The following is a 144,179-nucleotide window of genomic DNA, read 5'->3' as shown; positions in this document are numbered from 1 at the left end:
ACACTTGACTGGTTTTTCGGCTATTTGCGGGTCTATTGGTGATGGTACATTCGATTAGGATGAAGTCCGGTTGCGGTTATTCAAGTTTTCCCTAAAAGACAAAGCGAAACTCTGGTTTAAATCGCTACCGATGCACAGTATCAGAAATTGGGCCAGATGCAACAAGTTTTTCTAAACGAGTTTTATTCACAGTCGAAGACTACCGAGGCCCGTTCGGACATTCGCCACTTTTCACAGTTATCTGGCGAACTATTTCATGAAGCTTTTACCAGGTATAAAGACATGATCAGGAAATGTCCACATCACCAAATCGAACAGTGGGAACTGGTAAAGTGCTTTGTTGATGGGTTGACATACGAGGACCGAAAGCATCTTAAGGCCTCGTGTAATGGTCAGTTGCTAAATCAGCCCGAGGAAGATGATTGGGATTTTCTAGAATTTATGTGTGAAGATTCGAAATCAGAAGCAGCAGCTAAAAGACGAAGACGTGGTAATTCATCCAGATCAGTTAAGTCAGTCGCGAGTGAGTCTGAAAGAATTACTGCGTTGGAACGTGATGTGTGCGCGTGTGGTGATTAATATGGATGATGGAATGATTTGCTTTTGCACAAGATCGTGTTTTAAATTTATAAAAGTGATTTCTACAAAGACTAAACACACACAAAATAAGCAAGTGTACCTATCGTATATGTAGAATAGTATTGGTAAGAACCAAGTATCGATCCGTGGACACAAATGTTTCTAATAGTAAATCGTTGTTTTACTTTAATCGGAGGTTTTAACCATTTTGGGGTTAATTTTTGAACTTTTTATAAAATATAAATACTTATATATAATATATAGGTGACCAAGACAAGAGATTCTAAATGAGTTGTTCAGTTATGCGAAGGTTATCATCTAAGATCAAGAATCCACTCCATTTTAGCATTGATAATTAGTATTTGGACATGTGATAAACTTGCCGTAGCAATATATGATAGATAACTCCTTAAACCTTAAGTGAGCATCTTTGGCACTAAGGAGATGATATGCGCATTTTAAAGTCCAACCTTTCCTAATGTCATACCATCTCAATGATGTCAATTTAAGTTGGCAAGTAGTTTCGTAAAGTAGAAAGATTAGGATTGACTTCGATTTCTCAAATACCAATTCTAACAACTTCGGGTGGTTGTAGTTCATCACACAACCTCCCTTTGGTTGATTTATGTAGGTTATAATTACACATTCTGTTAACATATGGTTTCCTTAACTAATTTGATATCCTAAGCAAAGCCATTTTCGGATTACCAAGGTTTAGAAAAATACACCATAACTTATATCGCATCATTTCTAAGTACAATATAAGGATCCATGTTTCGATAATGTATCAAAGTATTTCTATCTTTCAAGAACATGAATCGATCATGAACGATTGCCAATGAAATTGACAACCACCAACTTTGAATTAGTGATTTAAAATGGTGAAACATTTCTCATCAAAAGATAATTGTAATATAACCATGTACTTTACTAGACTACATCACATGTCTTGATTAATTATCAAGTAAAACAAAGCTTCTTCATAGATTTTAGATGGTAAAAGAAGTTTAGCTCATAATGAGCATAATGATAAACATTAAGATGATTGATAATAACAAATACATGATTAAACTTGAAACAATCTAACCAAATGTAGATGAATCTTTCTTCTTAATGATGGTAATGATGGTTGATGATGATGATTAGTGGTGATGACCTCCAAACCTTCAAACTCTTCACTAGATCTTCAAAGTGAGTGTTAGTGTGTGTTTTTATAAGTGAAAACCGGAGAGAATTCTTTTCAAGGCACACCAAATGAGTGCAACATGAGCCACTATTTATAGGGAATCTGCATAGTGAGGAACGGCCCCGTGCTTGATGAGCACGCCCCCTTGCATTTTTATGACATGTGCCAGATTTGTTTTGTCTTTTTTGTGAGGTGGCAACGGCCCCGTGGTTGGTAGGCACGACCCCGTGTTTTTTTAGTGACATGCGCTCAATTCTTCTTTGTCTTTTCAGCATGTTCGTCCACGGCCCCGTGCTTTTGCTTCCAGGTTTTGTCTTTTCTTGTGTTAGAAGCATGGGGGCGTGTTTCTTGAGGCATGGGGGCATGTTTCTTTGTTTTCTTGTGTTTTCTTCTGTTTTTCTTCGTCTTTTTGCTTGTTTCTTCGTTTGGGGCTTGGTTTCACCTGAAATTTTGTTTTATTATGATAGGTAGCCTTTTATGCTATGTTATTAGATAGAAATTGCAGTTTTTAGAGATTATTTGATGCCGAAAAGATGTATATTTCTATGTACATCAAACATCCCCACACTTGAACATTGTTTGTCCTCAAGCAATCTTTTTATAAATATCCTCTAAAAACAGCAACTTAGATTATAGCTATTTCTTAAGTGAGCTCCAAGAAGATGAAACAAAAATAACCAAAGATTTTTAGTGATAAATAAGAGGGAATTTTTGTTTTTATGAGCTTCTGTTTATGCAAAACATCACGTTCTCACAATGTTCACTCACACTTGGTTTTATATCTGATCATACTTGTGATGTATGTATGTGAACACTCTTTGCCAAAATGCAACCTGTGATAAATAAGCTTGTAACAAGTTCAAACCTCCACCTTTTGAAGGGTTGCATAGATTAGAAGGTATAAAAGGGTTTCGGTTTAGTGTGAGTGTACGGATTTGGTATTTTGTGGTGGTTCAAAAGTTTAGGTTAATGAGGATGAGAAATACAACTAATTGTCGGGAGTCTTAAGATTTCTTCAATGGTTAGCTCTTTTTATATATATATATATACCTAATGACTCTTTTAAGGTCAGATCGTCAAGACCAGTTTTATCGAGGATGTGGATTAATTCTTCCTCAATCCTATTCTGAATATAACTTCCAACTCTAATGGATCGTTCGGCTTTGAGCCTAATAGCCCCCACCCTCATTAGTTCTGTATATTCATGCTGAGACTGAGTTTGACTTTTTCTACATCTTCCTTCGTGGGACCAGTTTCCGCAACCTAAGCATCGTTCATATCTTTTTACTCTTCTCTTTATTGCGTTCTTGGAAATTCCACAGAATGGTGGCCTTTGTTCGTTTTGGCGCCACTTTTTCCTCACCTCATTGCTAAAGAGAAAAATTCTCTCCCTAAGTTCTGGAGGCAACCTAGGTTTTGTGAAGTGTATGCAGCAAAGGAAATTGAAATCGAAAGAATGCATTACCAGTTCTTTAGGATCTGCCGGTAAAATACCAGTGTTGTATTTTACCGGTGAAAATGGATAAAGTGATTGGGTTTTTGGGTTTTGTAATTTGGTAATGGGTTTGATGGAATTGTGTAAATATTACCTGCTTCCTTATACAACGCTTCGTGCGGTCTTGAAGTGAATAATTGCGACAAGTTCTAAATCACACGAAACATATGACTCACTCAAAGCTTCCGAAAAAATATATTTATATGGCTTGAGGTTTATCTCACAGTAACGGAGGAATTAGGTATTAACGCCATATTTTGCATAAACTTATTCTTAATATTACAAAACTTCTTCTTACTTTTTCACTTTTATGTAATGATTGGTTATTTGCAAAAAATTTTCTTGGTTTTCTCTTTAGGTTTTTAAGTAATCTTTTTTGCTGCAAAAAATATTTGTTTTAGAGAATTTTTATAATTAGTTGAACAAACAATTGGTCAAATAATTCCCCTCCCCACACTTGAATCTCATATTGTCCTCAATGTGACAAGATTCATGAAAATATGAAAATTCTAATTGAGTATAATGGGTAAAAATGGAGAGTTACTTCCCTACGGGTTAACGAAATTTCGACAGAGCGTCCCCTGTTTTTCGTCCGTTTTCCTGTTTTTGTACCTGTATAATATAAAACTGCAAACATCCACAAACAACCAAGCATAAACTGCTGAAAATTGGGTATGGAATCATCCATCCCTTGCCCTATCGGGCTAAATTAGTCCCTAACATAATGTCTTTGGCACCAACGGCCATAAAAGTATCCAAACCAACATAAAAACAAACAAACAAGTATGACGAAAAGTAAATTGTTCAAAACACACATAATAAGTTCATAAAATACGACCAACCCATGCCCGTGCTCAACCTACCAGTGGCGCAAGTCATCAGTTACCCGTGTCCGGGTCAAACGGTCCCCACTGCCTGTCCATGCGATAGCCCAAACGATCAACCTCTCGCCTCGTCTCTGCATATTCGGCTGCTTGTTGTGCATATGAGGCAGCCATCTGCTCTGTAATCCTGTTAAATGAGGCGGTAGTGTTAGCTGAGAATTGATCAATAAGTCCATATATACCCTCGAAAGAGTATCGGCTATCGTGTGATGAACTGGGGCCGGCCCCTGATGAAGATGGGCCTCTTCTCTGATAGTAAGTTCGGCGGCGTTGTTGTCTGGGTGGTGATTGTCGTCTCTCATGCACATCCTGTATCATCATCTCTGACGGGTCTTCTGGGTCCCAAACTTGGTTGTTCTTGTTGACGAACCTCCAAATTTGTGGTCTTGCACTAAAGATTTGAGCTATCTGCAACTTGTAACAGAGTTTGAGGTTAAAAGCAATAGGTTTCAGGCTTTATGTTCCTTCCATGTCTACGTCATAAGCTTCATAAAGCTTGTAGATCCATGCACCACCAAAGAGTGGGGTACTTGGATATTCAGCGATTGCATTGGTCCTGAAAAGTTGACAGAAGAGATAAGTAATGTTGCAATCAACTTTATTCCTTATACAGTAAAGTGCCCACAAATCCTGTAAATTATCCACTCCTTTATTTTTGCTACGTGCTGTTAGCGTCTTGCTTAGCAGCCGGTGAATATATTTCATCAGTGGATCTCGTAATGCTGTGCTTTTTGAAACATTGACGTGGTTTGTTTCATCCTCGAAGCCTAACAATTTCCATGCTCGTGCCTGTATATCCCCAATCACATTACTGTCTTCCTCTTCAAATGCTATCTTTGCGTGGGTCCAGATTTCTTGTTCTGTTTCCTCTTTTGTGTAAATTCCCATATCAATCCCGAGTTGGGTAAAAGACGTTGTGCGCTAAACACCTCCACACCTGAATTGCATCTTCTTCCCACATATCCAAATTCTTCTTCTTTATATTAAAGGATCCCAAGAATTCCTTTGTTAGTTCTGTCACCGCCTCTCCTGTTTGCTCAAAGACCCTCTTCCACGGCCTAGTCACAAATATGTCGTATCGGTTCCATTGATTCACTTGGCGTAAGGTGTCTTGGCAAGCATAGAAATTTGGTTCCGGGATTCGTCTGTTCAAGTGGCTTATCCTTGCATTGGCTTGTCTATCTCTTGCATCATGTCCGGTGAAGACTAAAAATGCATGAACTTCTTCTCCATACTCGGCCATCTTAGGTTTAGAATCGAAGATTTGATGAAGAAATTAGCAAAATATTTGAAGGTCGGCGGTTTTCGGTTCAGAATGCAGTGATATTAGGGTTGGTGGTTGGATAAAGTTATTTTATTAAGTTAAAAACTCGTAACTGCTCTGTGACCAAAAACACGGCCCCGTGCTTTTAGAAGCACAGTACCGTGCTGCTTAATGCAGACAGTTTTGTTTTAAACTGTGTTTATTTTTCGAACTGGTTCATTTGTAGCTGGTTTTTATTTTCTGGTTACTTTAACATGGTAATTAAAAATCCTATATTTCATTAAAACATAAAACTAAAGACATAATTAAAGATAGATGAAATGAAAAGTACAACAACAACTCTCGGATCCTATCACATAGTACTAGCGGGAACAACTTCAATACGAAACAAAGTCAGAACTTCAACAGCCACCACTCCCGAACAAGTCCTTGATGTGTGGTGGTGCTCGTTTGGCTTCCAAAAGTTCGTCAGGCTTTTTGTTGAGCGTAACGATTTCTCGGTTGAGAAAGTTAAGTTTGGAAGTCACATCTTTGTGGTGGCCATCCACAACATGGAAGTTCTCGAACCTAAGCAGGTCGACTTTGTTAATTAACTCGACTACTCGAGCCTCGGTTTGCATGTTGCTCTCAACTTGATCTCTTACGATGCATTGGAGTCTCATGATTTCCTCCTCAAGGAAGGAAGATTCATGTTGTTTCCCCTTCTTCACTGGCCTCCATTCAACCCGTTTTCCTTCCATTTAGGCAGTTTGTGTTTGTTGTGAATGGAATAGTGAATTTATGCATGCATTATATAGAGACTGGAAAGTTGAACACGGCCCCGTGCTTTTGGAAGCACGACCCCGTGCTGCTAGAGGAATAAATGTTTATGAGTCAGAGAATTGTACGTAGTCAGCGCGTATCATGCTGGAGATTCTGGGGTGACCACGGCCTCGTGCTTAGGAAAGCACGGCCCGTGCTTTTTGTCACAGTGAATTTCCTTTTAATTTTCAACATGATTTAAGATCCGGAATTTTTAGAATGACGTTTATTGTGATAATTTGGAAGTTTGGTCATCTAAAAATTACTTTTCATTAAATAAAGTTCCTAGAACAATTACGGGATAAGCCCGGGTTTCCTAAGAAAAGAAAATAATCAAGCCCGAAGTCCTAACACATTGTACTTAATGCACTTGTTTACACATGAAAATAGAAAGTTAAGTTTCCTAGAGTTCCCCGAAAGGCTCTCCTCCTCCGAATGGTCCTGATGGTGGAAAATACGTGAAACTGAGAACTTGAAACTGAAGTTGCTCGTTGATGTCTCGGAGTGCCATTTTCATGTTTTCCACTGATTCGGTGAGTTGCACGAGACGCATCTCTGCAAGGAGATTCATTTCGGTGAGTTCTTTCACGAGTTCTTGAAGTTTCAAGAGAAGCTCGGTTTTGGAAACATGGCGGGTATCGTTTCTTGGATGTCGGAAAACGGGGATTGCTTCACTCATCTCAATTGGCATGCTGAATTTTCAGAGGTTTTTGGTTTTGATTTTGGTTTGTGCAAGAAATGCAATGATACAAGGTGTTTTTTATAACCAAACAGGAAAACGAGCACGGTACCGTGCTTTTGGCAGCACGCCCCCATGTTTTTGCTCTGACAATTCTGTTACAAACCAGTCTGACTGAGATTTTTGTAGCGTAGATGTCGGCCCGCATTTTTAGGCACGGGACTGTGCTTTTGAAAGCACAACCCCGTGGTTTTCTAAATATATTATTATTATAAAAATATTTTATTTTAAAAAGGAACTTACTATTTACAAGGCCTAGTTTTGCGAAGGTCTTGGCCAGACCTTGTTTCCTAAATTTCTTGTTTAAAAAGTTTGGAGGGCTAATACCTCCAAAACTTCTTTAAGTGGACCGTCGATGTATGGTGTTAATCGATGTCCATTTACTTTGAACTTTTGGCCGTTTGAATTTGAAATTTCAATTGTCCCATAATCAAAAACTGATTCAAGTACGTATGGACCTGTCCATCGGGATTTTAATTTTCCTGGGAAAAGACGTAAACGAGCGTTGTATAACAGTACACGATCACCAGTTTGAAATTTTTTGTTTCCTTTTAAATGAGCGTCGTGTATGCGTTTAGTCTTTTCCTTGTAGGACCAAGAATTTTCATAGGCCAATGTTCTTAGTTCCTCGAGCTCACGAATTTGATCTTCCCGGTTTACCCTGGCGGATGTTAGATCAAAATTCACTGCTCTAAGAGCCCAGTAGGCTTTGTGTTTTAACTCTACTGGTAGATGACATGCCTTCCCGTAAACGAGCTTGAAGGGTGTCGTTCCTATGGGAGTTTTGTAGGCCGTCCTGAGGCCCACAATGCGTCATCCAACTTTTCTGCCCAATTTTTGCTATCCATCCCCACACTTCTTCCAAAATTCTCTTAATTCCTCGATTCGAGACCTCTACCTGCCCACTGGTCTGAGGGTGATATGGTGTTGCCAATCGGTGATGAACCCCATACCGTGCTAGACCTTGTCCATCAGGGTGTTACAGAAGTGGGTACCTCTGTCGCTGATTAGGGCTTTCGGAGTACCGAATCTTGAAAATAACTTTTTTAGAAATCGTACAACTACTCGAGCATCGTTAGTGGGAAGAGCTTGTGCTTCTACCCATTTAGACACGTAGTCGAATGCTACAAGGATGTATTTATTTCCGAATGAGTTAGGAAACGGGCCCATGAAATCTATTCCCCATACATCAAAGATTTCACAAATCTGAATGCCCTTTTGAGCCATCTCATTTTTTGATGAGATGTTCCTGGCTCTTTGACAAGCATCGCATGCTTGGATCAAAGTATGTGTATCTTTGTATATAGTGGGCCAGAAGAATCCTGCATCAAACACTTTCCTGACCGTGGTGGAGGTACCATGGTGTCCACCTGTTGGTCCTTCATGGCAGTGTTTGAGAATGTCTAAGGCCTCCTTGCCTGTTACGCACCTATGAATGACTTGATCCGCACCTATTCTAAATACGTATGGATCTTCCCAGAAGTAAAACTTAAGACCGGAGAAGAATTTCTTCCGCTGTTGATGGGTAAGCCCTTTTCTAAGGATCTACAAGCTAAGTAGTTTGCGAAGTCGGCATACCAAGGACTTTCGTCTTTTTCTTCTATGACTCCTTGAATGCGCATGAGGATTTCATGCGGGAAATTATCATTGATAATTTCTTCGTGAAGCTCTTCGGGAGTTGGACATTCTAAACGTGAAAGATGGTCTGCTGCTACATTTTCTGCTCCCTTTTTGTCCTTAACCTCGATGTCAAATTCTTGGAGTAGTAGGATCCATCGGATGAGTCTGGGTTTGGTATCTTGTTTGTTGAATAGGCAACGTATTGCGGCATGATCGGTGTAAACTATGGTTTTGGAAAGAACTAGGTATGATCTAAATTTTTCAAATGCAAATACTACTGCTAGTAACTCTTTTTCTGTTGTAGTGTAATTTTCTTGTGCATCGTTAAGAGTTTTACTGGCATAGTAAATTGGTTGAAAGTGCTTTTCTTTGCGTTGTCCGAGTACGGATCCAACTGCAAAGTCGCTTGCATCGCACATGATTTCGAATGGTAGGGTCCAATCGGGTGTGGTCATGATTGGTGCGTTGACAAGTTTGTCTTTTAATGTATTGAATGATTCAACACATTCCTCAGAGAAGACGAACGGTGCGTCTTTTTCCAAAAGTTTGGTCATAGGTCTTGAGATTTTGGAGAAGTCTTTTATGAAGCGGCGTTAGAAACCTGCGTGACCTAAAAAACTTCTAATGGCTTTGATTGAAGTTGGTGGTGGAAGTTTGGATATGGTTTCTATTTTGGCCCTATCAACTTCTAGTCCGTCCTGAGAAATCTTGTGACCAAGAAAAATGCCTTCCTTTACCATAAAGTGGCATTTTTCCCAGTTGAGCACTAGATTTACTTCTTCACACCTAGCTAACATTTTGTCTAGGTTTTTCAGGCACTGATCGAAGGAGTCTCCAATAACTGAGAAGTCGTCCATGAAGACTTCCATAGAGTTTTCGATCATTTCATGAAAGATGGCCACCATGCAACGTTGGAAGGTGTCTGGAGCATTACATAGTCCAAATGGCATTCTTTGGTAGGCGAAGGTTCCGTATGGTCATGTAAAAGTGGATTTCTCCTGATCTTCAGAAGCAATGGAAATCTGAAAGTATCCGGAAAATCTATCAAGAAAACAGTAGAAAGTCTTTCCAGATAATCGTTCGAGCATTTGGTCTATGAAAGGAAGTGGAAAATGATCTTTTCTTGTGGCATCATTAAGCTTCCGGTAGTCAATGCAAACTCGCCAGCCTGTGATGGTTCTCATTGGTATTAGCTCGTCCTTCTTGTTCATTACGATCGTCATTCCTCCCTTCTTGGGTACTACTTGAACGGGACTAGCCCAAGGTGAATCCGAGATCGGGTAGATTAATCCGGTATCAAGCTGTTTGATTACTTCCTTCTTCACCACATCTTGCATGTTTGGATTGAGACGTCTTTGATGTTGGACCACGGGTTTGTATTCCTCCTCCATGAGGATTTTGTGAGTACAGAAAAAAGGACTGATGCCCTTGATATCCATGATCTTCCATGCGATAGCCTTCTTATGGTTTTTAAGAACCTTAAGAAGTTCGTCTTTCTCTTCTTTAGAAAGGTGAGATGAAATAATTACTGGGAGTTGATAATCTTTTTCTAGAAAGGCATATTCGAGATGTTTTGGTAGTCTTTTAATTCTAAGGCTGGTGGTTCTTCGATTGATGGTTTTGATTTTTCATTATTTTCAATGATTTCGTATAGCATTTCTGACTCTTCGTGGTAGTTATTGTTGAGATTTTCATTTTCTAAAATGGGTTTGTTGAGTGTTTTGTCTAAGACTTGTGTTTCTAAAGGAGTGTTGATGGAAGAATCTCGCATATAGAAACTTACGATGGAGTCTATGACGTCAACACAATATAAGGTGTCATCGTGCTGTTGCGGATATTGCATACATTTTCCTATGTCAAAAGTGATTGCCTCGTCATTGACCTTGAGAGTGAGTTTACCGGTGCAAACTTCAATGATAGCCTTTGCTGTGGCTAAAAAGGGTCTTCCTAAAATTAGAGGTACACTTTTGTCTTCCTCCATGTCTAGAATCACAAAATCTACTGGGAAAACAAACTTGTCAATTTTGACAAGCATGTTTTCAACAATGCCCCGAGGATATTTAACGGATCGGTCAGCTAACTGAATGCTCATGCGGGTGGGCTTTGGTTCTCCTATCCCTAGTTTTGCAAACAGATAGTAAAGCTCCCTGGATCAGTCATCTTTGTTGGTAGCTTGCTTTGGAGGACAGCTGAACATTCTTCACTTAGGGTGACATGCGAGAGCTCTTCCAACTTTCTTTTGTTTGTCAGCAGTTCTTTGAGAAATTTGGCATATTTCGGCATCTGAGCAATAGCTTCGACAATAGGGATGTTGATATGGAGTTGATTAAAGAGTTCTAGAAACTTCCTATACTGGTCTTCCAGGGTATGGAATAGGCGGAACATAAGTTCGGATCGGCTCCTTAGGCTGTACTGCGTTTGTTGGGGTCAACCATTCCTGCGTTTCGCCAGGAGACTTTTTCTCCATAACTGGTTCTGAAGTTGGTGAGACAACAGTGGTTGTACCGCTCCTAAGTGTAACGGAGTTAGTTGTTGCATTCGGGTTGATGATTGTGTTGCTTGGAAGAGTGCCAGGTGGTCTTTCGGATAATTGTCGGGCAATTTGTTCGATTTGGGTTTCTAGGTTCTGAAGTGATGCTTGTTGACTTTTGAGATCCTCATGTTTTAGTAATACTCCGCTGATATCAACAGCTCTTGAGTCGACTTTCTTTTCAGCTTCATTTTGTTTTGGTCATCAGTTGGATCAGCATTTCTTCGATCTTGGAGTAGCTTGGGTTTTGATTAGGGGTGTTCAACAAATCCGAAATCCGAAAAAAACCGAAATCCGAACTGAAACCGAAACCAAAATAAACCGATCCGTATTCTTATTCGGATATTCGGGTCGGATCAATCCGAATATCCGAATAAGTAATTCAGATTCGGATCGGATTTGGTTATGGAATTTTAAAAAATTCGGATTGTTCGGATTATTCGGATATCCGATTAATCCGAATAAAAAAACATGTTTTTATTGGTATTTTCCTGTTTGGTATATATTTTAGACTATTATTTGAAGTTTAAACTTTAAATTTATATTAAGAGTAATTCATTTTTTTCGGTTTGTATGTTTATTGTGGTTCTAAACTATTAAATGTTAAGAACAAAAAAATAGAAAGTTTTTTTAGCTTTATTTCGGATTATTCGGATAATTTCGGATTATTCGGATATTATCCGAATCCGATCCAAATTGAATTCGGATAGATTCGGATCGGATAGGAATATTCCTAATTCGGATCGGATCGGATTTCAGATAGGGTCTGAAAATTTTCAAATCCGAATAACCCGAACCGAATAACCCGAATAATCCGTTATCCGATCCGATGAACACCCCTAGTTTTGATGGCTACTAGAATTTTGATCTTGAAATTGAGGTTTAGGCTGGTAGGGTTGATTCATTGGTCTTTTTTCGAATCCGGGTAAAGGTTGAGTGTTACCTCCGTCTTTCCAGCTGAAATTCGGGTGGTTTCTCTATCCTGGATTGTAGTTATTGCTGAAAGCGTTGTTCTGTCGAGCGATGAAATCAACTTCTTCCATGGCCATGATGACTTGTTTACATTCACTCATCTTATGATTTCTTCCACAAGTGTCACAGGTGAGTCTAGTTTTTGATAGCCCGGCTTGAAGTTGTTCGAATTTTTTAGAAAGGGCTTCAAGCTGTGCTGTGACAAGAGTGTTGGAATCAAAGTGGTGTATTCCTTTATGGGTAGGTGTAGATCTTGGTGGGTTGTAAGCGAAACTTTTCTTTACGGCCTTCTCCAGGACTTCAAATGCTTCGTTAGGTGATATGGATCCCATGTCTCCACCAGCAATCTGGTCGATGGCCTGTTTGTTTTGACTGGATTGTGCGTCAAAGAAAATTTGAACTTGTAACCATACGCCTAGTCCATGATGTGGGCATCTTCTTAGAAGACTTTTGTATCTCTCCCATGCTGCGTGTAACGACTCATCATCATCGGTCAGGAATCCGGTAATGCTGGCTTGGTATTTGGCAGTTTTATCAGGCGGAAAATATTTGAGGAGAAACCGTTCAACCATCTGGTCCCAAGTGGTGATGGAACCAGAGGAAATAGATTCTATCCATTCTAGGGCTTGGCCCCTTAGAGAGAAAGGAAAGAGTTTAAGTCTGATTTGATTGTCTGAACAGTTTGGAATTTTAAAGGTTCCGTAGATTCGTAAGAATCGAGATATGTGAGAAAGAGGGTCTTCGTCGAGGAGTGTAAGTCCCGAATCTGGATCACTACAATATGATATAAACTAAACAAGTATTGGTGCGGAATACCAATCCTCGGTGATTCAAGAACACGAATAATAACAAGTAAACGAACGAGGTATAGTTTCAAAACACACGTATATATATTGAATACGTCGGGTGCTTAAGCACGTACAATACTTGATAATAATCAGAATGAACAACGTTAATAGCCAACCACTGATCAACTAGCAACCTAAAACCCTATACAATGCATTCTATATATAGGGTACTCAATACACAAGCCCAACCATAGCCCAAAGCCCACCGAGATCCATAAGGATCTCAGTTTACACTCATAGCCCAATACGAAACCCAATAAACATATAACTAAGTACAAACCACCAAATATGGACCCAACAATCTCCCCCTTGGTTTGTAGCTTCGTTCTTGTTTATTTCACTTAAAACCAACCTAACCGAAATTCATAGGGATTTCGGTATTACACCAGTGTAGTTCTTCAACTCGTCTTTGTTTACATCACTTTAGTCTTGATCATGTCGTGGCCCTTTGATATGCGTCATTCTAACCAATTTATGACCCAACAATCTCACCTTTAGACTGATGCTTTCAAGATCTTCGGAATCTTTACTTGAACATAATCAGCAACTTCAGTGATCAACAACTTCAGCATTAGCATCCAATAATCTTTCATCTCCCCCTTTTTGACAGCATCATCCAATTTGAATCTCAGATACTTCATATGCTTCCGTTGCAAGAAATCAGTCTTGAAAGAACAATCAACTTCGATAGAAAGATCAACCAAAATATTTTGAAAACAATTAAATAAAACAAAATAAGACAGACATATTTTTGTAATTTTCTTATTTTTCGTTTTTTTTTAATTTTCTTGAAAGGACTTGAGATGAGATCATACCAGCTAAACCAAATATAACCCATTTTTAACGCATTTGTTTCGACAAGATTAACCAAGAAGTAAAAATTAAAATAAATAAAATAAAACCAAAAACAACAAATAAAACCAATTTAATCACCCGGTCTTCTTATAATTTAGCAAAAATTTTGGGATCAAATTTCAGTTCTTCGTAAAACCGCCGCCCTTTTATGAAAAGATCCGAACATGGAATCATATTGTTTAAGGCGCTTTCACAAAGATTCATGTTCAGCGTTATTATGACATAAAGAAACAGGTTGATAGCAGGTACAACAAACTTAGCATGATTTTCATTACATCAGTGATATGAATTAGGTTCAGTTCGGCATAAAGCTTAGATGGACATCATTCATGGACCTGTGATGCCTCCTATCTCTTCTCAAAGCGTATTTGGCTTTCCCCAGATCACCCCAATTTGACTCCAACCCCCTGGATTTGATTTAAAAACTTTTAATGACAGAACTTATTTATTTGATTTTTCTTTTCAAATTTGCAAACATATTTGAGGTTGAAAGTTGGACTTACAGTTTAAATTAACAGGCCTTTCATTCGGGATGTTAAAGGACTTATATTATTGCCTCCACCCCTGTAGTTCTGTTATTAACCCTCGTGTTTGTGTTTTTATTAAAGCTTGTGAACATTTATAAACTTTTGGTTGATTATATATTTAAAGCAATTTTGTTCACATTTGTTCTTTGTCATTCTCAATAAGATACTTTATTTTGGGAACCAAATACCAACGGGCTCGTGTATGACTGGGTAATTGTTTTTCTGCCTATCATTCGGAAAGATGTATCTGGAGACATGCACTTGTCTTCAAAATGACTCTCCACAGTAAGTTCAGCATATTTAGTTTATATCACTTTAACTTTTACGCATCATGGAAAGCTATCATACACATCAATGACTGTTCTAGAGCCCTTTAAGCTTAATAACTTCACCCGTTAGGCACACAGAAACAATTTATCTATCACTTTCTAAAGGTTGGATCAATTTCCATTTGAAAATATTTTAAAGCTTTTAAAAAGCTGTTAACCGAATAAAAATATCACTTCCCATAAAATTATAGAAGACACACATGTTAAGAACTCAGTCACCCCGGTCACTCTTCAGTTTTCAGGTAAATGGCTATCCCGTATGACCACTAGTGGTTAACAGGACCAAAACACATATGAAAATACGTGTCCCTCCAACTTGGAATTACCGACATAATTTTAAGTGAAAGAATTCAAAACACAAAAACACATCACAATCGACCTGGATGCTTTCAGTCTTTAGATGAATGGCTACCCTGTGAATCTACAAGTAGATCACCGGACCAAACATATACAAGTATATGTTCTTCAAACTTGAGCAGCCGACATATTTTTAAGTGAAAGTGAAGTTTGAAAGACATAAATAATATTTTTTATTAAACGCACACACACTTTTTTTGAATTTTTTTAATTTTCTCCCCCTAAATTTGTGCAAAAACTTATATGTACAAATTTAACCTCAAAAAGACTCAATCGTCGAAACAAAGTATTAATAAAAAATCAAGTGTGATAGTCAGCCAACTGATGTACTATCATTTCTCATGTACGTTCAATTCATTTTCTCATTTTTGAGAAACAAAATACACTATACTTGAAAAACTATACGTGAACGTATTTTTTTTGAATTTTTAAATTTAAAATTTTAAAATCTTTTTGATTGATCAATCTTTCATACCAAAGTGATACGGTTACCTTTTATCTTCAAGACATCTTTTTTCATTTGTGAGAATCTCCCCCTAGGAATAACCTTGTTTTGAGATTCTGCATCTTTGCGAGTTGAATGTCTGGAACAAGCCTTTTTAATATGCAATGTATTCCCTGATTTGTTCCTACACACTTAGAGAGCAGATTAAAAACATTCTATCACCCTAAATTCCCGTCCATGCCACAAATAATCCATTTCATGGTTTAAAGATTTAAAACAATGGATATTTGCCCTGTCATGTGCCTGGAACAACCCATTTAATAAACAATGAATTTGTGGTTGTTCCTACACGCATAGCGGGATCAGTTGGACATAGGAACCCAAGTCATAAATGTCTTGGGGTTCCCTTGAGCATCAACATATGTGACCTCTTGCCAACTCATATCTTTCCCATCTTTAACAGAATCATTTGTCATTACAGATTCTGTTTGCTGAGTTTTAAGTTTCCAAGTCTGTCTTGGTTTAGTGAAATTTGAAAGAACAGACTTTGGAGTGGAACAATTCGAATTCGAACTCTTAAAACTCTCAACACTCTTTGATTTCTGAAAATTTATTTTTCTTTTAACACTTTCAAGATCATTTGAGTGCAAACCTGTCATATTAGCTTTGAATCCTTGAGTATCTGTGACCCGTTGTACAGATACTCGTGGTTTTCTAAAATAAGAATTTTGTTTAACCACTGGATTCGGTTGAAACTTGTTACCTTTCACCTGAGAGGCTTGTCTATTAAAAACACGGTAGTGACACTCCTTTGCCAAATGCCCGCCTTTCCCGCAGACGAAACACGCCTTCATCCTTCTTCTAATGTCAACGTAAGTACTAGCCTCATGTTGGAATTCCTTCTTATGAAAGGTTTTTCCATTCTTATTTCCCCTTGGCGCAACCTTCTAATTTTGCTTGTAATAGGAAACATATAGACGATGGACACAATTTCTGGCTATATGTCCTGGTGTGCCACAGTGGTAACATGTTTGCCTCTTAATATAAGTAGCACCCGATGATTTATCAACACATGGAGATCCATAGGATCTATGAGGACGAGACTGTCCTTGTTGTTCTTATTTCTTACGTGCCTTCCCTTTGTTGCCACAACTCGATGTATTATTATTAGTACAATTTTGTGTTGTAGTGTCATCTGAGTTTGATGACATGTCATCTGAGTTTGATGACACGTTAGAATTAGATTCACTTTCACTAGCCCGAACCCCGTTACTATCAGAAGCAACGTCATTTACTCTATCAGAAGCAACATCATTTACGATATCTGCAATGAAGTAGAAGCATCAAAATTGTTCACACATTTAAAAACAGGCTTGATTTCCTCTAGGGATCCTGATCCAACAGCTTCAGATTGAACATGTTTACCATACTTCATGTCTTTTATCTTTTTCTCCTGTTCTTTGGTAACAGGGGTAGGGACATAATTGTGGTTGTAAGGTCGGGGAACTTGACTGTATCCTATTCCCTCACCTTCATTTTCCTTCCACCACAATTGGCTTTCAATCATTGAGTTAACTACTTTACTGGAACCATCAAATTTTTTAAAATAAAGTTCAGCCTTTTCAAACTTGCTAGTTAGATTCAAGAATTCTAACTTGGAAGCTTCCAGTTTAGCAATTAACTCAGCGATTTCTTGTTTAGCATCATTATGGTGACAGCACTTTATGCTAAAATCAGACTTAAGTTTTTTAATGTCCTTGTTCTGTGCTTCTATTTTGTCTAGAAAGCCCTTTTCATTTTTCTTAAGTTTAAAACTTTCTGATTTTATTCTCTCCATATCTCTAGTCAGGTTATCAAAATGAAGCCTATACATTTCTAATTTTTCACCACAATTTAAAGAACATGGTTGAAACCTTATCTCAGATGAACTTATTTTCCCGCCAAATTTTTTTCGAAAAATATGATCGCCAAAATATTCAAGAGAAGTGTCTAGGAAAAATTTCGCTCAAGACAAATTTTTCTGAATTTCCCGCCAAAAATTCACCGAAAAACACCCGAAAAAAATTGTTTTCGTCAAAATTTTCAAGGATGGATTTTTACTGATAAGGAGTATTCTGGAAAATTTCGTTCAAGAAAATTTTTCCCGCCAAAATGGATTTTTTTTTTGCCTTCAATACTCCTTGACCGAGAACCCTTCCATTTGACCGAGAATGTTGACTGAGAACTAGCTAGAAGCGTTGACCGAGAACTAATGGTTTTGGCCAAGAACACTTATCCTTGGCCGAGAACACCCCTTTTTAAGCCGAAAACTATCAGAATTGGCCGAAAAGTCAGATGACCAAAAACCTCTGCTGACCGAGAACCAGAGTACACCAACAGAGAACACCTTCTGGCCGAAAACTAAGGATGACCGAAAACTAAGAATGACAGAGAACTACCAAAACAAGCCGAAAACAATGAGATACTTGATCAGCTAATTTAAATCTTTGACCGAAATCCCTGATTTCTTCACCGAGATCTCTCTCTGATTGGCCTTTTCTAAAGATAGAAAAAGATTCAAATCCCAAAACCTTCCAGATTTGCTGCAACAAACTTTCGAGAATCAAGGAGCTAAATTTGTTACCAAATTAACTCCAATCCAGAGCCAAAAATAAAGTTCTTCTTCTCCGATTACAAACTCGCCGGAAAAAACACTATGACCACCGTAACAGCTGATCTTTGAGTCGTTGATATCACAATAACGAGCCTGTATAAGGTCTAAGGCTCTGATACCAATTGTAAGTCCCGAATCTGGATCACTACAATATGATATCAACTAAACGAGTATTGGTGCGGAATACCAATCCTCGGTGATTCAAGAACACGAATAATAACAAGTAAACGAACGAGGAATTGCTTCAAAACACACGTATATATATTGAATACGTCGGGTGCTTAAGCACGTACAATACTTGATAATAATCAGAATGAACAACGTTAACAGCCAACCACTGATCAACTAGCAACCTAAAACCCTATACAATGCATTCTATATATAGGGTACTCAAAACACAAGCCCAACCATAGCCCAAAGCCCACCGAGATCCATAAGGATATCAGTTTACACTCATAGCCCAATACGAAACCCAATAAACATATAACTAAGTACAAACCACCAAATATGGACCCAACAATGAGACCATGAAATTGAACTGAATTTTCCACCATATGAATGGTGCTTGATTTGATTTCAAAATTTTCGGTGATTTCAGGTAGAGCCACTCCATTGTCGTAGCCTTCGAGAGATGGCTTGGCGTTCTGGCTCATGTTCGGCTCATTGTTTTGGGCCACCATCATTTCTTCGGTTTGATTTTCTCCTGATGTGGTGGCGTCTACTGATTCGTCTTTGATTGCTTCGGCGGTTTCTGCAGTCCGTTTATGAGTTCGTCGACGAAAGAGTCTTTCCGGTTCAGAAATTGGAGAAACAAGCTCGGGCTCAAAAGTAGAGGACATACATGGGACTAAATCAAAATTAAACACTAAAGTAAAAGTTAGCTAAGGTTAGTCTAAATTAAACTATAAGTTAGGCTAAGCTATTCTAAACTAAACTAATGTCTAAATTAATTAAGCTAAAGTAAATGTAAGGTAACTAAAGGTAAAAAGTAGGCTAGCCGTAAAATTATATATTTTCGTATTTAGTAAAAAAAATAAAGATTAAAGGTAAAATAAAGATAGAAGTTAAAAATTTGTACAACTATAGACAATGATTAAATTAAAACTTGGATCGTTCTTAGAAACGTACCGTGTCCCCGGCAACGGCGCCAAAAACTTGATGTGTGCGTGTGTGGTGATTAATATGGATGATGGAATGATTTGCTTTTGCACAATATCATGTTTTAAATTTATAAAAGTGATTTCTACAAAGACTAAACACACACAAAATAGGCAAGTGTACCTATCGTATATGTAGAATAGTATTGGTAAGAACCAAGTATCGATGTTTTGATAATGTTTAGAAAAAAAACATATGGTTTCCTTAAATAATTTGATATCCTAAGCAAAGCCATTTTCGGATTACCAAGGTTTAGAAAAATACACCATAACTTATATCTCATCATTTCTAAGTATAATATAAGGATCCATGTTTCGATAATGTATCAAAGTATTTCTATCTTTCAAGAACATGAATCGATCATGAACGATTGCCAATGAAATTGACAACCACCAACTTTGAATTAGTGATTTAAGATGGTGAAACATTTCTCATCAAAAGATAATTGTAATATAACCATGTACTTTACTAGACTACATGTAACATCCCCAAAAATTTCGATCCAAATTTGACAATTTAGGAAAGTTGAGGGATCAAAAATAATATCAAGACAAGTCATGAGAAAATATTAAATAAGGAAATATAAGAAAAATAAGGAAATAAAAATATTTCCTAAGTCAAGTTTACTTACATGAAAGAAACTCCATCCCACATTGAAAGATGTAAGAAAGAGGAAGCAATCCACTAAGGTATAAATAAGGAATATGGAATCCATCCCACATGGAAAGTGATAAAGAAATGTAAGCTCTTTATAAGGAAGAGATTTTCCATAGTAATATTCTTTTATGAATATTATGCACCAAGTAGTCCTAGCGGAGGGTGCGTAGCACCCGACGCGCACGCGCTCGGGCGAGGACGATGGCGATGGCGAATGGCGTTGGGCGCAATGCGGCGCTTGGATGGCGCACTTTGCGCTTCGCATCGCCGCGAGCCGCTTTAAGAGCCGCCTTAGTATTTTTGAACAACGAGAATTAGACCAGAAGTGACAAGTTATAAAATTCAAGGGACTAAAAATGAATAATAGTATTCAAGGACCCATCGCGCTACGCGATGAGTCCAAGAAGACGGCCATCGTGTACCACGATAGGTCGTGATGACTCATGGACACGTGTCACAATCTAGTGACACGTGGCAGCAGGGCAGGATACGTGGTGATCATGCAGAAGTGGGCCACATGGAAAACTCCATCACGTACCGCGATGGAGTGCGAGATCAGCTATAAAAGGGGAGGTAATCGACTCATTCCCACACACCACAGCCACTCTCTCTACCTCGGTTTGCGTGCCGAACATCGTTTTGCGTGCCACCGACCTGAAAATATCACCTCGTATTCCATGCGAATACCCGGAGTTTCCTCAAAGTGCGTTCCACTCAAGAAACCTGACATTCCATCTCGAAGTACGTGCACGACCCGGCGACCAAACATTGCCTCGATTTGCATGCCAAGAAGAGATAAACGTGCATATAGAGTAGAAGTGTTGGCCGTATAAACTTAGGTATATCTAACTCCGAATACCGTGCGAGGTAGGGGTTCTGCCTAAGTTATTATTTTATTTATTATAAATGGCTTAGACCATAGTCGGAAGTATAGCCTAACCTTGATTATGATTAAGAATAATATAACTTTTGTTAAGCAAAGGTTATAGTTAAAATAATATTTCTTTATGTTTAAGAAATATAATATTCAAAGAATATAGTTTGATTAATGTTTCTTCTTAAAGAAGAAACTCAGTATAGACGTTTTTTCCTGAAGAAGAAACATAGCATATCATTGGTAAATAAGCAAAGGGACTAAAGGTCCAAATGTTTTGAATAAACAAATGTTTTATCAAGGTTGACGCTATACAAAAACGGACTAAAGGTCTGAAGCTAGATCGATGATCTAGTTATTTATACAAAGGTTATTCTCGTACTATAGGTCCGAGGTAACAAAACAGGAATAAGAATCAGAAAACAGGAATCGGTAAAAGAAACTGATTATAAACAGAAAAGGTGAATACGCCCCAAACCTTTTATAATGAGTCTGAATGTTTGTATAGGATTTACGAATCCATAAAAACTTTGTGTACAATAATAAGAAACGAACACTCTGATTAAGAGTATACATGTGTCAGCATCCAAACATACATGGTGACTCGGAGTTCCCCGAGGACATGCATATCATCAACATGCCTCTGAAGGTCTACGGGACTGTTCAGAGAAATGATATTGTGTATATAATTAATTGTACATGGTTCTTAGGGTAATTTGATCCCAATTTTTTGGGTTCCTAATGAGTAGTCACAAAGGTATTATTGTTGGTTTCACAAAGGTATTGAAAAGAGATTTTAGAGTCAGCGTTATTCACCAGCTTTGTGCTGACGTATTTCCCCCCATGTTACAGGGAAACAAGAAAGGTTTGAATATACAAGCAAGGAGAAATAGAAGATTGGAGTTATAGTCATTAGATGCTATCTGATGGCTCAGATATTTTATTTGAAAATATTATAAGTTATGTTTTATAAAGAAACTTAATTGAAATATCAAAATGGGTATTTAAACCTAAGATTTTATTAAGTTTTCAAAGTAATAATATTTTATTAAAGACTTCCGCTAAATTAAAACCCGCAACTCTGATATATTTACAAAAGAGGTACCAACTTGTGGTCACACGCCTAGGCCCTAAAGTGGGGTGTGACACTACATCACATGTCTTGATTAATGATCAAGTAAAACAAAGCTTCTTCATAGATTTTAGATGGTAAAAGGAGTTTAGCTCATAATGAGCATAATGATAAACATTAAGATGATTGATAATAACAAATACATGATTAAACTTGGAACAATCTAACCAAATGTAGATGAATCTTTCTTCTTAATGATGGTAATGATGGTTGATGATGATGATTAGTGGTGATGACCTCCAAACCTTCAAACTCTTCACTAGATCTTCAAAGTGAGTGTTAGTGTGTGTTTTTATAAGTGAAAACTGGAGAGAATTCTTTTCAAGGCACACCAAATGAGTGCAACATGAGCCACTATTTATAGGCAATCTGGATAGTGAGGCACAGCCCCGTGCTTGATGAGCACGCCCCCCTGCATTTTTATGACATGTGCCAAATTTGTTTTGTCTTTTCTGTGAGGTGGCAACGACCCCATGGTTGGTAGGCACGGCCCCGTGTTTTTTTTTGTGACATGTGCTCAATTCTTCTTTGTCTTTTCAGCATGTTCGTCCACGGCCCCATGCATGATGATCACGGCCCCGTGCTTTTGCTTCCAGGTTTTGTCTTTTCTTGTGTTAGAAGCATGGGAGCGTGTTTCTTGAGGCATGGGGGCGTGTTTCTTTGTTTTCTTGTGTTTTCTTATGTTTTTCTTCGTATTTTTGCTTGTTTCTTCGTTTGGGACTTGGTTTCACCTGAAATTTTGTTTTATTTTGATAAGTAGCCTTTTATGCTATGTTATTAGATAGAAATTGCAGTTTTTAGAGATTATTTGATGCCGAAAATATGTATATTTCTATGTACATCAGAACGTGAACTGGCTGAGTTGAAAAAGGGTAAGAAGAAATAGGTCGGGAAAGTTGGTGTTAAATTCCCAGTTTGTGAAGATTGTTGTGAACTCGGGCATAAGGTAGAAAATTGCCCCGAAGATTATGATGATGAGGAGGATGACACCGAGGAAGTTAATTATGCTTACGGGGACTCCAAAGGCCAAGGTTTCAATTCGAACACATATCACCCGGGCCTGAGGAATCACCCGAAATTTCATTACGGGAATGCGTCTTCTCAGTTGAACCCGAACTTTCAGGGATCGAGCCAGAACAGATTGCAGGGTAATTACCGCCAGAGAGGTTATCATCAAGGTTCGAGTAATCAGAATCGGGGGTATAACAGAGACGGTAACCGGAGTGGAAATTCATCGGGTAATCAGGACCAGCAGAGGGGGTCCTCGGGAAATGCGGATGAGTCTGTGCACTCAAAGTTGGATGCATTGATGAAGATTATGGCAGATCATAAGGCTGAAACGAAGAAACAATTTGAGTAACATGATAAGTCAGCAGAGGCAATGTCAAAGCAGATTGGTCAGCTCGCAACAGATATGGCTAAGTTGCAAAAGAGCGCAGGTCAACTCCCGAGCGATACTACAGTCAACCCGAACCATTACTGCTCAAGCTCTAAGAAGGGAAACAATGTGCACATCAATGCGGTAAGTCTTTTACCTAATTTTGAAATTTCTAGTGTTGAAGGTAATTCACCACCATAGTTTGTTGAAGGGGTGGTGGAAGATGTTAGTGATGAGAGTGATTGTGTTGGTTAAAATGAAACATCTTTTTGTGAAAATTGTTCTTGTGATAAATGTTTTAATGAAAAATTGACCAACACAAGGGATGAAGGGGTGGAGAATAATACCACCTCAAGTAAACTTCAAGACCCGGGAGTGCCGCTTTTATCAATTCAAATTGGGAAATTTAAAACTGATCAGGCACTTCTAGATCTTGGAGCATGTGTTATTACCATGCCTGGTAGTTTATATGATCAGTATGAATTTTGCCCATTAGAAAGGGTAAACACCGCCGTGGTGTTGGCGGACCAAACTCATACACTTCCCTGGGGCATGGTGACTAATGTAATGGTTCAGGTGGAGGAATTTTTCTACCCAGTTGACTTTCTTGTACTTAACTATGCTAAACGTGTGAATAATACACAACCACAAGTCATATTGGGTAGGCCATTCCTTGCCACATCACATGCGGTGATTAATTGTGCTAATGGGATATTGGAAATTTTTTGTGTGGAGACCGTGATAAACGGTTATTATTGTTTGAAAATGTTATTAACCCTCTTGTTGATAAGTGTGTATCCTTGGACAACGATCACACAAAAGAGGATTTTTTTGTGATTGACATGATAGATAAGAGGAGATTTGAGAAACAACATAGTGAGAAGGTGGAAGAGAAAGGTAGCCGACCAAGGAAGAAGAAAGTGAAACATCCACCCAACAAAAATGACCGAGAGTCGAGATTGAGGATGTTCGGGCCAGATCCTGGCTTATCGGAAGACTGGCAACAAATGATTGAAGAAAAGCGTGCTTATAATGAGAAGGTTGCACGGGAGCGGGCTAGACGCCCACCTTAAAAGGCATACAAATTTCAAAAGGGTGGTAATTGTACATTTTGTATATTTTTAGTTTCTATTATGTTTTAGTTTTTATATTACTAATTGTATTTTAAGCGTACCGTCACAGCAAAAGCTAAGCGTGGGGATACCGCACGAGAAAAGTTGGGATTTTGATGCGTTCGGTAAATTTTTTTTTCCGACAACGAGGTTACAGTTAAACTACCCAGAGTGCTTTCATGTTCATTTTGCTGTGGTTAATCCAGGTACGTGTATATTTTGTTGTATTTGGAACTTTGTGGGTGTAGTTCACTATAAACCCTCACGAGACCCCACTCGTCCTCCCGGGCTACCGGGAGGTTTAAAGGGCTTGTTGCATACGCTAAATGCAATCGTGATTCCTACGAAAGTGAGTTAGGTCTTTTAACGTTTTTAACTAATTTAACAGAATTTATTATGAAACTACTTAATTTGGCTCGGTAATTGTTTTAATAAAAATAACAGAAAAATCATTTTGTCAGGTCCCTGATTTTCAGCTGGATCTTACTTAATCATGTTATAACTCACACAAATAGATGTGTAGACAAGGGAGTTAATGACAGGTTGCTATATTTAGAAAGATATCCGTTTGTTAAAGGCGGAATCAATAACAAACATACGGTTTCTTAATCAGTATTCAAAGGTAACCAACACGAACAAGATTCACTCAAAAGATTTCCATTTATATAATATTCATCATACAAATTGGATAATCGATTTAGGGTTTCTTGAAGGAAAACGACGCTGCTCAATAAATATTCTCGTATTCAGCCGCCTATTTTTTCCGTGTTGTCTCCTCTTTTTCTGCCATATCTGTTTATCATAATCAAACATATTCAAAGTGAAATTAGTCATAAAGTTCAGTACTTTAAGTAATTTCAAAGTATAAAAATGAAGAAAGAGAGAAAAATCATCAAGAACCTGTTCTTCGACAAATTTATAACCTAAACACATAAACAGAGTATTAGTAATCAAATACATAATCAAAGCCCATTATAATCTAATCGTGATCGGAAAACACATTATTAATGCTTACCGAGTCAGAATAAGAGGGCTAATTCAAGTTAGGGTTTGGATTAAAGTTGAATGCGATAAGTCGGTTAGGTTTCTTTGCGAGTAAGCAGTTGCAGTGGAAGGAGAGAGAGGGAAAAGTAATGTTGACAATTTTGCCTAACTTCCTCTTATATACCTTTTGAAAGTGGGTTTTAAATGCTTTTCGTCATTTTGTGAATTATTAGCTGTCAAACAGTAACATTATCCACTTGATATATTAAAAACAATATTTATCTTTTAATTTAATAAAACCTTACTCAAAAAGTTTAATATATCCAAAGTCTACTCGGTATACTTCCACTTACACAAAGCTTACACGAAAAACATCAACCCTTGCTTGGTCAAGCTAAGTAATTTAAAGTCAAGACATTATGAATAAAGCTTACCCGAAATACTAGATTTCTTGAGAAATTAATCAAAAGGCAAATAATCAAGTATAAAATATCAAATAATCATTCTTACTAGGAATCAGTTAAGATCCCCGTATCATTTTCTTGAATTCAAATTAAATTGACTTAATCTAGCATAAACCCTAATGGAATAAGGATCATAATCAATCAATCATACTGAAAACATATACGATCAAGCATACTTGGAAGCATAGTGTACTCGAGCAATCTTTCTGATTTATAGTGTGCCCGAATGACCTTCTAATGCAAAGTATACCTGAATAACCTTCCTAGAGTACAAAATGTGCACGGAAAGGACTTCTAGCAGACAATGTACTCGGAAAGTCAAGTTTTGAAATTACCAAGTATACTAAGGGAACAAAAGTGTACCCGAAATATAAAGTGTGCCCGGAAAACAAGGTTGACCCGGAAACACATGTAATTTCAAAGAAAAACATATACACAAATATCACAGAGCATGCTAGGAATGAAATTAAACATATTAACATTTAAGTGTGTCATAGTCTAAAATTTCAAATAGCTTGCTCGAAAATCCTAAGTTAGCACTAAGATTACTGGGATACACATATTCAATCATCAGGTATGCCTGAGAACTAAACTAAACAATTTAGTCTGCCTAAGAGACTTCAGCATATCACACCATACCCAAAAATGACAAACTCAAATAATCATCTCAAGACTTCAAGCTTGCTCGGGAAATGAGTACTCCAGTGTACTCTACCCAGAAAGTGTAAACACTTCAAAGCATGCCCGAAAATCATAAAGTTAGCCCAAAAGTGACTAAGCTTGCCCGGAAAGGTCATAAAGCATTAAACCTTACCCGAAAATACATATTCAACCGTTTTGTGCCCGGAAAGGTTATAAAACATCAAACCTTACCCGAACTTACATATTCAAACATATTCAACCTTTTTAGGCAAAATGCAACTCTTTTTGACTTAAACCACCTGTCAGAAACATATTTTTCATTAAGGATCATAATTTAAGAGCAAATGGTGCATTTAGAGATCAAATTTCAGTTGTATTTCTCTTCAAAACAGTTTCTTTTATTTTCTGAAAAGATCTCAAGAATGGGATCATATTGACTAGGTAGCTTTCTCAATACTTCATTCTCATCATTATTATAACAGCTTAGATAGGTTAACAGCAGGTATAAACTTAGCATGAATATGATCAAGGTTCATTTAGTAGCATAATGCATTAATGGTCAACACTATGATATGATGCTTCATATCTTTTCTCAAAGCTTATTTGGCTTTCCCCAGATCACCCCAATTTGACTCCAACCTTTTGTATTTGGTCAAAAATTGTTTTTGTATGACAGAACTTATTGTATTTTTGTATTTTTGAGATTCAAACATATATAGAGGTTGAACGTTGGACTTACTGTTAAATAAGAAGCCTTTCATTCAAGATGAGACTGATTTGTCAGCATCTTTGTAGTTCTTAGTTGTAACCCTCTTGTTTGATAATATATTTAAAACACTTATCAACTTTTGGTTGATTTATTCATATTTCCCCTTGTTTTTGATATTTTCTCAAATTTTCTTAAACATGTTCTTTGTCATATTTAAAGATGCTTCATTTTTGGTTGACCAAATAACAACAGGCTCGTGTATGACTGGGTAATCACTTTTCTGCCTATCATTCGGAGAGATTTATCTTGAGACATGCAAAGACAACTATGTATCTCCACATAAAGATCAACATTTTCATTATGTTTATATCACCTTAGATTTTACATCATCATGAGAAAGCAACCATACATGTTAATGACTATACTAAGGTCTTTTTAGTCTATTAAATCCATATGATTTGCTAAGTAGACAATGTACTATCATTTCCCACATAATTACAGTTTAGTATTCAATCACCCCAATATCTCTTCATTGTCAGGTAAATGGCTATCCTATTTGACCACAAGTGGTCAACAGGACCAAACATACATGTGAATATATGTCCTTTCAAATTCAGAGCTATTGACATAGTTTTAAGTGAAGGATTAAGAAACAAGTCATTATTGCCCAAAATGCATTCAGTTTTCAGGTCAATGGCTATCCTTTGAATCTGTAGAGATTTAAGGACCAAACATACACAGGTGCATGTCCTTCTAACTGGGCAAATGACATAATTTTCAGCAAAAACAACTACTTGAGACTTTTTTTAAAAAAAAATCCTTCTTTTAAGCTTCTTTTAAAGCTTGAACTGAATAATCTTATCATATCTCAGCACCATTAATCAATATGCTCATGTTTTGACTAAAATAAAATATTTATGAAAAATTCATTAGAAAATTCATTTTATCACTTAATTTTGACATAAGACTTATTTTGAAAAAAACAGTTGTAACATAATCAAATCTTAATAAAAAATGATATCATCAAGAAAGTAGACAATACTAACATTCAAAGTCTAACCTATCTCAATACCATCAGAAGATCAGATAAAGCACATATTCAAGCATTTAAGCAATGATATCAGATAAGCTTACATTAAAAGGTAATTCATAACAAGAACACTTATCCTAACTTCACAAATGCACATCAGCTGGTAAACATGCACATCTTTTAAACAAAATTAATCATGTTAACCTTGCACACAAAATCAGTTAAAGCACATAATATTTAACATATTCAGTAGCATACTCAGTATCATACTTAAGTAACACAATTAAGCAACATAATCAAGCATATTCACTAAACATTCAATATGTGTAATCTCTAACAAAATAGTCAGTTAGCACAGAGAGACACACAACTAGGCACACATCCTTAATCAGATTTCATCATAGTTGATCATTCCCAGGGCTTTCAGAAGAAAGTTGAACCTGGTTCTATCAAGTGGTTTGGTGAATAGGTCAGCCAAATTGTCACTTGTATCAACTCTTTGCATTTCAATCAAACCTTTTTCACTGCAATCTCTTATGAAGTGATGTCTGATTTCAATGTGCTTAGTTTTAGAATGCTGAACTGGATTCTTAACAGTAAAATATGCAGCAGTATTGTCAATAAGAATATGGGTGTTCAAGAAATTCAAACCATAGTCCAGCATCTGATTTTGAATCCATAGAACTTGTGCACAGCAGGCAGATGCAACAACATATTCAGCTTGTGCAGTGGAGATTGAAACAGCAGTCTGTTTTTTGCATTGCCATGACACTAGCCTTTTACCCAAAAATTGACATCCTCCTAAGGTCGACTTTCTGCTCATGTTACATCCATCATAATCACTGTCTGTATATGCAATTAGATCAAAAGTTTTGTTCTTTGGATACCAAATCCCTAAGTCTGGTCTTCCCTTCAAATATCTGAATATTCTTTTAACAGCATTCATGTGGGAGACTTTTGGACTTAATTGGAATCTTGCATACACACATACAGCAAACATGATATATGATCTTGTTGCAGTCAGATACATCGGAGATCCAATTTTGGCTCTATATTCATGTTCATCCACAGGCTCCCCTTTTTCATTTGCAATCATCTTTTCTTTGGTGTCCATTGGAGTTGAAGCAGTCTTGTACTCATGACAACTGAACTTGTTCAAGATGTCCTGCACATATTTATTTTGGTGAATGAAGATCCCTTCAGCTTTCTGTTGAACTTGTAATCCAAGAAAGAAGTTCATTTCTCCCATAGAGCTCATGTTGTATTTGGACTTCATTACCCCTTCAAACTCCATGCACATTTGTTCATTTGTAGATCCAAAGATGATGTCATCTACATATACTTGTAACAGAAGTAAGTCTGATCCCTTTCTTTTGTAGAAGAGTGTGTTGTCAATGGCTCCTCTTTTAAAACCATTTTCAAGAAGATGGCTTGACAGCTCATCATACCATGCTGTAGGAGTCTGATGCAGTCCATATAGGGCTTTGTTTAGCTTATACACCCTGTTTGGATACATTGGATCCTCAAAACCTAGAGGTTGAGCTACATACACCTCTTCATCAAATCTTTCCATTTAGGAATGCAGATTTAACATCAAGCTGGAACACCTTAATGTTCTTTGAGGCAGCATATGCAAGAAAGATCCTGATAGCCTCAAGTCTTGCAACAGTTGCAAGGACTTCCTCAAAGTCTATTCCCTCTTCTTGAAGGCATCCCAGTGCCACAAGTCTTGCTTTATTCTTAATCACCAAACCCCTCTCATCCCTTTTGTTTCTAAAAACCCATTTGGTTCCTATTGCATATCTGTCTCTTGGCCTGTCAACAAGATCTCACACATGTAGGTCTCTGAACTGAGCCAATTCTTCTTGCATTGCTTCCACCCAACTATTGTCTTTTAATGCTTGAGCAATATTCTTTGGCTCTATTTGGGATAGAAAGCAAGAGTAAAGAAAGATGTTTGCAATTTCAGAATGACTTCTTGTTACTCTTTCATGTAAATCTCCAATGATGTTTTCAGAAGGATGATTCCTTTCTACATAAGGAGTTTGAACAATCATATCTGTAGACACATTTGTGTCAAGATTTGACTCATTGAGTTCTGGTTCTTCAATGATCAAATCAGTCTCTGCATCATGAATTCTGGTGCTTCATCATTATGTTGTCCTGAAGTGGATGCACCATTGCTCTCTAAATTCAATATTTGAAATAGATCTTGAAATCTTGCAGTAGATGCAGTTACTTCATCACTTGCTTGGTTGATTGTGTCTCCCTTATTCTGAACTTGATCATTCTGTACATCTTGATTGTCTTGATTGTTCTCAGAGTGATCATGCTCAGGAATGTGATGGTTTTCTTGATTATTCTCTTGATCTTGCACAACAGCATCACATGAGGAATTATTCACAAAAGTGTATTCCTTTTCTTTTCTTGCAACTTTCTTCCATAATTCTTCTAAGTCCAATATCTTCTTCTTCTTTTCTTCAATTACACTGGTCTTGTAGAATGAATCATCAAAGTCTTCAGGATAAATCTTGAAAGACTTTATTAACTTCTCATGATCAAACAGCCATGCTACACCAACTGTATTGAAATGATTCTCTTTAAAGATGATGTCAGATGATTCTATAACACTCAAATGGTCTTTCACATATACTCTGTATGCTTTTGAGTGTGTAGAATATCCAACAAAGAAACAATCCAGAGATTTTGTTTGAAACTTGTTCAAATAATTCCTTGTGTTCAGAAGAAAACATTTGCATCCAAAGGGCTTGAAAAACTTGATGTAAGGCTTTCTGTTGTTTAATATTTCATAAGGAGTTTTGTTATGCCTATTGTTGACAAGTACCCTATTCTGAACATAGCAGGTTGTATTTATGGCTTCAGCACAAAAAGTGACAGGTAAATTGGCATCTGCTAACATGGTTCTTGCAGCTTCAATTAGTGTTCTGTTTCTTCTTTCTGCTACACCATTCTGTTTAGGAGTTCTAGGAGCTGAGAATTGCTGCAATATTCCTTTCTGTGTACAAAATTCTTCCATAACTCAATTTTTGAACTCTGTGCCATTGTCACTTCTCATCATTTTGACCTTCTTATTCAATTTGTTCTCAATCATTGTTACACATCCCTTAATTAACTCTGTAGTCTCATCCTTGGTACTTAGGAAATAAACCCAAGTATATCTTGAATAGTCATCAATGATCACAAGACCGATACCATCGAATTTCTTCCATAATCACCTCATAACTCGTTGTCTTTCATTGAAATTCTCCCCCTCACGTTAAGCTTCTCCCATTGTTCATTTCGAATTATCACTCTTATATCCCTTTTAGATATAGTTGTATAGGCATATAAACGAGGCTTTGAACTTCAAAAATCAACTTCAAGTAACAAGGTTATCACAAAAAGAAATAAACTCAATGTGATCATCAAATAATCTTCAATTCTTAACTTGAGTCTTTTACTTGATTTGAAGCATGCCATTTGCAATGAAATTCAAAGATTTTTACTCCCCCAATTTCGTTGCAATTGTCTTTAATGAATGTGTCTTCAAATCAAGTGTGGGTGAAACAATCTTGATCATCCTCATCAAGATTGTAAAAATCTCATATAAACATATTCAAAAGTTGGTTGACACTTAATGTGATTAAATTTTTAAGCTTGGTCAACACTTATTCTTGTAAAGCTTTTGATGAAGTCGTGAAATTTGATGAGGTTTGAATTCCATAAGCTTGTTGATGATTGGAGAAAAATTACCAAAATACCCCTGGTATATATCTTTCGTAGAGAACAGCGTGGTCAAACGGTCAACGGCACCAAAAATCTCAAAAGTTTCTTCAAAACTTTGAAATGTTTCACAAACTCTGTTTCCTAGCACACAGTGTGCTTGGGAGCACTTTCCTAGCACAAAGTCTGCTTGGGAGCACTTTCCAAGCACAAAGTGTACTCGGAAGCACTTTCCTAGCACAAAGTGTACTCGGAAGCACTCTCCTAGCACAAAGTGTACCCGGAAAGCAAAACACTTGTGATTTTTCAATTTTCAACTAGCACAAAGTGTGCCCGGAAGCACTTTCCAAGCACAAAGTGTACCCGAAAAGCAAAACGTGATTTTTCAATTTTTCCACTAGCACAAAGTGTGCCCGGAAGAAAAAGTGTGCTCAGATTACTTAGTGCTCGGAAACAAAAGTGTGCTCGGATTACTTAGTGTTTTTTCATTTTCCACCAAACATGCTCGGAAGCAAAAGTATGCTCGGGAGCAAGGGTGTGCTCGATACAAACTTGAGTTTTCTCTTCACAAGCATAATTGTTCAAGATAAAACAAAGTATGCTCGAAAAAGAGTCTGCTCGAATAAATGACAAAGTGTGCTCGAGACTTAAAGAAGATAGTTTTCTTGAGAAGACAAACGATATGCTCTGGGTTTCACAAAGTGTGCTCGAATTTGATGTGCTCGATATAAGATGTGCTCGAAATAACCTGTGCTTGAGCCAAACAAAGATGTGCTTGGGCAAAACACCTCCTGTGCTCGAAGCAACACTTAGTCATTTTCCATACTCGAGTTCAGTTTTATATGATCATAGTATGCTCGAGACACCAAAACTTCATTTCTGCATAATCAGTTACTAATTTGCCCTTGCAGAACCTGCTTGAATATTCACTTTGCATCTGCTGCAACAAACCATAATGATATTGCCTCTAGTACATGTTCATTTCTGACTTGTACATTCTCCATACCAGTTTGTACTAGTGGCAATGTTTGTCTACCAAATCATGTACAGTTCGAGCAGCACAAATAACATAAACAATAACGAGCACACATAAACCCTAATTTTCAGATCTGGAAACATGTATCATAATATGAAATTAATCATTGTAGCAATATCCATGCTATCTCGAAATCAAAGAAACCTATCTTCATATCATAATCAACCTTTTCAGATCTGAAAATCATCAAATGAACAGTGTTGCTCCAAAACGAGCCAAATAACACTGTTACATCAGATCTGGACCATTCTGACCAAATAAACATGAAATTGATGGTGGATCTCCAAACGAGTCATCAACCCAAACATCAATCCATATACTTTTCTCCAAATCATCAAATAATTTCAAAAACCCCAAAAATAATTTCAACGAACTTCATCGTTTAACGTCCATGGTGGATTCAAGAGCGAAATGAATCAGTTCAGCGGTTAGTCTGAACGATTCGGTAACCCAGGATACGATACCAATTGTGAATACCCAAGCCCCGGTGCGAAAGCGTGAAAATCGGTATTAAACAACGGCGTGGAGCTCGGTTCTAGGGTTATGATCGAATCTCACTCGTATTCACTCTTGAAAGATGTTTAGAAAGATGAGGTGTATTGGGAGAGAGCCTGATTTGATTAACAATCAATAATATGATGAACAATTGTAATCAAAACACAAACAAGATAAAAACGGTAGTATGATAATATTAGTCGAATGATTCTCATTAAAATGAACCACTCATACATACAATCGATTAAGAAATATCAGCCGCCACCAGGAGAGCTCATTCTGGAGGCGGAGACTCTCTCAAAGGGATAAAACCCTAGATCTCACACATACACAATACAGTCACTCATACTAGATAAATGAATAAAAACATCTATTTATACTAGTCTAGCATGACTTGGTTTTCAAGCCATCCACCCTTGGTTGAGACCAAATAATATATTTTTTACCCACATATAAATTCGATGCGTCGGTCTAAAATATAAGTCCCAACACATTTTCATAATTCTTAAAAGACCAATGTCTTACACTTGTGAGAAGCTTGCTTCTACACGTCTCCAGATTTTGCAGGTTCGATTGTCAGTTTAGTAATTGGTTGAGGCGAGGATATACAAGTGTTTATGAGAGTTCATGAGCCGACTGATCCTCTTCCAGTCCCGTTGATATCAGGTGATTTCAGTTTCATAATTTATTTTGTTTTTATTACTTTCAATGTTAAAAGTGTAATTATATAATTGTTAGTTGAACCGCCACATTTGATCCCCGAATTTTAAAATTGCTTAATAGTCAAAAAATCAATTTCAACCCCGTCCCTCAAATGTTCATTAATCGTTTTATCTATTTTAACTTTGAGGACAGTGTTTAAATATTCTTACATTGAGGACAATGTAAACCTCAAATGTGGGGATGGGGGAAATTTGAAAAATTTTAGCCCAATAGTACCTCGAAGAGTGTTCAGAAACCAAAGTTGTTAACTGTTAACTATTGCCATTAATGCCAAGCCATAGGTTTTTGGTCATGGTTGGTTTTTCAGCTTCTCAATAGTCTTACTCACAAATGTTTTCATAACGAGAAGTTGAAAATGAGGTCGTTTAGGCGGGGATAACGAGTCATGGGGACAGGTACACATGTTTATATCATCAACCCTATTCCTCCGGTATGTGTGTGAGTTGACCCAAATATATATAATACACATATAATATATATTACACACATGTCATTTGAGTGCTTTCATTAATGTTCATAGATTACGGGATCGTAGTTGGCAAAATGCAAAAGTGATAGAGGCAACTAGGTTAAGCCTCGTCTGGATGAGCGCGAGTGTGGGTACTGGGGGGTTGGGGCCTCATACATTATACATATGAGGATGGTTAATGTGAGGGGCGGGGGGTTGGGTCCCTTAGAAAACCTTTCTTGGACTTATTTTTCAATTGTTTAACCCCGACATTATGTTACGAGACGATCCGGCTTACTAGGTTTATTTGTAATTGTATTTGTTTTTGTTTTTGTATTTCTATTTGTTCCATTATTAAGCATCACGTTATTATGCTTTAAAAAAAACTTGAGGAAAAGGCCAAAAAGATGTCTGTTTATATTCATTTATGTATTCAGTAGTTCTTTTATGTAAAAAAAAGGAAAAAAAATATATGAAATCAGTATGTATGTTAGTTTGCTTATTTAGAGGTTTTATAATAAGTCAGTCAGCTTGTATAGCAGTTTCGTTTATTTAGATATTTTGTAATAAGCCGGGTCGGATCGTTTGAGCTACTTAAATATTTCCCTTCCATACCCTTACACCTGGCCCCGTTACAACCCTTTTAAGACCTCTAGATTTGCAATTGTGTCAAAGCAGTTTTATGGATGGATACCTGTTTATGAGTGATACTGAGAGCAAAGTGATACTAGCACATCTTTTGCTAGTCCAGATATTAAACCGAGAAGAGAGTTATTATATTATGAGGGGTATGAGCATGTATGCCTTAACCGGAAACAAAGTACACTTGTCTGGGTGGCACTATTGTTTTTATTATAGCACTTAACCGTATCTGTAGGATATCAATCTAGAAAGTATCAGTCTGGTAAACTGGGTATGACCTTAAACCTTACTAGTATTAATGGTGATAATTCACATACCAATGATGGAGGTTAATGTTTACATTAGAGTTTTTGATGTACATAGAAATATACATCTTTTCGGCATCAAATAATCTCTAAAAACTGTAATTTCTAACTAATAACATAGCATAAAAGGCTACTTATCATAATAAAACATAATTTCAGGTGAAACCAAGCCCCAAACGAAGGAACAAGCAAAAGACGAAGAAAAACAGAAGAAAACACAAGAAAACAAAGAAACACGCCCCCATGCCTCAAGAAACACGCCCCCATGCTTCTAACACAAGAAAAGACAAAATCAGGAAGCAAAAGCACGGGGCCGTGCTCTTCATGCACGGGGCCGTGGACGAGAATACATAAAAGACAAAGAAGAATTGAGCACATGTCACTAAAAAACATGGGGCCGTGCCTATCAACCACGGGGCCGTTGCCACCTCACAGAAAAGACAAAACAAATCTGGCACATGTCATAAAAATGCACGGGGGCGTGCTCATCAAGCACGGGGCCGTGCCTCACTATCCAGATTGCCTATAAATAGTGGCTCATATTGCACTCATTTGGGGTGCCTTGAAAAGATTTCTATCTGATTCTCTCTAATAAAAACACACACTAACACTTACTTTGAAGATTTAGTGAAGAGTTTGAAGGCTTGGAGGTCATCACCATCAATCATCATCATCAACCATCATTACCATCATTAAGAAGAAAGATTCATCTACATTTGGTTAGATTGTTCCAAGTTTAATCATGTATTTGTTATTATCAATCATCTTAATGTTTATAATTATGTTCATTATGAGCTAAACTCCTTTTACCATCTAAAATCTATGAAGAAGCTTTGTTTTACTTGATAATTAATAAAGACATGTGATGTAGTCTAGTAAAGTACATGGTTATATTACAATTATCTTTTGATGAGAAATGTTTCACCATCTTAAATCACTAATTCAAAGTTGGTGGTTGTCAATTTCATTGGCAATCGTTCATGATCGATTCATGTTCTTGAAAGATAGAAATACTTTGATACATTATCGAAACATGGATCCTTATATTGTACTTAGAAATGATGAGATATAAGTTATGATGTATTTTCTAAACCTTGGTAATCCGAAAATAGATTTGCTTAGGATATCAAATTAGTTAAAGAAATCATATGTTAACGGAATGTGTAATTATAACCTACATAAATCAACCAAGGGGAGGTTGTGTGATGAACTACAAACACCCGAAGTTGTTAGAATTGGTATTTGAGAAATCGAAGTCAATCCTAATCTTTCTACTTTACGAAACTACTTGCCAACTTAAATTGACATCATTGAGATGATATGACATTGGGAAAGGGTGGACTTTAAAATGCGCATGTTATCTCCTTAGTGTCAAAGATGCTCACTTAAGATTTAAGGAGCTATCTATTATATATTGCTATGGCAAGTTTATCACATGTCCAAATATTAATTATCAATGTTAAAATGGAGTGGATTCTTGATCTTAGATGGTAACCTTCGCATAATTGAACAACTCATTTAGAATTTCTTGTCTTGGTCACCTATATATTATATATAAGTATTTACATTTAATAAAAAGTTCTAAAATTAACCCCAAAATGATTAAACCCTCCGATTAAAGTAAAACAATGATTTATTATTAGAAACCTTTGTGTCCACGGATCGATACTTGGCTCTTACCAATACTCTTATACATATACGATAGGTACACTTGCCTATTTTGTGTGTGTTTAGTCTTTGTAGAAATCACTTTTATAAATTTAAAATGATATTGTGCTAAAGCAACTCATTCCATCCTTTTATATTTTACGCCACACGCACACGCGCATCAAGTTTTCGGCGCCGTTGCCGGGGACACGGTACGTTTCTAAGAACGATCCAAGTTTTAATTTAATCATTGTCTATAATTGTACAAAATTTTAACTTCTATTTAATTTTATCTTTATTTATTTTTTTATTTCTTTTTAAATACTAAACTATATAATTTTACGGCTGGCCTACTTTTTACCTTTATTTTACATTTACTTTAGCTTAATTAATTTAGACATTAGTTTAGTTTAGAATAGCATAGGCTAACTTATAGTTTAACTTAGACTAACCTTTAGATTAACTTTAGCTAACTTTTACTTTAGTGTTTAATTTTAATTTAGTCCCATGTATGTCCTCTACTTTTGAGCCTGAGCTTGTTTCTCCAATTTCTGAACCGGAACGACTCTTTCGTCGACGAGCACGTAAACGAACTGCAGAAAAAGCCGAAGCAATCAAAGACGAATCAATAGACGCCACCACATCAGGAGAAAATCAAACCGAAGAAATGATGGCGGCCCAGAACAATGAGCCGAACATGAGCCAGTATGCCAAGCCATCTCTCGAAGGCTACGGCAATGGAGTGGCTCCACCTGAAATTAACGAAAATTTCAAAATCAAATCAAGCACCATTCATATGGTGGAAAATTCAGTTCAATTTCATGGTCTCCTCGACGAAGACCCTCTTTCTCACATATCTCGATTTCTACGAATCTGCGGAACTTTTAAAATCCAAAACTGTTCAGAAGATCAAATCAAACTCAAGCTCTTTCCTTTCTCTCTGAGGGGCCAAGCCCTAGAATGGATAGAATCTCTTTCTTCTGGTTCCATCACCACTTGGGACCAGATGGTTGAACAGTTTCTCCTCAAATATTTTACGCCTGATAAAACTACCAAATACCGAGCCAACATTACCGGGTTCCGGACCGATGATGATGAGTCGTTACACGCAGCATGGGAAAGATAAAAAAGTCTTCTAAGAAGATGCACACATCATGGACTGAGCGTATGGTTACAAGTTCAAACTTTCTTTGACGCACAATCCAGTCAAAACAAACAGGCCATCGACCAAATCGTTGGTGGAAACCTGGGACCCAAATCACCTAACGAAGCATTTGAAGTCCTGGAGAAGGCCGCAAAGAAGAGTTTTGCTTACAACCCACCAAGATCTACACCTACCCATAAAGGAATACACCACGTTGACTCCAACACTCTTGTCACGACACAGCTTGAAGCTCTTTCCAAAAAATTCGAACAACTTCAAGCCGAACTATCAAAAACCAGACTCACCTGTGACACTTGTGGAGGAAATCATAAGACGAATGACTGTAAACAAGTAATCATGGAAATGGAAGAAGTCGATTTCATCGCTCGACGGAACAACGCTTTCAGCAATAACTACAATCCAGGATGGAGAAACCACCCGAATTTCAGCTGGAAATACGGAGGTAACACTCAACCTTTACCCGGATTCGAAAAAAGACCAATGAATCAACCCTTCCAGCCTAAACCTCAATTTCAAGATCAAAGTTCCAGTAGCCATCAAAACCCAAGCTACTCTAAGATCGAAGAAATGCTAATCCAACTAATGACCAAAACAAATGAAGCAGAAAAGAAAGCCGACTCAAGATCTGTTGATACCAGCGGAGTATTATTAAAACATGAAGCCGATCTCAAAAGTCAACAAGCATCACTTCAGAACCTAGAAACCCAAATCGGACAAATTGCCCGACAATTATCCGAAAGACCACATGGCACTCTTCCAAGCAACACAATCACCAACCCGAATGCAACAGCTAACGTTGTTACACTCAGGAGCGGTACAACCACTGTTGTCTCACCAGCTTCAGAATCAGTTATGGAGAAAAAGTCTCCTGATGAAACACAGGAAAGGCTGACCCCAACAAGCACAGTACAACCTAAGGAGCCAGTCCGGACCTATGTTCCGCCTATTCCATACCCTGGAAGACTGAAGCAGGAGCGATTGGAAGCCCAGTATGGGAAGTTTCTAGAACTCTTTAAGCAACTCCATATCAATATCCCTTTCGTCGAGGCTATTGCTCAGATGCCAAAATATGCCAAGTTTCTCAAAGAAGTGCTGACAAACAAAAGGAAGCTGGAGGAGCTCTCGCATGTCACCCTAAGTGAAGAACGTTCAGCTGTCCTCCAAAGCAAGCTACCGACAAAGATGACCGATCCGGGGAGTTTTACTATCCCTTGTCTCATAGGAAATTTATCTGTTAGCAATGCCCTAGCTGACCTAGGAGCTAGTATTAATTTAATGCCTTATGCGGTTTTTGCAAAACTAGGGATAGGAGAACCAAAGCCCACCCGAATGAGCATTCAGTTAGCTGACTGATCCGTTAAATACCCTCGGGGCATTGTTGAAAACATGCTTGTCAAAATTGACAAGTTTGTTTTTCCAGTAGATTTTGTGATTCTAGACATGGAGGAAGACAAAAGTGTACCTCTAATTTTAGGAAGACCCTTTTTAGCCACCGCAAAGGCTATCATTGATGTTTGCACCGGTAAACTCACTCTCAGGGTCAATGACGAGGCAATCACTTTTGACATGGGAAAATCTATGCAATATCCGCAACAGCACGATGACACCTTATATTGTGTTGACATCATAGACTCCATCGTAAGTTGCTATATGCGAGATTCCTCCATCAGTGCTCCTTTAGAAACACAAGTCTTAGACAAAAGACTCAACAAACCCATTTTAGAAAATGAAAATCTCAACAATAACTACCACGAAGAGTCAGAAATGCTATACGAAATCATTGAAAACAATGAAAAATCAAAACCATCAATCGAAGAACCACCAGCCTTAGAATTAAAAGAACTACCAAAACATCTCGAATACGCCTTTCTAGAAAAAGATTCTCAACTCCCAGTAATTATTTCATCTCACCTTTCTAAAGAAGAGAAAAACGAACTTCTTAAGGTTCTCAAAAACCATAAGAAGGCTATTGCATGGAAGATCATGGATATCAAGGGCATCAGTCCTTCTTTCTGTACTCACAAAATCCTCATGGAGGAAGGATACAAACCCGTGGTCCAACATCAAAGACGTCTCAACCCTAACATGCAAGATGTGGTGAAGAAAGAAGTAATCAAACTGCTTGATGCCGGATTAATCTACCCAATCTCATATTCACCTTGGGTTAGTCCCGATCAAGTTGTACCCAAGAAGGGAGGAATGACTGTTGTAATGAACGAGAAGGACGAATTAATACCAATGAGAACCATCACAGGCTGGCGAGTTTGCATTGACTACCGGAAGCTTAATGTTGCCACAAGAAAAGATCATTTTCCACTTCCTTTCACAGACCAAATGCTTGAGCGACTATCTGGAAAAATGTTCTACTGTTTTCTTGATGGATTTTCCGGATACTTTCAGATTCCCATTGCTCCTGAGGATCAGGAAAAAACCACCTTTACATGTCCGTATGGAACCTTCGCCTACCGAAGAATGCCATTTGGATTATGTAATGCTCCAGCCACCTTCCAATGTTGCATGGTGGCCATCTTTCATAAAATGATCGAACACTCTATGGAAGTTTTCATGGACGACTTCTCAGTCTTTGGAGACTCCTTCGATCATTGTCTGAAAAACCTAGACAAAATGTTGGCTAGGTGTGAAGAAGTAAACTTAGTACTCAACTGGGAAAAATGTCATTTTATGGTCAAAGAAGGCATCGTTCTAGGTCACAAGATATCCCAAGACGGACTAGAAGTTGATAGGGCCAAAATAGAAACCATATCCAAACTTCCACCACCAACTTCAGTCAAAGCCATTAGAAGTTTTCTAGGTCACAAAGGTTTCTACCGCCGCTTCACAAAAGACTTCTCAAAAATCTCAAGACCTATGACCAAACTTCTGGAAAAAGACGCACCATTCGTCTTCTCTGAGGAATGTATTGAATCATTCAATACATTAAAAGACAAACTTGTCAACGCACAAATCATGACCACACCCGATTGGACCCTTCCATTCGAAATCATGTGCGATGCAAGGGACTTTGCAGTTGGATCCGTACTCGGACAACACAAAGAAAAACACTTTCACCCAATTTACTATGCCAGTAAAACTCTTAACGATGCACAAGAAAATTACACCACAACAGAAAAAGAGTTACTAGCAGTAGTATTTGCCTTTGAAAAATTTAGATCATACCTAGTTCTTTCCAAGACCATAGTTTACACCGACCATGCCGCAATACGTTACCTATTCAACAAGCAAGATGCCAAACCCAGACTCATCCGATGGATCCTATTACTCCAAGAATTTGACATCGAAGTTAAAGACAAAAATGGAGCAGAAAATGGAGCAGAAAATGTAGCCGCAGACCATCTTTCACGTTTAGAATGTCCAACTCCCGAAGAACTTCACGAAGAAATTATCAATGATAATTTCCCGCATGAAATCCTCATGCGCATTCAAGGAGTCATAGAGGAAAAAGACGAAAGTCCTTGGTATGCCGACTTCACAAATTACTTAGCTTGTAGAATCCTAAGGAAAGGGCTTACCCATCAATAGCGGAAGAAATTCTTCTCCGATCTTAAGTTTTACTTCTGAGAAGATCCATACGTATTTAGAATAGGTGCGGATCAAGTCATTCGTAGGTGAGTAGCAGGCAAGGAGGCCTTAGACATTCTCAAACACTGTCATGAAGGACCTACTGGTGGGCACCACGGTACCGCCACCACGGTCAGGAAAGTATTTGATGCAGGATTTTTCTGGCCCACTATTTACAAAGATACACATATTTTGATCCAAGCATGCGATGCTTGTCAAAGAGCCTGGAACATCCCATCAAAAAAATGAGATGGCTCAAAAGGGCATTCAAATTTGTGAAATCTTTTATGAATGGGGAATAGATTTCATGGGCCCGTTTCCTAACTCATTCGGAAATAAATACATCCTTGTAGCAGTCGACTACGTGTCTAAATGGGTAGAAGCACAAGCTCTTCCCACTAACGATGCTCGAGTAGTTGTACGATTTCTGAAAAAGTTATTTTCAAGATTCGGTACTACGAAAGCTCTAATCAGCGACAGAGGTACCCACTTCTGTAACACCCTGATGGACAAAGTCTTAGCACGATATGGGGTTTACCACCGACTGGCAACACCATATCACCCTCAGGCCAGTGGGCAAGTAGAAGTCTCGAATCGAGGAATCAAGAGGATTTTAGAAAGAACTATAGGAATGAATCGCAAAAATTGGGCAGAAAAGTTAGATGACACTTTGTGGGCCCTCAGGACGGCCTACAAAACTCCGATAGGAACGACACCCTTCAAGCTCGTTTACAGGAAGGCTTGTAATCTACCAGTAGAGTTAAAACACAAAGCCTACTGGGCCCTCAGAGCAGTGAATTTTGATCTAACGTCCGCCGGAGCAAACCGAGAAGATCAAATTCGTGAGCTCGAGGAACTAAGAACACTGGCCTATGAAAATGCCTGGTCCTACAAAGAAAAGACTAAACGCATACACGACGCTCATTTAAAAGGAAACAAAAATTTTCAAACTAACGATCCTGTACTATTGTACAACGCTCGTTTACGTCTTTTCCCAGGAAAACTGAAATCCCGGTGGACAGGTCCATACGTGGTTGAAACAGTTTTTGACTATGGAACAATCGAAATTTCAAATTCAAACGGCCAGAAGTTCAAAGTAAATGGACATCAATTAAAGCCATACATCGACGGTCCACTTAAAGAAGTATTGGAGGTATTAACCCTCCAAACTTTTTAAACAAAAAATTTAGGAAACAAGGTCTGGCCAAGACCTTCACAAAACTAGGCCTTGTAAATAAATGTTTTAAATAAATATTTTCAAAAAATATATATATATAGAAAACCACGGGGGCGTGCCTTCAAAAGCACGGTCTCGTGCCTAAAAATACGGGCCGACATCTACGCTGCAAAAATCTCAGTCAGACTGGTTTGTAACAGAATTGTCAGAACAAAAACACGGGGGCATGCCTCCAAAAGCACGGTACCGTGCTCGGCTTACTGGTTGGTTATAAAAGGCACCTTGTGTCATTGCATTCTTTGCACAAACCAAAACCAAAACCAAAAACCTCTGAGAATTCAGCATGCCAACTGAGATGAATGAAGCAATCCCCATTCCCCGACATCCGAGAAATGATGCCCGCCATGTTTCCAAAACCGAGCTTCTCTTGAAACTCCAAGAACTCAAGAAAGAACTCACCGAAATGAATCTCCTTGCTGAGATGCGTCTCGTGCAACTCACCGAATTAGTGGATAACATGAAAATGGAACTCCGAGACATCAATGAACAACTCCAGTTTCAAGTTCTCGGTTTCAAGTATTTTCCACCACCAGGACCATTCGGAAGAGGAGAGCCTTTCGGGGAACTCTAGGAAACTTAACTTTCTGTTTTTATGTGAAATAAGTGCATTAAGCACAATGTATTAGGACTTCGGGCTTAACCCGATTATTTTCTTTTCTTAGGAAACCCGGGCTTATCCCGTAATTGTTCTATGACCTTTATTTTAATGAAAAGTAATTTAGACGACCAAACTTCCAAAATTATCACAATAAACGTCATTCTTAAAAATTACTGATCTTGAATCATGTTGAAAATTAAAAGAAATTCACTATGACTAAAAGCACGGGGCGTGCTTTCCTAAGCACGAGGCCGTGGCCACCCCAGAATCTTCAGCTGATACGCGCTGACTCCGTACAATTCTCTGACTCAGAAACATTTATTCCTCTAGCAGCACGGGGCCGTGTTCAACTTTCCGGTCTCTATATAATGCATGCATAAATTCACTATTCCATTCACACCAAACACAAACTACCTAAATGGAAGGAAAACGGGTTGAATGGAGGCCAGTGAAAAAAGGGAAACAACATGAATCTTCCTACCTTGAGGAGGAAATCATGAGACTCCAATGCATCGTAAGAGATCAAGTTGAGAGCAACATGCAAACCGAGGCTCGAGTAGTCGAGTTAATTAACAAAGTCGACCTTCTTAGGTTCGAGAACTTCCATGTTGTGGATGGCCACCACAAAGATGTGACTTCCAAACTTAACTTTCTCAACCGAGAAATCGTTACGCTCAACAAAAAGCTTGATGAACTTTTGGAAGCCAAACGAGCACCACCACACATCCAGGACTTGTTCGAAAGTGGTGACCGTTGAAGTTCTAACTTTGTTTCGTGTTGAAGTTGTTCCCGCTAGTACTATGTGTTAGGATCCGAGAATTGTTGTTGTACTTTTCATCAATCTTTAATTATGTCTTTAGTTTTATGTTTTAATGAAATCTAGGACTTTTTATTACCATGTTAAAGTAACCAAAAAAACCCAGCTAACCAGTTCGAAAAATAAACAAAATTTAAAATAACACTGTCTGCACTAAGCAGCACGGTATCGTGCTTCTAAAAGCACGGGGCCGTGTTTTTGGTCACAGGGCAGTTACGAGTCTTAACTTAATAAAATAACTTTCTCCAACCACCAACCCTAATTTTCACTGCGAAAAACCGCCGACCTTCAAATATTTTGCTAAGATCTTCATCAAATCTTCGATTCTAAACTTAAGGTATGTTAATTTAACAATTGCATTATTCAAATTCGTCATTCTAGGTTTAGATTAACCCTAAAATCACTCAAATCGACCGAATCGGGTCAAAACCCGAAGAGGGTATGGGTTATTTTGCTTGAATATGATGAATAAATTGTTGAATGTTTGATTGTTAGGGTTTAATTGAAAGAAACAATTCGGGTTTTGGGTATTAGCATGAATACCCGACACAACATTAAACCTAATTGATATACCCGGTTGGAAACGAGGGTTCGAATCTGTGTAAGTTAGAAATCAATATTAGAAACACGAGCCGTGTCCAAAACAAAACGAGTCATGGTCAACCAAAAGTCAAACATCAAAGGAAATTGAACCAGAGGCAGCCGCACAGGGGCGTGCTTCTGAAAGCACACCGCCGTGCTTTGCTCTCTGTTTCAGCAAAATTGCAAATTTTTCACAAATTTTTCACTAATCTTAGTGTAAATTGCAGATGGCCGAGTATGGGGAAGAAGTTCATGCATGCCTAGTCTTCGGAAACCGGAAGACAAAGGACCGACATGCAAACACGAGATTAACTTATCTCAACAACAGGTACCCAGAGGCCAATTTCCATGCATGTGAAGAAACTCTTAGACACGTCAACCAATGGGATCGTTATCAGAACATCGTGAAAGGACCTTGGAGACGGGTTTTGGGCCAAACGGGGGATTCAGTGACAGAACTTACAAAGGAATTCCTGGCCTCGTTCAATAAAAGTTTGATATGTGGGATAACGAGGCAATCGAATTCCGATGTGGGGGTGTATGGTATAAAACTACCGTCACCCAACTAGGAGTTGATCTGGGAATTTACACGACCGAGGAAACTGACTCAGACATTGTAACACCCCGCAACCGCAGCGGAAACGTAAACGGGATGCAACAGACACATCTGATATCAACAGCATTGCTTATAAAGAAAACACTACTACATTAATTCACACCACATTACATCGTTCTGAGTTTAGTTACCGTCTAGGCGTTAACACATAAGTTTTACCAACATTACATTAACATATTTAATACAAAAAGATCACTAAGCTTCCACAAAAAGCACGCATCGTCAAGCATGTAGCAATTATTCCAGTTTGGGAGTACCTAAAAAGCATGTAAAGAAAACGGGTCAACTACGAATAGTTGGTGAGTTTCACTAATTTAAATAAACAGTGACAAATCATTATAATAATCATATATTAGCGATGTAATTATGCTGAGCCTACAAGTGAAACCTCTGTTAACCCAGTACTGTACCCGTTTCGGGGGCAATGTTAACCCAGAAACACTTCTAGGGACATCAGGGGACACTGTTAACCCAGTACAGTACCCATTCCGGGGGCAATGTTAACCCAGAAACACTTCTAGGGACATCTGGGGGCACTGTTAACCCAGTACAGTACCCATTCCGGGGGCAATGTTAACCCAGAAACACTTCTAGGGACATCTGGGGACACTGTTAACCCAGTACAGTACCCATTCCGGGGGCAATGTTAACCTAGAAACACTTCTAGGGACATCTGGGGACACTGTTAACCCAGTACTGTACCCATTCCGTACGATTCCCGTACAATCAAATATTTATAAATACACGCAAATCCATGCGTTCAGTATGTACTTAAACATTTCAATAATAACATGCTTTCCGCCCTGGGAAAATATTTAAAAACAATTCAGAAAAAGGGGCTCGTAAAACTCACCTTATCGCAAGCAGTAACACAATATGTGAGCTATTAATCCGGATCTGTAATACGATCCCTAAATTCGTTACTATACAATCACTATTAATATAACTTTAACCGTGTTAACCGGTACATCTGGGGACACTGTTAACCCAGTACTGTAACCGTTCCGGGGGCAATGTTAACTCAGAAGTACTTCTCCGGACTCAGATTGTGATATCGTTTAGAGTTCACTAGTCAAAATTACTATTAGTCGTTTTTTCCCGTTTTGCGTGCCTAGCACGGTTATCCGTTTTTTACGTTTCAAAAATTAGTTTGGTCACACACGATCCGGAAATAGTTGTTGACTGATATTTTAATTATATTTTTGAAATTAGAACTCGGTTTAGACGCCCCGATTGGCCGCGGGACCCGTTTCCGTCTTTAGCGTACCGAAAACTGTTAAATCGGTTAAAAGTACTCAAATCATCCGAATTATTTTCGGATGATTTACATTTAACTCCGTTATATGAAAATAGTTCATTTTTAGGGTTTTTATACACCATTCAGTTCGTTTAGGCTAACTTTACCGGTTTACGCGTTTTAAGCTTTAAAAGTTTGTTTTTATTTTCTTTTTAGCACAAATAATTATCCGTTTAGTCTCGGATCTTGAAATTTTGCACAAACCACTTTTTGACAGTGGGGAATTTTATAAAAATATTTCCAGAATTAATTTTTATATTTAACATTTATTTATCTATTTTTAAACACCATTTAAACACTAAATATGTCGTAAATACCAAACGATCTTAGAAAAATCCCAAATTTTTCCTGGATGACCCCTGCCATCCCCATAGTCCCCTGTAATTTTTCCAGAACCAAAATCTCTTTTTACATGCCATTTTCACTAAAACCGAGCTAGAAAACCCTAGAACTCGTTTAACCGAAAAGCCTACTTAGACTTCTCCAACTGATCTAAAATTTTGTGTGTGACTTTTATATGTTATAAATAGCTTATCTGGAATTTTACAGAATTTTTCATGATATTTAACTATTTTTCACCATTTTTGGCCAAAACCAAGCATTAAATTCACCAAATATTCATCCTTTGTCCAAAAATTACCAAAATTTCACAGAACTCATATTTTCATATATCTAACACCTCCGTAAAATTTCATGACCTAACTCTAAATACATCACAATCTGTCCAAATCACAAACATTATACAAAAACCGAACTACCTTGTGTTTCTAGCTTCAAATCGCAAGGATCTCGCTTTCTAGCATTTGCTAACAACTAGATACAACACCTACAAGCACAATAACACCACACCAAGCAAGTTACACTCACAAACAAGCCATTTCTTTCATGGTTTCGGTTATGGTTTAAAAACAAAGATTTAACCGTAAAAATTCGTTTTTTGGTTCGTTTAACTCCTTTCTTGGACCAAGATCCCTTGTATAACCCGTATACATCACTTGATCATGCAAGAATCGGTTTCATCTCGGGTTTTCACCCTTTTTTCACTTGAAACCTCATTTTCTTGCAAGTAAACTCAAGAAACGAAGATGAACACGTAAATATCTCGATCTTTACCTCGTTGTTCTTGCTACAATTGTCGGTTTTTAGATCATGATCTTGAGAGGAAAGGAAGATTGTTGATTTGTTTGTGTAAAAAAAATAACAAGACAAGGGGGAATACCCCTTGTCCGATCGGTGTAAAGGGGGGAGTGGGGTGGGACCCACTTCTCCAATCTTAGCCACATATTCAGATTTATGTAATCGGGATAATGTTTTGGATAATCCGGTTCAGTTCGTTTTTCGGTTAAATGTTTAATTCGGCTTAAAACGAGGCTAAAACGGTCGTTTTCGGCTTAAAAATGAAATTTATATAAAACCGATTTAAAAACTTTAAAAAACTTAAACCATGGCATTTATTATCTTAGAACATCATATTATTAATAATCGCGCATCTTTTTCGGCTTGATCGATCGTCTCTTGCTTGGTTTGGTATTAAAGGTTTCGTTTAACGTACCGACGTACCATTAAATCGAAGTTCTTTTTCTGTGCTTTAATTCACTTATCCCGAAGCTTTAACACTTCGTAAACATCACTAAATATTATATATCTCGTCTATAACGTAATCCTCGATTCGTTCGGGCTTCAATAACCGTTAATCGGTTAATCGTATTTCCAATACGATTAACTGTATAATCGAGTATAATCCGTACTGTGAATCATACATACTCGTATAAACGCAGTATAATTCATATATTCACTATTAAATAACACATAAATAGTATATACCGGTTAGGGTATACCTGATTCTGCCGGAATCGTTACATTCTCCCCCCGTAAAAGAAATTTCGTCCTCGAAATTTTACGCGTCGACTACTTCCTTTTGAGGAAATAGATAGGGGTATTTCTTCCGGAATTCGTCCTTTCGTTCCCATGTATATTCTGGGCCTCGTTGCGAATTCCATCTAACTTTGACCAACGAAATCTTATTGTGTCTAAGTTGCTTGATTTTCCCGTCTACTATTTCTATGGGCTCCTCTACGAAATTGAGCTTATCACTTATTTGGACACCTTCTAAAGGTAACACCGATGTCTCATCCGCCAGACATCTTTTCAAGTTCGATACGTGAAACACGTTGTGAACTGCACTCAGTTCATCGGGTAGTTCTAATCGGTATGCTACGGGACCGATTTTTGCAGTAATATTAAATGGTCCAATATATCTCGGGGCTAACTTCCCCGTCTTTCCAAATCTGACTACACCCTTCCAAGGTGATACTTTCAAATACACTTTATCACCTTTCTCAAACGACAACGGTTTTCTACGGGTATCGGCATAACTCTTCTGCCGATCCCGCGCGGCCTTCAGATTGTTCCTAATTTCAAGGATTTTGCTGGTCGTTTCCTGGACCAGGTCTGATCTAATAACCTGAGTGTCGCCCACTTCAGTCCAGCAGAGTGGTGATCGGCACTTCCGACCATACAATGCTTCGTAAGGCGCTGCCTTTATACTGCTATGGTAACTGTTATTATAGGAAAATTCAACGAGTGGGAGATGTTGATCCCAATTTCCCTTAAAATCCAGTACGCATGCACGAAGCAAATCCTCCAAAGTTTGGATGGTCCTCTCAGACTGACCATCGGTCTGAGGGTGGTAAGCTGTGCTTAGATCAATGCGCGTTCCCAGCGCTTCTTGCACAGCTTGCCAAAGATTGGAGGTGAAATGGCTATCCCGATCGGAGATGATTAAGATAGGGATCCCATGACGAGACACGATTTCATTTATATAAATCTGCGCAAGTCTCTCAGTGTTATAATTATTTCTAATCGGAATAAAATGTGCCGATTTGGTTAATCGATCCACGATTACCCAAATTGCATCATGTCCTCGGGACGTCTTAGGGAGATGTGTCACAAAATCCATTGTGATTTGCTCCCACTTCCATTCGGGAATTTCCGGTTGTTGTAACATCCCCGAGGGTTTCTGGTGCTCCGCCTTAACTCTTGCACAAGTCGTGCACTTACCGACATACGTTGCTATGTCCTTTTTCATACCCGGCCACCAGTAGAACTCCTTCACATCCTTGTACATCTTATCCGATCCCGGAAGTATGGAATATTTCGATCTATGCGCTTCGTCCATGATTAGTTCACGAAGATCATGGAGGGTCGGGATCCAAATCCGATTTTTGAAATAGAGAATTTCGTCCACGCGCTGTTCGAAATTATTCTCATTGCCGTAAAGTCCCTCCTTTTCCAATTGTTCCTCTTTCAACGCCTCACGTTGAGCGACTCGAATCAGGTCCGAGAGGTTCGACTGGACTATCATCCCCAGTGCTCGCACTCGCAATGGCTTAATCCGATCTTTCCTACTCAGGGCGTCGGCTACGACGTTAGCCTTGCCGGGGTGATAACGGATATCACAGTCATAATCGCTTAACAACTCAACCCATCTTCGTTGCCTCATATTCAGTTCTTTCTGATTGAATATGTGCTGCAAACTTTTATGATCGGTGAAGATGGTGCACTTCGTACCGTAGAGATAATGTCTCCAGATTTTAAGTGCGAAGATAACCGCTCCCAGTTCTAAGTCGTGAGTAGTGTAATTTTTCTCGTGTACTTTTAACTGTCGGGAAGCATATGCTATAACCTTATTATTCTGCATCAACACGCATCCTAACCCTCTACGCGATGCGTCACAATACGCGACAAAACCATCGTCTCCATCGGGGAGACTTAAAATCGGCGCTTGGCACAATCTTTGCTTTAACGTTTGAAACGCTATTTCCTGCTCTTCTCCCCATTCATACTTTCGATCCTTTTGAGTCAGGAGAGTTAAAGGTTGGGCGATGCTGGAAAAGTTCTCTATAAATCGACGATAATATCCAGCTAAGCCTAAGAATTGGCGGATTTCCTATGGCGATTTAGGCGCTTGCCAATTCTTAATTGCTTCAACCTTGCTCGGATCAACTTGTATTCCTTGATGGTTTACAACGTGACCGAGGAATTGCACTTCTTGCAACCAGAAGTTACACTTGGAGAATTTTGCATACAACTTCTCTTGATTCAGAAGCTCTAAAATTATTCTTAAGTGTTGCTCGTGCTCTTCTTTACTTTTTGAGTAAATCAGAATATCGTCAATAAACACGATGACGAATTTGTCGAGATAGGGTTTACAGACTCGATTCATGAGGTCCATGAACATTGCCGGCGCATTTGTTAGCCCGAAAGGCATAACTAAGAACTCGTAATGGCCGTAGCGAGTCCGGAATGCGGTTTTTGGGATATCTTCCTCCTGAGTTCTAACCTGATGGTATCCCGATCTAAGATCGATTTTTGAGAAATAGCTCGCACCTTGCAGCTGGTCAAACAGATCATCAATTCGGGGAAGAGGGTACCTATTTTTGATTGTTAACTTGTTCAACTCCCTGTAATCAATGCACATTCTAAGGCTCCCGTCCTTCTTTTTCACGAATAATACAGGTGCACCCCACGGGGAATGACTAGGACGTATGAATCCTTTATCCAACAATTCTTGCAACTGATTGGATAATTCTTGCATCTCGGACGGTGCAAGTCGGTAGGGTGCTTTAGCAACAGGGCCAGCTTGAGGTATTAAATCGATTCTGAATTCGACCTGTCGGGTTGGCGGTAATCCAGGAAGTTCTTCTGGGAAAACTTGTGGAAATTCGCGTACCACCGGGATATCTTCCACCCGTTTCTCCTCAGAATCTGTGGCCGTCAAGCTCGTTAGATACGCCACGCATCCCTGGCGTATATATTTTAACACCTTGAGGTGGGATATAAATGGTATCATTGTGCCTGACTTCTCTCCTTGCACTAACACCTCTTCGTCATCCGACACCCGGATCTTGACGATTTTCTTTTCACAATTTATTTCCACTTTGTTACGTGCCAACCAATCCATTCCCACTATTACGTCAAAACTACCTAATTCTACCGGTAATAAGTCAATCAGGAAGGATTGATCGTTCAGAATAAAAGGGCAATTCCGAACTATCTGATTAACTATCATGGTTTTACCGTTAGCGACTTCTACGGTATAAGGTTCTATGGTTTCACTAATTGGAAGGTTTGCTATCGATAGGAATTTAACGGAGACAAAACTTCTATCGGCGCCCGTATCAAATAATACAGAAGCGTAATGATCAGAGACGAGGAATGTACCTGTCACTACGCTGGGGTCCTGGCGTGCTTCGTTCGCCCCCATCACAAATGCTCGGCCTCTCGCCGGATTGGACGACGATGCCTGACCCACGGTTTGCCTCCCATCTCCTCCCTGGTTCAGTTTCGGACAGTTTCTCTTGAAGTGATATGTGCTGCCGCATTCAAAGCAAGCACGGCTGGTGTCATCATTTGGTTTCCTTGTGGGTTTTGTTGTCGGGCTGGTTGGGTCCTAAATGGCTGCGCACGGATAGGTTGCGGTTGTCGGTTCAGATTGTTCAGGTTTGTCCTACATCTCGGTGCGTAGTGCTCATCCCTGCCACACCGGTGGCACACTACCTCCTTGCACACGCCACCATGCTGGTAACCGCATTTCCCACACTTAGGGAACGTCCATTTCTGCGATTCCTGCCTTCCGCCTGAACTAGTCATGACGTAGTTCTGGGCAGCGGGCCTAGCACGTTTATTTTGCTGCTTCTCCTGGATCCTATGGTCATACGTACCCCGCTTTCCCCCAGCAGACTCTCCTGCCACCTTCAGTGACCCACTCCTCACGAAATCGTATGTGACGATACCAGCTTGCGTCACCGCACCCTCAAACGTCTTGTGTCCCCCAGCGTTGACTATACTCCTTACTACTGGAGTTAGTCCCCATATATAACGCTCAACCCTCTTTGACTCGGGGTGACCAACCATGGCACCAATCGCGACAACTCATTGAATCGGTTCGTATAACCCAAGTGGTCTGCCCCCTGCATCTCTAGGTTCCACAATTCGTTTTCTAATTTCTGCAGTTCGTTTTTCGGGCAGAAATGCTCCAGTACAAGGGCCTTGAGCTCTGCCCAGGTCATGCGGTTTGTCGCTGCCTGACCGCGAGTTTGCACTATTGTGTTCCACCATGTCAAGGCATGGTCCGTGAACGTGCAGGTAGCATACTTAACAACGTCATCCTCAGGGCAGTTGCTGATGTTCACAACAGACTCTATTTTCTCAATCCACTTAACCAACCCATTTGGTCCCTCAGACCCGCTAAATTCTAGGGGCTTGCACAACATGAAATCTTTAATTGAACATCCCTTTGTTGCAGGAGTCGGTTCAGTGCGGTTCGTTTCTACACTAGGTATAGGGCCATTACTGTCTGACACGACCACCCTAGGCGGTGCATCATTATTCGGAATCGGGTTACCGTTCGGTGGAGGATTAACATTTTGTTCCCCCTCATTATTGGTGGTCGTTTGATTGCTCGCAGGGCCTGGATTGGTCGTATTATTAATACTGGCGGCGATGCGCGATACTATATCCGGTATCGCCGCCTCTAACTGTCGAGCAATCAGACGGTCCACATCCACTTCTGACATTTGAGCTGACCGTTTTGGTGCCATTCTACACAACATTAAGAAAATACATATAATTAATACAATTTCCAATCTCGATACACAACACATATTCCATTCATTAATAAACATCATTACATATTACATAAACATCAGTTCACATTACATTCCTACCATCAACACATAGATTAAGTTTTCAAACATCAGTCCTACATCGGCATCATTTCGACATAACCCGCTATGGGTCAGTGCTTGAATGATACCCCAAAAGTATCTACAATGATATCCCCAAAAAAGGCCCCCTATGGGCTAGTGGCTGTACTATAACTACCCAAGATTCACTCTATGTTAGCATCGCCACTAACTGCTTACACAGAGTATCAAAAAGCGGACCCTGACTACTACCACCCTAACATAACTAAACATGGTGGTACACCAACCACACCAACACTGCCACCATCACCACCAACACCGCCATCAAACCCCGACTCCGTGTCTCCATCCGGTCAATCATCCACTGGGAGTATACGCCCTCCCTCCTCAGCTGGCCAATCGCGTATTGGCTGTCCAGTACGCAGTCCGTCAAGTGATTCCTCCTCTGGATACCCACCGTCAAGGCGATGGTGTGCTTAACCACCTGCTCGTGGAGCACTCGGAGCCATGCAGCCTCGGAGGAGGGACGCTCATCCCTCTCCAGCCTAGGGGTACCCCACACGGGTGGAGGCACAGGCTCAGGCTGGGGGCGGGAGGACTCGCCCCTGTGGTAAGTGGGTCTGGGTGGGGTAGAGGTAGGTGGGACATAAGGGACACTAATCCGCGCCGTGAGGCGGGGACCAGGTCTGGGAGGGGTAGGGGTGACCTGTGGTGCGGGTGGGGTGGGGGATCTGGCAGCCCTAGTAGGGGAGGACAAGCTAGCACTCCTACGGCTAGTCTCACTAGGCTCAGTGCTGGATGCTAAGCGTAAGCTCCTGGAGTTCCCGGAACTGGCCTCCTCTGGGTCCTCCTCCACTGACAGACTTCGTGATCTCGACATCCTTACCTGTACACAAGTTAGTAAACATATAGTTCCTTCCATAATGTAAATCATAATTAATATACACATACTTATACACTTTGTCACATAAAAATATTATCATATACTTACACATATGTTGCCGCTTTTACCTATTAATGCTCCCCGTGACTTCCCCTGAATTACCTTGTGCGGACAAGTCTGTTATTATGTTCCGGACCATAATAACTCACTTGTCCATCCAAGTTCATCCAGATCTCGTCACTATAAATTATTAGTTGATATTCAGATCCTATAATACTTGAGCTACTGGTTATATTTTAGGTATCTTTTAAAGACATCCTAATTCTTTATAACCAAAGGCTCTGATACCAAGTTCTGTAACACCCCGCAACCGCAGCGGAAACGTAAACGGGATGCAACAGACACATCTAATATCAACAGCATTGCTTATAAAGAAAACACCACTACATTAATTCACACCACATTACATCGTTCTGAGTTTAGTTACCGTCTAGGCGTTAACACATAAGTTTTACCAACATTACATTAACATATTTAATACAAAAAGATCACTAAGCTTCCACAAAAAGCACGCATCGTCAAGCATGTAGCAATTATTCCAGTTTGGGAGTACCTAAAAAGCATGTAAAGAAAACGGGTCAACTACGAATAGTTGGTGAGTTTCACTAATTTAAATAAACAGTGACAAATCATTATAATAATCATATATTAGCGATGTAATTATGCTGAGCCCACAAGTGAAACCTCTGTTAACCCAGTACTGTACCCGTTCCGGGGGCAATGTTAACCCAGAAACACTTCTAGGGACATATGGGGACACTGTTAACCCAGTACAGTACCCATTCCGGGGACAATGTTAACCCAGAAACACTTCTAGGGACATCTGGGGACACTGTTAACCCAGTACTGTACCCATTCCGGGGGCAATGTTAACCCAGAAACACTTCTAGGAACATCTGGGGACACTGTTAACCCAGTACTATACCCATTCCGTATGATTCCCGTACAATCAAATATTTATAAATACACGCAAATCCATGCGTTCAGTATGTACTTAAACATTTCAATAATAACATGCTTTCCGCCCCGGGAAAATATTTAAAAACAATTCAGAAAAAGGGGCTCGTGAAACTCACCTTATCTCAAGCAGTAACACAGTATGTGAGCTATTAATCCGTATCTGTAATACGATCCCTAAATTCGTTACTATACAATCACTATTAATATAACTTTAACCGTGTTAACCGGTACATCTGGGGACACTGTTAACCCAGTACTGTAACCGTTCCGGGGGCAATGTTAACCCAGAAGCACTTCTCCGGACTTAGATTGTGATATCGTTTAGAGTTCACTAGTCAAAATTACTATTAGTCGTTTTTTCCCGTTTTGCGTGCCTAGCACGGTTATCCGTTTTTTACGTTTCAAAAATGAGTTTTGTCACACACGATCCGGAAATAGTTGTTGACTGATATTTTAATTATAGTTGTGAAATTAGAACTCGGTTTAGACGCCCCGATTGGCCGCGGGACCCGTTTCCGTCTTTAGCGTACCGGAAACTGTTAAATCGGTTAAAATTACTCAAATCATCCGAATTATTTTTGGATGATTTACATTTAACTCCATTATATGAAAATAGTTCATTTTTAGGGTTTTTATACACCAGTCAGTTCGTTTAGGCGAACTTTACCGGTTTACGCGTTTTAAGCTTTAAAAGTTTGTTTTTATTTTCTTTTTAGCACAAATAATTATCCGTTTAGTCTCGGATCTTGAAATTTTGCACAAATCACTTTTTGACAGTGGGGAATTTAATAAAAATATTTCTAGAATTAATTTTTATATTTAACATTTATTTATCTATTTTTAAACACCATTTAAACACTAAATATGTCGTAAATAACAAACGATCTTAGAAAAATCCCAAATTTTTCCTGGATGACCCCTGCCATCCCCATAGTCCCCTGTAATTTTTCCAGAACCAAAATCTCTTTTTACATGCCATTTTCATTAAAACCGAGTTAGAAAACCCTAGAACTCGTTTAACCGAAAAGCCTACTTAGACTTCTCCAACTGACTTAAAATTTTGTGTGTGACTTTTACATGTTATAAAGAGCTTATCTGGAATTTTCCAGAATTTTTCATGATATTTAACTATTTTTCACCATTTTTGGCCAAAACCGAGCATTAAATTCACCAAATATTCATCCTTTGTCCAAAAATTACCAAAATTTCACAGAACTCATATTTTCATATATATAACACCTCTGTAAAATTTCATGACCTAACTCTAAACACATCACAATCTGTCCAAATCACAAACATTATACAAAAACCGAACTACCTTGTGTTTCTAGCTTCAAATCGCAAGGATCTCGCTTTCTAGCCTTTGCTAACAACTAGATACAACACCTACAAGCACAATAACACCACACCAAGCAAGTTACACTCACAAACAAGCCATTTCTTTCATGGTTTCGGTTATGGTTTAAAAACAAAGATTTAACCGTAAAAATTCGTTTTTGGTTCGTTTAACTCCTTTCTTGGACCAAGATCCCTTGTATAACCCGTATACATCACTTGATCATGAAAGAATCGGTTTCATCTCGGGTTTTCACCCTTTTTACTTGAAACCTCATTTTCTTGCAAGTAAACTCAAGAAACGAAGATGAACACGTAAATATCTCGATCTTTACCTCGTTGTTCTTGCTACAATTGTCGGTTTTTAGATCATGATCTTGAGAGGAAAGGAAGATTGTTGATTTGTTTGTGTAAAAAAAAATAACAAGACAAGGGGGAATACCCCTTGTCCGATCGGTGTAAAGGGGGGAGTGGGGTGGGACCCACTTCTCCAATCTTAGCCACATATTCAGATTTATGTAATCGGGATAATGTTTTGGATAATCCGGTTCAGTTCGTTTTCGGTTAAATGTTTAATTCGGCTTAAAACGAGGCTAAAACGGTCGTTTTCGGCTTAAAAATGAAATTTATATAAAACCGATTTAAAAACTTTAAAAAACTTAAACCATGGCATTTATTATCTTAGAACATCATATTATTAATAATCGCGCATCTTTTTCGGCTTGATCGATCGTCTCTTGCTTGGTTTGGTATTAAAGGTTTCGTTTAACGTACCGACGTACCATTAAATCGAAGTTCTTTTTCTGTGCTTTAATTCACTTATCCCGAAGCTTTAACACTTCGTAAACATCACTAAATATTATATATCTCGTCTATAACGTAATCCTCGATTCGTTCGGGCTTCAATAACCGTTAATCGGTTAATCGTATTTCCAATACGATTAACTGTATAATCGAGTATAATCCGTACTGTGAATCATACATACTCGTATAAACGCAGTATAATTCATATATTCACTATTAAATAACACATAAATAGTATATACCGGTTAGGGTATACCTGATTCTGCCAGAATCGTTACGGACATCTGGTTCGAGGCTAAAACAACATTTACAGATGAAGGTGAGGATGATGAAGCTGAAGCAGGTGCCATAAGGGAAGAAGCTTGGGAGTAGTTGAGTTATGGAACAGCAAAGTATAAACCGAGCGTCTCAAAAAGCAAAGCACTGCGAGACCCGCTCATGAGGTACATCCACCGTTTGCTGAGTCACACCATCACAGCTCGAGGACAGAGCGAAGGGGTTGTCACCTGAGGGATCTTTGGGCCTTGTACAGCATGAAAAACGAACTACCATGCAATATCACTATGCTATTTTGAAAACTTTTCATGTCAAATGCTACTGCCCGAGGAAATACCCCGATCTTCGGTGGTCCCTGGATCTACAATCTCTACAGGGCTTATGGTGCAGACACAGAAGGAACTCCAAGCCCAGACCCGATTGCTCTCAACCTTGATTACTGTGAAAGCATGCAGATGATTCAGCAAATCAGTCTGGGTGTGTGGAGATTTTGTGATAAGAACAACCAAGTTTGGGACCCAGAAGACCCGTCAGAGATGATGATACAGGATGTGCATGAGAGAAGACACCACCACCCAGACAACACCGCCGCCGAACTTACCATCAGAGTGGAGGCCCATCTTCATCAGGGGCCGGCCCCAGTTCGTCACATGATAGCCGATACTCTCTCGAGGGTATATATGGACTTATTGATCAATTCTCAGCTAACACTACCGCCTCATTTAACAGGATTACAGAGCAGATGGCTGCCTCAGATGCATAGCGAACAGCCGAATATGCAGAGATGAGGCGAGAGATTGATCGTTTGGGCTATCGCATGGACAGACAGTGGGGACCATTTGACCAGGACACGGGTAATTAATGACTGGCGGCACTGGTAGGTCGAGCACGGGCATGGGTTGGTAGTATTTTATGAACTTATTATGTGTGTTTTAAACAATTTACTTTCCGTCATACTTGTTTGTTTGTTTTTATGTTGGTTTGGATATTTTTATGGCCGTGGGTGCCAAAGACACTATGTTAGATACTAATTTAGCCCGATAGGGCAAGGGGATGGATGATTCCATACCCAATTTTCAGCAATTTATGCTTGGTTGTTTGTGGATGTTTGCAGTTTTATATTATACAGGTACAAAAACAGAAAAACGGACGAAAAACAGGGGACGCTCTGTCGAAATTTCGTTAAGCCATAGGGAAGTAACTCTCCATTTTTACCCATAATACTCAATTAGAATTTTTATATTTTCATGAATCTTGTCACATTGAGGACAATGTGAGATTCAAGTGTGGGGAGGGGAATTACTTGACCAATTGTTTGTCCAACTAATTATAAAAATTCTCTAAAACAAATATTTTTGCAGCAAACAAAGATTATTCTAAACCTAAAAAGAAAACCAAGAAAATTTTTTGCAAATAACCAATCATTACATAAAAGTGAAAAAGTAAGAAAAAGTTTTGTAACATTGAGAATAAATTTATGCAAAATATGGCGTTAATACCCAACTCCTCCGTTTTTGTGAGATAAACCTCATGTCACATAAATATTTTTTCGGAAGCTTTGAGTGAGTCATATGTTTTGTGTGATTTAGAACTTGTCGCAATTATTCATTTCAAGACCGCACGAGGAGTTGTATAAGGAAGAAGGTAATATTTACACAATTCCATCAAACCCATTACCAAATTACAAAACCCAAAAAAAACAAAAAAAAACGATCACCTTATCCATTTTCACCGGTAAAATACAACATTGGTCTTTTACCGGCAGACCCTAAAGAACTGGAAATGCATTCCTTCGATTTCAATTTCATTTGCTGCATACACTTCACAAACCCTAGGTTGACTCCAGAACTTAGGGAGAGAATCTTTCTCTTTAGCAATGAGGTGAGGAAAAAGTGGCGCCAAGACGAACAAAGGCCACCATTCTGTGGAATTTCCAAAAACGCAATGAAAAGAAGAGCAAAACGATATGAACGATGCTTAGGTTGCGGAAACTGGTCCCACGAAGGAAGATGTAGAAAAAGTCAGACTCAGTCTCAGCATGAATATACCGAACTAATGAGGGTGGGGGCTATTAGGCTCAAAGCCGAACGATCCATTAGAGTTGGAAGTTATATTCAAAATAGGATTGAGGAAGAATTGATCCACATCCTCGATAAAACTGGTCTTGACATCTGACCTTAAAAGAGTCATTAGGTATATAATCAAAAAAGAGAGAGAGAGAGAGAGAGCTAACCAATGAAGACATCTTAAGACTCCTGACAATTAGTGAAAGTTGTATTTACCATCCTTATTAACCCTTGAACCACCACAAAATACCGATTCCTACTAACACTAAACCGAAACCCTTTTTACCTTCTGATCTATGCAAACCTTCAAAAGGTGGAGATTTGAACTTGTTACAAACTTATTTATCACAAGTTGCATTTTGGCTAAGAGTGTTCACATACATACATCACAAGGTATGATCAGATATAAAGCCGAGTGTAAGTGAACATTGTGAGAACGTGACGTTTTGCATAAACGGAAGCTCATAAAAACAAAAGTTCTCTCTTGTTTATCACTAGCATAAAGATTGGTTATTTTGTTTCGTCTTCTTGGAGCTCACTTAAGGGATAGCTATAATCCAATTTTGCTATTTTTAGAGGATATTTATAAGAAGATTGCTTGAGGACAAGCAATGTTCAAGTGTGGGGATGTTTGATGTACATAGAAATATACATCTTTTCGGCATCAAATAATCTCTAAAAACTGCAATTTCTAACTAATAACATAGCATAAAAGGCTACTTATCATAATAAAACATAATTTCATGTGAAACCAAGCCCCAAACGAAGGAACAAGCAAAAAGACGAAGAAAAACAGAAGAAAACAAAGAAACACGCCCCCATGCCTCAAGAAACACGCCCCCATGCTTCTAACACAAGAAAAGACAAAATTTGGAAGCAAAAGCACGGGGCCGTGGACGAGAATACAGAAAAGACAAAGAAGAATTAAGCACATGTCACTAAAAAACACGGGGCCGTGCCTACCAACCACGGGGCCGTTGCCACCTCACAGAAAAGACAAAACAAATCTGGCACATGTCATAAAAATGCACGGGGGCGTGCTCATCAAGCACGGGGCTGTGCCTCACTATCCAGATTGCCTATAAATAGTGGCTCATATTGCACTCATTTGGGGTGCCTTGAAAAGATTTCTATCCGATTCTCTCTTATAAAAACACACACTAACACTCACTTTGAAGATTTAGTGAAGAGTTTGAAGGCTTGGAGGTCATCACCATCAATCATCATCATCAACCATCATTACCATCATTAAGAAGAAAGATTCATCTACATTTGGTTAGATGGTTCCAAGTTTAATCATGTATTTGTTATTATCAATCATCTTAATGTTTATCATCATGCTTATTATGAGCTAAACTCCTTTTGCCATCTAAAATCTATGAAGAAGCTTTGTTTTATTTGATAATTAATCAAGACATGTGATGTAGTCTAGTAAAGTACATGGTTATATTACAATTATCTTTTGATGAGAATTGTTTCACCATCTTAAATCACTAATTCAAATTTGGTGGTTGTCAATTCCATTGGCAATCGTTCATGATCGATTCATGTTCTTGAAAGATAGAAATACTTTGATACATTATCGAAACATGGATCCTTATATTGTACTTAGAAATGATGAAATATAGGTTATGATGTATTTTCTAAACCTTGGTAATCCGAAAATAGCTTTGCTTAGGATATCAAATTAGTTAAAGAAATCATATGTTAGCGGAATGTGTAATTATAACCTACATAAATCAACCAAGGGGAGGTTGTGTGATGAACTACGCGCATCAGTTTTGCTTGAGGGCAAGCAAAAGATAAGTGTGGGGATGTGATGGCCGGCTATTTTTTATATATATTAGTGTATTAATTATGTAGTTTTGTTGAATATATTGTTAGAACTTTGGTACTTCATACGTGCTTTTGTATTTCAGATAATTAATCGTTATAGATGCTAAATGGGAGACCTGTACGAGCATGGAATGATATCTCGGGAAGACCGAAGCATGATTTGATGTCTTGTAAAGTGTTACAAGGATTCGGGAAGAGCATGGATGAGAAATCATAAGCCAATGCTAAAACTGAACAAGATTGGTTGACAAAATACGACCATGAAGTAAAACGAGCATATCCTGAGCTAGAAAATGAGTTACAAGACCTATAATATATGAATTTTGGGTTTCTCAACGAGAGGAATCCAAATATGATGTTTTCTTAGGTCGCGGTACGCGACGGGTAGGGTCTATGGCCACCGCAATACGCGATGGTCTTAAAAACGTGAAAAAACAGATTTTGACATATATCTTCTATTTTCCGAACCCTAATCAAGATTGACGACCATCAGCAGCTATTAGGAGGTTTTGGGTGAATTCCAGGGCTACCAATCATCTCTTGATCAATCCTAATGGCCTTCCTCATCATAATTAAAGATCTATCGATGACGATGCTCAGCTAGTCTTCTCCGAATCATACCTGGGATGTAAAGTTTGTAACAATTTCAGTTTCCTCATGTGACTAAGAAAATTTATGTATAATTGTTTATGGTTAATCTATGATTATTGATGTTTAGTGTTTTTGTGTGTTCAATCGGTTTAGGTTTATGTTGATCTGAACGATTAGTTACCAGTTGCTATAATAATTGATCATAGGGTTGTTTGATTAGGTTGAATACGACAAAGCATATAATTGCCATTAACTGAGTCACACTGGCAGGGACCGTTTGATAACCAGTGCCGTGTGTAAAACAATTATTGTTACCTAAGGTTTTGTCTAGTTGATCAGTCTGTAGTTAACCGTTAATGATTAATCTGTTAGGTTGCATGAGATTACTGTAATTACCTACTTGAAGTCCCGGGTGTGATTGGCTTTGTTAATTGATTGAAACTCGTTTACTTGTGTGTTTGCTTAATTCTCTAAATTCAACTTAATTGCTTGTGTGATCAGCACTAAACACTAGTTACTTCGTAATATTGAAATTGTTTACACGATTACATTGACTACATACTCATGTTGGATACGATACCTTACTTATCCTATCTATATAGTTTAACTAGGTTTTTGATTTACTCAAATGACGGTTATCAATGAGACTAACTAAGCTTTTTAAAGGGGTCGGTTTTTTGAAGAAATTTTCAGCTTTTGAGTTTATAACTTTTGTGTTTTTATACAATATGAAGATCTATAGGGCTAACAAATGTGTTAAAGTGATTAAGAATGCGTTTTTCACGTCCCATTGAGGATTCTCTCATGTAGCCATCTCATATGTCTATAATATTTATCGTATATCTTCTACTTTAGCAGATTAGATTTCTAATTCGCTTGTTACCAAATATTTTCAATTACGTAGTTTGGTGGTTGAAAGACCCCAATGAAGAAGATTACAGAGTGAATATAAACATATTGCATATCATTGAGTCTCGGTTTAAGGATCCGTATAGACTTACGCTTTGACTCGGTTAATATCATTATATGGGCTGAACTTAGAAAGAGCTATTTCAAGCAATGTTACACACAACCATCCTTAAAACTTCTGTTGATTTAGTTGCCAATAATCAGTATTATTAACATGCACTTTGCCTTTGTCAATATATCAAAATGACAGGAATTTCAAATTCTTTTAATTGGTTTACACACATTTATCTGTGTAGTGATTTTAGTGTACTAATTAAGTGATACTATAATTTGGTATTTGAGGCTTTAAAAAAATGATGCATCTGGAATTCTGGATTCCAGTTTGACCGAGACTACTGTTTAAGCTAGAGGTGTGCAAAATCGGGTATTTTTAAAACCCGGACCGGTTTGGAACCGGAACCGGGTATGGTCAACAAAAGTCAAAACCGGGTCCGGGTAGGAACCGATTCTGGGTATACTCGGGTATTTGACCGGGTTTTGACAGGTTCCATCGGTTTTTTTTTTCGGGTTTCGGGTATGGTAGGATCGGGTTTTGACCGGGTATTGGCGGAACCGGTTCCACTAGGTTCGGGTCGGTTCCGGTTCGGGTACATTTCTCGGGGGAAAACCAAAACCTGGTCCGTACCCGCAGGTAGGGTAGGTTCGGGTCCACCGGTTCGGGTCCTGAACCGGTTATTTTGTGCACGTCTAGTTTATGCATGTTCGATCGTTTCTCATTCTTAAGTTTGAGGATGAATTTGCATCAGTTCAATCCGAGTAAAACCCGAAACACGAAATATCCTAGCAATTAAATTTGGCCCTAGCCAAACCCATGAAGACATAGTCCAATCCTACTCACCCAATATCCATACAATCTTGCATTAGGCCGTGGGCATCAAAATGGAAGGTGCCATTCCACTCACGCCTTAACACTCTGATTCCGGGTTCAACTTAAGGAAGAAAAGAAAATGAAATGGAGGAAAAGAAAAGGAGGCTTGTGTTCTCGAGTTTCATTTAAGAAAGGAAAGAAAATGAAATAATAAAAAGTGTGTTTCCGAGTTTCAGAAAGAAGGGAAAGGAAAGTTGGAGCTTCCGTAGTGCAGATTCTTTTCTTTCCATTTTGAAAGGAATTGGATGAAAGGAAATAAAAGGAAAGTGAAAAGAACATAAAAGAAGGAAAATAATGAAAATGTTTTCCTTTCTTTTTATTCGTCAAGTGAGGTCGAGAACACAACGTAAAGGAACCAAGGAGATATGGTCCACCACAAACAAACCAATCACATTATAACTTTCATAAATTGTGAGTTCGGGTACAAACCTCAAAGTATTTTTTTTCTTTTAACAACCTAAGTGAATCTTTCAGATACGCTATATCAATTGTTTATACTTATTTTAATGCTCTAGGCCTAACTTACTTAAAACCAACTACTCCAAAGTAGAGGTGCACAAACCGGTTTAAAACTCAAAAGTGGGCTGGGTTAAAACCGGTTCGGTTTGGTCAACAAAAGTCAAACCGGGTTATGATCGGTTTCGGTTCTGGTTTTTGCCCGGTTTCGGTTCGGTTAACCGGTTTGGAACTGGTTTTGGTGAAGAAAATTACAAACCGGTTCCGAACCCATGGTTTCAATCGGTTCCAAACCGGTTTCTATATAATCGGTTTCAAACCGGTACGGTTTCGGTTCAATTTTCGAATCGGTTCGTTTAACCACCGTCCACCTGTGCTCCGAAGTGACACGGGATTCTAAAAGTTGAGTAGGATGTAAACACAACTCCACGTGAATAATAATAATAATAATAATAATAATAATAATAATAATAATAATATTATTATTATTATTATTATCTGTATCTATCAGCAACGTGACTTTCCGGTAACGCATTCGCTAACATCTTTTTATAATTTCACACACAATCAATCCCACCGACTTTCTTCCGTCAACTCTCTCTGTAACATATCATTTCGACACGAAACCTTCTGCTGTTCAAAAATGGCGGATAATAATAATAATAATAATCCAGTCAAGGACGGAATGCTGACGTATTGCTACCTTCTTCTCTACATCGCTCTTTCCAGCGGCCAGATCTTCTTCAATAAGGTCGTTTTTCTTATCATTTCGTTACGGTTTTGTTAAATATGTTACGAATTACTGAGATCTGTTAGGTTTTTGCATTCGATGTGTGTGATTTTGTTACGAATCGTTAATGAATTGAGAGTATTAATAATGAGAAGAAGTTATTGACTTATTGTATACCTAGGTTGAATAATTTGAGTTTTGTGAGTGTAATTTGTGATATTTTTAGTTGATTTTTGGTTAATGTGATTGAAGTTAAGTTAGGTAAACCGAAAATTACTCGGTTGCGCATTGTAGAAATAGTATGCCTAAATTGAATCTGATAAGACTATACATTAGGTTTATAGAAATTACCGAGGTCTGTTAGGTTTTTGCATTAGATGTTTATGATTTTGGTAGGAATTGTTGATGATATGATGAGAACTTGCAGTTCATTGTTTGCATTGCGTATCTAGGTTGAATAATTTGAGTTTTGTGCGTGTAATTTGTGATATTTTTTAATTGATTTATGGTTAATGTGATTGAAGTTAAGTTAGTTAAACGGAAATTACTTGGTTGCGCATTGTAGAAACAATTTGCTTAAATTGAAGCTGATAGGAGGGGAAGTGTGTTGCGAACTTGCGGTTAGGGTACTTCACCACTTTGGGGATTAGGTCATGTACATTTTAAGTATCTAGATTCTGTTTATATAGGAACAATACTTTTGCTTGGAATGCAGGACTATACTTTAGGTTTATAGACATTACCGAGATCTGTTAGGTTTTTGCATTAGATGTTTATGGTATTGGTAGGAATTGTTGGTGATATGATGAGAATTTGCAAAACCGTTTGTTGTTTGCATTCTATGCCTAGGATGAATAATTTGAGTTTTGTGATTATAATTTGTGATATTTACAGTTGATTTTTGGTTAATGACTTAATGTTATTGAAGTCAAGTTAGGTAAACGGAAAACTAGTAGGTTGCGTATTGTAGAAACAATATGCCTATAATGAAGCTGATAGGGAGGAAATATGTTGTGGTTAGGCACTTTTGGCATTAAGGTTCAAGTGCATTTCAATTATTTAGGTTCTGTTTATATATATGAATAATACTTTTGCTTGGAATGTAGGACTGCATAAGCAGTCACGGATGATACTTTAAGTTTATAGAAATTTGATAGAGACCAAAACATAAACAAGAAATTAAAGGATAGTTGGCCCGATTCGAGACGGGCTATTCTCCAATTAATCCTATTCGAGAAGGATTAGATCTCCATTACAAGGATTTTAACCAAGTAAATTCATAAACATAAGCATTAACTCCCCTAAACCTAGCACAAATAATATAAATAAGCACCAACAGAATAATAACCGACCCTAAAATTAAGCTAATAGAATAATAACCGGCCCTAATCTTCAGCATCTCATTTACTCACTTTCCCCCTTTTTCAATAACATCTTTGACCAAGATTTGGGATCTTATCAATACTTCCGGCCCGGAGACACGACTTGTCCTCAAGTCGAAAAGAAAGGAATTGTTGTGCCAAGCAATAAGCCATTCAATTATAGGTTGACCCCCTCCATAGACCCATTGTTGAACCAAAACATATTGTGGTTGATAATTGACTTTTGTGCGTTTCAAATCCGCGTTTACAATTTTGCTTGTGCAAATCTGAGTTTCAAATTTGCCGTGTGACTTTCCCCATACGAATTGACGTTTCGTGTGGGGGCTAAAGTGATGAACTTCTATGGTTTCTCTTGAGGGATTACGGGTGAACGCTAGGGTTTGACCCAAATATTCAATCTTCGTGTTCAAGTGCAATACATTCACAACCGCTTGAACAACGAAAACCTTTTGATTTTGAGATTCCAGATAGGGCTCTTGCACCAACTTCACCGCACCCAAAACATGTTCAGATTTGACAACGCCATCACCCGAAACATGCTCATATCCGACAACGTCATCATTAGGACTGTCGTCGGGAGCATCCTCTTTCACCAGATCTCGCAATGGCTCTTCAGATTCATCCTGAGTTCCCATGTCACCCATCCAAGCCTTCTTGATCTCGACAATATCATCCTTCAAGGCTATGAGGGAATATAATGGCTGCTAATTGAGCCATGATAGCATCTTCTCTGTTGTTTAACATCATTTTCTCTTTGAATTTCCCGGCAATGGAACCAAATGATAGAGACCAAAACATAAACAAGAAATTAAAGGATAGTTGGCCCGATTCGAGACAGGCTATTCTCCAATTAATCCTATTCGAGAAGGATTAGATCTCCATTACAAGGATTTTAACCAAGTAAATTCATAAACATAAGCATTAACTCCCCTAAACCTAGCACAAATAATATAAATAAGCACCAACAGAATAATAACCGACCCTAAAATTAAGCTAATAGAATAATAACCGGCCCTAATCTTCAGCATCTCATTTACTCACTTTCCCCCTTTTTCAATAACATCTTTGACCAAGATTTGGGATCTTATCAAAATTACTGAGGTTTGTCATGTTTTCGGAGTTAATTTTTCATCAGGAATCATTGATGATATGATGAGAATTTGCAAAACCGTTTGCATTGCAGTATTGCATACCTAGGTTAAACAACCTAAGTTCCGTGAGCAAAGTTTGTGATCTTCTCAGTTTAATTTTGGTTGATTTCATTAAAGTCAAGTTAGGTAATCGCAAAAGCAGTAGGCTGTACATTGCATAAACAATTCGCCCAAATTGAAGTTTATATTAGGGGGAATGTGGTGGGTTTAGGGCACTTTGGGCATTAAAATATAATACATTTGAATTCTCTAGCTTCAGTTTATATAGGATTATTACATTTGCTTGGAATGTAGTATCTTTGAGTGCACCTTTAGTTACATTTGTAGGTTTATACATAGTTGTCAAAGGCGCAAGGCACAAAGGGTATGCCTTGGGCCTAGGTGCGTTTTAGGTTTCAGACATGTTTTAGGTTTGTTTAGGATGGTTCCAGGTTTGGATTTTGCAGACCAGGTTGCCGGGAGTTTACAAAGTTTTACTGGGATTTGGCTGAAATCTCGCCAGAATCTGACGGTAATCTGGCCGGAATCCTGCCTGAAGGTTGCCGAGGGGCCTGGATGGCAGCAAGGCGCTTTTCCTGCCCTTTGCTATGCTTGAGGGCGTAGGCGCACACCTGAAGGGCTTTTGACAACATAGGGTTTATAGAAAATTGGTGGAATTAGTGAGGACAGGAGTCATAGGATAAATTTCAGTGATATCCAGTGAAGGAGATGAAGTAAGAGGAGTTTAATTTGAATAATAATGCAAATTGTATAGTTAACCTTTTTAATTAGCTGACCATTAATACCTTTCATCTGTTAATATTCGTAAGTGTGACATTAGTTATGCTAATTTATTCATTCTAATGTGGGAGTGTGTTTGCATAATTATATTTGCTGGATTGAAATTTACTTAGTTTTTACATCTGTGGTGATGCAGTGGGTTTTGTCATCAAAGGAGATAAACTTTCCATATCCACTTGGGTTGACACTTCTTCATATGATTTTTTCATCTGTGCTTTGTTTTGTACTCACTAAAGTTCTCAAGGTAATATGACGCTTACGTCATGTGTATAACTTCACCATCTAGTTATCTATAAATAGCTTCTAGAATATGTAACAGGAATTTGCATTTACTTGCAGATTTTAAAAATTGAGGAAGGAATGACACTCGAAATGTAAGCATTACACTTGTTTTTGTCCTATCTGAAATAACAAAGAATGTTGGTTACTCAGTGGACAGCTTCTTTTGGTCCCCGTGTAGCAATTCTCTGTTGCAAATGCTTAGGTGTCAAGCGTGTTGTAATATGTTTCCTTTTTCTTAATTGCTACTCACTATTTGTATGGTTAATAACAATAACCATTTACAGATACACGACATCAGTGATTCCAATCGGTGCAATGTTTGCTATGACACTTTGGCTTGGAAACACCGCATATCTCTATATATCTGTTGCCTTTGCACAAATGTTGAAAGCAGTCAGTAAGTTTATTCAATATTTAAGCTGATCTGTGTCCTATTTATAGTAACTCAAAAAACTTGAGTCTCTATTGGTGTTCTTGTTAGCCACACATACAGGTGGCATTTTTGATCTATTTACTTATAAACAAGCTGATTCAGATGTAAGATATATATCTATTTATTTTCTCTGGCAAGTCAAATGGGTTAAATTAAATAGCTTTAGCTTAAAGGAAACTGGTTGAACGAAACTTGCCCAAAATGTTATCTATAATGCATAAAATCTTATAAATCATTGTAGGTCAAATTTTTTAGAATAGCAACATAATTGTACTCAGTAATTTACTGATCTTGTAATCCTACTTATTTGAAGGGGGCTAAATTGGTAATTTGATCACCGAGTGACTGGTTTCTTGCTTGTGGCATGCTAATATATGAGGTGGCGCATCACTAATTACCAAACTAGACCACATAAAAAAAACTTAATTATCAAACTAGACCGCATAAAAAAATTTAATTATCAAACTAGATCACATAAAAAAACTTAATTATCAAACTAGAGCGCATAAAAAATACTTAATTATCATACCAGCTCATATAAAAAATGTATGATTTCCAAAGTAGCCCGTAAATAAAAGTATAATTTCTGGGTCAGGACTATATTATTACCTTTATTCATATTTGACAATTTTGACGCTAGTTATTTATAAAACTTTTTAGACAAATTTTTTTGACATGCTACCCAACCCTCGACTCGTTTGTTTTACCATAGCAATAACATTTATATTTTGAGTGATGTGTAGTGCCTGTAGCTGTTTTCATTCTTGGGGTAGCAGCTGGACTTGAAGTAATGAGCATGAGGATGCTTCTGATAATGTCTGTGATAAGTTTTGGAGTATTAGTGGCTTCTTATGGGGAAATCAACATTAATTGGATTGGTGTTGTTTACCAAATGGGAGGTGTCGTTGGTGAAGCTTTGAGACTTATATTTATGGAGATCTTTGTCAGAAAGAAGGGTCTCAAATTGAACCCGATTTCCATGATGTATTACGTGAGCCCTTGCAGGCAAGTCCCTTTTTTCCCCATCTGTACCCCTAGAGAATATAGGTGCAACATATTTGACTTGTTTACTTATGAACGCATAGATCCGGGTTTGATTATCTCAAACAAGTCAAATCTGTGTAATCAGCTACAAGGGAAACAAGTCAAATGGGTCAAACACGTGAGTTGAGACAAGTTGCAAGTCACTCCAAGGGAAATTCAAATGTTCATAACCTCATTAGTTGCTTTTAGGATTAGTTATAATTATAAAATTAATTTAAGGTTTTGATAAACACAGCATGTACGTCTACAATTAACAATCACTTTATGTTTTTTTTAAATTCTAAAAATGTAGTTTTGAGTTTTGAAAACTGATCGGTTTTGGTTTTAACATTTGGGCTTGAAATATTTGGGCCAAAATAAATTTGGCCAGAATAATGAGTTTGGGCTTAAGTCTTTTGTTAATAAATGATTAATTGATTATTATACATTTGGGCTAGAATATTGGGGTTACACTATTAATTAAACTCTCACATAGCATTCCAAAAAAAATAAATTATACATTTGGTTCGGTTCTGTCTTTTTTTTTCAGTTTAACTGCATGCTAATCTGAAACCAAACTGAAATATCGTATTTTACGAAAACATAAAACCAAACCGTCAGTTTTTGTTTGGGTTCGGTTATTTTGTTCTTTCGGTCAAGGATCGGTTATTTCGGTTTTGTGCATACCGCTAGACTGGTTAACTATATTTTTGAATAAATAATAACAATAATCATAAAAAGAAAACCACTATGCGGCTGTTAACTGTGAACTTATGTGAACAGAATACACATATTTTTACAAGAAAATAAAAAAATATATTTTTTGTCACCGTTTTATTCTTTACATTTTTGTTTATGTGAACAGAATACACATATTTTTACAAGAAAACTAAAAAAATATATTTTTTGTCACCGTTTTATTCTTTACATTTCTGTGTATGTGAACAGAATCTTGATTGGCTGTGCAGCGCTCTTTGTCTGTTGATCCCATGGATATTTTTGGAGAAACCAAAGATGGATGCACAGGGGACTTGGAACTTCCATCCGTTCGTGTTGACACTCAATTCTATTTGCACTTTTGCTCTAAATCTTTCGGTTTTCCTTGTGATTCAACATACAAGCGCTCTCACGATTCGTGTAGCTGGTGTTGTTAAAGACTGGGTCGTGGTCTTAATGTCAGCAATTCTTTTTGCTGATACAAAGCTCACCTTGATTAATATCTTCGGTTATGCAATAGGTAACGCTTTCCACCTTCTTTTATTGCTTTTTTTACTATTCCTTTGTTCTTTACACTAAAAGAGTAAAGGATGTAAAATAAGTAATAAAATAGAAAAGTATACGATACTTGGTTAAGAGCTGGATTTTTACGAAACGAGGTCGAGCTTGTCTTTTCAGCTTTTTAAAATAGACGAGTCGAGGCTTGCTTGTTTAAGTTCGAGCTCGATCTGGCTCAACTTTTTTGCAGCCTTAAAAATTGGGCAACTTATTATACGGGTTACAACACCCCGTATGCTTATGACAGACATAAAAAGTTACTCAATTGTTATACGGGCTGATACAACCCAACCTGCAAATATTAGTTTTCACTAAACGTAAAAAGTTGTCAGGTTAGATAACGGGTTAAAGCTGGTAACTTTTTATGCGGGTTGAAAGGGGTTAGACTGACCCAAAATGGTTATTTGCCCAAGGTTTAAAGTTATGAAAACGTGACTTTTTACTGATTTTGAAACTAACGGGTTGGGCAGGTTGGTTAAACGGGTCAGGTTGACCCAAAACGGTTTTTCGACCAAGGTTTAAACTTATGAATATTTAACGTTATAATGCCTAAGAGGAGCGTTTGGAATTGGATATAATTGTGGACACTGTTATCGTTTATGCAGCCATTGCTGGTGTTGCAGCATATAACAACTTCAAATTGAAAAAAGAAGCCACTCGATCCGCCACTTCTGATCATAATAATCCCGGCTCCTCACCTATACCAACAGCTTCTTCAAAAGCATCTAGCCAGTAGAGGCTAAACGACACTTGGATCCGCTCAATTGGTTAGTTGTACCCGTTCATATAAAGTTTTTTTTTTAAATGACAGAGGAAATACATCTTCGGATGGAGTAGAGAATAGCCAAAGAATACGTAATGTGTAGGTCTGAATCGTCTTGGTATAGCTTGAAAATGTATTTGATCAATGATTGCTGGTTGGATTCTTTTGAGCACCGCTTAATTGCCAACTGCAAATTATGGATGCTCATGTTGTAATAGAAGACATCTTGAATTTGTATTTCTCAAATTATGTAATTGTAGCGTTTGATATTAACCGACTCCGAAAACTATTTAAAAAACTTAGTTATTAGAAAAAATCAAGATAAGAGTTAAATCTAATTATTGTGAAAGAAAAGAGAAAAAGACATTAAAAACACATCAATTCAAGTGTTGACATGTGGCAAGCCTATAGGTGTCTGATGTAGCGACTCGTGTGCCATAAATTCAAGGTTTTTTAATTTTTTTTTTCAAATAGTGGGACTATCTATGATGAGGTTGCCAATGAGAATGGTCTAAGGCTCAAGTTCTTTTATATTTTTTTACGCCTCGTTTTTTTGTGACAATCTTATGGTCATACCTTATTTTAAATTGACTATAATTTTACATAAAATATAAAACTAGTTTATTTAAGCTTAACATATGGAAAAACCGTCATTGTCTCATACTCATAAGAGTACAAATTGAGAAACAAATCATTTGAGTGCGTTACAAGAACAAACTAATCACGACTTGACTTCAAAGCTTAATTCAATTCAATACTCGTATAATGATGATGATGTCTTTACCGTCAACTACTCTCCCGTGCATCATGAAAGAGCTAAATCACTATGTTCATACCAAACGAATAACTCCTCACATTACACTCCAATCTTAACCATTATCTTCATATAAAACCTGACAGAACCACTTACTCATATTACAATTATGTTCATCACCATTAAGCCCCTCATAACCAATCCAACATGCAACATGATAAACACATACAAAAAAAAAAGTTTAGTTAATACATTAATGTATCAAAACTTCTAGACTTGAAACCCAACCATAATTATAATCCATGTTTGTCGAACTAACCCAATGAAAACGTTTTGACCCTACTTAATCCAACCCTAAATATATTGTGGTTTAAGTTGGTTCATGTTAATCAGGTTCACCTAATCTACACACCTCATTACAAGTGCACAAACTAGGTATTTTGTAGGAACCAGTTCTCATGTATGGTAAACAAAAGTCAAAACCGGCCCAGGTAAGATCCAGTTCCGAATATAGCCGGGTATTTAACTGGGTTTTCCGGGGTTTTTTACGGGTTTCGGTGGGTCCGGTTCGGGTTTTGACTAGGTAAAGGTGGAACCAGTTTCGGATACAAGTACGAGGAGGAGAAACCCAATATCAGGTTGTACCACGGGTAGGAACCGGTTCCGGGTCGGGTGGTCGGGTTTTAACCGGGTACCATAATGCGGAAATCTGTTATGCCGTTAAGCAATATATAAATGTCTTTTATGCCGTTAAGCAATTTATAAATATCTTTTATGCCGTTAAGCAATATATAAATGTCTGTAAACCATTTTTTGAAATGGGTTTTATATTCAACTTGTGTATAAAAGATATGTAACAAACACGTGTAGAAATGTCTCGTTTATGGAGTTCATTATTTGTGAAAGACATAGAAAAGTCTTCAATTGTATGAAAGTTGTCTAACAACTCTTCGTTTATTAATTTTGTCTTTGTAAGAGACATGGATAAAGTCTTCAATTGTATGAAAGTTGTTCAACAACTCATAACAATTCTTTGTTTATTAATTTTTTGTAAGACATGTGTATATGTCTTTAAATTCATGAAAGACACGAAGTCTTTATTTGTTTTCTTAGGTTTATTAAGTTCCCAATAAGAAATCATTTTAACCGGGTACATGTCTGAGAAGAAACCCAATATCTTGTCATAACCACGGATCCCATTCATTACCCCAAAACCAACTCCTAATTTCTAGACACACACACATACTCACTCCTCCGGTGTACCAATAACACTCAAACCCTAACCCAAATTGATTAATAATTAATAATTATTCACAATCATTCATTCAACCAGGTATCCATCCGATGCTGAGCTGGTTACAACTATTCAATGCAGCGAGACGTCATTCTCGCCGTTAATGGCTTCTGGTTTCCAATTGCAAATGAATTGGCAAAACACTTTGTTATCAACTAAACGGAAAACCGGTCCGCCGTTAACGCCGTTCTTCAGTGCTTGACGTACACGCCGCCGCTTGCTAATTACTGTCTCAGGCATCAACATTCAGCTTTCTGTATGTGTTATTATTATTATTATTATTATTATTATTCTAGTTGTTAATGTTAATATGCGTGTTTATGTATTTGTTATTAGTTTGACCTAATTTGTTTAATTACGGTAGGTTTTGAGTTACATACTGATAATATGTGTTTGTCCTAACTTGAGTGTACAAGTTTACGGTTTACGAGATTTAATTTGTTCATATTGTGTGATCTGATTAGTATAGTTACAGTTATTGGATGCGAATTAGACTGTAAGGTTCGAGTTACATACTGATAACATATGTGTTTTTTCCTAATTTGAGTGTATGAGGTCATGGCTTACGAGATTCGATTTGTTCGTATTGTGTGACCTAATATTTTGCCATTACGCATCGAGTGTAAATTATGAGTTTTACACTGATATCAATCAATCAATCAATCATACCCAGTAAAATCCCACCGACAGCAGAGCTATAGGTAGGGTCTGGGGAGGGTGGGATGTAGGCACACCGTACCTCTATCCAAAGGAATAAAGAGGTGGCTTCCAGAGAGACCCTCGGCTCTAAGAACATGTGTATGAAGCAAAAAAAGGAAATCAAAGTTTAACAGTTATATAAAAAACTACTACTAATTATAATAATATTATTAAAAAGGTCACAGTTTAACCGCAATATAAAAGCTAATAATAATAATAATAAAATATGTAAGGGAAATACCATTATGGTATGTGACCTAAATAAGTTAAGTCTAAGCCCTAAGGTATTCAATTCTCTCTAAAAATCCTTAACTTTAATTCTACTTCTCCACGAATTCCTATCGTCAACCATGTCCTCGGAGAGGTTTAGGTCTATCAAATCATGCCTAATCCTCTCATCCAAGTCAATTTCGGTCGTCCTCTACCCCTCCTCCCCTCTATAGTAATGTTTTCTACGGATCTAACAGGATTCGTCGTCTGTCTTCTCTTTACATGTCCAAACCATCTCAATCTCCACTCTCTTATCTTGTCTGCTATGTTCGCCACCCCTAATCTCTCGCGAAGCACAACGTTTCTTATTCTGTCTAGCCTTGTGTGCCCACACATCCAACGTAGCATTCTCATTTCTGCTACCTCCATCTTCCGCACTTGTGCCTTCTTGATGGCCCAACAATCTGTTCCATATAGCATTGCAGGTCTAACTGCCACCCTATAGAATTTTCCCTTCAGATTAGTCGGGAAACTCTTGTCGCATAATATACCTGTGGCTGCTTTCCATCTACACCATCCTACCTGAACTCGGTGGGTCACATCACTGTCTAATTCCCCATCGCTCTGTACAAATGATCCTAAATACTTGAACTTCGTTACCTGCGGGACCACCTGCCCTTCAATTGTGATGTGTGCGTCTTCACTGTCGTTTATCTCACCAAAATCACAGTGTAGGTACTCCGTCTTAGATCGGCTAATCTTTAAACCTTTTGTCTCTAAGGTTGTTCGCCACTCCTCAAGCCTCATGTTTAGATCTTGTTTTTTCTCAGCAAGTAACACAATATCGTCTGCGAACATCATGCACCACGGGAGAGTCCCCTGAATCGACTTTGACAACTCATCCAAGACTACTGCAAAAAGAAACGGGCTCAACGCTGACCCCTGGTGAAGACCTACCTCTACCGGAAAGAAATCAGTATCCCCCACTGGCGCACGGACACTTGTTTCACTCCTGGTATACATATCCATAATTATCTCTATGTATTTCCTGGGCACTCTTCTACCCTCCAAGCACTCCCAGAGCACCTGTCGTGGCACACTGTCGTAGGCCTTTTCTAGGTCAATAAACACCATATGTAGATCACGCTTCTTCTCCCTATACTTTTCCATTAATCTTCTTATAAGGTGTATTGCCTCTGTGGTGGAACGCCCCGGCATGAAGCCAAATTGGTTGACCGTAACCTGAGTTTCTCGTCTAAGTCTAACCTCAATCACTCTTTCCCATAGCTTCATAGTATGACTTAGTAGTTTGATTCCTCGGTAGTTACCACAACATTGGGCGTCTCCTTTGTTCTTATAGATAGGAACTACAACGCTGCTCCTCCACTGGTCTGGCATCTTACCTGAATTGAGAATACTATTGAACAGAGTAGTTAACCACATGACTCCTTCCTCCCCCAGACACTTCCACACCTCGATGGGTATGTTGTCTGAGCCAACCGCCTTAGACCTTCCCATCCTCCTAAGTGCGTCCTTCACCTCTTCTCGTGTGATCCGTCGGCAGTAGCAGTTATTCGATTGTTGTCGATGAAAGTTTGTGTTGTCATGTTCTTCTTGGTAAGCTCTCCCATTGTTAAAAAGATTGTGGAAGTAGGTTTGCCATCTTAGCTTGATGTCCTGCTCCTTGACCAGTACATGCCCATCTGTATCCTTTATGAACTTCACCGGTCCTAAATCTTGCCTTCTACGCTCCCTGGCTTTGGCAATCTTAAACATAGCATGTTCCCCCTCTTTTGTTTCTAGACTTTCATACATCCGTTTAAAGGCCGCCTTCTTTGCTTCCGCCACTGCCTTCTTTGCCTCTATCTTGGCCGTTTTGTAGTTGTCCCTCAAATCCACTCGCTCCTCCTCATTCGTGCACCTCATTAGCTCCCTAAAACATCCTTGTTTGTCCCTTATCTTGTCTTGCACTGCGTCATTCCACCACCAAGACTCCTTATGCCCACTTGACTTTCCTGTTGTGACCCCGAGAGTCTCCTTTGCTACTTGGATGATCTTTGTCTCCATAGCTTCCCATATATGAGTTGAGTCCCCATTTAGTCGAGCCCGCGTATGCAGTATGAGTTTATCCTTAAACAGAAGGAGATTTTCGTCCTTCAAATTTCCCTATCGAATTCTCGGTGTACCTTTCTTCTCTCGAACAGTCAGCTTATTTCTGAAGGCTATATCAGTCACTAGTAGTCGATGTTGAGTCACAACTGCCTCCCCAGGTATGACCTTGCAGTCCTTCCACCAACGTCGATCTCCTCGCCTCATCAAAAGGTAGTCAATTTGCGTGTCGCGTCCGCCACTGCTAAAAGTGATTAAATGAGAATCTCGTTTCCTAAAAAAAGAATTTATAATACCTAGGTCATGTGCCACCGCAAACTCTAGAAGATCTGTTCCGGTCTCATTCCTATCACCAAAACCGAAACCCCCATGTACGGCTTGAAAACCATCGTTAGCCTTACCAATGTGTCCATTAAAATCACCTCCTATGCAAATCCTCTCCCCCCTAGGTATGCCCCCTACCACTGCGTCTAGGCAATCCCAAAATTCTCTCTTTTCCTGATCCCCTAGGCCTACATGAGGCGTGTAGGCGGAGACTACTGCCACTACTTCCTCTCCTAGTACTAATTTCAACACCATAATCCTGTCATTATGTCTTATCACCTCCACCACACTAGTGTGTATTTCCTTAGCCACTAGAAACCCCACTCCATTCCTAGCTCCATCAGACCCCGAGTACCACAACTTATACCCATTACACTCAGCCCCTCTATGTCCTTTCCACTTAGTCTCCTGGAGGCATGCTATCGGAACCCTACGTCTTTTAAGCACATCTGCCAATTCTAACAACTTACCATTTAATGTTCCTACATTCCAAGAAGCCAAACGCAATATACGCTCCCTATCTTTACTCTTTCCTACACCCCTCGATTCAGGACATGGTCTTAGGTAATAGTCATGGTTCCTACGCTCTATGGTTGCAACTAATCACACAAACACAAGCAATAGAACACCAAATCAATAATAATAATAATAATAATAGTAGTAGTAACAAAAACTAATAATAATAATAATAGACACACGGCACACAGTAACAGATAAATTGGACTGACTACTCTAGCAGCATCAAGGCCTATTGTCAACAAAAATAAAAGATATGAAACGATCTCACCGGGATTTTAGCAAGTCACCAATATTGAAACCGGGACGAGACACCGTGAGCTAACGAGAATAAGCTAGAAACGTGACACAATCTACAACCCTTGAGTTTCGGCGGCGGCGGCGTTGAGCGGCGGCGACGGCGGAGCTCCGGCGACGTGTTACGGTGGCGGCAGAGGGTGAATCAGCTAAGATCCTTCAATGATAACACCTCGCAGCAACCCAGCAACCTCCACAGAGCCTTAATCGTTTTTCCGGCGGCGGCAATAGACGGCGGCGGCGGCGGCAGTTAACAACAGTAGCCGGAAACAACAGTACAGCGAGAATAATGAGCTGCGGTGGCAATAGACGGCAATAGACGACGGCAGTTGGTGTTTTTTTTACTTGTAAGTTATAAAGGAGGAATGAGTTTTACACTGATAACATGTTCGATTAATTTTTTATGTTTCATTACGGTTATTGGATGCGAATTAGACTGTAAGGTTTGAGTTACATACTGATAATATGTGTTATTCCTAATTTGAGTGTATGAGTTTACGGTTTACGAGATTTGTGACCTAGTGTTTATCAGCATGCTTAGTGAATACGAATTCGAGTGTAAATTTCAGATGTAACATTGGTAACATTTATATTCTCTAGTTCGATTAATATGCGTATTTATGTGTTTAACTGTATATTAGTTTAACCTAGTTTGTATAATTTGGCTTATTGGATGCGAATTCGAGTGTAAGTGTCGAGTTACATACTGATAACATATGGTTTTCTCAGTTTGAGTGTATGAATTTATGATTTTGGAGATTCAGTTTTTTCGTATTGTGTGATCTATTTTTTTGTCATTACGCTTACTGAATACGTATTCGAGTGTAAGTTTTAAATTTTACACTGAGAACATGTATATTCTCTAGTTTGATTATTGTTTTCCATACTTTTGAGTGTATGAATCCATGTTTGTGTGAATGATTTACGAGATTGAGTTGGTTTATAACATTTAACTTAGTTTATATCATCATGCTTAGTGAACATGAAATCGAGTGTAAATATTAAAGTTCAGACTGAGAACAGATAAATTCCCTAATTTGAGTGTATGAATCTGTGTTTGCGTGAATGATTTACGAGATACAGTTTGTTTCTATCGTTTAACCTAATTTCTATCATCATGCTCAGTGAACATGAAGTCGAGTGTAAGTTTCATATTTCATATTGATAACTTATATTTTCCCTAGTTCGATTACCATCTTCCCTAATTTGAGTGTATGAATCTATTTTTGCTTGAGCAATTTACAAGATTCAGTATGTTTGTATCGTTTGACCTATATTCTATTGTCATGCTTATTGAATATGAATTCTGACTGTAAATTTCAAGTCTCACATTGATAACATAACATATATCTCTCTCCTAATTTGAGCGTATGAATCCATGATTGCTTGAAGAATTTACAAGATTCAGTTTCTTTCTACCATTTAACCTGATTTCTATCATATGCTTGTTGAACATGAATTCAAGTGTAAATTTAAAAGTTTTCATTGATAACATATATTTTTCCTAATCTGAGTGTATTAATCCATGTTTCTTTGAATGATATACCAGATCTAACTTGTATATAACATTTAACCTATTTTTTATCATCACACTTATTGAACACGAGATCAAGTGTAAATTTTTCAAATTCACACTGATAACATGTGTTTTCCCCAATTTGACTGCATGAATCTATGCTCACATTAACAGTATACAATTTCCAATTTGTTCATATCATTGCTACACACTTGCAGGTGATTCACTACCGCAGCATGACGAGAAGAGTAATTGTCCATTTTGTCTACTGGAAACGAGAATTGCTCGTTCTCTTAGCACCAATTCACCCCTAGAAACACCTGCCAAGATTATTGGCGGGTTGAAATTATTTGCAGAGCATTTTCGTTTTGGAAGACAAGAAGATGCACATGAATTTCTTAGATACATCATTGATGCATGTCACACTACATCTCTTCGGTTAAAGAAATCGCAGCAGCAAAAAGGCAAGTTTGTTGGTAATGGTGGAGGTGACGATAGCTTCAGTGGCAGTACGGTAGTTAAGGAGATATTTGGAGGAGCTTTACAGAGCCAGGTTAAGTGTCTTGCTTGTGGCAATGAATCCAATAAGGTTGATGAGATTATGGATATTAGTATAGATATAGTGAATAGTAGTTCTGTAAAAGAAGCTTTTCAGAAGTTTTTTCAACCCGAGAGGCTAGATGGGAATAACAAGTACAAGTGTGAAAGGTAAGCAGTAAACATGTCGTACTTACTGTATTGCTAGACTTATAACCGAACAAACGATCGTATGTAAACAATTAAACAAATGGAGTTTTTGTTCGTTAAGAAAATGAGTGTGCTTTGTGTCTGTTTAAGTTTGTTCGTTAATAGTATAAACAAATGGTTAATATGCGTAACAAACATAACTGAACATAGATGAACAAACATAACTGAAGGAACACTAATTTAAAAGTAAACATGAACATTAACATTAATATGTTGGACCTAAAAATTAACAAAACTAGACTAGATTGTAATTGGTGATATTTTTATTTGATAAAACTAAACCAAGTTGCAATGGGCCTAAATTTTTTTAATGAATATGTAAACAGATGAACATAAATGAACGTAAACGAACATACATAAATGTTCAGTTCATGAACATAAATGAACGAATGAGAAGTCACGTGTTTGTTTGTTCAGCCAAATGAACAAAAGCATTTGTTCATGGTGGTATGTATAATAAATAAACTAACTTTTCACCGAACGGTTCGCAAACGGTTCACTAACGTTCAGTTCGTTTACAGGCCTACGTGTTTCTCACATATTCATGTTTATAACTTTATATATCATTAGACATAACATTATAACCTTGTGGTTTTGTAGTTGTAAAATGCTGGTAACAGCAAGAAAGCAAATGTCTATCCTTCAAGCACCTAACATTCTTGTAATTCAACTAAAGGTGATTTTTTTTATTAATGGGCATGTTATTAAATTATTAATTTCTTCTAGCATCATAATAATTGGTACTAATTAAGATTTTATTTTGGTTACATAGAGGTTTGATGGAATATATGGCAGGAAGATAAACAACGCAATTAGTTTTGAGGAAGTGTTAGTTCTTTCAAACTTCATGTGCAAAACAAGCCAGGTACTATAATTTCAAAAGTTTTAACTATAATTTCCAACCGTTTATCGTTAATAATTATCTTATTGGGGAACTATTTCCTAATCCAGTTATTTAACTGATTGCAGGATCCTCATCCGGAATATAAGCTTTTTGCTACCATTGTACATTCTGGCGGTTCACCTGATTCAGGACACTATTATGCTTACATCAAGGTATATGGTTTGCTATAATTTCTCTAAATTGTAAACGAACTGAATGAACATAAACGAGGCTTGTTTGTTTATCTAACTTAATCAAATAACTATTAGGCGAATGAGCATGAATGCTCAAATGAATGGATTTTCTTGTTCATGTCTGTTAGTTAAGAACACATAAACTTAGGCTTGCTCGTGTTTGTTTATGTACGTTCATTAATTTTCTAACCGAACATAAACAAATACAAATGAACATGGTCAAGCACAAACGGACATAAATGAATGAACATAAATGGATACCTACTAAACTAAATGTATTCCCAAAGTAAAGTCTAAAATACCATGATCATTAAATTTAATATTTAAAAAGTAAACAAGTATACATATTAAGGATTTAAGGGTCTTTAAAATGAATATTAGTGATAAATAAATTTGAATGAATATTTAAACAAATGTAAACGAACGGACGTTAATTAACGGATATAAATGAACTTGACTGACGAACATAAATAAAACGGACATAAACGAACGTAGATGAATGAACGGGCATGTGCTTATGTTCGTTCGTTAAATTAAATGAACCAAAAAGTTGTGTTCGTTTGGTTGGTTCATTTACATGCATACGATTACCTTTTTATTTCGAATGCTGGTTTCAAACATGTATACAGGATGCAATTGGTTGTTGGTATTGCTGCAACGATTCTAAGGTTTCTGTCTCAAGCTTAGAAGAAGTTTTCTCTGAAAACGTTTACATCCTTTTCTTCATTCGTACCAAACAAAGGCCCATTTTACCTAACAAAGGTTTATCCACTAACGGAACAAATTCACGTAGTTGCAATGGAAATAATACCTCAAAAGTTCCAAAGTCTAGTCAACAGACTCACAACAACCGAAGGTTGATCCTGCCACACCATCTAAAGTTGGAAAATATCTTTATATTCCTCAAAAGAAGCCAGTTAGTTTTGGATTTTTAGGTCTCAAAAAGTCCTCTAATATCATTACTCATAATAAAGAGAACAATGATAATAATGGTGATGTAAAAGCCTTGGATTCTAAGAAGACAAATGATAAAAAGATTCCATTGTTGGAGGACAAAAATGGATCAAGCCTCAATAAACATGTTGCCAATGGGGATGTGGAGATTCATAGGAATGGAGATGAGTTAGCTGCAAACGGGAGTAAGAACAATGTTACAAGAAATGGAACAGGAGCTAGCCAAAATAAACATGTTGCAAATGGGAATGCGGAGATTCATTCGAATGGAGATGAGTTGGTTGCAAATGGGCGTAAAAACAATGTTACAACAAATGGAACAGAAACAGGTAATGGCATTGCTAAAAACCTTTCTGATGAGTCAGACTCTCAGAGGAAAGATGAAGATCAACCGTCATTATCAAAACATGACGAGCTTACAGAAAGGTGTGTTCTTTTTATTTAATTAATGCTTCACTTATTTGTCATTTTTGGATACAGTTTACATTTTATAGTTAGTGCTGCATAATATGCAGTTGGATAGTTGACTGCAAATCTAGGTCTAGGGTTTGATTGTGTTAACCAATAGAAATTAGTACTAGTCCAAAAAGGAAATGAAAGAAACAAGGATACAACTGGATAGCAAACTTGCATATGTAAACCTGTAAGAGAGCAACTAATCATTGAATTTAGTTTTACCTGAATAGATTTTTCTCTCTTATTTTAGTAATTGCATCAGTATGACGCTATGCATTTATATAGGTGGTTAAGGAACACGAACAGAACATGTTTGTGTTTGTCTGTTTAACTATTACCAAACAAACAATCAGACATGGAGAGTTAAACGAACAGATTTTTTTGTTCGTGTTCGTTTGTTAAGAAAATGAGCATGTATGTGTTCGTTAACAAGTATAAACTAACAGTTCATGAACGTAAAAGAATGAACATGACGGAATATAGATAAACAAACATAATTGAGCTAAAATGTTATTTAAACTAGAGTAAATTTTAATGGACGCAAACGGTTTAAACGTGTGTATTTACGAACGCAAACGAACGAAGTTAAAAAAAACATACTATTGAACATAAGTGAACTTAAACAAACGGGCATAAACGAATGAACGAACATTCACGAAATTAATGAATGTACGATACATGTATTCATGTTCTTTCTTTTAAGTGAATGAACAAAATTTTTTGTTCATGTTAGTTCGTTTATTAAATAAACGAACTGAATGCTGAACGGTTACTCGCTTATAGTTAGGGAAAACCATTTTTAGTTCACGTCTCCTTTATTTTTGTGTAACGGTTTATTATGTTTGAATTCTTATAATTTTTATGGATTTTTATTTGGTCATGCATCAGCCTTAAGAAAGAAGCTTCTGCTTTTTTGAGAAACTGCGGTTATTCAGACGAGGTTGCAAGTTTCATGCGTGCCAAGAAACTAAGCACACAAGATGAATGCAGTAATGGCTTACAGAAGAAAGAACTTAAGTCTTCTTTCATACAATTATTTTACTCATGAGTTATATGTGCAAGTTAAGTTTATATCTTCGTATAATGTTAGCTTTTCAGTGTCATAAAAGATGCTTTTTCTCTGTCGTAAATTTGTCCTTTTTTCATTTAGTTGTGATTACATGCTTTCCATATATCCTTACTATATAATATAATGGATTTCATGCGAACATTTATTATTATTATTCGAAACTTATATTACCATGATATGCAGGAGGAAAATGATAGACGATGCCAAGGCGTCACTTATTCCCCAAATTCCTGGTTCGTTGAAAGCTAAACTCGTCAAACGCATCAGATTTCATATCGATCAATGATACTAAGGGCTGCATGGTATCTTTATATTTTATAAATTTCGACTTAATTACCCAAATCTTTGATAAGTCTGACTGTCTGAGTCGTTTAACTGTTTTGCAGACTACAAAGGTGTGGGGGAGGTAGATACGAGACATCACGTCAGCATCTATATGTATTTTAACGAGGCATATGGGCGTGAAAACATGAAGACGGATTCTCCAAGCTAAATTTTGTTTCGTTTTTAGTATTTGTATGGAAGGTTTTTATTATTGTTTCGAAAGTAACCGGTGAAGAAGAGAGAGAAGGCTGGTGTAGCAAAGAGTTTGTTAGTAACGGTATTAGATACATATAACATACACATATAGGTGTTGTTTGTTTTTTAAGAGCTAAAATGTCTGCAATCTGCGGACCACATCTGCAGACATTTGTAGCAGAAGAGGTGGACCAAATTTCTGCAGTTTGCAAGAAGAAGACTGTTTTTTAACGTCTGCAAACTGCTAAAATTATCCAACAATTAAAAATACATATATCTAATATTTATACAAAATAATACAAATTGTCCATAATTAAAAATAATAACATCAAAATACATCATCCAAGTTTAACATGTATGAGAATCATTAGGCTCTTACAATCAATCTATAAAGAAAGTTCCGACATTAATCTCGTAATCAAACTGTCAAGTCCCATAAGTGTAGCCGTTGTCGAGTCTTGTCAAATCTATATAAATAAACAAATAAATACATGTTAGAATAACCCGAACAACCTAAAATAACACGTACTAACACAAACAAAAACCAAACAACATGACGCAAACTAACCCAATCACGACTCAAACTATCCCAAACCAGATAATAAGAATAAACCAAACATTTTTTTAATTAATTCATGTAAGCCCGAAACCGTATAACCCGAACACGTTTTTTAATTATTATATATGAACGCAAGAACCGAACTACTTGAATACTTTTTTTTCCATTATAACTAAACCCGAAAACCATATATTCGAACCCAAGCCCGAGCAACAAACCCAACTTGATAGTTCAAACATATTATGTATCTAAAGACATAGAACAATCAATTAACAACTCATTTAAGAATTAACAATCAATTAACAAGAATTAAATTAACAAAAACCCAATACCCTAATTGAACAAATCAATTAACAAAAACCTAAAAAAAATTAATCAATTAACATATCTAATTAACAGTTACTAAACCTGGAGAAGGCGTCGGAGCAAGCGGGATGGTGACAGGGTGGTCGGTGACGGGATGGTGTGCAGCGAGGTTGGTGGTCGGTGACAGGGTGGTGTGCAGCAGGGTTGGTGGTTGGCGACGTGGTGTGCAGCGGCGACTGTGGAGGAGTGGAGGCGGCGCGGTAGAGGAGTGGAGGCGGCGGTGGAAGAGCGGATGCGGCAGCGGTGGAGTGGTGGAGGAGGATAAGTTATTTGGGAGTCTCTGATGAATGAAGAACTATGGAATAAAATGGGATAGAAGAGGTGAGAAGTAACAATACCAACACTTCTAGGAGAAGATGGCGCGCAGACGTTTTTTAATGAAACGTCTTCGGGAAAACAAACACACTGCAGAGCCCAGCGTCTACGCGCCCTCTTCTCAATGCAGACAAAAGAGATGGAGAAGTGCTTTTGAGGAAAAACAAACAGCACCATATTCTTTTTGTAAAGTATACAACCCTTTTTGACAATTTTTTGTTGGGTCTAAAGTTTGGTAGAGTATGCAAATCTTTAGATTATATAATTTCTATATCGGTCATGTATTGTCACACCCTGACCAAAGGCGGCGGAACATGCCGGGGTGCAACGTGATTGGACAAATACACAATACACTTTTAAAGTGACAATATTTAATCAACTAATTAATTTCATTCAATCATCAAAGTAACACATATTGTTCATACAAATAACATCAAAACATAAGAAATAGATATTGTTCATTCTTCTAATAACCTAGCGGTATCAAAATAGAATGACGTCTTCAAACTCCAACTCAAGTAATAATCAAACCTGTAACATGCATAAAATAACATTTGTCAACACGTATGTTGGTGAGCAATTTCATAGTTTTGAGTATATATAATATGAGTGAAATCCACAAACGTATATGAGACTATAAATAAAAGCATCAATCATGGTATATAAAACATATGTAAATGAGGATCCTTTCTAATCGGTAAGAATACCGACATACTTGGATAATGAGGCCCTATTCTACTAGCACAAGGCTAAGTAGTTAGGGGAGCGTATGATCATACTTAATGAGGCTCAACAACAACATAAAAATAAACACTCGCGCACGTAAAGCATATGAGACATATAACACACAATAGAGCAAGTATTCTAGCATCATATACCCTAAAGTTTGTGGTTTGAGAAATGAGTATAATATAAATCATTTTTGTTTGAATAAGTATGCATGTTACCCCCAAAAGATAAAAGTGAAAACGGGAGATGAACTGTACTCACGTTAACTAAGTAACTTGAAAGATTGATTCGTGAATAATCAGAGATCGGGTTTAACGAGCAAGACCTAGATTAAACGGGTCTTAAGTTAGTAGGTAGTCTTGGAAGGGTTTAAAATAAAATATGACAAGTAAAGTAAATAAATGAAGTTTATGGTTTAAAAATGTAAATACTTGGGAAATTAAAGACATGTTCTAAAAAGTAAGTTTACTCGAAACCGGGTCTTGGTATTTCATTCATAATTATTACTCAACCTATGTTAAGTAACTTATGTGGGTTATAATGCACTAATGCAAGACCCTTTGGGTATATGAACATCAAAACAAGGTTTTAATCGAGTGTTCGGATTTGTTAACTTGGGTCTAGATAATTTAACTAAACTCAAAGTTAACTTTCCAAAATGTTTTGAGATAACTCAATAAAATCGAAAGACTTAACCAAGTATATAGTTCTATTATGAAGAACCTTAACGTCCGTTAAGTGTGTATTTGGTATCACCGGTCCAAGCTTGTTATAAGATCAAGTTGGATACCGACACACCAAGTAAGTTGATAAAATAGTTAAAATTAGTTTAAAATACATTCTTGAAGAAAAGATGAGTTTCGATGGCCAAGAACACACTTATGTGTCTTAGGCAAGTGAACTCGGTTTAGTTCGGTTTTGGTTCGGTCCTTGACTCGGAATGATACCGAGGATGGTTGCCACATACCCAAATACCATAGAACTATCAAAATGGTTTTAAAAGTTACAAGGTTCAAATCTTTCATAAACATGTTTATTTAACTATTTTAAACAAAACTAGTAAACAAAACTATTTAAAACAAAAGCTAGTAAACAAGAGTTCGGTCTTGGTTCGGTCTTGATTCGGGTCTAATCTCGGGATGAAACCGAGACTAGTGACTTCATACCCAACACCATGGAACTCTTTAAACATGAATTAAAACTAAACTACTTACAATATAAACAAAAGCATTAAAGGGAAATAGTATAAACAAGTCTAGTAAACAAGAGTTTGGTCTTGGTTAGGTCTTGATTCGGGTCTAATCTCGGGATAAACCGAGACTAGTGACTTCATAACCAATACCATGAAACTCTTTTAACATGAATTAAAAGCTAAACTACTTACAATATGAACAAGACTAGGAAAGCATTAAAGGAAAATAGTATAAACAAGAACTACAAAGAGTTCTCCATGTAGCCTTGCCTTGTAGCATATCACCTCCCGAAGAAGATGAAAGCCGAAGGAAACAACGGGTGCATATTATATATATGTTGTGCCACAAGATATGAATTAATAAGTAACAAACAAGAATTAAAGAAGGTTATTGCTTGATTATTAAGAACCTTAGAGGTTAGAGATATGAAATTTATTTGGGAGAGAAAGAAGATGAATGAGCAAAGAATAATGAAGAGGATGGGGTTGTTTATTGTCACACCCGGCCCTGAGCGGCGGAAACAGCCGGGCGCGCGCGAGTGGGGATTGATAATTAAGCACGGGCCATTGCAAACATTTATAGTAAGATTTTCATTGCGCATGAAATGTTTAATACAAATACATTACATTGTTCAAAAATTACATAAAAACATCCAAGTATAAAACTGTTGAAGATTTCCACGCCCTATCCCCTTGCGCGGCGGGAACAACCACGCGCATCGAAGGGATAGAACTAAAATCTTCCAAAAAGCTAGTTTTAGATGTTCAGCGTGAGGTGCTCTAAGTGTGACTCCATGCGCTACCTAGTTATCTCCTGAAAGACACGTAAAAACATTTGAATCAGTATAAACTGAGTGAGTTCACAAGTTTTAGTAACTTGATAAATCGCATTGCATCATAGTCTTGATAAAATCATATTGAAACACATTTATGATTTCATGTCTAAACATATACTTGATAATCCGTATGAAAACATAGATCTGACACATATTTCTGATAAAAGTCGTTCCGCGGGCTACGCGCGATCATTACTGGAAGTGTGCTCGTCCATGCAAAGTGGCGCTGCCACTACGAGCTAAATAATATAATGCCGTCCCGCGGTTTACGCGTGGACATTTCTGAAAAGCCGTGCTCGTCTATGCAAAGAGGCGCTGCCCCTACGAGCTAATCAATAATTCCGTCCCGCGGGTTACGCGCGGACGTTGTGCCGGAAAACAAGGCGCTCGTCCATGCAAAGAGGCGCGACCCCTACGAGTGGGTGGATCAAACCAGCAGTCCCTACCCTTAGAGTTCCAATGGTAAAGTGATCACTTACTCGAATCTGGTGCACTAACATCGAAAACCTTAGATAACCGTTCGCATTGCTCATCATGAAATATAATTTAAACACATAATCGCTTGCATAGCTTGTAAGTATACCATGATAAAACATTATTTAAGTACGTGTCCCTCGCCCCGAAAACAGTTTAAAAACAGTGAAAACAGCGAGAATAGGGGCTGTGAGACTCACCTGTGGTTCTTGTTAAGGGATTAATCGAGATTCGGGTTTTCTTGGTGTTGGCCTCGGAATTGAAGGTCTAGAATACGATTAAATAACAAGAAGTATATATATTAAGATCAAGAATTAGGAGAATATAAGGGTTGGAAAGCAGATCTCAAGGTTATATTCTTGGCTTACCTGGTAACAGGATCGGAAACGAAAGCAACGGATGCCTGGGAGATGATTAGTGCAAGTTGCAGTTCTTAAGAGAGAAGTTTGAAGTGTGTTTTGGGTGATATTTTAGGTTACATATTTATAGTCAAACTCAAGGGAACACAATCCCTTGCTTTAGGGGATTGTAATCTTTTCATATCTAGGTGTAATGATGATAAAGTATGGAAATTATTATTATTTATTTAAAAGTAGAGTAGTGGATAAAAGATTTTGATTTGATTTGGTCAGGACATGCAGGTCTGGGGTTGGTGAGAATAGGGTGGCTGACAGTTGACTTTTCATGTTACAGTGTGCTTTTTCAGGTACTTTTGTCAGTGTACAGTAAAAAGTGGAAAATCTCTGAAACACGCTACTGTTTCCTTTTGGGCGGGAGTAATCTCCTTACGTCTGGAGAATAGACTAAGTGTTCTGCGCGTATCACTTGGTGCGCATAGCTTTCTGCGTGAAGGACATTTCTTTGCTGCGGGTAGGCACGTAACCTTCTCGCAGTTAGGGACATTGAGTTTCATTTGTAGATTCTCCAGGTGGTCTTGGTATTTCAACATAGTGATCAGTTATGTTGAAGTCAATTCCATCTTGGAGCTTCAGACAAACTAGCTCTCAATGTTCCCGCCATGCGGGGAGGTTAGTTCCCTTCCGCACGCGCATAAACGATTTAGGATGCACCCGCCTTAGCATCATGCGGGATGGTCAGCCCATTAGACAACATAACGTTAAGGTACATAAAACCAATACACTCGCGCATGGCGCATATAACATATGCCCACGCAGGTTCTTAACATGGCGCGCTCGCGCAGGGCGCACATAATATGCCCGCGCTGACTAACATGGCGCGCTCGCGCAGGGCGCACATAACAAATGCACGCGCTGACTAACATGGCGCGCTCGCGCAGGGCGCACATAACAAATGCACGCGCTGACTAACATGGCGCGCTCGCGCAGGGCGCACATAACAAATGCACGCGCTGACTAACATGGCGCACTCGCGCAAGGCGCATATAACATAATTACCTAATATTTAGGTTGATTACTTGGTTTAAGGGATTGGGAATTTACCGGGTGTCACATTCTCCCCCTGTTAAGAGAATTTCGTCCCGAAATTTAGGAGACGTCGCTGGCAGAAGCCATGTTCTGAAAGAGGTGTGGGTATTTCTTGCGCATCTGGTCTTCTCTTTCCCAAGTGAATTCAGGCCCACGCCTCGAGTTCCATTGAACCTTTACTAACTTGATTCTGCTTCTGCGTAACTTTTGTTCTTTCCAATCGGTTACTGCTATAGGTTCTTCTACGAAGTGCAGCTGTTTGTCGATGTGAATCTCTTCCAACGGCAAAATCAACGTTTCGTCAGATAAACACTTTATGAGGTTGGACACATGAAACGTATCATGAACTCCACTGAGTTCGGCGGGTAAACGGAGTTTATAAGCAACCGGACCGATTCTTTCCAGGATCTCAAATGGTCCAATGTAGCGCGGATTCAACTTTCCTCGCTTGCCGAAACGGGGGACTCCTTTCCATGGAGAGACTTTCAAAAGTACTCTATCCCCTACCTGAAACTCCAATGGTTTCCTTCGCACATCTGCGTAGCTCTTCTGTCTGTCGCGCGCTGTCTTAAGGCGATCCCGTATCTGAAAAATCTTGTCTGTTGTTTCTTGGATCAATTCTGGACCAGTCATTTGCTTGTCACCCACTTCAGCCCAGCACAGTGGGGATCTACACTTGCGCCCATACAAAGCTTCGAATGGCGCAGCCTTGATGCTTGTGTGATAGCTGTTGTTGTAAGAAAATTCAACCAATGGGAGATGAGTATCCCAGCTACCTCCGAAATCGATCGCGCACGCGCGCAGCATATCTTCCAATGTCTGGATTGTTCGCTCGCTTTGCCCATCCGTTTGAGGATGATATGCCGTACTCATGTCAAGACGAGTACCTAAAGCCCCTTGTAACGATCTCCAAAATCTTGAGGTGAACCGACTATCTCTATCAGAAATGATGGACACTGGGACTCCATGTTTTGAAACTACTTCTCGAATATACAATCGGGCTAACTTTTCCATCTTATCGGTTTCCTTGATCGGCAGGAAGTGCGCTGACTTAGTTAGCCGATCCACAATAACCCAGATTGTGTCATAACCCCCAGGTGTCCTTGGCAGTTTGGTGATGAAGTCCATAGAGATTTGTTCCCACTTCCACATGGGAATTTCTGGCTGCTGAAGCAACCCTGATGGTTTCTGGTATTCAGCCTTCACCTTCGAACACGTCAGGCACTTACTGACATACGTCGCGATGGCGCCTTTAAGATTGGGCCACCAATACAGCGCTTTAACATCTTGGTACATCTTGTCTGCGCCAGGATGTACGGAATACCGCGTCTTGTGAGCTTCGTTTAATACTTGCTCGCGCAATCCTCCCTTGAGAGGGACCCATATGCGGTTAGCAAAATATAAATTGCCGTTCTCTTTAAGTTCCAAACTCTTAATCATACCCCCAAGGCATTCGTTTTTAACAAACTCTGGTTTCAAGGCTTCTTGCTGAGCGTCTCGGATGCGGGTAGAGAGATCCGCGTGAATGGTCAACCTTAGAGCCTTGACTCGTAGCGTTTTTATTCGCTCCTTCCTACTTAGCGCGTCTGCTACCACATTCGCCTTTCCAGGGTGGTACTTAATTTCACAATCATAATCATTCAACAACTCCACCCATCTTCGTTGCCTCATGTTTAAATCCTTTTGATCAAATATATGTTGAAGGCTCTTGTGATCCGTAAAGATTACACACTTTGTACCATAGAGGTAATGGCGCCAAATCTTTAGCGCGAAGACAACCGCTCCAAGTTCCAGATCATGCGTTGTGTAGTTCTTTTCATTGGTCTTGAGTTGGCGCGAGGCATATGCTATGACTTTGTCTCGCTGCATAAGGACACATCCAAGTCCCTGATGTGAAGCGTCGCAGTAAACGACGATGTCATCCGTCCCCTCGGGCAGAGACAAAATTGGCGCACTACATAACTTCTGTTTCAACATTTGAAATGCTGTTTCCTGATTTTCGCCCCAAACAAACTTCTTGTCTTTCTGAGTTAGCGCGGTCAGTGGTAGAGCTATCTTGGAGAAGTTCTCAATGAAGCGTCGATAGTAGCCAGCTAGTCCTAGGAATTGCCTCACCTCAGTTGGGGTTTTTGGCGCTTCCCAGTTTTCGATGGCCTTGACTTTGGAAGGATCAACGTGTATTCCTTTCTCGTTTACAACGTGACCGAGAAAGTGAACTTCTCTAAGCCAAAACTCACATTTGGAAAACTTCGCATACAACTTTTCTTTCCGCAACAATTCCAAAATCAATCTCAGGTGTTGCTCATGCTCGGCCTTGGTCCGAGAGTAAATCAGAATATCATCTATAAACACAATCACAAACTTGTCCAAGTATGGTTTGCACACGCGGTTCATCAGATCCATGAATACAGCCGACGCATTAGTTAGCCCGAAGGGCATCACTAAGAACTCATAATGGCCGTATCTAGTTCGGAAGGCTGTTTTCGGCACATCTTCCTCATGGACCCTAAGTTGGTGGTATCCTGACCGTAGATCTATCTTCGAATAATAACTGGATCCCTGCAACTGGTCAAATAAGTCGTCAATCCTCGGTAAGGGGTACCGATTTTTGACTGTCAGCTTATTCAGCTCCCTGTAGTCAATACACATTCTGAACGAACTATCCTTCTTAACAAACAGTACTGGAGCTCCCCAAGGCGAAAAGCTTGGGCGTATGAAACCCTTATCCAATAGTTCCTGTAACTGATTGGATAGCTCTTGCATCTCAGATGGAGCTAATCGATAAGGCGCTCGAGCTACTGGCGCAGCTCCTGGGACTAAATCAATACGAAATTCGACTTGTCGCGGCGGCGGTAATCCGGGCAAATCTTCAGGAAAAACTTCTGGAAATTCGCGCACTACTGGTAAGTCTTCAATTCTTCGCTCATCTCCTTTCTTTTCTACGACATGCGCCAGGAAGGCGTAGCACCCTTTCCTTAGGCACTTACGCGCCTTTAGGCACGAAATCAGTTTCGTCGCAACTCCCCTTCTTTCCCCTTGAATCACCAAGGTTTCTCCGTTCAACAGTGGGACCCGAACCTGCTTCTCATGGCAAATAACTTCCGCGTGGTTCTCGACTAACCAATCCATACCTATCACAATGTCAAAACTTCCCAAGTCTATTGGCAACAAGTTAATATTGAACCCGTGACCTCCCATGACTATTACACATTGTTCAGTTCTTTCGCTTGCGCATAACTGCCTACCATTGGCTAGTTCTATAGTATAAGGTGTGTCTAGCCTACTGGTTGCTAGGCCTAGGGAGTCTTTAAACTCAGCGGATATAAAACTCAGGTCAGCGCCAGTATCAAATAAGACAGATGCAAAATGTCCGTTAAGCAAAAACGTACCGGTTACCACATTCGGCTCTTCTTTAGCTTCGCCTGCGCCGATCACAAAAGCTCTCCCGCGAGCTTGGTTTCCCTTTTGCGGGCAATCCCGGCTAAAATGCCCTGGCTTCCCGCATGCGTAGCAGTTGTCGCTTGCTCCAGCTTCTCTGACACGGCAATTCATCGTCTTGTGCCCTGGTCTGCCACATTTGGCACATTCGATTCTTGCGCATTCACCCTCGTGGTGATACTTGCATTTGTTGCACCATGGGCGAGGCCCGCTGTATCCTTTCCTTGATGGCTCCGCGGCTTGGATCGCGTAAGCCCTTACGCTCTCCTGCTTCTTGAACGGTGGCTGCTTGGAGTCGGACCCTCGGTGGTGAGAGTTCCATTTCCTCTTGGAGTCAGAGGTTCGCTGCTCGTTTCCGCGCGTAGTCAACATAACCGCACGGACCGTATCCCTTGTAAGGGTGATGGCCCGCGCTACCCGCCTCATCAAAGGTTGGAGGCGCTGCGGCGTTGAGCGGAACCCTAACAACGGGAGGTAACCCAAAAATATACCTCTCGATCTTCTTTTCCTCCGTGTTTGCCATGTCTGGCACCAACTGGCAAAGCTCGTTGAACCGGTTGTTGTAGGCGTCGATATCCGTTCCTACCATGGTGTGGTTCCAGAATTCCTGTTGTAGGCTCTGAATTTCTGCGCGAGAGCAGAACTTTCTCATCATCATTTCCTTCAGTTCCTCCCAGGTCTTGTGGAGAGCAACTTCTCGCCCCAATGTTTTCGTTTGAAGCTTCCACCAAGACGAAGCTGCTTCTTGGAACATGCAGGTCGCGTAAAGGACCTTCTGGTTCTCACTACATCCGCTAATGGAGAGAACTGTCTCCATCTTGTCAATCCAGTTGTAGAGCCCAATGGCCCCTTCGGTACCCTTGAATGGCCAAGGCTTACAGGCCATGAATGTCTTGTAGGAGCATCCTTTGTCCAAGGCTCCTGATTCGGGTTCTGGGGTCTCATTCTGACGACCCTGACTTGATTCGGCCTTGCTGGCCTCATGGGTTGCGATTGCTTGCGCGATTATTTCCGCGAGTTCCTCGGGTGTCATGGTAATTCCCTTGGCTTTAGTTGGAGGCATTCTCGCTTTAAAATAGACAATATATCAATCTTAGCGCATGTATTCTGAGCACATAATATTATCATTTACTAGACACTGTGTGACCCGTGTTCCTAAGTGTGTGTATAGTTTCTGTTGAAAATATTTCATGCGATTTCCCCCAACGGTTATAGTCTAGGTTAAAACTTCTTTTCCTAGTTCGCTATAACCAGTGCTCTGATACCAATCTGTCACACCCGGCCCTGAGCGGCGGAAACAGCCGGGCGCGCGCGAGTGGGGATTGATAATTAAGCACGGGCCATTGCAAACATTTATAGTAAGATTTTCATTGCGCATGAAATGTTTAATACAAATACATTACATTGTTCAAAAATTACATAAAAACATCCAAGTATAAAACTGTTGAAGATTTCCACGCCCTATCCCCTTGCGCGGCGGGAACAACCACGCGCATCGAAGGGATAGAACTAAAATCTTCCAAAAAGCTAGTTTTAGATGTTCAGCGTGAGGTGCTCTAAGTGTGACTCCATGCGCTACCTAGTTATCTCCTGAAAGACACGTAAAAACATTTGAATCAGTATAAACTGAGTGAGTTCACAAGTTTTAGTAACTTGATAAATCGCATTGCATCATAGTCTTGATAAAATCATATTGAAACACATTTATGATTTCATGTCTAAACATATACTTGATAATCCGTATGAAAACATAGATCTGACACATATTTCTGATAAAAGTCGTTCCGCGGGCTACGCGCGATCATTACTGGAAGTGTGCTCGTCCATGCAAAGTGGCGCTGCCACTACGAGCTAAATAATATAATGCCGTCCCGCGGTTTACGCGTGGACATTTCTGAAAAGCCGTGCTCGTCTATGCAAAGAGGCGCTGCCCCTACGAGCTAATCAATAATTCCGTCCCGCGGGTTACGCGCGGACGTTGTGCCGGAAAACAAGGCGCTCGTCCATGCAAAGAGGCGCGACCCCTACGAGCGGGCTCAAACCCATAGTACTGCCCCATGACCATACTAGGCACTCGTCTATGCAAAGAGGTGCGACCCCTACGAGTGGGTGGATCAAACCAGCAGTCCCTACCCTTAGAGTTCCAATGGTAAAGTGATCACTTACTCGAATCTGGTGCACTAACATCGAAAACCTTAGATAACCGTTCGCATTGCTCATCATGAAATATAATTTAAACACATAATCGCTTGCATAACTTGTAAGTATACCATGATAAAACATTATTTAAGTACGTGTCCCTCGCCCCGAAAACAGTTTAAAAACAGTGAAAACAGCGAGAATAGGGGCTGTGAGACTCACCTGTGGTTCTTGTTAAGGGATTAATCGAGATTCGGGTTTTCTTGGTGTTGGCCTCGGAATTGAAGGTCTAGAATACAATTAAATAACAAGAAGTATATATATTAAGATCAAGAATTAGGAGAATATAAGGGTTGGAAAGCAGATCTCAAGGTTATATTCTTGGCTTACCTGGTAACAGGATCGGAAACGAAAGCAACGGATGCCTGGGAGATGATTAGTGCAAGTTGCAGTTCTTAAGAGAGAAGTTTGAAGTGTGTTTTGGGTGATATTTTAGGTTACATATTTATAGTCAAACTCAAGGGAACACAATCCCTTGCTTTAGGGGATTGTAATCTTTTCATATCTAGGTGTAATGATGATAAAGTATGGAAATTATTATTATTTATTTAAAAGTGGAGTAGTGGATAAAAGATTTTGATTTGATTTGGTCAGGACATGCAGGTCTGGGGTTGGTGAGAATAGGGTGGCTGACAGTTGACTTTTCATGTTACAGTGTGCTTTTTCAGGTACTTTTGTCAGTGTACAGTAAAAAGTGGAAAATCTCTGAAACACGCTACTGTTTCCTTTTGGGCGGGAGTAATCTCCTTACGTCTGGAGAATAGACTAAGTGTTCTGCGCGTATCACTTGGTGCGCATAGCTTTCTGCGTGAAGGACATTTCTTTGCTGCGGGTAGGCACGTAACCTTCTCGCAGTTAGGGACATTGAGTTTCATTTGTAGATTCTCCAGGTGGTCTTGGTATTTCAACATAGTGATCAGTTATGTTGAAGTCAATTCCATCTTGGAGCTTCAGACAAACTAGCTCTCAATGTTCCCGCCATGCGGGGAGGTTAGTTCCCTTCCGCACGCGCATAAACGATTTAGGATGCACCCGCCTTAGCATCATGCGGGATGGTCAGCCCATTAGACAACATAACGTTAAGGTACATAAAACCAATACACTCGCGCATGGCGCATATAACATATGCCCACGCAGGTTCTTAACATGGCGCGCTCGCGCAGGGCGCACATAATATGCCCGCGCTGACTAACATGGCGCGCTCGCGCAGGGCGCACATAACAAATGCACGCGCTGACTAACATGGCGCGCTAGCGCAGGGCGCACATAACAAATGCACGCGCTGACTAACATGGCGCACTCGCGCAAGGCGCATATAACATAATTACCTAATATTTAGGTTGATTACTTGGTTTAAGGGACTGGGAATTTACCGGGTGTCACATTTATATAGGGAAGGAGTCAAACTTGTTTTCCTTGTTTTATATCAATACTTGCATGTGTTTTTTTTTAAAAAAAAAGGTTTAAATAATACAATCTAGTAACAAATCCAAAAGGTAAGAGATGATTATGAAACATAAAAATCCAACATTTTATATTAGTGAAAGATTTGGTTTACAATTCGGGTCGGGTTTTGATACAAATACAAATACAAAAAGATCGAAAATGACGAATGTTACATGTATAGTATCTTCTTTTACTCGTGTATGTGAGTTTCTTTTAGGGGTTACGTGTTATGATTACATGAATAAAATTTCTTTGAAACGACTATTAGACTATCCACATCGATCCATGCCCTTACCCTCCATCCGTTGTTCCCGCCCTGTGGCACCTCCACATTAGGCACCTAGCTTGTGGGTCCCCGTCTCCTCTCACAACCACCTTTGTCTTCTCTTCTTATCAGCCCTTATCTTAGTGTAAAAGGTTTTAGCAAGAAAATAATATTTAGTTTTCAATATTTTCTTTTATAACTCATACAAAAATGCTTTGGAAACATATATTCACATTAATTTAAAAAAAAATAGTTAATCCAGTTAAAAGTCATTTGCCATGCTTCCATAAAAATCCGAAATCTTTGCTTTTTTTCCTAACCCCCACCCCCACCCCCACTCTCTCATCCAACCACATTATCCCATCAAGGGTGGGGACAGACCTCTCTTCTTCTCTAGCATTGGAGACGGTCCTAAGAGGTTTAACATAAAAGAAAAAAAAACTACATTCTCTTTTCTTTTATAAAAAATATAAGTGATATTATAATCTAATAAATATAAGTTTAATATATCTAATCACAAATAAGATTAAGGAAGCATCAAGCATATGGCATATCAAAACACAAAATTACTAAAGAAGTTTATAAGTGTAACTTATAAAAAATTATAGATAAACACCTGTTGTATGTACATAATTGTATCCATCTTATCTTAAAATATGTAAAGTCAAGTAAACTAATAAATATCTTTCTGTATTTCTACCCTATTTCCTAACCGTACTTTTTAATACTATTTTTATACTAACACAATAATTTAAGCTACACTCCAATTTAACACTTAACCCCCTTATGTTTCAACAATATACCTTTAAACCCCTTCCATAACGACCGCCTTTTCTTCTGCGACCACCCTCCGGCGTGACAACCATGCGCCTTACTACTCCTCTTCACCGTCACCCCCCGCACTTCCGGCGGCCGGTACATCCGGATCAACGGCCACTTAATCCCATCAAAAAACGGGTGCTGCTTAATATCAGTCGCACCCCTAGAGAATCCTAGCCTTTTCTTCGGATCTTTCACCAACAACTTTTCTATCAAGTCCTTAACTTCCCCCATTCCTCTCCCATCCATTTCATTAAAATTAACTTTCATCGACGTTATATTACGCAAAGTTGACTCTTTACTCCCTCCCCGAAACGGCGTCCTTCCATGTAACAACTCGTAAATCAAAACCCCGAACGCCCACCAATCCACCCCACTCCCATGCCCCTCTCCCGCGATCACCTCCGGCGCCAAATACTCGTGGGTCCCCACACACGACCTAGAAAACGCCGTCGTGGGCTCCGCGTAAAATTCCGTCTCCGTTTTTTCCTCCGCACATTTCCCGAGAAACCCTAACCGCCGATTTTTCCGAACCACCCGAACGCGCCGATCGATTTTCGGAACGACGTCCGATTCAAAGCACAAATCGAAATCAGACAGCATAATATGCCCGTCTCCACGGATTAAAATGTTTTCCGGTTTTAAATCGCGGTACACGACACCGATAGAGTGCAGATACTCCAAGCACACCAAAACCTCTGACACGTAAAACCTAACCTGGTCTATCCCAAACCTGTAATTCACTTGCTTCCTCATCAACGAATGGAGATCACCATTCGGACAGTAATCGATGAGGAAGCAAGTATAATGCGATGCTTGTATATGCGCATAAAGCGTGGGCACAAACGGGTGGTCCAGCGCGGATAATATCCGCGCTTCCGTTTGCACCTGCAGCAAAAGCTTCTTTTTGCATGCCAGCATATTATTGTCAACCACTTTGAGTGCAAAGCTCGCGTGATCATTATCACGTAGTTTGCATAGAAACACCCGTCCCATGTTTCCGGCCCCGAGGTTGCGGATCAGTTTAAAATGACTAAGGTGGAGAGTGCGGTCTGGGGAGAGGTTTGTGGCGGTCCGGATGGCGGACCAGTTCGGGTTGGAGGTGGAGTGGGGGTGGGGGTGGGGGTTTTGGTTGGGGATTTGGGTGGAGGAGGTGGATTCGGTGAAGCTGAGGGAGGCGAGGCTCGAACGGGCGCTGCTGCTGGTGGTGGTGAAGCTGAGGTCGAGGTCGGAGTCGAGGTGGGAGAGGGTGGTGGGGTGGTCGTCTTCCATGGTTGTGAAATGGATATGGTGGTGGAGGTGTTGGTTTACTTATATAGGAATCTTGTAGTGGATTAAATAATAATAATAATATGGAAAATTGACTAAAATGTCCCTTTAAAGCGTTCTCAATTCATCATTTAAATTACATGAGTATGGTTATATAAAATTTTAGAGGTGGTTGTAGGTGAGAAGAAAAAAAGATGTTATTGTTTATGAGTAAATTTAGAGAAACGCTATTTATTATATATACTCATTTCGTCCCTCAAGTGTTATTGTTTGAAAAACATAAAGTTTTAAAGTAAATTGAATGATTACTTTTTTTTCTTATCAAATGACAATAATGCCGTTAAAAATTGGGTCCATTAATATTGTTTATTAATGCTAGTTGTGTGTGTTTAAGAGTAAACTTGGAAATTTATCTAATAAATTTTGAAAAGTGGACATTTATAATGTAACAAATCAAAAATATATATATACGCTTATAATGGGACGGTGGAAGTAATTTTTTTGTGTTTTTTTAGAGTGGTTGTGAGTGAAAAGAGGGTTGATGATAAAAGTATAAAAATATATTATTTAATTAAAAAAAACTAAAAAGACAATGATTTCAGTGTAATTGTACATATAAATATGAAGAATGGATTAAGAATGTCCTTAACGGATCAAACAAACTACATGTATATTTGATAAGTTATTCCTCCTAATGTTAATTTTACTTGGCATCTCACATATTTTTAATCGTTAGTTGATAATATTTTCTATCAACAAGATTCTGTTATGCTTTATAAAAATTTCTTTGAAAGCTAAAAGACGTAAGTCGGAAGTCATAAAAATCTTAGCGAAGAAAAATTCTCCAATAAGAAAAAGAATATAGTCGAAAGCCAAAAAAATCTCATTGAGTGCCTAAAGTATCTCTTCGGCTCTAACAGGTTTAAAGAAAAACTATCGACTCAACAGTTTTATGACGCGTGACACTGTTTTGTTGGTTGAAAATCTCGTCAACCAATAATTAAAAAGTGTACGTGTTAATAAGATTGAGACCGGACATTATAGGATTTAACCGATCAAATGAACATTTTATTGACTCATAAAATAGACAATTTTGTTTTTGTACGGTTGTAAACTAGAGTAGATGTAACATTTTTTCATCAAATTTATTTATTAAAATTCAATAAAAAGAAAAATAGAAACTTACGTAGGTAACATGTGGGGGTGTGGTTGACTTTCACTGTAGATGCAGATGGTGTTTGGTTGACTTTGTTGAAGATGTGGTAACCGCGTAGTTACTTGGAACTTGATATTTCAGTTGTGTTTATCTATTATATTATTTTTATATTATTATATTTTATTATTATTATAATATAATATATTATTATAATTGTTGTTATTGGTGAAAGATACCTAAAGTGACCTTCAATTTAGCCCAATCGGAACCGACCACCCTCCTTCGCATTTATTGAGATTAAATCATATTAATTTAAATTATAATAAAAAGATTTATTATTATTACTAATATTTTAAAAAGCCCTTTAGTACAACAATCACACTTGTTAAGTTTCTATTGCACACTACCCAGTTTTTAATTTAAGTTCACCCTTTAGGCTATGTGTAATGAAGGGCTATAATTGAGGACGAATTGTGACACGTGACACCCAGTCAGCAAAATGGACGAATTTGTTTTTGGGTATAATGGTGTAGGGGCTTAAGTTGGGCCCACATTATCTTTTTTTGTTATTTTCTTTTTATAATTAAATTAATCAGATAAAAACCAATTTCTTCAAATAATTAAATAAAAATGCATTAAAATTAAAAAGAAATACAAAAAAATACATAACTAAAAATATAAAAAAAACATATACTGTAGCTCGGTTGGCGTACATGTTTAGGTTCGGGTCGGAAAATTGAAACGGATAACTCGGTTGGCTCGGTTAGTACGTATACATATACATATACATACACACACAACATATATACATATACATATACATATATATATACATATACATATACATATATACATATATATACACATACACAACATATATACATATATATACACACACAACATATACACATATATACATATATATACACACACACAACATATATACATATATACATACATATATATATATCACACACACAACATATATACATATACATATACATATATATCACACACACAACATATATACATATACATATATATCACACCAGGCCCGGCTCCGAGAATGGTTAAAAAATTTTGGGCCGAAGGCGAAAACTTTTTTGGACCTTAATAAAAAGGGTACCTTATTAGGTTTAAACAATTTTATTTTTTAATAAGCCTTAATTTTTTGGGTCTTATGATTTGGTTGTGTAAAATACTTGGTTAAAATGTCTCAAATGAGATTAGAACCCACAACCTTTTGGTTGAAAGCCACACCCCTTTACCGCCAAACCAAACTAGTGGTTGTGCAATTTGATTTAAGCATTATTTATACATATTGTTTTTCACAAATATATATATATATATATATATATATAATTTTTATTTTTTTTAAATCCGGGCCTATCGTGGTGTCGGGCCGGGGTCCGTCGACCACCCGGCCCTCCCTTATAGCCGGCCCTGTATCACACACACAACATATATACATATACACATACATATATATACACACACAACATGTAATAAAATAATAATATTTCTTCTTCTTCCACGGCGACAAAAACAACCCGCCCCCGCCCCTTTTCGCCCACATATTGTAACACCCCGACCAAAGGCGGATTATACATCGGGGCGCCACATATTGTTTCATTACTCGTGACACTATTGGGTGTCAATATTTAATAAATACCTTCATTCGCGCACGCGCAAAGTAAACACAAGATAACATAAATCAATATATTATAAGGCAAAATATTAGAACAACAAAAACTTGTCTTGATACATTTTAATCTAGGTCCAAAATAAAGAAAACTTCCTACGTGTCCACAAGCTCCAAAACAGCTACTGCAAACCTGAACATGTGTTAAAATAAACGTCAAACACTTGCGTGTTGGTGAGAAATCAAGTTTAATACAATACATAGATAACAATAAATCTGCGCGCAACACGTGTATGTCTGGTGTTTAACAAGGGTGCAATCAGATTGTGATCAAGCCTAAATAGATCATAGCTCATAGTTCATAGTTCAATCCGTGCTCCCAATTGAGCACAAAAACGAGAAAACATCTGTGCAAGTGTAAACAAAGAAAACCGTAAACGATAGGTCTCCCGTGTTCATCTAATGGATCCATGAAAACTTCGGAATAGGCCGAACAAAGCGGTTAATGATACACACATACAAATAAACAGCCAAGTAAACGTCCTCAACACATGGGATACTGCGCGACTAAAGTTCATAAACAAGTTTAAGACTCAAGTTTGTACGAACACATGAACATCCCAAAACATTAAAAATAAAAAGGGATTAGGTACGAGATTACTCACTTGATAAAGATGCGGTGAAAGATAATGCGAGAACCAACTTTAAACAAGTACAAGTTAACCTATAAATAAGATTATTGTTTTAATGATTTGTTTTAAGTCTTGATTATAAGTTAGCATAATTAATAAGTAAATTATTATATATAATATATATTACCGGAAAAGCAGGACAGAACAGGGAGGAAGACGGAGGCAGAGAGGAGGCGGCAGAGAGAGCAAGGAGCAAGAGAACAGGAGAGATTAAGTGTTTTGTGTGTGTAGTGTTATGAAAATATTATTATTATTTATAGAGAAACCCTAGGGAACACAATCCCTAGAAAAGGGGAAAAAGATCTCAAAAAGCAAAAGATTCCAAAAGCAAAAGATATCAAAAGATATGGCAGCAGGGAAAAAGAGAGAAAGGCTGACAGGGAACAGTAAAAGCATGGGCGGATCAGAAAAAGGTACTGGTCAAGCATGGCAAAAGCAGATCTCCAAAGATAATGTCAGTCACTTTTTCTGCCAACCAATGGGGTTGGTGCGCATGCTGCGCCGAAAGTAACTTTTCAGACATAAAGCAGATTAGGTCAGCAGCTCAAAAGATAAGACATCACAAAAGCAAACGGCTAGATTAAACAGAAGAAAACTCAAAGGGTTTAGCGCGAGAAGGCTAAGGCGCGAAGGCAGACACAGAGGGTCAAGAGAGCGCGAGCGCGAAGGCAGACAGAATCAACCTTAATGCGTCGCGGAAAGAACTACATTTCAAGCGCGCCGCGGGAAGAATCACATTTCTTAGCGCGCCGCGGGAGGAACTAAAATTCCTAGCGCGCCGCGGGAAGAACTATAATTCTTCGCGCGTCGAGGGATGAACTACGGTTCTTAGCGCGCTGCGAGAAGAACTACAAATCCTTAGCGCGTCGCGGGAAGAACTACCGTTCTTAGCGCGCTGCGAGAAGAGTTCGTCTCGCGTATCGCTGGAACAGATGGTCTTCACGCAGGATTCCTTGTAAGGGGTCTGGCGCGTGGAGCTGCGCAGACAACCTTAGGCGGGAAGGAACAAAGGACAAGCAAAGAGTTAGAAAAAGAGGGAAACAAGGCGTAAGGGCGGGACGGCGACAAGAGGGAAAAGAAGGCGGAAAGAGAGAAGAAGAGGGATGGGACGGCGGAAAGAAAGAGAGAGAAAGAGGCGGGAAGGAAAATATTATTAGTAATATATATATTTTAAATGTCAAGTTTTAAAAGAAAATAATTAAATTTTAAATCATAAAAAGAATCGGATCAGAAAGCGGGTACCTGGGTCGGGTCGGATCGGGGCAGATGTCACACATATTGCCCGGGGGCGGTGTTTGCGCCCAATTTCGCCCCTTTGTCACCCGAGCCCACGCCCACCATTTACCAAAACATGATCTTAATGTCACATGAGACCATATAAGTGGTACTAGCTACATGATTTCAATTCTCTCTCTTTTATGACGTGGGTGTCAAGAGTCGTTGTCTTTTAAAAGTTGAGTGATGCGTATTTAGCGAAGGGTTATTGTTCTAGAAGACATTATAGATAATACGTCTTACTTGCGTTCGTACTTTACTTTTTCTCATGACTAAGTTGAGCATCGCAATTATTGTCCCATTATAAGCCCTTTAGCAAATTACTTTATCAATAATCAGATTATGCATAATCGGTGGTAGAGTTTGACAATGTAAAATATTATAGTTTCATAATGAAAAGTGAGCGCATGCCATTATCCTTCTCTAACACGAAGCACATCAATCTTACATAACAGAACCCCTTGACAAAATATATTACCTCATTAGAGACGCCTATAAGGAGATGTTCTTGGCCACCGTGCTAGTAAATGGCGACCGGCATGATGGAGGAGAAAGGGAGGTGTGTGTTAGTCCACCCGGGTAGAGGATGACAACCAGTGAGGATGCCTATTTACAATGCGTCTTGGGATATATTTGATGAAAAAAATTCGAAAGTAATAGTTTCAACATTTTTATATATAAAAACTTGCATACCTACCTTACTTTAAGAAACATCCTATAAAATGTCGTTAAAAACCCCGGGTTGAACTTAAAACAACACATACACACTCAGTGCATCTATCAAACTCGAAAGAAATACACATCGTACACAACCCAAATGAACACAAATACATGAACCGTATCACCCTTGTGAACACACAAATCTGAGAAGCAGTCTTTTGTGTCAAATTAGTCTCTTTTGAGACATACAAATCATGTTTAAATATATATGGTCGTTAAATCTAGCATGTCAACTTTTAAATATACTAACATGACTTGAGATATATTTTCTCATTTTCTAGTCGTATAATAACTAAATATAGATTTCGATAGTATAACATAATACTAAATATTATATAATATTATATAATAAAAATATATATCTTTCTTAAGCATATATGAACTCAGATAACATTAACTTTCCTTAAGAGCTTTTGTGGTGTGGTCTGCTTCGTGGGCAACACATGATCCCACAATGTCGGTTATCTTATTTCCACTAATAAAAAAATGGAGAATTAAATAAAATAAATAAATTACTCTTATATAATTCACTCAAATAATGCTTTACCCATGTAGTTATTAATGCTTAATAATTGAAACAAAAACTATAATAACTTTCCCAACCGGCCATTGGCACATGACGTTTGTAGGACTATGAGTTCGTTTTCATGTTCTTTTTCTTAACTAATTATTGGTTACATGTTTAAATTTAAAGATGATAGTTGTTGACTTAAGATGCTAAGGTGTGTCAAAATAGAATCAATCAAATTTGTAAGAACTGTATACTATATGTGTACGGTTAACGGGGTATGTAATTGAAAAGAGAACAGGGCCAGCTCAACCTTTTATCTGGAGGCCTAACATGTACTCTAAAAACAGGTCTCTTTATGCAAATAATAATAATAATAATAACAATCATTCTTTTTTTTTACAATCTCTCTTAAAAACAATAATAACTTAAACGTAAAAAGATAAGCATGTAAATCATATTAGAGTTTATGTGAGTTTACCTGAAAAAAAAATGGCCTTTCCAAACACACGCTAGTAACTGCTCCCTTCGTCCCTCTATAAGCGTCATAGTTTGAAAAACACAAAATTTAAGAAAGTTTGAATGATTGCATTTTTTACTTAACAAATGACTATAATGCCCTTGACATATATAGAAAGACAAAATTTAAGAAAGTTTGAATGATTGTATATGTGTAAGGGTAAACTTGAAAATTAGTTAATAAATTTTGAAAGTGGACATTTGTAATGGGACAAACTAAAAAGGAAATATAGACACTTTTAAAGAGACGAAGGAAGTATTATTTTACGACATAGTGAACAACTAAACGAGGATTTGGTGGATTATCTTCAAGGTTTAAAGTTAGAACACAAACAAATCTCAGCTATCTTTCTCTCATTATGAATGAGCGAAGTAACATGTTGAAGAAACACTAACCGGACCCCGGACAGATTACTGGTAACCTGGGGGTTAGATAGATGTTTCCCACGAGGGGTTAGACCCTTGGAAGATGGTTCTTCTGATAACCTGCAAAACAGACACCGTGAGCTCGTCACTGAGAAGGGGGGGGGGTTCCTCCTTGTGACCACCCTCCGGCGTGAGAATCAGACTAGATTGCTCTTTAAATATAAAAGTATATTAAGAGATTGCTAGAGCAGATATCAGGTATAATATGATGATAATGTGATAAGATATGATAAGATCAGATGGTCATACCATTTGTGGTATTTATAGCCGAATGTAGGTTTCCAAGGAGGTATGACCGGCTGCAACAGTGTTCCTGTTCCACCAACAGTAGCCTACGCATAGGTATACAGGATCATGTCCAACTAAATGATCCTGTATACCTATGACTTAAAATTTCAGATTTCATATGGTTTATATCGCTTGATTCAACTATGTTGATGTTGCCTTCCATATCTATCCACTTTAGTAAATAATAAGTCTAATACATAAAATAAAAAAAAGTAGCCTTTCAATCTTCCATATGAAACTTGATATCCATTTCATTTATTGATATTGGTTTTAAAGTTGATCATGGTCCATATACTAGCAACAAATATTATTAACTTTGTTTTGGACCCACTCAAAATCAAATCGGTTTGAATCATATTTTGGACCTTATAGCAATATAAGCTTGAGTATTAAGTGGGGGTAGTAATAGTATCCATATACATGTAATGTAATCATAAATGATTCGTGGCTCAAAAACTGTCATAGAATGAGCTTGGTAAAAACTAGACTAAATTTAGTTTTGATTTGATTCATATAGAATTTCAAAATAAATATGAATATAATGGAACTCACTTTTTGGCCTTTATCATCTTTAATTTGTATATGGATTGTTTGATACTTTGTTACAAGTAACGTGCATAATTTTATTTTGTTTGTTAATTTTATTATTTAGAGTTTGTATTATAAAAAAAACATACATAACACTAATTATTCAAGGAAACAAGTCAAGTAATTTTTTTTAACAACCAAACACTCATAATCCTATAATGGGTGCTGATAAAGGTTCTCATTTTCAAGACTCGAACCCACGACCTCCATATTGAGAAAACTCTTAGAGAAAACCTTCATGATCACCCCACCAAAGTAGCAATGACAGCAAGCCAACAAATCACGTCATTAGAACACGAGTTAAACATGAAGATGAAAGTGAGTTTTCATGGGTGAAACTTGTAGTTGCAGAATAGATCTTTACGATTTCATTTCAATTAAAGCGTTACGAGTTCATCTCAATTAAAATGTTATGGCTTTGTGTCATTGTGCCATGTTGTAATCTATTATTATGATTATTAATTTTTTTATCCAATAATTATATATTTACCCAATACAATCATTGCAAAATCTTAAAGACATCAACATGGCCCTTAAATCTTTTTGTTTTATCTTATTCAAAGTATATCTTATGCATATTTTCCTTATGAATATATTTTGTATCTATCAAATGGGCCTAGTTGGAATATGTCATGAGTAATTCAAAGATTTGCATATTTGATCGAACGACATGACACGATGATTGTCCAGATAAATAAATAATACAGAAATTCTGTTTTAAAATTTACCCCAAAAAAAAAACAATAATTATCATTATATTTCTATCTAATTTAATATTATTGTTTTAAAAAATAAATATACTGGTAGAAGAAAATAAAATTTTTCGTAGCATCGCAAAGGAATGATGATAAACATTAAACACCACCAAGTCAAAACATTTTATTCTTTTCCGGATCTCAACAAATTTTTTCTTATTTTTTGTTTTAGGTTTGACTTGGTACATGTTATGTTATTTTAAAGAAGATTCTCTCTCTTTTTTTTTTATACAATCACACTTTACTATATAAATGTCTTAACATTTATATAAATCTAGAGTTTTTTTAAAGAAGTTTTGAGCAATTTTGTATTTACCCAAATACCTAAGTAGTAAACATGAAAGCGGATTTAAATGGCTAACTGGCCGATAATAATCCATACATGTAATTGGACCATTGACATTTTCGACTTCTATTTTCAATGTCAAAGTTTATCCTAATAACATAATTATCAAAGATTTACCGTCGAGTTACACTTGATTTATACTCAATTCTGCATATCCATTTATGCATTCCGCTTATAAGCATTATTGTGAGAGTATTCAAATATAAACCAAGTATAATTCTATAATGACTATGCTACCAAAATTGTTATCGACAACAAAAATTAAAGTTAAGAGTGTTATCGATTAAATTGTAAATATAGATTATTATAAGACAACAGGTCATACTTTGGATTTTTAAAACCCATTTGGCATAATAGATGTAGGTAATATTGTTGTTAACCTGAAGTTAATTGTCTTGTTTTTATAAAAATTCCATCCAAACTTTTTTGCATTTGGTTCATAATAGAATTGCAAGATGAGGTATGAACAATGGTTATTTGTTTATATCTTTAAGTTTGAGATTTTGTTAGTACACTCAACCGCACATGAAGGCGTTGATCACCGTGTGCCTTGAGCTGTCATTTTGAGTCTGGGTGTCATAGTTATCTAAACATCAATCGTACTTTGTTTGCAAAATCTGAGTTTTTCCCCTGATGGCTTGGGTTGTTGATCCACGATCACAACATGCATAAACTATTCGCTTATGTTTGGTCATGTAACGTGTCATGAATCTTTTATTGTTAGTAAGATTTTTATATTACAGATTTAATGATAAAAGTATTTTTTTACGGCGTTTCTGAGGTATGGACTCTCGCCGTTTTGATAAAGGATAGCCTTTACTAATCACTTTATATCCATTGGGACGCCCCTTGGGGGGTTAATGATAAAAGTATCTACTTATTTGTTTTTCTTAGTGTATACTCCTTGATGAGAAAGTAAGAGTATTGTAAATGGTTAACATTGATAAATATAGTGAATGTAAAACTTTTTTCACAAAGACCAACTTTAGGCGTTAGCATATAATATAGACAACTTTTAGCTAATGATGTTTATGGGTTGTGACTTGTGAGTGTAAAGATTTCTTTTCTATTTTAGTTGAAGCTTTATCTAGAAGACTCAAGCAATTATATAAGTTGATGTGAAAAACGTTTTCAATAAGAGAGTCCAAATAAAGATGAAGACCCAAGCACTAGTGCTCATTAAGGGTTAGATTATAAACAACAAATAATTATAAGATCTAAAAACCTTTTATAAAAAGAATAAATTCTAATTTTGATTACAGAAAAAATCAAAGGAAAAAAGATGAATAACACAAGAGGGAAAATATATAGAAAAGCAACATTAAGATAAAATAATTTTATTTTTCTTTTTATTTTATAAAAAAAAAGGAAAACACTTGTAAACAAATGTAATGGAATATTATTTCCTTTTAGGTGAAAGTAGGTAAAAATGTTATTTATCTTATTATTAATCATGGATTCTTATATAGTCAGAAGGACCTTCATAAATTGCAAATACTAATTTCTAAAAATTGATCGGATTGAAGATATAGTGTCATCAAAATGTCTACAAGAACGGGTCACAATTTGTATCGATTTAACAAATTGTTGGAATTCACTTTCACGTGAAAATAACAATAAACATTTTAGATTTGCAACAAAAAACAAGGGTTACTGGATTTTAATAATCATATCATTGACCTATTGGCAGCATTAATCCAAATAAAGGAAATGTTTTCAGACAGTCTCAACTTTGAACGCATTTTCCTCCAGCAATCTCACACTAGCTGAAAACTAACTTCGTTAGATGTTTGAACGTATTTTTAGTTAGTATGAGATTGCTGGAAGAAAATACGTTTAAAGTAATTTTCTAGAAACATTTGATGACTTGGGATTGATTCTAGGCATTGTGCCACAAAATAACATTTTATTTAGATTCTTATTGGTAAAGTTAGCATAACATATGTTATACAAATCTCTTTTGACTGGAAGGTGAGAGTTGCTCATGCCTCAACTAGGGGTCCATTCTTGAATCTAATCTGGTTCAAGAAGATTTGGTATAGTATTTGTTGGTGATTATAACTTTGATTAGTATATGTCTAATCAAATTGATGAATGTGTATAATTAGACATGGGGAGCCACCAATTATTTTCCTTTTTTTCTGGTGCAACGTATTTATCTAGTATAGAGCATATCATTTGCTATTTAAGTATTTAGTTCTTGTCAATCATAAAGCAAAGCAAAACAAAATTCAAATATATATGACAAGTAATAATGACGACGTTGACAGGATAACAGTTGCGAGTTGAAGCTTTAATAGAGACATGTTAAATATGATAAAATATAATGAATGTATATGATCATGCTAAACGAGTAATGCTATAGTCCAAAGAAAGAGGTGGTAAGTGGTAGTTGATGTCAAGGGAGACAATTCTGTCGGCTGAGGTGATAAAGTTTTATGATATAATCGGATGGCGTAAACTATTATACGATACAACTTTAGGGTGTATATTTTAGAAATATTAAAAACATTCTAATAAAGTTTGTAAGTTTATGTCTTGAATAATGAATACTAGACTAATTTTCCTAAGGCTTTAATTATGTTTTATGGCATTCAAGTTAAAAGTTTATTTATGTTTCCTAGAACTTAATTTTCCATTTTAGAAAAATTTCAAGCCCATATTTTAGGCCCATTAAGAGAATGAATTGAGCTAAACAAATAAACTAAACGGATCCGTTTACTCGTTTATTGTTGAATTTAGAGTTTGGATCCGGATTAGGTGATGGCGGGTATAGCCGTACAGGGATTCAATATAATAATTGATTAACCGAATCGTATTCACTAATAATCTGACAGACAAAACCGGTTAACATCCAACATAAATTAAGATGACGTGACACTTTAAAGATGGATTAAACACTCTCCACTTATGTTAAATTTGTTAAAAGGGTCATGGATTATGTTTTTAACATCTTAAAAGACAAAAAACAATATATTATGTGGAGTTAAGAGGGGTTAGAGGTGAGTGGTTTAATCCGGTTAAAAACTGAACCAAATGAATCTGATTACAAAGGTTAAGGATTTTCCAACAAAAACCGGTTAGGAACCGTAACCGTTAGCTAGCATAACCAATTTTGACTGTTTGACCAATAACCTGTTGTGGTTAGTAACCGGTAATCCAACACCCACCTCTGGGCGGGGACATGTACCCCACTCTTTCATACACTTTTAACATCTGCATCTAGCCATGACACCGAGATGAGTTTTCTAGAAGTATTGATGATTCTAGTCTCATGCTCAATTTTAAATTTATATCTAATGATCATCTTAATACATGCCGGGCATCCAATAAATTTGTTAGTTTGCTAAAAATCTTAGGATTTCCCAAAACATTTAATACCACTTAAGTTTTTGAATTATTTTATTACCGAACAAATTAGAAATACACAAAAAAAAAATGTTATAAATTTCTAAATTATTCTATTAATTATGAGTAAAGTGCGGTTTTTTGTCTTCTTGGTTTGCTCCAGTTTGCTATTTAAAAAGTTTAAATTTCGATTTCAATCCGTAGAGTTTCATTTTCATTGCATTTTATTTTGAAACAATATATTTTAAAAACAATTTGAAGGTGAAACTCTATAGACGGTGCTTTATTTATAAAAAAAATATAAAGTATACAAAGGAAAATAAAATCTTAACAATATTTTGCATGCCAGCTTCCGTAACAAACGCTTAACGTTAGATTTTGGAAACGTAGTTAGGGTTACACAATTCAAATCTATACTGTAATTGTGCACACGTACGGACGATCAATTTGGATGATATCTTCACATACATTTGCTAATTGTTCTCCAAATTATTATTAGGTTTTGTGTTGTTAGGGTTATTATTATTATTATTATTATTATTATTATTATTATTATTATAGGTTTTAATAATTAATTGCTGATGCTGGAGGTTAATTCAAAATGAAGAAGAACAACAATAATAAATGGAAGCAGTGTGGATTTGTTATGATATCTGTGATGGTAGCACTAGTTGGTGTATATGTTAATCCATGGAGGCACTCCTTTAATTATTCACTCCTTAATCATACCTACATTTGTTCCCAGGTATGATTCGATTCGGTTCGGTTTGTAGAACTAATAACTCATTGTAATTTGTTTGAAGTTAGGGTTTAGATAACAAATTATTAGGATCTCGGTTATAGCAAAACACACACACACAGTTAAATTGCAGAGGTTCGGTTTAAGCTGACCTACGTCCACGGGCAACAACCAGGAATTTATTATTATTGCTTTATGCTCTCTACAAAACTGATCGGTTATGGTTAAGTGAAAGTGAATATGATTAACTGATCATTTGGTTAATGTGTCTTTGTTAACCAACTTTATCAAAAACTGAACCGAACCGAATCGAACCTTGTATGTTTTGTGATTTTCCTACTTTTGTGCCTCTGTTTTTATCTTTTTTTAGATTTGAACATTTAAATTCATGCTGCAACTGTCTATAACCGAGCTTAGAAGGCCATAACCAAGATTGGAACCGGAAAATTTTAGCTTCGATTCTTCATAATTGAGCGTGGAACACCATAACCGAATCACTTTATAACCAGAACAAACGATAAAAATGATAAAAAAAAATAATAATAATTTGGACGATTGAAAAACCTATGGTTAACTGGACATTTAGTTATGGTTATGGTTAAGCAATCTTCTATAACCGAACATAACTGACTTTGTACACCCCTAAATTGCTGTCTACTCTCATGTTGAGAGATGACAAGTACAAGATGTGAATATATAGAGACTAACCCAACAGAATTTAATCCGGTTAACATTACTAATTTGGCTTGTTTTGTTTTTGATTTTGTTGAGTAGGATACTTGTGATACAGGCATAATTGAGGAATGCTGTTGCGATTACGAGAGCATTAATGATATCAATGCAGCAATTCTGCATCCATTGTTACAGGAGCTTGTTAAAACCGCTTTCTTTCGATATTACAAGGTCTTATTTGCTCTAAACAGTAACTAAAATCTTGTTAATATATTAAACAATTATTATTTCAAGTGTTTAATTGTACATGTGACAGGTTAAGTTATGGTGTGATTGCCCATTCTGGCCTGATGACAGCATGTGTCGTCTGCGCGATTGCAGTGTATGCGAGTGTCCAGAACATGAATTCCCGGAACTGTTTAAAAAGCCATCACTGCATATTCTTCCAAAAGATGACCCTGTATGTCAAGAGGGAAAACCCGAGGCTACTGTTGACCGAACACTAGATGCTAAATCGTTTAGAGGATGGGTGGAAGTTGATAATCCATGGACTCATGAAGATGAAACTGATAATGGTAATAGTGCAGCACATAATATTCATTTGATTATGGTTATTATGGTGCATGTTCTATTAACATTGTGTTAATTGATATTTTGAAAATGCGCAGGCGAAATGACATATGTTAATCTGCAACTGAATCCCGAACGTCATACAGGGTATACAGGTCCATCAGCGAGACGAATATGGGATGCTATATACTCAGAATATTGTCCAAGATGTAAGCATATATATGTATATATCATATATGCATGCATATTTACTTTGTGGTGATATAAAATAATAAAAAATTAAACTTTTTCTCAATTAAGAATAATTTTTTTTGTGCAGATGCGTATGGAGAGACGTGTCCCGAGAAGAAAGTATTATACAAACTAATATCTGGTCTACACACTTCAATTTCAAGTCATATAGCTGCTGATTATCTTCTTGATGAGGCTACCAATAAGGTTCATCTTATATGATCCTAATTATGAAAAATATTATGCTATAAGAAGTAATAATAACTAACCATTTATTTGTTCGCTAAAATTACAGTGTGGTACAAATCTTGAACTGATGCGCAATCGTGTCTTGAAACATTCTGATCGCGTGGAAAATCTTTACTTTGCTTTTTTATTTGTTCTTAGAGCTGTGACAAAAGTGAGTGATCTTTGACAGTTATTTACATAATTACTTGAACAAATTTATGTTTTTTTTAAAAAAAATATGTATGTCAAATGTTACAGGCAGCTGCTTATTTAGATCAAGCTGAGTATGACTCTGGTAACCATGTGGAGGATTTGAGAGCTCAATTCTTGATCCGACAGCTCGTTCACGATTCTAAATTGCAAGATGCGTGTGCTCTTCCGTTTAATGAGGCTGAACTGTGGCAAGGCCAAGGTGGGCCCATGCTCAGGCAGCAAATTCAAAATCAGTTTCGAAACATCAGGTTTTTATTTCTGAATTCTAAATTCTGTATATGTTATAACAGGTCAAATGATATATAATAACCACGTTAAGTTAAAAGGAAACGGGTCAAACGGGTCGAGAGTCACCCAAAGCATGCTTTTAGTCGATAAAACGTCCTTATTCTCTTTGTTATTGTAATAAGATAGTTTATGTTTATTGTTTATAGAGTTTTAGAAAACTTACGACCCATTTTGACCCATTAATGCAGTTTAACCCATTTTCCTATAACCCATCAACTAAATTAACACGTTTACAACATGGTTACTGCATGCCAACCCGTTTGACACAATTAGATAAATGGTTTAAACGGGCCGTTTTTGGTTACGTAATTTGAAGTGTGTGCGGACTAGAGTTGATGTTTTTTTGGCATGAATAAGAATACAAACCGTGCCAAAAACTGATACGTATTACATATAGTACTAAGTTTAAATATTTAGGGTGCAGTTTTTTCTATTATTATCAAGATCATGTTTGTAACTTAAAACTTTTGCATGTGACAGCGCACTTATGGACTGTGTCGGGTGTGAAAAGTGTCGGCTTTGGGGAAAGCTTCAAGTTCTTGGGCTTGGAACTTCATTACAAATTCTCTTCTCTGTCGATGCCAAGGGAAATCCGGACCCACACGTTAGTATTATAGTGTGCTACTAAACGTACACTCGTATGACCAGTTTTCCCATGCCACATGGCCCATATGACCAATTTCTGCCTGTCATATCAGTGGTGTGTGGTTACTGGTTAATATGATTATGGTGGTATGGGCCAGATTATTAACTTGTAATGCTTTTTGAAAAAAGTTACATTTTTTATTAACAATTATGTTGTGATTTGTGAAATATTATTCCAATATGATAAATATTTCAAAATTGGTCTAAATCTTTTGAATAAAATGATTTACATAGTTTTAACTTTTAAGCTATTTTATTTAGGTTTTATATTATGTTCTTGGCATGTAAAAACATAGCCCGAATCGACCCATTTGACTATTTGAGTCAAAACATCTATATACTTATTATTATTATTATTTATTTTGTTTATTTGAATTACAGTTGCAGTTACAAAGACATGAAGTGATTGCTCTAATTAATCTACTAAACCGGCTATCGGAATCTCTTATATATGTTACTAATATGAGAAATTCGGCTAAAGAAACCGGTTCAATTTACAGACAATGGGGATCATCAATAGCCCATTGGTACACTTTGCTGATATATTTTTTACTTTTAACTGATGAAAAAATTATGCCAAATTTTACCTGTTGTTTTCAGGTGGAAGAAGCTGTAAGAATTTAACTAAACATAGTTAGCACACCGACCCGAGTTGAAGATTAACTAACTAATCAAATGATATGATTAGTATCAGGTTTGGCAAGCTGGGAAGTTGGTCAAAGTCAAATATATGCATGTATACATTGTTTTAGAATTATCTTATCAATAATTAATGTATGGATTATGTTAATGTATTGTCATTATACTATTAAGTTTACGAGTTTGTTATATCTCAATAATCATGTGAGAACAATTTAGGGCTGGCAAATGTGACCCATTGGGTTGAATGATAAAATGTATATAATGTGTCAGAATGAGTCAAACCAAAAAAGAAAATGGTTGAGACGAGCTGACATTTCTCAAGTTTTTTTTATGGAACGAGAAATTCGAAGGAAATTTTTTAGTATTCTTACTTTTTTAGTTTTTGATTTATATTTCGAGTTATGATTTTATAATTATTTATTTTTATATTTTTAATGAGGGATTTCTGAAATCTCAACCCATTTTGACCCATTTCAAAAACCCCTAGTTAAAAAATTCGAAAAAAATAATTAAAAAATCATAACTCGAAATATAAATCGAAAAGTAAAAATACTAAAAGACTAGAGAAATTTTAACATGTTTTGACCAGTTTCAATCATTTTCTTTTTTTAGTTTGACCCATTCTGACCCATTATATACATTTTATTACAACCCATTCAACCCAATGGGTCACATTTGCCACCCCTAGAACAATTACACGAAAATGGCCATGAGATACACGACTGCAATGCAATAATCATATACACAAGATTCGTGTATTATAACAAAAGATCATCTCACACGAGTTCCAGTTGACAAAAGCGGTATGAAAATAATCTACCGTTAGTGGTAATGTGACTGATGACGCGGTTAGTCAACGTGGTAATGCTAATAAAGAAGTATAAAACCGAAATCAGACCATAATACGATGACTATTAAAATATATACGATAACCACGAATGTATTCACCGGCAAAGAATAATGTATTTAACATTCATCCAAGTGACAAAAAAGAACAATACAAGATGATCAAAACATTTGACCCACAAATATAGAAATCTTGTTCCCTACAACCTCTCTCCTGTTACAACTTCCAAACTCGAGCTTTTAGACTATGTGAAATGTCGGTTTTGTCCCTCTTTACAAGCTCAGATTCTATTTCTATGTACAATGTAGTAGCATACAAGTATGATAGAAGACGAGTCGATCATATGACTAATGTTCGGTTGTTGAGAATCTTGTATTTGGACTTCTGTCATAACAAATAATCATAGGATGAACAGTGGAATATGTGTTTTATGTTTTCTTTTTTAATATTATATCGCGATTCCAGCTTCTTTAAACGCGGCTGTCATTGTACTCGATGCTTCTTCAAGTGTTCGTCTTTTTTGAATAGTATTAAACGTTTCGATTACGTCACCTTCCTCCCATTCATCAAAGTCATCAACACCGATTCCACATTCTAGTCCCGCGTTAACCTGTTCAACGAAAGAAAGATATTAATTACTTATAAACCTCACAAATTCCTTTTTTTAAAGAAAAAAGTGTAAATTATCAATATCATAGTTTCATAAAGGAGTAACTTTACACTAAACTTTCATTTGGTGTCTCGATCCTAATTATTTTTTAAAAAAAATTGAAAAAAAAATTAATATTTAGTCAAACAAATGAAACATATATGAAACTAGGTTACCATTTAATGATTATTTTTTTTCCAATTTGACTTTAATTTAACAATCATAAAACTTGGTTGTTATTATTTAATGATTTTTTTCCGCTATTGCGTCCTATAAAAAAATAAGTTTAATTTGCTACACTTGTTTGTAAAAAAAATAAAAAAAACTAACATTTATAATAAAAATTAAATACTATTGTGACACCTAATGAAAGTTGAGGGACTTTACAGGGACGAATACACTGACTTTAGTGAAACGCTTGGGAAACTTGGTTACTGTTAGGTGAAGTTTACTTAAAAAAATTAAAAAAGATTAGTATAAAGTGTTTGTGGGTCGGTCCACACTGGTCAAACCCGTGTGACCTGACCCGTGGATGTAAGAAAATGTTGTGAACTTAGCATACCTCTTTCACATCTTCCTTGATCCGTCTCAAAGAATCAAGAACGCCTACAAAAACCTTCTTTCCTTTCCTCAAAACCCTAACTCCACAATCTTTAGTTACTTTTCCCTCGGTCACCATGCATCCAGCAATCCGTCCACTTCCGCTGCTAAACACCGCCCGAACTTCTGCAAAACCGATTGGCACTTGATCCTGCATGATACCAAGATATTTTTTCATTTTCCTTTTTTAGTTTCAAACCACAAAACAAACCCACCATAATATAAAGACGTATGATAACCCTATAAGGGTAAAAGGGTAAATTTTAATCTAAACGAGTCAAAAGGGTTGATATTAATCTAACCTCAACAGGGTCTAGTAGACCCTCCATCGTGGCCCGCACATCATCTAGAAGATCATATATAACTTTATAAATCCGTATTTCAACGCCCTTATTATCAGCATAGGTTTTAACAGAACCAGGTGCTTTCACATTAAACCCGAAAATAACAGCTTTACTCGCAACCGCCAGGTCAACATCACTAGTGCTGATATCACCAGTTGCTTGTAAAATAAACTTCAAAGTGACATTATCTTGTGGGAGCTTCTGTAAAGCTTGTTTCACAGCTTCAATTGATCCCTAGTCATGATTAAGATAGTTTTAGATGTGGTGGTTAACGCATAATTACGTATAAAAGATAACTTTGTGTGTGTACCTGAAGGTCGACTTTCATAATAATGTTGAGTTGGTGTAAATCTAAGCCAGAATTCTTGCCCGTTGTGACAGCAGAAGCGAAGGACGAGAGCGTAATTCTACCGTCTCCAGCTTTGGCTAGTATGCGTTCGTCTCGTAATGATATCGCGCGTTCCTCTGCCCTCTCTCGTGCAATATCGAGCGAGTCCACTACCTCAAATTCATCACCCGCAATTGGGACGTTATTTAATCCAATCACCTGCAATGTCAAGTTGGTCAATATGATTCGATTTAAAACAAATCTTTTAGAAAGGTCGAATGGGTTCTGATCGGAACAGTTCGTTTTCCAGCAGGTCAAACGTGTTTGAGTTGAAACAGGACAAACGGAATTGGGTTGAATTTTACCTGTACTGGTATTGATGGTCCAGCTTTATCAACTCGTTTTCCAGCATCATCAAATAAAGCTCGGACCTGAAAGTGTTGAATAAATAAACTTTTTAAGCCATCAGATAAGACGAATCTAATCAAAGTACAAATGTTTTACATTCAAGATTCATAAAAGTTTCAATCTTGGTTAACTATTTAATGCTTTTTACCAACCTTTCCAAAGGCTTCACCACAGACAACCACATCTCCTTTTTTAAGTGTACCATTTTGCACAATAAAAGTAGCTACAGGTCCTTTTGCCTTATCAAGACCCGCTTCAATTACGGTACCCTTCGCGTTTCTATCAGGATTCGCCTTCAAGTCTTGCAGCTAATAAGAAAAAAAAGAGCACACAATTAAATCTCAAAATAACTTTTAAATGAAATTAAATAAAATTAAACATAAATTCCTTAACAGCTACTAAAACTTGAGCATACCGCGTTGTTGATTTGTACAGATTGTACCTAATACAATTAAAGCTGTACATAGCTCAAGAACCAAGATTCAGTACCTTCCTTGAATAAAATATTAGACCCACTAGAAGGAAGCGGGCAAAATGGGTTGCCACTTGGCAGTCACCCAAAGTGTAGTTTTAATGCATAAAGCCTTCTGAATCATTTTATTTAAAAAAACTAGATTACCATATAAATCATTTATTTTTTGAAATAATTCATGCACGACACAATTATATATTCAACACGATTAGAAAGTTTGAACAGTATGTATTTCTGGACAGCTATGTAGCCACACACGCGCGCGTACACACACAAGGTAGGTAAGTTTACCTCAGCAACAAGCATGGTGGTTTCTAACAAATCATCAACATTCAGGCCAGTAAGAGCACTGATCTGTAATAAAAAGTTTATTTTTATTGACAACGATACGAATCATGTAAAAGATATTAATATTATAATAAAAAAAATAAGGTCTCTTGTCCTGTACCTGAACCATAGGTACATCACCACCCCAATCTTCCGGTTGACAACCGTTTGAAGAAAGCTCCTGCATAACTTGCATTACTCTATCTGCTGCTCCCTCCTTATCTATCTACAAATATATAAAAAGTAATAATATGTAAAAACTAGTAAAATATGTAACCCAATTGGAAACGGGAATTTGATTACATTTATTATACCTTATTAATAGCAACTATTATTGGCACACCAGCTGATCTGGCATGGGCTATGGCCTCAGTCGTTTGAGGACGTATCCCATCATCTGCAGCCACTACAATAATTGCAATATCTGTAACTCTAGCTCCACGGGCTCTCATTGCACCAAAAGCCTGCAAAAATTTTGTTTAGTCTCTAATTGGTAGACTTGTAAACGAATCGAATAAGCACTAACAGGGCGTGTTCGTGTTTTAACCGAGCAAATGATCGAACACAAAGAATTAGACTAACGGGGTTTTCTTGTTCGTGGTCGTCAGTTAAGAAACTAAGTGTATATGTGTATGCTCGTTAACAATATAAACGAATGGACGAATGGTTTACGAACGTGAATGAACAAGCATAACTGAACATTGATGAACAAACATAACCGAGCGAAAGCAGTTAAAAGTAGTATGGAGAACAATGTGTTCAGCCTAAAAGGTTATTAAAACTAGACTAAAGTGTATTGGGTCTAAAAAATTTAAATGAATATATTATGGAACAAACATAAAGTAATGAACATAAATGAATGCAAACAAACGAACGTAAACGAATTTAAATGAATGAGTGCAAACGAACGTTCAGGGACATAAATGAAAGAACGGGACACGTGTTCATGTTTGTTCATTTAGGTAAAAAAAACTTTTGTTCATGTTTGTTTGCATAACGAACTCCCCGCCAAACGGTTCATTAAACGCAGTTTGTTTATCTTACCAATTAATATATAATAAGAATCTAATAGAATTACCTCATGTCCAGGAGTGTCAAGAAAAACGCACGGTCGCATTGTACCATCAATCGGCACTTCAACCTTATACGCGCCAATTCCTTGCGTGATCCCACCAGCTTCAGAAGCTGCCACCTGTCAAATGTCATGTTTTTCATTATCCAGTAAAAAAATTAACTTTAAACTACATCAAGAAATAACTTTTAATCATAGAGAATGCCAACCTTGCTTTTCCTGATATAATCCAAAAGTGTCGTCTGTAAGATACAAATACCAAAAAACATTATTAGCAAAACTAATCTTTGAGCAAACTTTAATCACTAACTTTTTTTAAAAAAAAGCTTACTTTTCCATGATCAACATGGCCCATAATAGTAAGAACAGGGGGGCGATCTTGTAAATTATCAAGATCATCTTCATCTAAAATTTCTTTCTTTTTCGCCATTTCCTCTATTTTAGCGGGACCCACATCAATAACCTCCACATCATACTCCCTACAAACCATCTTCACCATTTCTTTATCCAACTTTTGCACCCCATCAGGCTTAATACCCTTTGCATAAAGAAGACCAAGAATCTCACCTTCACTAGTCGCCAAATTATACGCCAACTCATCAATTAACATACCCTCTTCATCAACTTCCATGAGCTCAACCTTAACGGGCTCAGCCTCACGGGCTAACCGCATTCTAACCGCTTTCCTACTCGCTTTACTCCACTTTCTTCCCTTTTTCGCACCTGGGATCGCAACGTTTAACTCTGATGTTTCATCATCATGAATCTCGTCGTCTTTGACTTTTGGCCTACGAGCTGCTGCACCAGTTTTCTTTCTGAAATCTTCCTTAAATTTCCCGGGAGCCGGTGCCTTTCCTGGCTTAGGTGGCGCCAAAACCGCTTGAGCTACCAACGGGTCAACCGCTGGTCTTTTGGATGCAAATTTGTCAATCAAGATCGGCCCGCTTTTCTCTTTCGGTTTTAAACCAGAATCACTTTCATCAGTAACCGCAGGCTTTGGTGCAGCCCCTAAATCTTTCAAAATCGGTCCTCTTTTTACAGGTGGAGTTGCAGATGGTTTTGACTGTAGTTGTGGCTGAACTCTTTGCGGTGGCTGAGGCGGCCTTAGTTGACCAACCGGTTGACTTTCCACATTCTCGGTCACCTCCAACTTCGACTTCTCATTCGGGACATTCTCAATCTTCGTACCTTCTTTCACAACCTTTTCAACAGTCGCAATCGGGTTCCCTTTACGCCACACGCTTTTAAGCGTTTTAGCTTTCCCACTAACCGCTGAACTAGCCCGATTCCCATTGTTCGTGTTTGTTGCCGACGATGCCAACGAAGGCTGTTTATTTGGGATTACCATATTCTTCTTTGCTTCCAACTTCTCAGCTTTCTCCAATACATCATCCAACGACTCAATAACCTTCTTCCTCTCTTCTTGCTCACCCACCTTTGACGGTTCCACCTTACTTTCCGGTGGCTTCAAAACGGGCCGTCTAGCTGGCTTAAGCAACAAATCAGAATCATCCTCATTCCCACTTTTACCAGCGGCATTAAGCGACACCGAACTATTACTAGTCCCTTGATCAGCTATAAAATTAGTCGCCACCGAATATTTACAAACGGAAACATACCGCCATCTTTTCCCAACCAAAAGACTATGAAAAGCACACGAACCACTACTCGGGATATAAACTCGTCTAATCGATAACCGGGTACCTTCTGTTTGACCCAAACTTACTAAAGAAGCAAAAGAAGCCATAACTGGTGAATTTCAGTCTAAAATTAGTTTCTTGCTCACTGAGGCATTTTATCAAACACCTGGTGTGCAATAACTTAATTCACCACAAATGGGATAACTGATAACCTAAAGAATGAAATACCCAAAATTTAAAACAAGATAATAATATTAATTTGGTAGTAATTAAAGATAAAGTTTTTACCTTTGGATAATTGGGGGTTTTGAGTGTTCTTGATTGGATATAGTTTGCAGAGGTGTGTGTGTAGGTGTGTATAACTACTGTGTGGTTTGTAGATAATTGGATGAAAGCAAGAGTGAAGGGGTGTGTGTGTATGTGTTTGTGTGTGTGGCTAATTGTATGCCTCTCATGAAGTGATACTATCCCATGATAAGGTTCAAGATTTCTTTTGTTGTCATCCCACCACAAATACAAATACAAATTTCTTTCTATAAATATATAATAATATTAGATTAGAGATACCGGTACTTGTCTTAATATACTTTCTTTTTTTAGTTATACTTAACATAACTTAAAAAAAAATTTAATTTTTAATATCAAGAAGTTTTGATAACATAGGTAATAACCGGGTTTCCGTCCTGTTGTGGTTACGTCAGAGAGTTATGCTCTTATGGTAGCACAACGGTTGTCAAGTGGCAGTCGACGGTATGGTTTACTGGGGGAATACCCAAGCCAAATTTTGATATCTAACGTGGGCCCAGTTAAGACAACATAGTCTGCCCAGAGTAAGGTAACGGAACTCTCTAATTTGAGGAGTACGTAGCCTAAATAACACAAGAGAATCGTCGTTTTAAAAAAATAACAAATAAAACCTTTCTTTTGCTTAACCGTGCAAAGGAGGTAAATTCATGAGACCCGTTAATATCATGTTAACCAATGAAGGTGCGTTAAGTATTTTTGTTAAATGTACTTTGATATTTAATAATCTATTAGGGTTATTAAAAGAATTAGTTTAATCTATTTTGGTCAAAGTTGTTAGCTTTTAAATATGTATTAATATATGTATATTGGTACAAGTTGTTAAAAAAATTAGTTTAAATATGTTGCTTTTAAAGAATTAGTTGTTGCTTTTATATTAAACTATATTAGTATGTATTTTCATGGAAATATTTCTTGAAGCTTATTAAGATATAGCTTCCATAACACATACTCATAAAATGGTTTATGCAGGAGCGAAGCTCTTTGACCACCCACGGTCAATGTCATTTTCTTCGTTAATAGGATAAAATGCTTAACAGTAAAATATTTATTTTTATAAATATTTTAGGTCTCTGCAATTCTTCTTCTAGGTATTCACTTTTAGGGATGAGATCGGTATCGTACCGGTACTGATACCAAAATATTATGTTTGGTACTGGTATTGAAGGTAAAATTTGAGATATAGTGATAAACCGGTACGGAAACTCAAAATTTTAGAACCTATTCGGTACCGAAGGTACCAAATCTGTACCGATATCGAATTTTCTTATCTCTACTCATCCTTCCTCTTGCATTATCATGAATATTTTAGTTCTTTGTTGGTTAAAAAATTATTTTGTTTTATTTTATTGTAAGAACAATTGTTTGAATAAATGAAGATAATTAGATATATAGATGTCATATTGTTTTATCCGACCCGACCGAATCACTGACATGAACCGAATCGTTGACCCGAAAATTTTTGGATCCGTGACTTCGGTCACCCCCGTGACTAAGCCCAAGCTTCGCCACTGGGTTTGTGTATGTTTGTTGTAATAGGCGAGAATAAGTGACGGATCCTAAAGTATTATCAGGGTACCATGTTTCGATTTTCACATGTCATGGTTTTATATATCGACCCAGGTTATGAAAGTTCACTAGAATTAAGTAACAATGTATTCTTTATGATCAAACAAACAATGTTTTAAGTCACTCATACTACGAGTTAAGATAAACAATGTTTTGGTTCAACTCATACGCGGCTCAAAAAATATCATAAAATGTGTTCTCTCTCTCACAACCCTTTTTTTGGGTGTTTTTTTTTTTCATAAAAATGTCCATCCTTCTATCTCTTCCACATCATCCCTTCTCTGCTCAAAAATGTCCCGAACGTGTAAACCTTGCCTACTTTTTTGGCTTATTGTGTCATTGTCAGAAAATAAGTATTGTCTTATACATATATAATACATAAAAAATTTAATTTATCAGTGTCATTTAATGCCCATACGACAATAATTAATAAATTAAAACAAAAAGTTTGCAACAATAAGAAAAAAAAAATCTTTTATTCCTTAAAAAAGGACATTATTAATGTACCACTTTTATAACATTTTATTTTATTAACACAGTGTTAGTGGAATCCCCAATATTTGTAACTCGAACTTCGTTGTCATACAATCAACAATTTCCATCTACGTTTATCATCATATACCATAGCTGGCTGCTTATAGCCAAGTGTACAAAGTACAAACTACACAAAATTCTATTATGAACTGAAGTTGTTAAACAACCTCCGAACTATGAAAAATCACTTACTAATCTTTCTATTTTAGGTAAGCTATTTTTTTTTAATAGTATTTGGAACTACCCTCAATACCTGAGTGAATTTTCCTGAGACGAGATATCAACCGTTTATACTGATTTTAACACTTCAAACCGAAATCACTACTTTTCGGTGCAAACTTTAGCAAGCTTTATGCCTTTACCTAGCATGGAATGGTCCACTACTTTTTGGAGATATCACTTTTCCCTATTAATTAATTACGTGGTACAGTTATTTTGATAGGGTACCGATATCATCCTTATATCAAACCGCAATTATTTTGGTCTCGTATAGGGATTTTAACAATTCGACTTACAGTGTTTTTATCTTAATTATAAAAAAAGTTTAAATGATAAAAGTATGAATTTTATTTTTTAAAAATTGATGTGTCAGTTTCCACACGTTTTGGAAGGTGACCCCCCTGGCTTCGTGTGAAAGTGACGTGGTGCCTACGTACCAGTTTCCAAACCTCATGAAACACGCCGCCACACTCTATGGTCTTAGAGATGTTTAGGGAATAATTAGAAAAAAAAATGATGTGACGTTGATGTAGAGAAGAGAGAGTTCGACGAATGTAAGGGAGTGTAAATTGTAGACTCTCCATCCGTAAGACTGAATGTTTACAATAATAAAACTCTTCAAATTAAAAATATCAATATATTACATTAATTACAACAAAGTATATCAAACCACACAACAATTATAACATCAACAAACAAAATAACAATGCATGAGAAAACACCCAACAATTATATGATCAATAAAATGTATCATATCGATCCGAATCGAATATGAAAAGTAACACAAATGTAAAAATAGTATAATCAAAGGCCCTTCTACAGGCTAGATCAACGAAAGCGACGAACTTTTCCTTTGATCTAGCCGCAAATGTCCATTGTCTACTTCTTGGACGGTGGTGGAGCAAAGAAAGGAATGTTTGGAAGAGATGTCGGAATGTTTGGAATACTAGGCATAGAAGGCAAAGGAGGCAAGGATACTTTGGGCAAATTAGGGATTGTGGGGATTGTTGGTATCGTCGGTATGGTTGGGATACTGGGAAACTGCGGTTTTGGGAGTGTGGGTAAGGTAGGTATTTGCGGTTGGATTGCGGGAATAGTTGGTATTTGTGGTTGTGGTAATGTTGGTGTAGCTTGTAGTAAATTGCGCGAAGCGTAACACATCTCATTGGTTGTGATGGAGAATAACGCAAGGGCGAAAACGTAAATGTAGCATGTGGAAGCCATTGTAGCTAGGATGAGTGCAAAGGATATTGATTCTTGAAGTTTATCAAATTGTGAGTAAGAATGCAGAATGGAGTACATATATATATAGATCTGAATGCATGCACTCATTGATAAATCTCATAAATAAATAATATATAATATATAATATAAGAATATAATAAAAGGTCAAATATGTTGTTAAGACTTGCTTTTGAGTAGTTAAACAACCTCCAAATAACAATAACTTGTTATTGACATATTCTAATTTAGGTAAGCTATTTTGCACAAAGTTTTCTCTAAAGAAATTATGATAAACAATATAAATAAGGATTCATTTATGATACAAAAATAAAATATCAACGTCATTGCCTTTAAATCAAACTATATTAACATGTAGTTTCATAGAAAAACATTTCAATGAAGCCAATTAATGTAGCTTCCCAAACACATATTGAAATTGGTCATGCCTAGGGGTGTAAACAAGCAATTGAGCCGAGTTAAACGAGCCCAATCTCGAGTCTAAAAGTAAGCTCGTTTAATAAACGAGCTTGAGCCCTAGCTTCACTCATCAAGCTCGAGCCGGCTCGTGAGCCAAAACGAGCTTGTCATTTATTTAATAATAATTATTATTATAGTATAATTATTAATAATATATATGATGTTATGAGAAAATAACTAAATAATATATATTATGTCATCTATAAAGTTATAATTGAAAAAATGTATATAAATAACTATAATATATAAAAGTTAACTAATATATAGTAAACGAGTTGAGCTTGAGCTTGAAAATCTACTCACGAGCCGAGCTCAGCTCGTTTAGTTACAAAGCCGAGCTCAAGCCTAGTCGAGCTTGGGCTCGAGCTCGGCTCGTTTGCATCACTATTTATGCCTGTTTGTAGTCATGGACGACATAAAATTTACCAGTGTCATCATTTTTTAGTGTTTGGAGGATATTTACTGGGCGGGTCATGAAAATTAACCAAAGTTTCAATAAAAATGTATACGTTAGGTCCAACATATACACAACCGCAATCACATAAACAATTTTTCGATTCAACTCATACTAAAAGTCTTAAAAACTTGTAAATCCCCTACTTCTCTCTTTCTTTTAAGCTTATTGTGTCATTATTTAAAAATATACAGTTACACATGTCAGATACATATGTAACACAAAAATTGTTATCGGTACCAAGTGACGCCTATCCTCACTCCTCATAGTCTACATCTGCCCGAGCGACAATAATTAACATAAACTTAGATTAATAATCTGCAATACTCTTAACCAAAACAAAAAGGATGCTATAGCATATAAACGAGTAATCGACACTAACGCACCACTTTTGTAAAATTTTATCATATCAACACAAAATACTAGTGGAAAAACCAATATCTGTAACATTTTTAATAACAATGAACAGTATTCATCTACATTTATCATTACAGACTATAGTTTGTTGCTCCATATTTATAGCCTGAATATGGTATATATAATGAGTAAAAAACGCCTGTGAGTCCAATCAGTTCACATGTAAAGTACTAAGCAATAAGTATGTTACTTACGTGAACAGTTGAGGTCGGTTGCGTGAGAACTGAGGACGCTTCATTGGTGATAGTATCAGATTTCTCAAGGGCATAGATTGGTTGCTTGCTCCACCACCACCGCCGGCACCAATGCCGCCAAACATGTGACGACCGACTGGTCTTCTGTTTTCAACTGGAATCGTTGAATGTTTAACCCATGGGCTGGCAGTAATGTCAAACGGTCCTGAGTTTGAACTGTTTTGTCTTGTTTGTGGCCATATGTCTTCCCGAGGTCCTGGAGTGTCGGGAGTGGAAACCGACGAATCTGCATAGTATAATTAACCAGCATTTCTTGGGCAATATTGACATCATGTTCATAAGTAAATGAAATCTTAACATATCTTAAAACCAGTAATTAGATAGTAAAGGTGGCAATCATGATTCATTTCAACCCAAGCTCATTTTGGTCATAACCTGTTTTGACGCGAACCAAATTCATACTTAGGGGTGTAAACGAGCTGAGTGGAACCCAAGCCCGGCTCTCTTAACCTACAAGAGCTTGAGCTCGAGTTTGGCTCGTTTGAAGCTCTATTTATAAAGCTCGAGCTCGGTTCGTTTAACATTTATTAATAAATTTGTGCATTTTAACTATTTTTTGTATACATATTAATAACTGTATATATATTATACAACATAGGATATATTATTAAACTACTTTTATCACAATTTCATATATATATAATAATAATGATATAACGAATAGGCTTGCGATCCAGCTCGGGCTCGATAAGCGAAGCTCGGGCTCGTTTATCAAACAAGGTTATTTTTAGGCTCGAGCACGTTTAAGCTCAGCTCGATTTGAGCTTGTAGCGAAGAGATCTCGAGTAGCTCATGAGCAGCTTGGCTCGTTTATGCCCCTATTGATACTTTTTTTAATATGGCCCGTTTTGACTCATTACACGACCTGCCCGTTTTCCGGGCTTATTACATATGATTATTTTCTAATAAAACAAAATAAGGTTACCTTTTCTCATGGGATCTCCGTTATTCATCATGTTAGCTGGACTATCAAACAGATCATGATCATTCCTTGAAAAGAAGTTGTTTGCAGGTTGAATGGCTGATCTTTTGACCGATTCAAGCTCACTTCTCAACTGGTCAAACATCTCATCGAGTTTTCTCTTTTGCCTACGAAACATAATGTAAGTACACAACTTCAATTATTGCAGTTTCAAATTCAGGTGGAAATTACAAACTGCTGACCTGGATTTCTCAGAAAACTTTTCTTGAAGCTCCTGTTTATCTTTTAACAGATTCTCATTTTCTTGTTCCAAAATCTGACATCTTTTGGCCATTTTCTGATATGCTGTATGCAGCTGCTCCATCTTTTCTGTAACTTTCTCTTGCATTGCTTCACATTTTTGTCTGCACTGTGCTACTATTCTGTTCATCTTGTATTGCATTTCAAGTTCTTTTTGACCAATGTAGAACATGATGGTTTTATATCAACTCTTCATTACTAGATATGTGTCAAAGAAACAATATACGAAGCAGATACTGAAATACATAATCTATTGAAGTTAATAGGATACAGATTTGTGGAGATATGCCAGCCATAGCCATCTGCATTGATGTTATAAATCTTTACAGTAAACTATTATAAATATTTACAGAAAAGTGTTATAAACGTATGTACTTACATTTACCCATTCTTCATTCGGGTTGAGATCCACAGGTTTCATGTGACTGAAAGCAAAGATGCGAAAAATGATGTTAAATGGTTTAAGAAATAAATGACAAATCAACTCAGATAATAAAGCATGTGTGTCAAGATCTACTAATACCTTTTAGAGAGAACTTGATCACAAACAGGGCAAGCTTCATTGTTACTTATTATCTTTCTGGCATCTTCGTGGTTTAATGGCGTTAAAGAATACTAATTGTGCAAAATGACATTAACATTGGTCTAAAGAAAATAATAAACTTAGGATACACAAGAGATGGCCACATGAGGTGGTAATAGCTCGTCCTTCCAGCTCCTGCCAGCATGCGTTGCATCTCATTGCAGAGTTTGTGATGATTTCTAGATAATTTGAGACCACTTAAACTTGTTGTAAAACCTATTCACAAAGATAATCATCTGAAGATGAGAAGTTTGCAAATCTGTTACGCAAAATAGGGTATATACTCTTGGTGAAATAACACATTATTGATTCAGCTATGCTAGAACCCTATGCTGCACGTGATATGATGACTTATTACAACGAACAAAATCTAATAACTAAGATGGAATAGGAAAAGGAGAAAGAAACACATTCACCAAGAGACTCAACTCAGATACACCTATTGATTTCAGTGTAGTCATGAACCGAAGACGGGATTCAACTCAGATTAATTAGTACAGTATTCAATACATGTCCGATCGTATTATTGCTTAAAAGCCATATGCACACTAAGCATAGAAGTTCAAACTTATTAGAACATAAGTAACAAAAAATGACTACACTGGTAGTATCAAACTATCAATCAACAATGACTGATGCTAGAATATGAAACTAACCTCCTACTCTTGGTGAATGAGCATAAATGATCAACACTTATTCAAATCGTCATATAAACCAACAGTTTCAGAAATAGCAGCAGATGCACAAGGTTTGTACAAATATAAACCTGAACAATCAATAAATACCGTATATACGGAAGCAATGACACATAATTGATTCAGCTATGCTAAAACCCTAAACTACACGTGATAATCATTACAAAATAACAAAGCCTAATTTCACTAGATTCTGTTTCGGAAATACCTAATGATTTCAATGTAATCCTGAATCGAAGATGAAACTCAACTCAGATTGATTAGTAAAACGTCCGATCATCATATAAACCATCAGTTTCAAAAATAGCAACAAATATACAAGTTTTATACACACATAAACCTAAACAATAAAAAAATACCGTATATACCATAGCAATAACACATAATTGATTTAACTATATGCTAAATAACAATATCTAATAACCTATTTTCACTAGATTCAGTTTCGAAAATACCTACCGATTTCAATGTACTCCTGAATCGAAGATGAAACTCAACTCGGATTGATTAGTAAAGCATCCAATCATCACACAAACCATCAGTTTCATAAATAGCAACAGACAGATGTACAAGTTTTATACACACATAAACCTAAACAATCAAAAGATACCATACATACCGAAGTAACAACACATAACTGATTCAGTTTCGAAAAACACCTAATGATTTCAATTAATCCTGGATCGAAGATGAAATTCAACTCAATTTGATTAGTAAAACGCTGATGGCAGCTTCATAAACCTAAACTATCAATAAATATCATACATACCGAACTAGCAACAACACATAACTGGTTCACCTATGCTAAAACCCTAAGCTATTGCGTAAATTGACCTAATTAACACATAACTGATTCAGTTTCGAGAATACCTAACAATCGAAGACGAAATTCAACTTGAAACGATTAGTAAAACACTGACCGCAGCTTCGTAAACCTGCAAACCAATCAGATTATTGCGGAAATTGACCTAATTAACAGGATAATCGAGAAGCTAGGGTTTAAAGTTTATTTAAACAACGTGACGATGATCTGGAAACGGATTTTGGATCCGATTAAACTGTTCGGTAATTGAATTAAACGTAACAATGAATGAATGAATAAATGAATGAGGTTTGATTAGTTACCTACAATATGAAGATTTGAAGCGTTTGCTCGTTCTCTGCGTATGCTGTGTTTACAAAATGAAGAAATGGCGGTGAAACGGGTTTTTTTTAACGGTCGTCGGTTTTTATATTATTTGAATAAGTCGTGTCAGTTTGGTGAGGAGCGAGGACTTATATGAGTATACGGCTTGTATAGACCGTAAAAAAACATGTTTTGTGTCCTTTAATCTCATTGTGTTTAACAATTTATGATAAACAATTAACAAAAACAAAATATATAAAACATGTTTAATTATGAAATCACTATCAATTTTGAACAACAAAAGGCCACGGTGCATATATCAAATAAATGTACATTTTCAGGAAGTTTTATAAGGTCGTTCGTTGTTGGGGGAGGAAGGTCGATGGCGTTATGGGTACGTGGCTGGTTGACGTGGTATCGCTTTTGCAATTATCTGGCGTTAAACACCATGTCGGATGGGTGTTATATGGGGTTATGGGCACAAGCGGTATGGGGATGGCGGATGAAGAGGAATGGGAAGGGGGGGTATGGTGAGGTGGCGCCAGCTTCTGACATGGTGGGGTATAATGTCGGTCGTGATGTAGCACCCCGACCAAAGGCGGCAGAACATGCCGGGGTGCAACGTGATTGGACAAATACACAATACACTATTTAAAGTGACAATATTTATTTAACTCATTTTATTTCAACAAATCAAATAAGCAACACGTCTCGTCCACACAAACAAGTTGAAATACAAGTAACAATTATATTGTTCGTTTTACTAATATCCTAATGGTCTTGGTAACGTTTTCGTCAAGTCCTCGAGTCAACAAAAGTCAAACCTGTAACATTTCATAAAATAAAGTTTGTCAACACAAAGGTTGGTGAGCAATTCATAAGTTTGAGCATATAAGTATATAGTAATAAAAAGCCACAAAACTTGTATACGAAACAATAAATAAAAGCAACAACTTGGATAAATTGACAATCGCTAATAGAATTACGTTAGCGCCATCTAGCTACAAGGGGCTGCCAAGTAGTCTAGGATTTAATAGAATATCGTTAATTGCATTACGTTAACACGTTACTACAAGAGGATGCCAAGTAGTCTAGGATTTATAGACTTCCACCAACCAAAAGCGATAAACACAATAGACAAATAAGCATAGAACACCAAATCGAGCAATTATTCAAGTAAGATATACAATCACGTTTGTGGGTTTAAGATTCAAGTAAATAAAGCATTTAGTTTGATAAGTATGAAATGTCATCCCAAAACGGAAGATGGAAAAAAGGGGTATGAAAGTACCCACCTCGACTGATGAACCGAGAAACTAATAAGATAAATAAATGAAGCTCGAACGGTAAACGAACAGATCCGACTTGAAACGATAAACACCTTAGCTAAAATAAATAACGTAATATATATTAATGAACTTGAAACCATAATGAAACTATATTGAAAACATTGGACGAAAAGGTTCGGCTGTGAATCGGATTATCGGTTAATTTGTTAATGGTTAGGGACTCGTACATAATTAATAATTATAATAAAAATAATATTATTTTATTGGGACTTTTAAATAACTAAACCAATATTAAATAGAAACAAGACGGGTTTTAAATCAAGAGTTCGGTTTTCATAACAATGAAATGATAATAAAGTTTATGATAATATTATTAATAATAAGGATTGTAATGATAATAATAATTTTAAAATATGTTATATATATAATTACATATATAAGATCATGATGATAATAACATATATAAATATACTACCACTTGAGAATTGTTTTTAAAACTAATAATAGTAGTAGTGATAGAAAATATAATTTATTACTTTTGTTGTTGAATATATCATTAATAGATTTATAAGTTTTTAATAATAATAATTATTATTATTATAATAATTATATGTGCCATATTAATAATAACTACAACTTGTAACATCTTAATAATAATAGTATTAGTGATAAAAAGATATAACTCGAGTGATGATGACGTTAAATGGTAACTAGGCCCGACATGGGTTTCGGTTTAATAAAACGAGTGGATGATATTCACAATAATATAATTTAATAATATTACTTAATAATCATATTAATAGTGATAATATTAATCATCATAATAATAATCTATTGTTATGAAAATAATGATAATAATTATTTTTGTTAAATAATAATAATAATTATAATAATAATGATAATAATAATAAGAAATATTATCTTGTTAATAATAGAAATAATAATAATAATAAATTAACATAATAATACTAATAATAATCTTTATGTAGAAATATTAGCACTAATAGTAACCGAAACTTGTTAAGTATAAATAATACCAAAACCGACCTAGGATGAGACTCGAACCCGTGACTTCTAGTTCAACAATTTGCATACAAACCAAGCGAACCAAGATAACGATTTGTTAATTGAACTCGTAATTAAACCCAAAATTGTTAGTTTACCTATTAGTTGTTCCTGAGGTCGTCGGAGATGAATACTGCCGGAGATGAAGACACAGAGGGTTGCCGGAGCCAATTCCGGTCGCCGGAGGCGCGCCGGAAAAACAAAATCAGAGACAGAGAAAGAGAGACGCGAGAGAGAGAGAGAGAGAGAGAGAGCTGTGGTGAGGGATAAAGAGAGAGAGAGAAAGAAACCGGAGAGAGTAGAGAGAGAGAGAGCTGCGGTGAGGGATAGAGAGAGAGAGAGAAACCGGAGATAGTAGAGAGAGGGTGACGGAGTGAGAAAGAGAGGCGGTGCACCGAGGGCCACGGCGGTGGTGTCCGGCCGCCGGAAAGTCGAGGGGGGAAAGGGGGAGTGGCCATGTGGTGATGGTGAGGGGTGGTGGTGTCGGTGAAAGGGGAGATTGGTAGCCAGAGCTGGCGTCGGATGTCGCCGGAGCTCGCCGGAGCTATTCCGGTCGCCGGAATTTCGAGAAAGGAAGGGGGTGGCGGCTGGTGATGTTTAGTTTAGGTTTAGGGTTTATTCTATTTATATGGATGGTGTATAGATGTTACATTTTTGGCCCCTCGAGTTCTAAACAATGTTTAATGTGAGTTTAAAAGTTTCCAAAAGCTTATAACAACCCAACGAAAATTAGTTTGAATCCCTTATGTTTTTCTTAACGACACCATAGTATGACAAAACATCGATTTGTTTAAGATTGAGGTCTAAAATAACATTATATAATAATTTAAATAAAGTTCTAAAAAATGTTTGAGCGGTTTACAAAATAAAGTTTAAGATACTAGTATAACTCGAGACTCAAATTTGACGAATGTCACAGTATCCCTAACTTTTTGGAAATTTCGTCCCGAAATTAAAATAAACTCAAAGAAAGGTAATTATTAACGAATATTGTCTTTAGTAAGATACTTGCATGAACAAATTTTAAGCAAAATAATAACATCAAATCCTAGCATGACTCGAAAAAATGCTACAAATGAGAAACATGATAGTGCACTTATATATTGAAAGTACCAGCGGCGTATCCACCATGCATTTATCACGATTCGCATTTCCATCGTTTTTTTTTTGCCATCATCCTTAGGTCTGAGTTATTGCACACAACCGTACTTACCATGGCTTCCATACGAGGATTTCGATAATTAAGTGTGCACCCATAATTATTTCGATCGTCGTATAGTCCACATGGTTCGTTCCATTGTGTGGTTTAAGAGACATATTTATTTTGAAATCTTTAAATAATAAATGTATAAATAAATTTGTTGAATTTTACCAATATTGACCAAAACAGTACTAGTGGTTGAGAATTTCGGGATTGACTTTTTAGTAAGTAGGAAAATGGGATACATAAATGAAACAGTTTAAGGTCTTAGAATATAAACCAAGGCGAAAATAACAATTCGGCTTAAATTAAGTAAAGACGATCAATTTAGATAAGAAAAATTTATGGTAAACAATATGAAATAAGATTCGAAGTCAAAAGTCATCAAGATAGTTACCAAAGTTTATAAATCGAGGTAATAAATAAGATTGATAAGGTGAAACTCGATAATTAGAAATAAAAAGTCCAATAAATGATCACATAGAGTTGGGATAAACGATTATACAACTTGCAATAACATCGTACGATGAATTTCACACGTGAACAAACTTGAGGTTATAAGTATTTGAGGATATGATTACATGAAATGTGATAACATGAGAATGAGGTGAGTTTCTTTGGGGTGACGCATACGTGCATCAATATAAATAAAATAGTATTGATTAATAACCAAAACAATCGATGAAATGTGATAAAACGTGAATACGGCCACTATTGTAAAACCATTTATATAATCATCATTATAATAACGGTTTCTAATAGCGCCAAAACTTGTAGTCAGCCACACATAGGCCGTTAATAGATTAGATAAAATGATATAGAATAATGTATAGAATCGTGTTTACATAAATGCTCATGTATAAACAACATAGTCATGAAAATATCGTTTAAAAGATAAACGAGATTTTTGGCGAAGTTAAAGTTTTGAAAGTATTACACAAATTGTTATTGAATAGCTTGGATTCGGTCAAAACAAAACACCAAAAATAAAATCTCATGGGCATAATATTGTCATTGAAACATCTCATCAAATGAAAAGAAAATCGCAATAATCGTGAGACTCGAATTAATGTCTAAATATGTAAATCGCGTTTTATATGCTCATTGAAAATATAAGAATAACATTGAAAATGAAATCTCAAGTAAAGTCGTTTTATTGTTTCCAAGAAAAAATGAATATAATAATATCAATATATCGCGGTTGTGATAAAAAATATTTATAAAATAGTGCTTGCGATAATAAGAAGTAATAGTTTGCGTAAATCGTTATTGAGCAAAAATTTGTGTAACAATATATATTTCAAAGATTGCTCAACCCCTCACCGCTTTGACTCACAAAGGCACTAAGTACAATTGGGGTGACGCGCAAGAATCCGCCTTTCAACTATTGAAAACCAAACTCTGCAGCGCCCCTATTCTAGCCCTCCCCGAGGGAACGGAAAATTTTGAGGTACACTATGACGCATCTATACAAGGTCTCGGTTGTGTGCTGATGCAACTCGAGAGGGTTATAGCCTACGCATCTCGACAACTACGGGTTCACGAGAAGAACTACACGACCCATGATTGGAACTTGGAGCTGTGGTGTTTGCTCTTAAGATATGGAGGCATTACTTGTACGGTACCAAGTTTACCATTTACACCGACCACAAGAGTCTCCAACATATCTACGATCAGAAGGAGCTGAACATGCGACAGCGTCGTTGGGTCGAGCTGCTTAAAGATTATGATTGTGCCATCAAATACCACCCTGGCAAGGCCAATGTAGTGGCCGACGCCCTCAGTAGAAAAGAAACAGATAAACCCAGACGAGTGCGAGCATTGCAACTCACGATTCACGCTAACTTGCCCGATCAGATTCGCGATGCACAACTTGAAGCATTGAAAGATGACAATCTTCCATCGGAACTCATGCGGGGCATGAACAAGCAACTTGAAACCAGATCGGACGGGGTCCGATATTTTGAGAACCGGATTTGGGTTCCACGATACGGAGAGTTGAGGACTCTAGTGATGGACAAAGCTCACAAGTCCCGATATTCTATCCACCCTGGCTCAGATAAAATGTATCATGATTTAAAGGCACTTTACTGGTGGCCGAACATGAAAGCCGACATTGCCACCTACGTGAGCAAATGCTTGACTTGTGCCAGAGTCAAGATAGAATACCAGAAACCATCTGGTCTACTACAACAACCGGAACTCCCAATGTGGAAATGGGAACACATCTCAATGGATTTTATCACGGGTTTACCTAAGACACCGACGGGATGCGATACCATCTGGGTGATCGTTGACCGGTTGACTAAATCGGCACACTTCTTAGCGATTAAAGAAACAGACAAAATGGGAAGACTGACTCGTGTTTACATGAAGGAAGTAGTGTCGAGACACGGAGTGCCTGTCTCAATCATTTCCGATCGAGATTCTCGTTTCACTTCGCACTTTTGGAAGTCGCTGCAAAGCGCACTAGGCACTCGTCTCGATATGAGTACAGCATACCATCCTCAGACGGATGGGCAAAGTGAACGAACTATTCAGACCCTGGAGGATATGTTGCGTGCATGCGTTTTGGATTTCGGAAAAAGTTGGGAACCCCACTTACCTTTGGTAGAGTTTTCGTATAATAACAGCTACCACGCAAGTATTAAGTCAGCGCCGTTTGAAGCGCTGTACGGACGGAAGTGTCGATCACCACTCTGCTGGGCAGAGGTGGGTGACAGCCAAATCACTGGTCCAGAACTGGTACTCGAAACTTCGGAAAAGATTGTTCAAATCCGAAATCGCATGGCAGCAGCACGAGATCGCCAAAAGAGTTACGCCGACAAGCGCCGAAAACCTCTCGAATTTCAAGTGAACGATCGAGTGTTACTCAAAGTCTCACCTTGGAAAGGTGTGGTTCGCTTTGGTAAGCGAAACAAACTCAACCCACGGTATGTTGGTCCTTACCGGATAACTGAGCGCATTGATCCGGTGGTGTACCGACTGGACCTACCAACGGAACTTAGTGGCGTACACAATGTTTTTCACGTATCCAATTTGAAGAAATGCCTATCTGATGAAACCCAAGTAGTCCCTTTGGAGGAACTGCAAGTTGATGAACAGTTACGTTTCATTGAGGAACCAGTCGAGGTTTTGGATTGGGAAACCAAGACGCTCAAGCACAGCAAAATTCCAATCGTTAAGGTTCGTTGGAACTCGAGACGTGGACCGGAGTTCACGTGGGAACGCGAGGATCAAATGATGAAAAAGTATCATCACCTTTTTGAAGGGCTAACCAAACACAGAAAACCGCGAAACTTGGCAAACCGTCAGACATCACCGGAGGTATGAATTAAGTTTCGGGACGAAATTTCTTTCTACTAGGGGATGATATGACAAACTGAAAATTTTTCTTACTTTTTCAGACACTCATCACGACTTGACTCAAATTTTCGGGACGAAAATTCTTTAACATGGGAATGATGTGACAATCGTCAATTTCAGGTTAACTCCGTTAACTCAACTCCGTCAATTCAAACTTAAGATCACTGAATCTATAACACACACTTCATTACATTTAAACTAGGGTTTAAATGACGCTTAACACTTGCTACATGTGTAGTCTTTCGGGATTTGCACCGAACCCAAACGAGTTGACGCAAACGATTGAGGATTAAACGAAAAACGTCAACATAATAATTATGTGATAATTATGTGTTACTTGATTATATTGTGTGTAATGCTAGACAAGAAACAATAACTAAGTTAGTTAAGTTAGAAAAACAACAATTGAAAGTGGAGGGACTTGAGTGTAACTTGTATATCTATAAATATAACCTTAATCACTTAACCCTAACTTATTATTCTCTTTCTCTCCAAAACCGATCAGAAACCCCACCCTTTGCTCCCTTGGCTGCCGTCCATCAATACACACACATACAACATCAAATCAAGTGTTTGATTGAAGAACTAGGTGCTAGGAAGAACGTTAGAGAGAGTTTTTCGGTGACGCGCATCTTGGTGATTTATTTTGGGAAATTCTTCGCAAACAGTGAGTTTCACTTTCCCCTCTTTTAAACTGTTTTAAACGCTTTTCACTTGAGGGAGATAACATACTCCGATAAACGCATTTAAGATTTTGTTAGTAAATTATATATCACTTGTAAAGGTTAAGTGGCAAACGAAACAATTGAAGTCCTACACATCGAACCGGTTAATATTTGGAATAGCGAGTCACTGTTGAGTAGTACTACTGGGTTTGACAAACCCCACCCAACGCTAAACTCGACTGGAAGTCGAGCGGGTGTAATTTTGGCTAACACGTACCATGGTCTGGAGGACCTGGTGACAAGGCACTTACTAAACGAGTCAGCTTCGGTGTCGAACACTTAGTAATACTTGTTGTATAGACTAGCTACCTATCGATATATAATTTGACATAACACTATCTGGTAACGCAAAACGCAAAACGCCGTAACGTGGTTACGCAAAACGCAAAACGCCGTAACGTGGTTACGCAAAACGCTGTAACGTGGTTACGCAAAACGCAAAACGCCGTAACGTGGTTACGCAAAACGCAAAACGCCGTAACGTGGTTACGCAAAACGCAAAACGCTGAACGCAAACGCTAAACGATTTATTTTTATATAACTTGTGAACTCACCAACCTTGTGTTGACACTTTTAGTATGTTATTCCCAGGTAGCCGAGGCGGGCGCGCGGTTTAGGAACATGCATTGCTTGACACATTCTAATTATGCAAAACTTATTTTTAACGGTTATCATTGGTTTTAAGTCGTCCTGCGTGACGCAACTTTTGATTAAAGGTTTTTACGCTTCCGCATTTAATTACTCGTAAACGTTTTCATGGTTTTGAAACTTTATTTTATGGTTTGATTATAACTGATGATTCCGATCCTGCCAGTTCACACCCTCTGACGGTAAAACTCCGTTAGTGGATTTTGAGGGTGTGACAAGTAGTGGTTGGGCTATTAGGATGAGGTTTGGCTTATTTGAGCTCGAGTTAAGTTGATGGGTTGGATAATTTTGATCTTGGCTAGTTTGGGTTGAGACTTGGTTTATACATGTAGTTTGTAAGGAGTGTTTGGGTTGCTATTTTGATATCAAACTCTATGGTTGAATGGGAAATATTGTGGCGATATGGGTTGTGACTCGACATAGTATGAGTCGAAGGGTTTTGAGTCTTAGTTGGGTAAACTTTGGTTTGTATATGTTTAAGGCATTCATGAGTGTGTTTGTCGTTGTCTTTGAAGTATTAGGATAGTGAGTTTGATAGGTTTTCGTGGCGTGGGAGTGTCGGTATTTAAGGCCTTTTGTTGGGTTAATGTTGTACATCTTGGATTTTGCATGGGGTTTGAGTTGGTGATGATATAACGTTGATGTGTTAGGTTTCATTCATATCGAGGAGAGATTTTGAGTGCTCGGGAAACTTTTGAAGTTGAAGGGTGGTTTGATTTAAGGCGGTAGTTTGAGATGGGATACGGGTGTTTGGGAACTTGTGGATGCGTTTAGGGAAATTTTTGACTCATAAAAAGTACTAAACTGAAGATATCATAATTTATAAATAATGTTTGAAGCATCAATGAAAATTTTGATAATTAAAATTAAAAGTTAATATATGTATAAGTATATATATTATATAAATAGAAATTTTTTTGAGATCCAAGTGTGTGAATCACACACCTCTTTTTTTTTATAAAGATTAAAATAATTTTTTTTTGCTTATGAGGAAATTTAAAATACGTAAATTGAATGTCAAAATTTGTTATGAGGTTTCAATATTAAATGATGAATGTCGTCTTGGAAATATAAAGTTGCGAAATGAAATCCCCCTTTTTTTTACCAAGTTCGTTATTTAATATCGTGTAACAAAAATATCATGGTAAGTTAAAATGACCGACATTGTAAATCGATTTACAAATAAGCATAGAACAACAAATCAAGCAATTATTCAAGTAAGATATACAATCACGTTTGTGGGTTTAAGATTCAAGTAAATAAAGCATTTAGTTTGATAAGTATGAAATGTCATCCCAAAACGGAAGATGGAAAAAAGGGGTATGAAAGTACCCACCTCGACTGATGAACCGAGAAACTAATAAGATAAATAAATGAAGCTCGAACGGTAAACGAACAGATCCGACTTGAAACGATAAACACCTTAGCTAAAATAAATAACGTAATATATATTAATGAACTTGAAACCATAATGAAACTATATTGAAAACATTGGACGAAAAGGTTCGACTGTGAATCGGATTATCGGTTAATTTGTTAATGGTTAGGGACTCGTACATAATTAATAATTATAATAAAAATAATATTATTTTATTGGGACTTTTAAATAACTAAACCAATATTAAATAGAAACAAGACGGGTTTTAAATCAAGAGTTCGGTTTTCATAACAATGAAATGATAATAAAGTTTATGATAATATTATTAATAATAAGGATAGTAATGATAATAATAATTTTAAAATATGTTATATATATAATTACATATATAAGATCATGATGATAATAACATATATAAATATACTACCACTTGAGAATTGTTTTTAAAACTAATAATAGTAGTAGTGATAGAAAATATAATTTATTACTTTTGTTGTTGAATATATCATTAATAGATTTATAAGTTTTTAATAATAATAATAATTATTATTATAATAATTATATGTGCCATATTAATAATAACTACAACTTGTAACATCTTAATAATAATAGTATTAGTGATAAAAAGATATAACTCGAGTGATGATGACGTTAAATGGTAACTAGGCCCGACATGGTTTTCGGTTTAATAAAACGAGTGGATGATATTCACAATAATATAATTTAATAATATTACTTAATAATCATATTAATAGTGATAATATTAATCATCATAATAATAATCTATTGTTATGAAAATAATGATAATAATTATTTTTCTTAAATAATAATAATAATTATAATAATAATGATAATAATAATAAGAAATATTATCTTGTTAATAATAGAAATAATAATAATAATAATAATAATAATAAATTAACATAATAATACTAATAATAATCTTTATGTAGAAATATTAGCACTAATAGTAACCGAAACTTGTTAAGTATAAATAATACCAAAAACCGACCTAGGATGAGACTCGAACCCGTGACTTCTAGTTCAACAATTTGCATACAAACCAAGCGAACCAAGATAACGATTTGTTAATTGAACTCGTAATTAAACCCAAAATTGTTAGTTTACCTATTAGTTGTTCCCGAGGTCGTCGGAGATGAATACTGCCGGAGATGAAGACACAGAGGGTTGCTGGAGCCAATTCCGGCCGCCGGAGGCGCGCCGGAAAAACCAAATCAGAGACAGAGAGAGAGACGCGGGAAAAGAGAGAGAGAGAGAGAGCTGTGGTGAGGGATAAAGAGAGAGAGAGAGAGAAAGAAACCGGAGAGAGTAGAGAAAGAGAGAGAGCTGCGGTGAGAGAGAGAGAGGGAGAAAGAGAGAGAGAGAGAGAGAGAGAGAGAGAGAAACCAGAGATAGTAGAGAGAGGGTGACGGAGTGAGAAAGAGAGGCGGTGCACCGAGGGCCACGGCGGTGGTGTTCGGCCGCCGGAAAGTCGAGGGGGAAGGGGGAGTGGCCAGGAGGTGATGGTGAGGGGTGGTGGTGTCGGTGAAAGGGGAGATGGGTAGCCAGAGCTGGCGTCGGACGTCGCCGGAGCT

General features: G+C 37.4%; 4 protein-coding genes and 2 pseudogenes across 5 annotated transcripts; 3 read left to right on the top strand and 3 right to left on the bottom strand.

Moving 5' to 3' along the window:
- Positions 1-65,585: 65,585 nt before the first annotated feature.
- Positions 65,586-73,008, top strand: LOC143610275 (putative sugar phosphate/phosphate translocator At3g14410). The gene is made up of 7 exons (XM_077084799.1): positions 65,586-65,696; positions 69,125-69,232; positions 69,328-69,362; positions 69,555-69,667; positions 70,447-70,708; positions 71,695-71,963; positions 72,607-73,008. Exons 1-7 carry the CDS (start codon positions 65,589-65,591, stop codon positions 72,735-72,737), a joined length of 1,026 nt encoding a protein of 341 aa, XP_076940914.1. The 5' UTR covers positions 65,586-65,588; the 3' UTR covers positions 72,738-73,008.
- Positions 73,009-74,817: 1,809 nt separating this feature from the next.
- Positions 74,818-85,082, top strand: LOC143610273 (ubiquitin carboxyl-terminal hydrolase 25-like; annotated as a pseudogene). The gene is made up of 8 exons (XR_013149561.1): positions 74,818-75,068; positions 80,702-81,191; positions 81,831-81,906; positions 82,003-82,095; positions 82,200-82,286; positions 82,937-83,687; positions 84,606-84,734; positions 84,970-85,082. The product of XR_013149561.1 is annotated as a ubiquitin carboxyl-terminal hydrolase 25-like (transcript).
- Positions 85,083-99,221: 14,139 nt separating this feature from the next.
- Positions 99,222-100,660, bottom strand: LOC143610270 (serine/threonine-protein kinase WAG2 pseudogene; annotated as a pseudogene).
- A 12,861-nt stretch (positions 100,661-113,521) lies between these two features.
- Positions 113,522-117,122, top strand: LOC143610278 (endoplasmic reticulum oxidoreductin-1-like). The gene is made up of 10 exons (XM_077084801.1): positions 113,522-113,665; positions 114,434-114,562; positions 114,648-114,906; positions 115,000-115,110; positions 115,221-115,339; positions 115,428-115,532; positions 115,619-115,821; positions 116,342-116,465; positions 116,888-117,033; positions 117,107-117,122. The coding sequence occupies exons 1-10, from the start codon at positions 113,522-113,524 to the stop codon at positions 117,120-117,122; spliced, it is 1,356 nt and encodes a 451-aa protein (XP_076940916.1).
- Positions 117,123-118,070: 948 nt separating this feature from the next.
- On the bottom strand, positions 118,071-124,302 carry LOC143610274 (translation initiation factor IF-2, chloroplastic-like). The gene is made up of 12 exons (XM_077084798.1): positions 122,527-124,302; positions 122,405-122,437; positions 122,202-122,315; positions 121,438-121,587; positions 121,245-121,349; positions 121,088-121,150; positions 120,477-120,632; positions 120,282-120,347; positions 119,899-120,135; positions 119,547-119,822; positions 119,207-119,395; positions 118,071-118,605 (listed from the first exon to the last, which is right to left on the bottom strand). The coding sequence occupies exons 1-12, from the start codon at positions 123,940-123,942 to the stop codon at positions 118,444-118,446; spliced, it is 2,967 nt and encodes a 988-aa protein (XP_076940913.1). The 5' UTR covers positions 123,943-124,302; the 3' UTR covers positions 118,071-118,443.
- Positions 124,303-129,063: 4,761 nt separating this feature from the next.
- Positions 129,064-130,680, bottom strand: LOC143610269 (E3 ubiquitin-protein ligase CCNB1IP1 homolog). Its single transcript, XM_077084796.1, has 4 exons — positions 130,451-130,680; positions 130,212-130,375; positions 129,227-129,512; positions 129,064-129,138 (listed from the first exon to the last, which is right to left on the bottom strand). Exons 1-4 carry the CDS (start codon positions 130,678-130,680, stop codon positions 129,132-129,134), a joined length of 687 nt encoding a protein of 228 aa, XP_076940911.1. The 3' UTR covers positions 129,064-129,131.
- Positions 130,681-144,179: the final 13,499 nt, after the last annotated feature.

The sequence above is a fragment of the Bidens hawaiensis genome, unplaced genomic scaffold, assembly GCF_021521415.1.
Source record: "Bidens hawaiensis isolate Kalapana, Puna unplaced genomic scaffold, B.hawaiensis_p1.1 tig00025567_1, whole genome shotgun sequence".
Lineage (NCBI taxonomy): Eukaryota > Viridiplantae > Streptophyta > Magnoliopsida > Asterales > Asteraceae > Bidens > Bidens hawaiensis.
Note: the sequence above shows the minus strand (reverse complement) of the source record. Positions and strands in the feature narration are given on the sequence as shown.

Bases quoted from the DNA above. Each gene is read 5' to 3' on its own strand.
- LOC143610278 (XM_077084801.1), top strand. From the start codon at position 113,522: ATGAAGAAGAACAACAATAATAAATGGAAGCAGTGTGGATTTGTTATG. The intron at 114,563-114,647 runs GTCTTATTTGCT...TACATGTGACAG, and splicing joins CTTTCTTTCGATATTACAAG to GTTAAGTTATGGTGTGATTG. The intron at 116,466-116,887 runs GTTAGTATTATA...TTTGAATTACAG, and splicing joins AGGGAAATCCGGACCCACAC to TTGCAGTTACAAAGACATGA.
- LOC143610274 (XM_077084798.1), bottom strand. From the start codon at position 123,942: ATGGCTTCTTTTGCTTCTTTAGTAAGTTTGGGTCAAACAGAAGGTACC. The intron at 121,588-122,201 runs GTAATTCTATTA...AAATTTTTGCAG, and splicing joins TTGACACTCCTGGACATGAG to GCTTTTGGTGCAATGAGAGC. The intron at 120,348-120,476 runs GTTGGTAAAAAG...CAACACTTTCAG, and splicing joins GTGGTGAAGCCTTTGGAAAG to GTCCGAGCTTTATTTGATGA.
- LOC143610269 (XM_077084796.1), bottom strand. From the start codon at position 130,680: ATGTTCTACATTGGTCAAAAAGAACTTGAAATGCAATACAAGATGAAC. The intron at 130,376-130,450 runs GTCAGCAGTTTG...TATGTTTCGTAG, and splicing joins AAGTTTTCTGAGAAATCCAG to GCAAAAGAGAAAACTCGATG. The intron at 129,513-130,211 runs GTAACCTTATTT...TATACTATGCAG, and splicing joins CGGAGATCCCATGAGAAAAG to ATTCGTCGGTTTCCACTCCC.
- LOC143610275 (XM_077084799.1), top strand. From the start codon at position 65,589: ATGGCGGATAATAATAATAATAATAATCCAGTCAAGGACGGAATGCTG. The intron at 69,363-69,554 runs GTAAGCATTACA...AACCATTTACAG, and splicing joins GAAGGAATGACACTCGAAAT to ATACACGACATCAGTGATTC. The intron at 70,709-71,694 runs GCAAGTCCCTTT...TTGGCTGTGCAG, and splicing joins TATTACGTGAGCCCTTGCAG to CGCTCTTTGTCTGTTGATCC.